A 137157-nucleotide genomic window follows, 5' to 3' on the forward strand; every position below is an offset into this window, starting at 1 on the left:
CAGGATATCTGAAATGTGACCCTCCCGAGGGGTCACGGCTTACAGGTTGGGAGCCACTGATTTACTTTTCAGGGAGGAAAAGCCAGATGATGTATTTGAATCAGAACTATTTCATGAATCTACATCTTACTGCCTGGCCTCTATCCTTCTCCTCTTCCCTATCTGCCTTCTCCCAACCCTCCTCCCTCCCCTTATTCCTCTTTCCTGTGTGTATGAGGAGGGTCACTTATGTAGGTTTGTGTATAGAAACAAGATGACAACCTTTGTTTCTCAGGAGCCATCCACCTTGTCTTTGGGACAGGGTTTCTCTCTGCCCTGGAGCTCATCAAGTAGGCTGGTAGGGTGGCTACTGAGCCTTAGGATCCCTCTGTCCCTACCTCTCAGCACTGGGATTACTTGCCACCATGACTGGCTTGTTTCAAAAACATGGGTTTGGTCCTTTACTGACCATCTCCTAAGTGTACACACACACACACACACATACACACACACACTCCTTCCTTTCCCTTCTCTCTTCTCCCTCCCCTTTTTCTGTTTCTTTAACACATGAGAAGAAACCAAAGCCTAGGATTCTTTGGGGGAATTTTCACTTTAAATTCACTTTCTGTCTCCTGGACTGGCATTGGGCAGCCTCCAGGATGAGGCCCTGCTAGCCCAGTGTCTTTTTCTCTGCCCTGATCCCTCCCCACAGTACAGACCTGGCTCATAGTAACTTGAGACCACTAGAAAACCACATTTTCTGGGCCTCTCTAGCTTAGCTGCTGCCAGAGCTCTGAGGCTGCAAAACTGTATCTATGCTCCCCAAGCAGCCATTAGGCAATTGCCAAGCTCAGTGGCCATTTGTACCTTCTGAACAGCATGCAAATGGCTGATAGCGTACAATCCAATAGCACATGCTCATCCCCAGCTCCGTTAGGCCTTTCCAGAAGCCAGATGACTGTCCAGAGGAAGACCCTGTTGATGTGGACTGAGCAAGGGGACAGACAGTGCAGGCAGCCCCTGGAAGCATGAGCACCATTATTCTGAAAATTAATCTGCTGACAGCTGGTAAGCCAGAGTTTCCTGCAGCCTTTGAAAACAAGGTTCACAAGTGGCCAGCCCACAGTTCTGCTGGAAACATGAGTCCGTGGCGCCACCTTCTGGAAGAAACGACCTCAGGCGTGGCTGAGGAAAATAGATCCCGAGCTGGGAGAAATCACAGGACTGGCTTTTGATCGGGTCTAGTCTTCTCACTCCACCGGAAAGCGAATGGAAGCCTAGAGGAGGGAGCTGGCAGGGCAGAGCTGAGAACAGAACTCAGTCAGGTACCTGTTAACTCTCCTTAGGTAGGGCTAAGCTTGGCCAAGCACAAGTATCACACCGCCCACGTGAAAAGTGAGATCAGATAGATAATTTCATGTCCCGATGGCCTTTGATGCACACAAATGTCACATGTAACAGAAACTCAACCCAGGCTCCAGAGCATCTGGGGAAATGCTGCCACTCTGCCCTGCTCGTGTCTCCGGGACTCCTGAGCGGACACGGGCCGGGGCTTTGAAGAAAGGACTGTGGAGGGGGCCTCCGGGGAGCAGTGGCAGGGAGTCCACAGAACGCAAGGGGCTTGTGAAAAGTCAGCCAGTAAGGAACAGTCACCCCACACCCCGCTCCTCAGGAGCATTTTCACAAATGCCGACCAGTGTTTTGTTTGAAAAAAAAAAAAAAAGTTCCTATGTTGTGGAACACAGTGGACACTCAGGAGACGCTTATTAAACAGAGCAGATTGGGCTAGGGAGACAGTTCAGGGGCAAGGGCGCTTGACAGCCCTTGACCTGAGTTTAGTCCCTGTGAACCACAGACTTCTGAAAATTGTCCTCTGCCTCCTACACACATTTGCAGGCACACACATAGAGAAATTAATAGAATATACATATGTACATACATACATATTAGATTACCACAAGAGGGGATATGGGCAGCATTTTCCCACTTGCCTCCATACATGTACACATGCCACCACTACATACTTCATTCTTTCTTTCATACGTATTTCTTTCCAAATTCCTAATTTGGCTTGGATAGCTCCAGCAATCTCACTCATCTCACAGGCTGCCTATCTTTTGGGGGTTGGCTTGTTTGGTGGGTTTTTTGTTGTGTTTTATTTTTAAATGATTTATTATATATACAGCATCCTGCCTGCACGTATGCCTGCGCACCAGAAGAGGGCACCAGATCTCACTATAGATGGTTGTGAGCCACCATGTGGTTGCTGGGAATTGAACTCAGGACCTCTGGAAGAACAGACAGTGCTCTTGACCTCGGAGCCATCTCTCCAGCCCCTTGTTTAGTTTTTTTTTTTTGAGATAGAATTTCTCTGTGTAGCCCTGGCTGTCCTAGAACTCAGCCCATAGAGCAGCCTGGTCTTGAACTCAAGAGATCCGCCTGCCTCTGCTTCCGGAGTGCTGGGGTTAAAGGCGTGCGCCACCACTGCCTGGCTAGGTGGCCTATCTTTAGTATGTTCCTACAGTTAAAGCCATTCTGTCCTCATGTCAAGCAACTGCAGTCGCTTCTCGGGCCTGTTTGTCTCCTGCCGAGAGATGAACATGTCCCCCTGCCCTCTGCCCTTTAGCTGGGCGTGGTTTCTTCCACAGCTCCTTCCTGGGTTCTGTTCCCACCACGCAGACCTCAGCCCTGGTCACAGGTCCAAGTTACTGAGAAGGTCGGCCTGGGATGATGCTCTCTCCTCCATACCCAGGCCCTGCCAGGCTCTGCCCTGCCTCCCCCAGACAGCAGACCTGCAGAGAGAGCATCTGCGCTTTGTACCTGACCGCCCCTCCTGGGCACGAGCTTGGTACCTGGCTCGTCCCTGGCTCTTCAGGGACCGCTGTAGACACCCGCAGTCACTGTGGAAGCCTGTGCCCCACCTTCCACCTCATCCATAAGGCAAGGGATGTGGGCCTATTTACCTCAGTGGTCCTGGGTCTCTGATGCAAGCCCTCTTGGCATCAGCCGTTCTGAGCGCCCACGCTGGCCTCTGAGGAGAGTGGAGGCATTGTCTGGCCACATCTGTGCCTCATTTGCGCGCTAATCTTTTCCTTCCTGGAAATTTCATAATGGCCACAGATTACGGTTCGGCGGAATTGTTTCTGGCTGAGCTGAAGAACCGGCTGTGTCTTTTCTTGCCCGTCTCCCCCTCACCCTTCCTCAGGCCTCTCAGTACGGCCTGGGCCTGCCACCTCAGCCGGGACCTCCAGACTCTGTGTGGTCCTCCGGTGGCGGTGCCTGCCCTGTCCTGGCAGCCCTGAGAAGCTCGACAGGGATTTTCTCTTTATGCTCACTCGTGTGAACAGGGAGGGTGGCCTGCCTCGGCGCCTATTCCTCGGGTGACAGGCATTTTTTGAGATAAGGCTTCTGGAACTATCGAAGCAGGCCTGACTGCGGCCTGTGGCGCCCCAGGAACCACTGTGCCTTCCTCCACAAGCACATGTCATTGCACTCGGCTCTTGGTTGTTTTTTTATTTTGGTTTTTCGAGACAGGGTTTCACTGTGTAGCCCTTGCTGTCCTGGAACTCGCTCTGTAGATCTGGCTGGCCTCGAACTCACAGAGACCACCTGCTTCTGCCTCCTGAGAGCCGAGTGCTGGGATTAAAAGCGTGCACCGCCACCACCTGGCTGTAGTTGTTCTTTTAATATTTTTTTTCTTGCTTTCCTTTTTTTTTTAAGATTTATTTATTTTATGTATATGAGGGCTCTATCTGTATGTACATCTGCATGACAGAAGAGAGCATCAGATCCCAGTGTAGATAGTTGTGAGCCACCACGTGGTGGCTGGGAATTGAACTCATGACTTCTGGAAGAGTGGTCAGTGCTCTTCACCTCTGAGCCATTTCTCCAGCCCGTTTTGTTTGTTTTTTTTAAAGTGGGTCCTTGGACCTTCGAGGCTCTAAGCCATCTCCTCAGGCACCAGTAAATGGGAATTTTGAACACAAGAGATGCTGTACTCATCCAGATCAACGCCAAGATGATGACAGTCCCCTTTTCCAAGCGATTATTTTTCTGTCCAGGATTGCCATATAATTATTTACTACAATACAGAGCTAGATTGTGTGAGACAGTGGTTCTCTCTAACCGCTTTCACATGGCTGGAATATGCATTTATTTGTGCAAACACTTCATTTATTACAAGGGGAATGCACAACATTTTCAAGCATATATATTTCTGTTTTATTTTTAATTTTAAAAAAATTTAATTTTTACAATTTATTCACTTTATATCCCCTTTATTGTAGCCCCTCCCTCATCTCCTCCAGGTCCCACCCTCCCTCTCTCTTCCCCCATTCACCTCCCCTAGTCCACAGAAAGGGGGAGTCCTCCTCCTTTTGCCATCTGACCCTAGCCTATCAAGTCTCATCAGGACTGCCAGCATCCTCTTTCTCTGTGGCTTGGCAAGGCCGTACCACCAGGGGGAAGTGATCAAAGAGCAGGCAACCGAGTTCATGTCAGAGACAACCCCTGCTCCCCTTACTTGGGAACCTACATGGAGACTGAGCTGCCTATGGCTTCATGTGAGCAGGGGGTCTAGCACGGTCCTTGGTTGGTGCATCATCTCTGCAGGCCATCCTGGGCCCAGGGCATATACGTATATTTCTTTTCCCACAAGAAGCCTTCATCTTCCTGAAGGGAAGATGCTCCACAGTGAAGGCTGTTCAGACCACGCTCCTCCTGGCTTCTCTTCTCAGGCAGAAAGAACAACAGCCATGCTGAGGCTCGCACTCTGAGCCTAGGCTAGTGCGACCTGATACCGTCCCTGGGGTCCCCTGTGTCTGGTAGGACAGCAAGCACTGTGCTGTAACCACCACAGGGGAATAATCATCATAAGGGAGAAGAGACAAAAATATTTTAATTGCCTTGTAACTCTCCTTAGCTGTGAAATGAGGTGGCCTTTACAGCTGCCCCCCAGAGAGACTAAACACCAGCCAGGCCTATTTTGAATGGAGAGCCATAAAGTGCCGTGGTTAACAAGAGGCCAGGCTGTACTCAGGGCTATTTATAGCTCCGGCCCCACAGGCACAAGGCCCAGAGCTCCCAACAGCCGGCCTGTCAGCAGCTGGCTTTGCCCGAAGTAACGGAGGGCCCAGTGTCCCGCAGAAGCTTGGATGGGAGGAAGCTGAGGTCCATGGAAGACACAGGTATCCCGGGGTGGGTGGGGCTAGAGTCCAGGCCAGAGCCTCCCCCAAGCTAGGTTAGCAGGAAGGACTCTGGGAGGACAGTGCATCTACCTTTCTTACACACAAATGCTTGGAAGCTAGAATCTATGCCATTGGAAAAATGTAAACACTTATTTATTTATAGCTTTCCTCTACCAAAATTAAGCCTCGGGGGAACTAGCACTGCCCAGAACCCACACACCTTTCTCTCCACCCCTCCCTGCTTCCCTACTCCCCTTTCTTCCTCCTTCTTGCCTTTCCTTCCTCCGCTTTCCTTCAGCTGTTTTGAGACAGGGTCTCGCCCTGTCAGCCTGGCTGGCCCGGGACTCACTAGGTAGATCAGGTGTCACAGCTGTGTCAATCTTCCTGACTCTGGACGCTGGGGTTACAATCGTGCACTTCCTCGCCCAGCTACGGCTCTTCCTATAAACACGGACAGAAATCTAAGCATCACCCACAGGAACAAGGGAAGCAATCAGAAAACCTCGTTCCAGGGGGAAGTAAAATTAAATCAGGGACCAGAAGGCCTAACTAAACGAGAGCCTGTGGCCAGTGTCTTCAGAGGGTGTCTTGTACATAAAATAAGACAGGGTGCTCTAACATAGGGCTGGCAGGCTGGCTCAGCTCGAGAAGGTCTTCGTCAACCCTGACAACCTGGGTTTAATCCCTGGAGCCCACAGAGTAGAAAGAGAGCACCAACTCCCACAAGTTGCTCTCTGATCTTCATAGGTATGCCTTGTGCATGTGCACGCGTCTTTGAAAACATGAAACACACGCATACACACGAAGAGCTGGACATGAGAACAACTGCTGAAGGAGAAATTCAATCAAAGAGAAGGAAAGTCTCCCAGATGGTAAAATTAAACAAAAAACAAAAATCCAAGCATATGGACAGAGCACGGCAGTGCACACCTTTGATCCCATCACTCATTGGGGGAGGCCAGAGGCAGGCAGATCTTTGTGAGTTCCAGGCCAGCCTGTTCTACATCGTGAGTTCCAGGACAGCCAGGATTCAAGATCCTGTCGCAAAAAAAATTAAAGTTAAACAAATAAATAACACACAAAAAATGAAGAGAGATAGAAGACCAATTGAGAAGCCCAAGGTTAGAATGTCAAGTTCCAGGAAAAAAAAAAATCACAAACAGGCAGGAGAGAAAACTGTGAAAGGAAAAAAAAAATTCTAAAGTTGTGGTAAGGATGACATCATAGTTAACAAGATCTGCTTGTGCTAAGGGTGAGGCTCACTTGCCGAGCTTGTCCGGGGCTTCAGGTTCAGCCCCCAGCATTCACGCTTACACACAGAAAGCCTTGCTTAAGAAATCTAGAAAATGGGCCGAGTATGGTGGTGCACACCTTTAATCCCAGCACTCAGAGGCAGAGGCAGGAGGATCTCTGTGAGTTCGAGGCCAGCCTGGTCTGAGTGAGTTCCAGGAACAGCCAGAGCTACTAAGTAAGACCCTGTCTCTAAATAAGTAGATTCGTACAAACATTTAACATGAACCCTCACAATACTGAAAAAGGAAGTTCCTAAGTGATTGACGTGAAAACAAAGCTGCATATTGCAACAGGTCAGCTACAGAATGATGGTTGCAACCACTAATGGTAGAACACAGGAGGACAAACGCTTCGGACTTGTAACTGGAAATCTGTACCCAACACAACGATCACCTGAACACGAGGACAAAGCCCAGATCCTTTCATGATTATATATAGTTCTATATGTCATTTGTGTTGGAGGAATTTGCCCTGAGGTGTATCCCAGAGCAGACGGCAGAGTGGTCGGGAGCACTGGCTGCTCTTCCCAGCACCCACGTGGTGGCTCACAACCATCTACAGTGGCATCTGATGCCCTCCCCTGGCGTGCGGGTGCAGTGCAAGCACAGCACTCATCCACATAATAAACAAGCCTTTAAAAAAGAAAAACAGGGAAGCAAGTTGCAAAATGAGGCATGGCTGGGTCAGGTATGGAAGAGTCTCGGGACCCCAGGGAAGCTGTGAGACGTGAGTCCAGAGGGAAATCCCAGGAAGCCACAATCACAAAGACTTTGAAAGCAAGTGGAAACTCGATGAGGACAGTTGGAACACACAAGGAAGCTAATAAGGAATTCCAGGAGAGGGCCTACAGGGTGCTCAGCAGGGAGAAGCACCTGGCCGTTCAGTGTGAGCATCGGATGCTAGGGAGGAGGGAGTGGACGACTCTTGAAAACTGTCCTCTAACTTCCACGCTATTGAGTCAGTCAGAAGTAAATAACTTACTTTCCAAACCCATTTTGAGTGTCAAGTTACATTTTTGTATCTATTTTGTGCTGATGTAGGATGCCTCGGAATTGGAGTTGCTGATGGCTGTGAGTCTCCAGAGGGCGTGAGTGCTGTGAGTGAGCTCTCTGCAGAGGCAAGTGTGTGCCTGCTATGGTGTAAGCGTGGAGGTCAGAGAACAAGTTGGAGAAGCCGGCTCTCTGCTCCTCTATGTGTCCCCCAAGGACTGAATTCATCCGTTAGGCTTGGTGGCACTGAGCCGTCTTCTTGGCCTAGAAGTGAATAATGCTTATCTGTGTGCCTCAATACTGATTTTCAGCCATTGGACTTAGCTAATAAGCAATGCAAGAAAAACTATGATATGATTTTCGGACCCAAATGTAAGCCTCTTGAATCTTGAAAATCCAGAAGGAAAAGCTAGATGAAGAGTTAGGAGGAGGAGAGGGATCCCCACTGAAAGAAAAAAATATGGGTCTTAACCAGGTAGTGGTGGTGCATGCCTTTAATCCCAGGAGTCAGGAGGCAGAGGCAGGCAGAGCTCTGAGTTTGAGGCCATCCTGAGTTTTAAGACAGCCAGGATGACACAGAGAAACCTTGTCTCAAAACAAACAAACAAAGAAATAAACAAATAAATACTTAAAAAATTTTGTGTGAGTCTGCACAAATGAGTGCAAGTACTCATGGAAGCCAGAAGGGGGCGTCAGAGTCCCCTGGAGCTGTTGTTACAGTGATTTTGCATTGTTAAATCGTGCTCTGCGAGAATGGGGGTGTCTCCCATTTGTTCAAGAGTGCTCCTGAGTCTTCCAGGAGTAGGAAATCACATTTTAAAGCATACTTGTTTACAACTAATTTCAAGTCTGTGCTGAGTGTTTAGGACGTGATATCTAACAAGATGGAGACAATGTATGTCACATTCTCTGTGGACAGAAACAATCTGCATGTTAAATGGGATTCTGCCTCACACACTAAGCGATGTTTTCAAAGTCCACAGTAAGGCTGGCCATTTCCTTTGATGAGCTTTTTATCAATGTCAGCTGCAGAGAAAGACTGTGGGCAACCAGGAAATGCCAGGGACACAGGCTTGTTTTCTTTTTTGGATCTGCCTCTCAGCGCTCTGCGGGAAGCCAGATCTTACCACCTAAACCATAAAATTTCTTGAGGAACATAAACAGCTTCTCTGTTCTTGAGGAGAGAAGGCTGATGTAAGCCACAGTCAATAATCCGAGACAGATTTTTTTCAGAAGAGCATGCAGAAGAAAAAGAGCATGTAGGGTGTGTGGCCAGGCCGGGCCAGCGCTTGTGCTAATCAGGTACCAGCTGTGCAGCAGAGAACTTCGTACACACGAGCATGACCACACTGAGCACACGCACACATGTGTGTACACACGTGCACAGGCACAAAACCTGGACATATGAATGCACACCGTGCACACCAAAAAACACACATAGGTATGCAAACATATGCACATACAAGTAAACGTACAGAGTGCATGGACTTAGGTACTCACACACTTGAGTATATGCAAGCATGCAAGCATGCACACACATGCACACTCGACAGAAATGGCGGGAAACATTGAGCTGTGGGCAGATAATGAAGAACCAAGAGGGACAGAGCACAGGTGCCCCCTTCTCCCCTCTCCCTCAGCAGCCTGCCTAAGAGAATCACGCCAAACTGCTCGTCACACCCCCACAGCACCCCGATACACAGATTTCTGGACGAGCTGCCTGTTGTGTTTAGCTGTGGCACACGCCATAGATCTAGGACTCATTAAGGCTGTCTGGCTGTCCTAAGTTTATTTGTACTTTTGCCATGTGGAGGAGAGGAAGGGAACCTGACTGAAACTCCAGATAGAAGGGTGCTCTCCATCTTCACCTACAGGTCAGGCGCGGGGCGATGAAGAGGCAGGCGCTGGGCCTCCGCAGAGCTGGGAAGCTGTGTAAAGCCTGGGTCTGGAGACCACCCAGAGAGACTGACCTCACTCCTAGACCTGCTTCTCATTTACTCAGTGGGTGACCGGCGGCGAGCCCCCGAAGGCTCCTGGCCTACCTTTCCAACCTTCATTGGAGAATGAGGAGGTGTGCTTTTACCCATTTCCCTGGTATTCAAAGAAATGAGACAATAAAAGGAAAAACCTGTTCAAGGGGATTGAGAGCACAGTCTAAATGTCAGTGATTTGTGTGTTTGGTGCCTTTGCCAGAACAGCCTCCAGTTAGATCCCTCACAAATGAGTGTCATGCCATTGGAAACTACCCACTCAGTGCTAGGGCCTGAGTCGCCCTCCCGTACTTGGGCGTACGCATGAGGTCTTTGTGCAAACACACACAGCCAATTTAAAGGGCCGGGGGACCTGAATTCTAGCAGCTAAAAACATTTCCAAGCCCCAAAACTTGGCAAGCAGGCTTCAGGATGAGGCTATCCCCACACAGCTGGAGCACGCGGAGGCTGAGTCAAAGGAAAGCGGTTATTGTCGCCCTGGCAGAGATTTGGTAGCCTCCAATAAGCAACGTTTCTCATATTCAATTAGGGAACCAGCCTAACTCCAAACCTCACATTTACGGCTGTTCTTGATGCTGTCAGCGCATTTGTTCTCCGCAGCGGTGCCCACGGGAGACTAAGCATCTTTTGGGTAATTCAATACTTGGGAGCATTTTGCGGTGCAGAATTGTGAAATACTTCTCCTACTCAGGAGCCCTAAGGGAGATCTCAAGCAGATGGTACAATCCAGAGTGGCCTGTGCTGCGCGGAGAACACACTGGCCGCCTGACCCTCTGTCCTGGCTCTCTCCTGGCCCAAGACCCACTTCTAGAGCCAAGACAGAGTGGGCAGGCTACAGTATGCCTCCCGCAGGCCCTGGAGGCTCTGCCCAGCGCAGGGGAAGTGTCCCTTTTCTAAGTAACCAACTCTGGAACAGCAGTTGACTAGGCGTACATTTGGGGCCAGGAAATCTTTTTCTCTTTTGGCTTTTGTTTCCCTTTCTGACAGGGTCTCATGTAGTCCAAGCTGACATGAATTCAACATGTATCTGAGGATGAGCTTGAACTCCTGACCCTCCTTCCTCTACCGCCAGAGTGCTGGGAAGTACGGGTTTGTATCACTACCTCCAGGTTGTGAGGCGCTGGGGATGGCAGCCAGGACCTGGTGCATGCTGGGAGAGCCGTCTACCAGCTGACTCACATCTTCTTCCCTGAAGCATAAACTCCGTGCGGAAGTGAAACGCCTTCTTTCCTGTTCAGGTCAGTCGTCAGCAAATAGGTGGGCGTGTAGACCCTAACTCAGGTCTCACCCCTCTGAGGCCTTTGCATTTGTACGGTTACCCTAACTCATTTCCAGGCTCTATTTCCTCTTCTGCAAGGCGTCCTCAAGGCTCTCAAAGCATCTCCTTATGCTCCCTTCCTGGGCCACCTGGCCTGGTTGTTTTTGTTTTTGTTTTTAATTTTTTATTTATTTAAAGATTTATTAGTTTATAGCGCTTGCCTGCAGGCCAGAAGAGAGCACCAGATCTCACTATAGATGGTTGTGAGCCACCATGTGGTTGCTGGGAATTGAACTCAGGACCTCTGGAAGAGCAGCCAGTGCTCTCAACCTCTGAGCTGTCCCTCCAGCCCCTGGTTTCTTAATCTACTCAGTCACCTCACGGAAGTAATAGGGCTGTGTCCAAGCACCCCTCCTCAGGTTCTCAGGCTGGGCCGCCCACAGCAGCAGCCTCCTAGCCCGGTGCGCTAACATGGGAAAGAACAAAATTGCCTTTCCCCAGGAGGCTCGGGCCCAGGGCGTGAAGGTGGCAGAGCAGGGGTTCAGGCCTCTGCCAAGAGGGTCAGGCCTGGGGTAGGGAGTTCACACAGAGGGGAGTGCAGAAGCACAGTGAAGGCTGTCCTAGCCATCCTCCGTAGCCACCAGGCTGTCAGATTCTAGACCACCCGAGGAGGGAGAAAACCGAAAATCTGGGCAGGTGTGTGCAAGAGAGAATTTAACTCTCTTTCCCCACGCCTTCCGCCCTCCGAGGCAGTATTTTACAGTTACTGGCCTGTAACTCACAGAGACCTGCCCGACTTCCTTCCCCTCTCTCTTTTTTCCTCTGTGCAGCTCTGGCCGTCCTGGAACGTTCTCTGTAGACAAGGCTGGCTTCAAACTCACAGAGATACACCTGCCGCCACCACCCGGCTCTTTTTTTTTTTTTTAAGAAATAGTCTCACTTAGCTGCTGAGTTTAAGGCCTGACAGTTTAACAGGATCAAGTTCCAGGACAGCCAAAGAGATGTAGAGAAAACCTGTCTGAAAAAAGGAGGAAAAAAGAAAAAGAAAAAGGAAATAGTTTCATTTAACCCAGGCTAGCCTCAAACTTGTTGTATAGCACAGGATGACCTAACTCGGCATCCTCCTGTCTCTACATCTCAAGTACTGAGGTTTTCTGTGTGTCTCTATGCAGGGTTTATGGAGTGGTGGGGATCATTAAACCCAGGGCCTCATGGATGCTACCGAGATCTACATTCCCCAGCTTTGAGAAGTAATTTTTTAAAATACAAAACCAGCTACATCCCCCAATCAACACTTAGATTATCTACATCTGCAGAAGTTGCCCCCTTCAGAAACTCAGGGCTTGAGACATAGCTCACCTGGTAGGTGCTTGCCGAGCATGCGCAAAGCCCTGGGTTTGCGCGCAGGACCGCATACACCAGGGGCGGTGATGAACCCTTGTAATCCCAGCATTTGGGATTTTCAAAATTTAAGGTCATCCCTGGCTACACAGGGAATATGAGGCCAGTCTGGGATACACGAGCACGAGATAATCTCATGAAGAAAGGACGAGAGAAAGCTGGGCGGGGGCCGTCAACCCCAGCACTGAGGGGGCAGAGGCAGGCAGAGCTCGGAGCTGGAGCGAGTTCCAGCCCAGCCAGGGCTGCGCAGAGAAACGCTGTCTCACAAGACAAAAACAAAACAGGACAAAGAAAGAAAGGAGAGGAAAAGGAGCGTGGAGAGAGAGTAGAGACAAGCTGAGGATCAGCCTGGCTCCCCGCGGCGGCACATCTCACCTGCCTAACAGGAAATTCTGACCCGGTACCTGCTGCGTCAACCAATCGCGCACGCGCACACACATCAGCTCTCTCCCTGGCCAACGCCCGTGGGACAGAGGTCAGGTTGTTTCCCCAATCGTCTATTTCTAGTTTTCCACGCCGAGATAATCTCTGCTCCTCCCGCCGCTGGAAGTAACTCATAATTATCTGCGAGGAACCCCCTGTTTTACTTCGCAGGCCACACGCGCAGCCGAAAATGAGCGAGCTGGTTCCAGTTCAAAGCCGCCAGCTGGACCCCGCGCCCAGCCAGTGCTCCATCTGCAGTCCATTAGCCCTCCTGGCCTGGTTGCATCTTGTTATTACCCTCATAGCCAAAAAAACAAACAGATGTCTCTCCCACAGCCCCTGCCGTCCCCTGCGTGTCAGAGGTTTGCTCCCAGGCGACCCCTGACCCCCCTCCCCCCCGCTTGCTTTCTCCAGTCATTCCGTTTTGTCACTGCCCTCTTTCAGACACACCACCGCGTTCTGTTCCCCTCCCAACTGTGTCGAGCATGCCATCAGAGCGGCTGCTGAGGGCAAGCTCAGCCCAGCGGCGATTGCGCTCTCCCTGCCCTCCCTCCCCCTCTCTCTCCATACCCAGTTGATGTAGTATTGAGAATGGAACCCGCAAGCGCTCCAGCAACTGAGCCACACCCCCAGCCCTAGACGGGGCTCTCTTCACACTCCCACTCCTCCTCCTCCTCCTCAGCGTGCACTCTGGCAGATGCTGGCATGAGCTGAGGGTTCAAACTCTTCCCCTCCCTGGTGGTTTCAGTAAGAAAGGTCCTGTAAGTTCATATATTTGAATACTTAGTTATCGCGAGTGGAGCCATTTGAAAAGATTAGCAAGATTAGGAGGTGTGGCCTGGTGGGGGGTAAAGTCTTCAACTAGGGTGAACTCCGAGCCCACATCAGGTCCAGTCTCTGTCTGTCTGTCTGTCTGTCTTTCTCCCCTCTCTGCTTGAAGATCAGGATGTAACTCTCAGCTACTTCTCCATCACTTCTTCTGCCTGCCTCCACACCCTCTGCCATAATAACGGACTAAGCCCCTGAAACTGTAAGCAATCCCTAATTAAATGCTTTCTTTCTTCCTTTTTGTTTTTAATGAGTTGCTGTGGTCATGCTGTCTCTTCACAGCAACAGAACAGTGACCAAGACACCTTTATAATCTGCATCAGCCTGTCACCCAAGTTGCCATGAGTAAACATATCATCGAAATGAAACTGCTCCTGGGGAAACACAACCTCCCTTCCAACTGGGAAGCTATTCTGAACCTTCTCAGTGTAAACTTGTAAACTGCAGAATGTGACAGTCAATAGAGCGTTGCTTTCTCCTCGGCATCTGGCTTCCCTAGAGTCCGAGGAAGAAGGTGAGTGCATCACAGCAGCTTCTAACTGCCTCTCCCTTTCACAGTTCCAGCCCCGCTCCTGGTGCCAAGGCTATTCAACGCACAAGCGCCGACAACACGTGGCTATTTGGAAGGTGGCCAGTCTAAACTGAGATGTGGTATGCTGTAAGACAAGATTGGATTTTGATGACTTAAGACCCCAACGTGAAAAAGACAGCTCATTACCTATTGTATATGGATTGCGTATTGAAATAGTGTGTGCATACATTACAAACGTCACATTCCCCATTACATTACTTCACAGTCTTATTTTGTACTCGCTTGGATGTGGCTATTAGGAAGTTTAAAGTTATACATCGCATTCATGTGCATTGGTTAGGGCTACAGTTTGGGGGAAAGCCCTCACACAGGTCTCGATGTAGCCTGTATTATTTCTTCTTTCTCGCTAAGGCTACCTACCTCGGCAATGCCTAATGACTCATTACAAGTCTTTTTCTATTGGTTTTGAGACAGGGTCTTATGTAACTCAGGCTGCCCTAGAACTCCCTATGTAGCTGAACTTGAACTCCTGATATTCCAGCAGCCACCTCCCCAGTGCTGGGGTTGGAGATGTGCACCATCATACCTTGTTTCTGACTAGAGGTTTTGACACTAAGCTCCCAAATTCCTCTCCACACTGCCCCCAGAGCACAGTGGAGCTTAAGTAAGCAAACGGAGCTCCACGGGGAACCACAGTCCTGACTGATTCCACAGTCCTAGTAGTCATTGTCTTTTTAAACTTTCTTTTTCCTCTTTTCACAATTCTTTTGAAGAGGTAGATGAAGTGAAAATCCGCCTGCTGGGGCTGGACAGATGGTTTGGTGGTTAAGAGCACTGGCTGCTCTTCCAGAGGTCCCGAGTTCAATTCCCAGCAACCACATGGTGGCTCACAACCATCTGTAATGGAGTCTGTTTCCCTCTTCCGGTGTGCATGAAAACAGAGCACTCATATACATAAAAAATTAAAAAATAAATCTTTAAGGAAAGAAGAAAATCCTCCTCAATAAAAAAACATACACCACCAACACTGAACCCCAAGGCCTTGACCATTACAAACAAGGGTAACACAAGAGAGCAACTCAGCGAGTGGTGAGCCATTCATCACGGAGGACACAGACCATCAGGGGCTAAGCGGAAGCTAGCCTGCTGCCATCGGCCTGGAAGAGTATTTATGCTGCTCTTGGACCGGTGCCGAGGGTCAGAGAACTAAGGAAGTCCTTCTCCTGGGCTGTGCTTTCACATCTAGCACTAGTGGAAACCCCGTTTGTTTACACTGAGATGGGCTGTGGTTTGCTGTGCTCCTTGCCTCTTCCTCCTGTGTGCGTGAACCGTGCTTGTTTTGGGGCTGGAGGGATGGCCCAGTGCTTCAGTGTGCTTACTGCTCTTGGAGAGGGCCCGGGTTTGGTTCCCAGAACCCACGTAAGACAGCTCATAGCCATCTGTGACTTCAGTTCAGGAGACCTGATGCCCCACCTTCTGGCCTCTCTGGGCACTGCACACAGGTGGTGCACATACACAGACTCACACACGCAGATTTAAAAATACTCTTGTTAGAGGAAACTATTTTCAGGGACACGTATGATTTGCCTTGATAAAGCAAGAACTTAAACTATGGTCCCAATAAGGGACCGAACAGTGCTGCTATACCTACAGTTGTGAATAAAAGGAACAATTCTGGCCTTTCCTCTCTGCATGTAACCAAGCACATAAGGGTTATATAACTTCAGGACAATTCACCCTCCTTGCTATTGAGACTAAACATCAGAGGCCTTACCTGAGGGGGGTGACCGGAGCATGGAGTGCTGAGTCCCACTGGTTGGTGTTCGAAGTCAGTTTCCACAGCCTCATGTTGACAAAGAATGGAGAACCACACTGGGTGTGTTCTAAATAAGATTTCTTCTGCTGTGATGAAACACCATGGCCAAAAGTAATTTGGGGAGTGTTTATTTGGCTTACTCTTCCAGAGCACTGTTCATCACTGAAGGAAACCAGAACAAGAACTCGAGCGTGGCAGGAACCTGGAGGCAGGAGCTGAGGCAGAGGCCATGGAGGAGTGCTGCTCACTGGCTTGCTCTTCATGGTTTGCTCAGCCTGCTTTCTCAGAGTCCCCAGCAGTACCATTCCAGGGGTGGGCATGACCCACAATGCAGTGGGCCCTTGCGCCCTCCCCCATCAATCACTAATTGAGAAAATGCCCTACAGGCTTGCCCACAGTCTGTTCTTAGGGAGGCATTTTTTCAGCTGAGGCTCCCTCCTCGCAGATGATTCCAGCTTGTGACAAGTTGACATAAAAACTAGCCAGCAGCCTGAATTATTACAGAATTGGACACCTCGGTGTCTTTAAAGTAGACTCTCCAGTCCTTTCCTTCTTATCCTTTAAATTTAAGAATGTAGCAGAAAGGCACCTGTAGCTGTCTTTTCTTAAACTCTACTTTATTTGGGGCGTTTAGGCCTTACCTCCTCCCTTCCACCAACCCCCTAACCTTAAGTAGGAGAGAGAAAAGGTTAGTGGGGAGAGGGAGCCCAGATCCCTTATTTCTCCCTGCTAGTTAGGGTCAAGGGGTTCTTTTGGGGCTCTGTACCAACCTCTGTCAAACTCAGACACTGCTAGCTGGCTCTTCCATGCGGCCACACCCCGTCTGCCACACCATCTCTGGTCTCTCCAAACTGCTCCATGCCACATGCCACCACCGAACGCCACACACCACGGAACCCCACACCTTCTCTTTCTCGGCTCTCATATTTACACTCTCAAAGTCCCAGACCACGCCCCTCTCATGCTGCACGTGGAAGGCTGTTACCAGCTGTCAAAGATCACGCCCCACATGCGACAATTAACAGGTGTGGACAAACTATAGCCCAACTAAAACCCCACACTTGGGATCAAAACTACATATTCACACAACACAACTGAGTTTACAGTGATCAAAACTTCCATTACACGAGGAGGCAGAGTTTCCTAGGCACAGTCTAGAAAAGGGTCCCAGTCAGCCGTGCCCAAGGTTTGTGATGAAGGATCTTGCTCCCGGGACTGTGCTCTGCAGATCTGCAAAGGGAGGGTACCACATCCCTTTACTTGACCATGGGCCACATCTCCTCAAGCAAGCCCTGACCACGGAGAACTTTTTCCACCTGTCACAGAGAGCAGACTGGAGACGAGAAGCTTGAGGCGCATCGCCTGCCTGAACAAAGGTGGACCAGCGGTGAGGGATGCAGGTGAAGTGCCCACCCCCGCTGAGTCTGGGAAACTACCGAGAACTGGGTTCTGGTAGCCCCCAGAGGGATCCTAGAGAAGGTAAGGCCTGGCTAGTTGACTCTTGGGTTTTGAGACCAGCCCAATCCGTGCAGACTTCTGACTTATAGAGCTGTTGAGGTCAGATATAGGTCATTGTTGGTCTAATGTTCTTGTTGAATGCATACAATTTACCCTTGTTCATTCAAATGCTGATTTCTCTCCCCTGCTATCTGGTTTCCACCAGGACATGGCATTGTGATGGTTATTCAAAGCATCACCTGTCTCAAGTTTGTGTAAACATGTCACCATTTGTTCTCTAAACTGTCAATTAAAACCAGCCACAATGCTGAGCAATGGAGAGGATAGGGTAGGACATCCTGGTCTAGAGTGGGAGGAAGAGGAAGGAAGCAGGGGAGGAGAGGAGAATCTAGAAAACAGGACTTGGAACCATGAGGAAGAGATGAACTGGACCTAAGATAGGATTAAAAGCAAGTATAATGTGGGAATCTGAATGGGACAAAACTATGTGAGCTTGGAGGTTTAAGATGGAGTAACTATTGCCCAGCAATGTGCTCTAGGTTAACTAAATAAATCCCAGTCTCTGTGTGGTGATTTGGGTATACAGCTAGTTTAGGAATAACCACTGTTTAACTAAAAGATAAATCAATAGTAAATATTAATAATCAACAACAGGTCATGTTTTTGGATGCTAAGTTTGCAGTGGCTTTTGCAATACAAGCACAGTGTGCCAGAGTAATGCACTCACTTTCATTTCGCTTCTGTTTTGTTTTTTGAGACAAGGTTTCTCTGAGTAGCCCTGGCTGTCCTGGAATTTGCTTTGTAGACCAGGCTGGCTCCAAGCCCACAGAGATCCGCCTGCCTGTGCCTCCCAGTGCTGGGATTAAAGAAGTGTACCACCACCTCCTGGCTCTTCTGATGTTTATTTGTTTAAAGACTATTTGTGTTATCTTCCCAAGCAGCAGTTACTTAATTACCAATGGTAATATGGTTGAGTTATTTAAACCATCAATGCCAATAGCGCCAGTATAGCTGACAGGAAAAAAAAATTCTTCTCTTTTCTTGGGAAAATGCAATGGGTTGTGAAAATAGATTTCAACGGTCATTGGTCAATATATAAAAAATCATGGAATGGAAAGATGGCTCAGTGGTTAAGAGCACTGGCTGCTTTTCCAGAGGACCTGGGTTTGATTCCCAGCACCCAAATGGTGGCTCACAAGCATCTCTGCGACTCCGGTTCCAGGTGATGCAACGGCATTCTTTGGTCTCCAGTGACACCCTCGTGTATATGTGGGCACATGTCATACACACCTTTAAAAATCTTTTCAAAATCATTAATTACAAGATGGGAGGTTATTTCCTATGTCATGGTCAATGTAGTTAAGTGGCTACATCACTCATGAAAATGACCTCTTCCCCTGGAACGAGTAACTATGAATATGATCTCAGGGAGCCATTTCTTTCTTTTTTTTTTTTCTTCTCCGTGATTAAGAACATTTGCTTTGCCGGGCATGGGGGTGTACGCCTTTAATCCCAGCACTCGGGGAGGCAGAGGCAGGTCTCAGCACCCACATCAAACAGCTCACAATGGTCTGGAAATCTGGCTCCAGGGGACTTGCTGCCCTCTTTTGGTCTGTGAGAGAGCATGCTTTCAGGTGTGTTCTACACAGACAGAGATGCAGAAATAAAAACTTACCTTCTCTGTCTTTAAGCTGCCCAAATGTGGGTAAAAATTATGTGAAAAATCACTAATACAAGGTTACTAGTTCTAGTGTAGATCAGTGCTGGGGTCACTGAGCCCAAGAATGTGATGGAAAGAGAAATGATGAGTGTTCCAGAAGTCCAAGCACTGAGGACTTCCAGTGATCAGCGGTGGAGAGTGCCTGAATGAGGTCTGATACACTCTTAAAGGATTAAAAACAAAACAAAAAAACAAGCATCCTATCCCTCCACATCATGCACACCAGTCCCACTCACCTCTCCATCCCTTCCCGTCTGCCCCTGCCCTTGTAACCTCCCTCCCAAACGAAAACAAAAAGGATCTTGTTGTAGAAGCTCGAGTGTGTCGGTGTGTTCCACTATCGTGTCCCCTTTGTCCACACTTCTTTTCCTGCAAATGTTCACTGATCTGGCCCGAGGCCTCTGGCTTCTGCTCCACCATCGATACTGGATCCTCACGGGGACTCTGCTCGGCTACCCTGTTGTTGCCCTGTGTCGTGGCGATCCTGCAGCTTTGAATTTGCAGGACAGGCCCTTTCGAGTGCTCCAGCAGTTCACAGCTGGGGTAGATGTTGGGGTGGGTCAACTCGAAAGCCCCGCTTCTGGGCCTGGGTGTTAGCTGAGTTGGGTCTTCCTACCCGCTCTCTTGCACCAGGTTGAACTCTCCACTACAGCCCTGGCTGGTTCCCGCAAGGCAGCAACTGGCAAGGGGCAGGGCCAGCTCTCCTGTGCTGCCCAGGAGAGGTGCAGGGCTGGGGTGTGTGTGTTGGGTCGCTTTAGCTTTCTCTATTGCTGCAACAGGCAAGAGGCGTGGCCAGCTCTACCTCTCCCACCCTAGGGGTTGGCGCTTTTAAAATATTCACTTTCCCCCACTGTGGTGTCCTATCCCATAATGCAGTGGTTCTCAACCTTCCTAATGCTGTGACCCTTCTACCACAGTTCCTCATGTGGTGACTCCAAACACAAAACTATTTTCATTGCTACCTCATAACTGTAATCTTGCTACTGTTATGAATCATGAGTATCTGATGTGACCTGACCCACGTGTTGAGAACCACTGTCATAATGCATGTGATTTTAGTCATATGCATATCCAATCATGCATAGCATGGACTAGGGGATTCTCCCCCAAATACGAGAAGACATACCTATTGCAAATGCATCAGTTCAAGCAGGACCAGCCCTTCTAATCATCATTCTGTGGCATGCTGGGTACTGTCTAAATCTGATTGTTAACAGGGGAGAGGAAGCTTACACTTATGTAGCCCAACGCAAGGGAGGACTCCAGGGGGCTTGGGGGTTGCTGGTGCAGTTTCTGGAAAGGCGTTGTGTGTGCACAGTACATGCTGGCCGAAGGAGCGAGGCTATTGAGTTCATTATAGGGAGATCCGTGGAACCCCAAACCACAGGTCAACATTTTAAAGTGGAGACAGGCTGTCCATCACAGAGTTAAGTTACCTCAGCGGGCATTCACACGTGTCAAGTCCATCTTGAGACTCTGAAGACATTGCTCAGTACACTAGTCTGAAAGCATTCCTAGGTAAACCAAGTCACAGCTTTGTTTTTAAAATTAGAATAGAACTTTATTTGTGGAATTGAGATTTTTGAAAATGATTTTATAGTTTATGCAATAAATTTTGATACATTAATCTGGATATACATTTACCATATAAGAAAAAAAATTTAAAAACAATGTCAGATAGCTTTATCATCAAAACCAATTGTGTTTAACTTGACATTTATAAGGAATAACTTGAGCGTTATAAATAAAAAACTAAAGCAAATACCATTTGGGTTTGCATTTGTAACGCAATTTTGTATTTCATTTTTTTTTGGGGGGGGGCGGGATTAGAGAAAAAGAAGGCTAAAATGCTTTCCTAGAAAAGCACAAAGCCTTCGCTTCGTGAGCGTGACTGCACAGCTCCCAGGAGGACGCTGACACTGGCGTGAGGGGCTGGTGTTCCACGCAGGGCCCCTCCAGACCACAGGCTCACACCGGGAGGGGGACACCTGGCCTCCTTAACGCCAGGTTCCAGTGAAGTCACTGACCATCCAAAGGGGCATTCGGTCTAACAAAAAGAAAGCTTGTGTTTCCTAAGCTCTGCTGCGGATGCCTTCCCGGGTGATGCTGGACAACCCTGCATAATTACGCCTGTTCTCACAAGATGGTTTTGCCCTTGTTCTGAACAATGTGGGCATTCGGGGTAACACACCGGCCACACCGGCGTTACTCTGCACTGTGGAGAAGCGGACTCCAATGCTCCCATCCAGGAGTGAACACAGGCCGGCAGGCGGTGTCTCTCCATCCTCGCCTACCGTAAATCTTTTATTTATTTCCGGGTGAACGGACTCACTGGGCGGGGAGACAGCGTGGCTGCCTGAAGCAGAGCCTCTGCCAGGAAACTGAGTCTCTAAGAAGCGCTGCCTGATCTGTCCCTGCTCCAGAACTTACTAGGGTCAAAAGACAGAAAGGACGGCATAGCGATTCACGCCCGTCAGATGGAGAAGCTGGAGCCCAGGGGCAAGGGTTCAGCAGGCCGGGGATGAAATCAAGACTGCACTGGCGGCCTGACTCTGGTCGAGACTCCTAGGAAGCATGCGCTGGCCTGGGAACTGCTTTCCTGATCCACACACTGATGTGGCCTATGGAAAGTGTTTTCCCTGCTGTGGTTGGAATCCTCACCATGCGGTGGCAGCTACTTGCCATGGTGCATGCTTAAACCAATGGCCCGAGTACTTACAGCCCCCCCCCCACGGGGCATTTACGTGAAACTTTGTGGAAAGTTTGTAATATGCTTAAGCTAGTTCTACACATGCCACACACAAAAGCAGGCTTTAGCTTTTTTTCATATGTAAGAGCATTTTCCATATAATCACACCACTGTAAGGATGAAGAAAAGGAGCCTTGGCACATACAAACGATCCTGGCAGTCGGACTGGGACCTCGCCTCCCTTTCCTTCCGCCTTACTCTGTTCATCCCTACTTTCCATTGTTTATGAAGTCGCCTACACATTTCTAAGCTCGAGGATGAAGACGGCGCTGGCCTTTGCTGCTGACAGGTGTTATTTTTATCTCAAGGGCCTGGCCCCTAGCCGGCACTGTCTGCATATGCTGATTCACGCATGGGTCTCTTCCTGTACCTCAGTGTGGTCACTGTGGGATTCCACCTCTAGCATTTTGTCCCAAGGGTTTTTTTTGACTTTTCATAAAACATAATTGTCATAGTAAACAGTATTTTTTAGAAAGCATAAGAAACCTGGTAACAAATTTATACAAATTATGCACTGAACTACTCTTTGGTTATTTTAAACAAATTTTTTTATACTAATGTGATACTAAAAATATAAAAATGCAACTACAGAAATCGCTTAATCTGTAAACATAATGAACTCCGTAAACACGTATGTACTACGTGACTGCACAATCGTGAAGAGTGGCTGGTAAGGGGGCAAGTCATACATGTAACTCGGTTCTTCACGGCATGCTTAGAAACACTGCTTTGTGGAGCTGGTGTCGTGGCTGAAGGGATTCTAAACGCGCTAACACGGAAGGGCTCTAGCCTGTGTCCGAGCCTCGGGCAAGAGCGAGACCTAACACTTTCTACGACTGCAAATAAAAGCTTGCTCCACGTGTCTCCTGAGTCGCTGTGGACTCAAGCTGCATGCTAACAAACGCGAAATACTTCCCAAGGGAAAAGTAAAAAAAAAAAAAAAGGAAAAAAAATTTTGTTTTGTTTGTTGTTGTTTTTTGTTTTTTTTTTTTTTTTTTTTTGTTTCTGCAAGTGACTAAAAACATATGTGATACATCTTCCAAAGCGGCTTCAAAGATCTAGGCAATAAGGTACGCTAGGCAGGTCTACAGAATACGTAGCTACAAGTGGCGCTAAGTGTGTCGCGATTTACTCACTATGAAAGAGACTGTCTTTGTCCAAATTTCATCTTAAAGAGACATCAACTTTTTCCCACCAGATACTCATGACAGATATTTCACAGTTGGAATCTCAGTAGTTTCAGAAGGATGTGCCTAGCAAGATGAGATATGGTCAGAACGCAGGCGCGCAGGACTCGCGTCCTGAGAGCCTGCGTGAACCTAACGACAGGACAAAGAAACTGGACAAATGAATACGTTAGCATGGTGGTGGCTGAAATCATGGACAAACTGTCCTCTGGTCTCGTGGGAGGAGCCAGTGACAACCTTTTAGAAGTTTCTGGAAAGTGTTAAGATGTGATTTTGCTTTTGCTTAGAAGCTATGGTGGTCAAGCCCCCATAGCCTGTTTCGTACACCTGCCTCTCTAGTCGACCCCGTCAAAGCCCTGAGTGTTCTCGATCGCCATCTGAAGCTTATCCCAGAGCTCATCGAACGAGTCATAGGGTGGCAGGTCCAGGCGATTGAAGCTGAAAGGACAGAGAGGATCTGGTTAGGGTTGACATGGTGCGGGGACCGTCACCATGGTAACCACAGGATCCCTGCCACCAGAGGTCTTAACAGGCTGCGGGCTCTCCTAACTCCCCGTCCTCCCCTCCCGCCTTGACCTTATTAGCCTCCCACAGGGAAATGTCCCAGCTTTGGGGACTCAGGGAACGGGGCACATCCAGCCTGCACTTGTTGGGCCTCTCCACCCTTAGCTTCCTGGATTTTGAGCTTGGGTCTCTGGATCTGTGTTCCCGTCTCTTCCTCTCTTCTAAGGCCGTCACACACCCTTCAGGAGGGCACGGCAGGGGCCGCTGGAGGCCGGCAGGGAGGGGAACTCTGCTCTGCCAAGGGAGCCAGCTCTACTCACCAGGTATGCGCTCTTGGTAGCTTGTCAGGGGTGCCCCACTGTTCAACTGTGAAGGACTGGGGTCCATTTGAGCCTGCGGGGAAGGTGAGTTTCTGCGGGTTAGTAACTTCACCCACAAGTCCCTAGACATCGCAAAGCACACCTTCGTTTGCTACATGCAGATCTCACACACACGGAAAATGAAGCAGAAAAGAAAACGAAGCCTGCCCTGTGCTCGGAGTCGCCTGCCGGTCATAAAGCAAACCGACTGTCATTTCAGCTGTGAGCGGAGTGCCCTCCTCTGGCCCTGGCCCAGCTGCTTCTTCCTAGGACTTTCTTCACAGGTACACAGAAGAAGGCAAGAGTCCTCTTCTGCTTTTGATTCCCTTAAAAAATAGTTCTAACTTTTTTCTGCTTATATGTTACTAAAAATATTGAAAACAAGAGAATAAAACATGGCCAAAGAAAATAAAAGCCACCCAAATCCTAGCCTGTTAGGTGGTTAGTTTGGGGAGGTTTTTTTTTCGCTGTGTGCGCGTGTGGTTTTCTTTTGTGTTGTTGTTTCCCGGTGTGGAACTCAGGCCTCCCACATGCCTTCAGTACTTGACTCCTGAGCTGTAGTCTTAGCCCCAAGTTTTAAGAAAAGTTAAGTTATATTTTCTCTGGGTGTATCCGGGCTGAAGATGTGCTGAGGCCAGAGAACAATGAGTGGAGGTCCCCTCCACCTGTGGGTTCTGGGGATTGAACTCAGGTTATCCAGAACGGCGGCCAAGTGCCTTGAGCTCCTGAGCCGTCCCGGGGTTGGGGGGGCTGTTTTCTTTTTCGTTTGTTGCTCAAGCCTGGCTGTCACTCTTAGTCCGGGCTGGGACTCACGGTATGGCTGAGGCTGCCCGCCAACTTCTGTCCATCCCTGGGCTTCAGATTCCCCAGTGCCGGGATCCAGGTTGAGCTCACACACCTGATTCGTGACTTTTTCTGAGCGTGTGCACATGCGAACACACTGGCGGGTCTCAACCTTCCTAACGCTGTGACCCTTTCATACAGTTCCAGATGGTGTGATGACCCCAACCATAAAATTATTTCGTTGAAACTTCCTAACTGTAATTCTGCTACAGATATGTACTGTAATGTAAGTGTCTGAAATGTGACCCAAAGGGGTTGTGACCCACAGGTAGGTCGAGAGCACATGACCCTGTTACATGCTCTACATTTTTTCTCATTATGGACATTTCAGAAACTGCCTTTCTTTTTCTTTCAGAGTTTCCACTTAGCTTGCTCCAATCCTCAACACCCCAACCACCAAATAACTTGGGCTCTCACATCCTGACCGGCGACTTTCCATTCTTCTCCTCACGTCTCATAATCTCTTCCAAATGCGCATGTACAGCTGCCAGAAGCAGCAAGAGAAAATGTAGTATTCTCAGCAGCAAGGTGTAACTTCTCATCTCACCATCCACGATCAGAGTCACAGCTAAAAGTTTTGGTACTGGGGCTGCCGGGAGCTCGGCTGTTATGAGCCCACAGTGCTTTGCCGAGGACCCAAGTCAGGGCCACTGCACCCACACTGGGTGCCCTACAACCTCCTGTGATTCCAGCTATGGGGGCTCTGACGCCCTCGTTCGGCTTCCCTGGGCACCAGGCAGGAACGTGGCACACACACACATGAAGGAAAACACCATTACACATAAAATAAAACCAGGGAGGGAGCTATGTACACACATACATGAAGGAAAACACCATTACACATAAAATAAAACCAGGGAGGGAGCTATGTACACACACATACATGAAGGAAAACACCATTACACATAAAATAAAACCAGGGAGGGAGCTACGTGGCCTTATCTGGGGCCTTCCATTTTCACAAGAATGAAGAACCTACAGAAAGCCTTTACCCCACGGCTCACCGCCAACCACAGAAGGAAAAATACTATTCCATGATAAAAAAAAAAAGCTGGGCAAAAAAACCTACTTTTTATTTTATAATTCCAAAGCAATCTTTGCGTTCTTGCTCCTCTGTGGAGAACATATTTCAAGTTCCCTGTGGGCGCCTAAAGTAATAGAGTATTGAACCCCATATCTGCTGGTGTTACGTACACACGCCGTATCACACTTAAACAAAAAAGTAGTAATAATGAATAAAGAGAACAACCTAACAGTACAGATTAAGCAAAGGCATGTGACTGTGGCCTCGGTTCTTTACTGAAATACCCTTTAATATTTTTGGATTCAAAGACTGCAGTAGCTGAAATAGCAGAAGGTGAATCCTTGGGTAAGAGGGGTAATTTAGCTTTTTTTAGTGCAGCTCATGTATTCTCCAAGGCCACTGCTCACTGCTGAGACGTTGGCAAACACTCTTTTACTGCTGTCCTTAGCCAGTACCCTAGAGCAGTGGCTCTCAACCTGTGGGTTGTGAGCCCTTTCGGGGTTGAGTGACCCTTTTACAGGGGTTGCCCAGGTCACCAAAAAACACAGGTATTTATACTGTGATTCGTAACAGCCGTGTAACTACGGTTAGGAAGCAGCAACCAAAGAATGGGCATAACACGAGGAACTGCACAAGAGGACTGCAGCGTTAGGAAGGCTGGGGACCGCCAGGCAAGAGGCGCTGCTGTTCCTGCGACCACAGACAGAACAGAGCTTATGTTCAAGGATGAAAGTGACTCCACCATTTCCCAGTTTCTCCTCCACCATCTGATTAGAAGGTAGAAAAGCAGTGTGGCCTGCTTCAGTATGTCACATCGCATCACTCAGAAGTGCTAATTCTCTGTGTGCATACAGTGCATGCGTGTGTGCTGGAGGACCACCTCAGGTACAGTTCCCTAAGGCACCATCTCTTCTTGGGGACAGGGTCTCCTACCCACAAGTAGCTTGCCAAGTAGTCTAGGCTGGCACTTTACCCATCAAATTGTCTTCCGAACCCTTAAAGTAATGTTTTTTTTAAATTATGCTAAACAAGAAAATGGTGGCCAGGCGCTGTGTCACACACCTTTAATCCCAGCACTTGGGAGGCAGAGGCAGGCGGACTGCTTGTGAGTTTGAGGCCAGCCTGGTCTACAAAGTGAGTCCAAGACAGCCAGGGCTACACAAGAGAAACCTTGCCTTAAAACAAAAACAAAGCAAAACCCAAAAAAAATCCCCAAACCCACCAACAACAAAAGAAAAAGGTAGAACTTGAAGACTCATCAGCCATGAGAATAACAGCCAGTGCCTGCATTTCTGAGGTATCTATGCAGACTCCTTACCATAGAGTTCAGCAAATCCATTCATAGGCACACGGGAGGTACCGGTGACAAACTGAAGCAGGCGAATTCTTTTTTCTGCGTCCATCATCAAAACAGCCTGAAAAAAAAACAGAAAGACTCATTAGATAAGAGTACTGAAAGTAACAGATAAATTATTCAATGGGGGGAAAGCCATTAGAATTCAGGGAATAACCACGAAAGTTTTGCTCTTCTTGTTCCCCAACCCTTGTTTCTAAGGCTTTTCTCTCAGGGCTGGGGTTAAGGATGCTCACTGCTCTTGTGGAGGACCCGGGTTCCGCTCCCAGCACCCACGTATTGCCTCACAACTGTCTGTAACTGTCGTTCTAGGGGAATCTTGTGCCCTCCTCTGGCCCTTGAAGGCACTGCAAACATGACATATAAAACACACACAGTTTAAAAAAACCTTTAATCATTACATTACTGGTATTACTGAATGGGGTATCCGTAAGAGAACCTGAAGAAGCCATGTTGCAGGTTATTCCAAGTCCCCGAGAGAGGCCCCATCTTGGTGAAAGCTACCGTGTCTGCCCCAGCTCGTTTATTACAGTTCCGCAAGCTTTCCCTATTTACCTCTACACAGGTGGGAGGTGGACTCACACTCAAAGGCACACCACACAAAACCAAAGGTCTGCTTCCTCTAGGCGGCATGGTCTAGCAGACTGTACACAAAGCAAGGCTCGGCTTACCTTCCAGAACCACTGGATAACCTGGTGGTTCACGCTGTAGCCATTTTTGTACTTTGTATGTTCCTTCCAGTCGCTCACGTCCACATCTCCCAGGCCACACATGAGAAGCTGCAGACAAGACACAGTCAGAACCGTGAGCAGGAAAAGCCGTGGCAAAGCTCTGTTCCCCCTACCCCCGCAGGGCCTCACCACGCAGCTCTGCTGTCCTGGAACTTGTTATATAGCTCAGGCTGGCTTCAAACTCAGAGATCCACCTGCCTCAGCCCCAGGTGCACCACTACCTCCAGCCATAGCTGTCCTAGCGTAAAACAGGGCTCTTTCTCCATCTTTCTTATTTCATTTATGTGTGTATGTGTATGTCTGCATGCAAAAGTAGTGACATGCGTATGAGTGTGAAAGTCAGGACAACTGGTAGGAGTCCATCTCCAGGCCAGGGTCAAAGCCAGACTGTCAGGCTTGGCAGTGCATGCCTTTCCCACTGAGTCATCTTGTGGGCTCTCATTTTGAAGACAGGGCGCCAGTAGCTGCGGTTTCCTTCAAACAGCGTAGCTATGGATGACACCGAACCGCTGATCCTCTTGCCTCCATCTCCCAAGAGCTGGTTAACAGGTGTGCACCACCACACCTGCTTTTACGGGTGCTGAGGACGGCACCCAGGGCTTCATACATGCCGAGTAAGCCCCACCTCCTCCCCCATTCCCGCCACAAATTCTGCCACTCTACCATCTAAGCTGAATCCTCTCCTCTCCTTCCCACTCCTCTGTAGTCCCTCCCCCACAAGCGGTGCTGAGGACTGAACTCAGGCCCAGAGTTTTCACCATTCCCAGCCACACACAGAAATATTTCTTACCTCTAGTTCATTTTCATCGAATATCTTGATGAGATCCTGTGGAATCAGCTCAAAAAATCCCTAGAAGGAAAGCAGGTTGCAGGCTCAGCTCCCAGGCTGGAGCATCTGGTGGCATGGGAGCACTCCTACTTGTACACAGATCTTTGGGAGCACTCTCACGTTGCCATTTTACAGTCACAAGCTCATCACTGTGATATCAATATGGCTGTTCTCTGCTTTTATTTCTAAGAGTGGCTGCCTAAAAACCTTCCATCACTTCTCAGGCCTCCTCCCTCCCTCCCCACCCCTTCTTCACAGTATCGAGGTAGATAAGCAGAAAGAAATCCATGCCCCATCCTGGCTGCGCCCACTGCAGAGGAGGGAGGACCCTTCTGCAAGCCTCTTACCTTGTTTCCTCAGCTCCCTCCTGACCATCCTCCACCCACTGCAGTCTGCCTAAGCCACAGCCGCCTTAAAAACACCCCTCTCTTCTTCCCTTCACAGCCAAGTGCATACAGTATGAAGAGGTAAATCCAGTCGCTCATACCCACGACCCTGTCACCTGCCCTGCCTGGGACAGGGCCAACATCAGATGTGCGACTGTCTAGTGCACACTCTGGATTTCTATCCTATTTGATTTCAGCTGCTTCTCAGACATTCCGTTTGTCTTACGTTTGCAAATGCCCTGCTGCACGTGTGGAGGTCAGAGGACAGCCTGCAGGAGTCAGCTCTCTCCTTCCACCACGTGACCATATGTGCCTAGTGTTCAAACCATTTTCATGCATTGTGCATGTTTCTAGGCATGCCTGAGTACATGTGGACACTTGTATGTCTGGAGAGGAGGGGGCCTGGAGGCTGATGTCAAGAATCACCCTCAATTGCTCTTCTACCTTATTCACTAAGTCAGGGACTCTCAATCAAACCCCGAGCTCACTGATATGACCAACCTGGAAGGGCACCAGGCAGAGTGAGGTTGGGTTTGGTGTGGGTGTCCCTTGCTTCTACCTTCCAAGGCTGCAATTACAGCCACCCACTCAGCATTTACTTGTGTTCTGGGATTAGAACTCTGGTCCTCACAGTTGACTAGCAAGGACTTTGAAGGCTCAGCACTTCCCCAGCCTGCTCAGTGTTTGCTGCTCAGAGTGACTGTATTTTCACAGTGAGCATCTATTCCAGCAATATTGTGCTAATATAAATATATGCTCAACGGGGCTGGACGGATGGCTCAGTGCTTAAGAGTCCACAGCGCTCTTGCAGGGGCCCGAGTCTGTCTCCTAACACCTCCCTTGTTGGGTGGTTCACAACTGCATGTAACCCTAGCTCCAGGGCTCCTTTAAGGGCCTTCACAGGCATGCATGTGCATATTATTTCAGAAACATGAAATTAAACTGAAAACATGCTGAGAACGGTTTCACAAAGCCGGCCACATCTCATCCCTCTCAGACGCACTGAGATGCAAACGCTTGAAAGTTAAAGTTACAGGCGGTTCTTTGCAGTTATGGGAAGGCAAGAGAAAGAGTACTTTGTACCTCTTTAAAGGCAGCCATTTGCTTCTGGATTCGGTTCACAAATCGCCACTGTATCACAAGGCTAAAAGGAGAAAAAATTAAAAAAAACATTTCTTTTTTTCCCCTCTACACACAAACCAAGAAACAATTTTAGAACGTGTTTATTCCACTTAGGAACAGACAGAGTAGGTGGGCCCAAGGCAAAAGCAGAACAGAAACAGGGAGAACTAAAGTGTGTTTTCCTAAGAAAACTGAGATTCTGGCATAGGGGAAGAAAGAGCAAGTAAAGAAAAAATCTTCTCAAAAATAAATAATTAATTAAGAAAAGAAAGCAGCACAGAATTCTTTCTAGATACTCAGAAAGGAAGTACTCACTAGATATACTCCTTTTTGTTCTTGTTGGTGACGACAATCTCCGAGCCGCCAGTTTTCAGTTCATGTTGGTGTGTCTAAATTAAACATGACGTGTTATTTTAGTGAGGAAAATGGGGGGGGGGGAAGGAGCATGAGTTACACCAGAAGCCTGGTGCTTTAAATTAAATCCATTCAAGAGAAAACTTAAGTATTAGTTCTCCCAAGACAAACAGGGAATTACCAAACATCAGCGCACGCACAAACGCCGCCCCAGAGACAGCGCCCACTACCGGAAATCGGTGGACAAGCAGAGCGCGGAAGGGCCTCAGGCGTGTACGGATGTAGACACATAGGTGACAGCAAAGGGTTTGCAAATGATATATCTGAGAGCCCACAGACCTGTCCAAAAAGTTCTTCGTCTATAATAAATCTCAGGTCCAGCTCTGTCGGGTCATTTTCAAGAATCCAGCGCAGAGAACTGTAATATTCACTATCCTGGAAAGGAAATTACATTCTAATTAATGGGCTAATTCATCTTACAGTGTTGGGGATTGCACTCAGGACACTGTACATTCTAGGCAAGTGCTCTAACATTGAGCTATATCCCTAAGAAAAACCTGCGTTAAAAAAAAAAGAAAAATCTGTACATACAAAGCTACCTCACCGCCCATGACAGGCTGGGAAGATGGCTCCCCTATCACCTATATGAAAAGCTGTACACAGGGCCCACACCTGAAATCCCAGCATGAAGATTGCCAGACTGAGTTCAGGGCTGGGCCACACTAAATACAAAATCATAAGCAACCCACACAGTGACTATGTGCTCTTAAGCTTCTAAAGAACCACGCTGGGGCCGGGGCTGGGGCCCAGCTGGTGGAGTACTTGCTGGCATGTGCAAAGCCCAACACTCGGTTCCTAGAAAAGCAGAAACCAGGTGTGGCCGGTGCTCCCAGCACCCAGGAGGAGGCTCAGAAGCCATCCCTGGCTCCGCAGAGCATTGCAGAACAGCCTGTTCTCTACCTCAAACATTTGTTGTACCACAGAAAGTACAACAAAGAAGCAGCAGGGACCTGGAGAGACAGCTCAGTGGTCATGAGCTCTGGCTGCACGGCAGCAGACCAAGGGTTAATTTTCAGCACCCATGTTCACAACCATCTGTTACTCCGGCGTCGGGGACCTAAGCATTCTTTCCTGACTCAGAGCACTCCAAAGGCAGAGCCTTGCTGAGGCTCCTGTAAAGAAATGGAAGGCCAAGGACCGAGTCTTACGTGTGCTGCTGGTGGCCCCGTGTGGGGTGGTGCACGTGGGGCCCAAGGTCAGTCACAAACTGTACGGTTTTTACAGATAGTGTGGTTTTCAAAAAAGATGTTTATTTTTTTATCCTATGCACATGAGGTGTGTGTGTGTGTGTGTATGTGTGTGCGCTCTGCCTTTGGAGTGCCGGCTTTAAGCCCTTCGTCACAGACAAGTATAACTCAAAACCCGATAGGTGTCTAACTACTACATGGTATAAAGTACTTAGCAGAGGTCCAGCAGGATGCCTCAGTGGGTAAAGACAACTGACACCAGGCATGATGACCCAAGTTCATTCAATCCCTGGGACCCACATTATGGAAGCAGAGAAGGGACTTCTGCAAACTGTCCTCTGACTTCCACAGGTGTGCCACGATACAAGCAACCCCCCCCATAAACAAATGTAGATTTAAAACTTTCGCAGAAAGCTGTCCATGGAGATGGCTCCGTGGGTAAAGGCACCTGCCGTTATAGCTGACGCGCGAAATTCAGCCCCGGGAATCCCCATGATGGAAGGAGAGAACTGACTCCCTCTATGTGTGAGTGCCCACACACGAGAGCAGAAACTCAGGTGCTCGTGTTCGCCCAGCAAATGCTCTTACCCACGGGGCCATCTCCATAGCCCTCACTTACATCTGGAAACATTAAAATGCATTAATTTCTGTTTTCAAAACAAATCACCTGGGCTGTGTGTGTAGCTTAACGGAACAGGGCCTACTCAGCATGGGAAACCCCTGCCAGGCCCCAACTCTCCAAACACGAGGGAGACCTACCACCGACTCCATGTCATGCAGCGTGATCATTTTCTGAAGCATCATCTTGTAAAAGGGGCGAATGAAAAAGCCTTTCAAGAAACAAAATATATTTAAGACGATTATCAAACGCCACAGGGAGATTAAAATTGATGTTTCAGAAAAACCCGACAACCCCATATTGGAAGAAGTCTGTTTCCCGATGCTAACCATCCAACAGCTTGCCATGGTAAACTGCCATCCCAGCCACGCGACCGATGAACTTGAAGTACGAGAGGTGATCTTCGTTACACAAGCCCGAGTTTGGATTTATCTGTAGGGTGTAATTATCCCTGTGAAGACAAACCACACTCATGTCATCCACTCAAAATTTCATAGAAACTGTATCTAGGCAAGTGATTATGAAAATTTCCCCTCTTTTGTTATCTTCCTCTATGAAAACCACTGGATCTGATAATGGTCTTAAAACTAACCATTTCTGTCAAAAGGTAGAAATAATCCCAAAGGACAGGTAAATGGATAGGCAAAAGCTGTCCATCTGTATGTACAAAGGACAAAGAGAAAACCCTGCCAATTGGTGTAAGATGGCTGGACTCTGAAGGAGGGAGAGGCCCCTAAGACTCAGGAAGTGGGGCTGGAAACACAGATCAGTGGCAAGGACACCTGCTGCTTGTGCAGAAGACAGCTGGGCTGAATCCCCAGCACCCACACGGCCGCTCACAACCACCTGTACCTCCAGTTCTAGGGATCTGATGCCCTCTTCTGGCCTCCGAGGGTACTGCATGCATGTGGTTCAGATAAGACATGCAGGCTAAAATCTATACACATTAAACGAAATTAAAAACAAAGACAGACCCAGGGAGTTATCAAAACTTGCAAGATCCAGCAAGCCCCTCCCCTGGGTTAGGTAAAGAGCAGCAGCTTCGGGGAGAAGAGACCCTGAGCTACCTGATGTCATGCGGGGAGCTCCGGGAACACGGCCTCTGTGGGCCCTGACCCACGCTAGGCAGAGCCTCTGTTACACAGCTGGCTGTGAGTCATCCCTGACGCAGGAAGAATCAATCCCTCACCCACAATTCTAAAAGTAATTCAAGTAAGACCACGCTGGACTTTGGTAGAATCCTACTTGGTCCGTTCTTAGTACCCTATCTGGGGCAAACAGAGGTTTGTTCATGTTTCCCAAGGGAATATCACTCGGCAGATACTAAGTGAAATAATCCACACACGGAGGCCAAAAGCTGCATGGTACTGTGCAACTACTGTCACTAGAGAACAGCAGAGCAGTGTCTGCCAGGAGCCAGAGGGGAAAGTGTTTAATGGAGACTTACTTCAGGAGGATGGGAGAAGTACAGAGATCAATAATGCAGAATGTACTTGAAATGTCAGCCAAGTGTGTGCTCACAGAAGGCCAGAGTGGAAGCCCTCTGGAAGAGGCCCTTCCTATCATGTGCAATCTACTGCGGACACACACATACACACGTGGTTAAAATGTTAATTTTTATGTTATATAACCCAATTTTAGAAAGTCATTTCTGAAACATCAGTTATCATCTCCCTGTGACGTCAATCACGCAGCCCATGCTTTCTAACGGGCAACCTAGTTCTGGAGAATTGACCGTTTTTCATGTACACAGTCATTTAAAGAATGTATGCCAGGTATGGTGTCAGGGGACTACAGTCGTAGTTGGACTTACGTAGCAGAGTACTCGAACAGCCCGTAGTAAGGATTGAACATCTCCTTTGAAATGAGGAAGAACCACTCTCGAGCAACGCCTCCATAGTCCAGTCCCTTTTCACCATCAAACTCAATCCAGAGGCGAGCCTTGAGGAAGTCGGCTCTCTTCACTCCCATGATCCTCCGGTAAGAATCCTCCAGGATATTTGCACGGCGGAGTTTCATTTCAAATTTGTTTGGAATGTCATTCTGCAGAGCCAGGGAGGAGAGACATGGTTTACACCAGCCTGGCGTGTTACCACACTTCACTCTGCCCACGCCGTTTTCCTGTAAGCAAACCCACGAGGAAAAACCTACTCGGGCGTATTGACCTTCCCTTCCTCCCCCTCTCTGCTTCAAGAAACAGGTCTGTTTTTGTCACCCAGCTTGGCCGTGCGCTTGCTATCTAGCTCAGGGTGGCCTAGAACTCAAGACCTTCTATCCTCAGCACCCCTTACCGCCCCACCCAGTGCAGACATACAGCCTTAACATTCTTCTACAGTGGCAGCACATTCTTCTAAAAACTCATCATTTCTGAGTTTTATGTGTAAAGAAGCTACAGACTGTGAGAACAGACGCATTTCGCCAGCAGCGCGTTCCACATGAGTTATAGGCCTGGCCATTCTGCACCAGCGTTTCACCTACTGCAGGCTGCTCGCTCTCTGCCTGCTCCTGCTCCTGCCACAGGCGCTGTCCTCTGCATGTGATGGGCTCGTTCATTCACTCGTCACACCAACACTGTCACAAGCTACTGTCTCCACCTTATCATGAGGAAACTGGAGACTTCAGAAGCTGAGAAGGTCTGGCTCTCCAGCCTCTGCTCTTAATGTAGACTCCTGGCTCCCTCATCTCTTTTAGGTCCTGTGCTTTAGAGGCAAGTGTGGACAACTATGGCTCGGAGCCTACTGTAAACACTATGAAGTGTATCTGAGTGTGTCCCCTGAGTGCTTTGTGTACAGCTGTCACGTCGGCTCTGTTAGGAGAACAGAAGTCTTCTGTCAGACCAAAGAGAGAAAGAGCAGCTCTTCAGAGAACATGTCAATCCGCTAGTATGTTGAGGGGAAACAGAAAGTCCCTCAACTTAGTACAAACAACAACCCACAGAAGCGGAATAAGCACCTCACTGGTTTGCCCCACAGTTCCTGCAAGTTAAATAACAGCAGGCCTGGAGAAAAGCGGCTTTCCAAGACTAATCACCAGGCAACTGGTGCAGGAAAGGGCCTTGCTCTGGGCCAGGTCCCTCAGTGGGGTGAGGGATGGGGACAGGGAACAAAGACCCGGGCACAAGAGGAGGCTGCTTCAAGGACTGCACAGCACGGGGGTAGGAGTGGGGGAGGGCACCACCAAGTCCAAACTTCCAGAAGCCGCCCATGAACAGCTGTCTGTGGGAACAGCTAACAGCCAAAGGAGGCAGGTCAGCATGAGTCGGAGGCTAGCCTGGGCCCCAGCCAGAATGTCTCAAAACACCAACGGTTTAGTTATATTTAAAAAATTGAGCACCACATGCCCATGTATTCGCTTATTTATAAAGTGTCTGAGTAGTTTGTCTCTATGTGTGTATGTATGTACAGGTGAGAGGGCAATAGTACACGCTCTTAACTACGGAGCCATCTCTTCAGACTTAGGAGATGCGTTCTACCTTTTTTTTTTTCCTTAACCTTTTAAGATGTATTCTCATTATGTAGCCAAGGCTGGCTTGGAATTCTCTATGTAGGCAAGGCTGGCTTCAAACTCAGAAATCTGCCTGCTCCTGCCTCCCAAGTCCTGGTAGTAAAGGCGTGCACCACCAGGTCCAAGCTCCCATCTTTTTAAATTTTTTTGGCTTTGTTTCTTTGAGACAGAGTTTATCTGTGTAGCTCTGCCTGCCCTGTAACTCTCTACATAGACCAGGCTGGCCTCAGACTCAGAGATCTGCCTGCTTCTGCCTCCTGAGTGCCCAACAAGCACTGGACTATCTACCCATCTCCCTCATCAAACGCTTTAAAATCAGAACGCCTAAAGGTAGCCAACAACTTTCAGAGTAATTTAGACACAAAGCTATCATTTAAGGATATCACTGAACTTTGGGAAAATTTAAAAGGCCTTTTCTATTTAGAAAGTCGGGGGGAATATAATATTTACACCAAAAAAAAAAAAAAAAAAAAAAAGAAGTAGTAGTAGTACTTCCTTTTGCTAAATTTGCAAATGAAAAAACACTGGCATCCAACCCACCATTTTGAATCCCTGGAAAATTCACCCAAGAAAGCACAACCCAACAGTCCCACCTAGTGGCCATGCTCCTAAACTGCAGGGAAAGGAGGAAGGGGTCAGTGCACGAGGAAGACAAGATGTAGAAATGTACTTAAAGCTATGAAGAACAGATGGCTTAACCCAGAAGTCTCTCAAACACAAAGTAAAAAGAAAATCTTCTGAGCACAAAGTCACAAAGACCAAGGCCCAAGAGACCTAAGGAAATGTCTCATGATGTTTTTCTATGTTACAAAGACTCCTGGAAAATAAACATGAATGTGAGCCCGTTACCTGAGATATATCCATCCTAAGTCTGGAGAGTTAAGCTCGGCAGTTAAGAGCGTGCACTGCTCAGGCAACGGACCTCACCTCACCTGAGAGCATTCACACTGCGCAGCTCACAACCACCTGAACTCCAGGTGCGGGCGCCCGGCGGCTGGGGTCTCCACAGGAAACTGCACTACACACGCCCCCCCCCATTCTCTACGAGTGGCTGGTACAATGTCACAAACCTGCTTCTTCAGCTTTCTTCGGAAGAACTCGTACTTTCTCTTGTAATCCCGGGAGTAGGGCACTGCCTTTAGTTGAAAAATTTGGGAAAACAAAGAAAATTTAGGGTGTTTTTACTTTAAACAGTATTATAAACTCCCCCTGGATATTTTCTTAATATATATAGGATATATATAAACAATAATTATTTGGAAATTAAAGTTTCATTTGAAGAAAAGCAAACGGAAAACTTAAATGTTTCTTTAAGATAAAATTGCATTCATTAGGCCCCATGGCTGCAATTTTTCTTTTCTTTTTTTTTAAGGCAGTCTCTCTTATGTATCACTGGCTGTCCCTGAATTCTCGGTAGACCAGGCCGGCCTTGAACTCACAGAAATCCACCTGCCTCTACCTTACGAGTACTAGGCTTAGCAGCATGTGTCACCATGCAATATTGTTAAAATGTGACATGCCAGAGGCAAAATAAGTCTTTCAAGTAGAGAAAATTTAGAAACAAAAATTTCTACTTCTGAAAGGCTTTGGAATTGTCTTCTCCATTAAAGGAACAAATTTGAAAAAATACACTTTCTTGTTCAACTCCTAGGAGCTCCTGTTCTTTTTTTTTTATTTTAAAAGAGTACATACCAAGATAATAAACACTAATCTAAAAAACAAACAAACAAACAAAAAACCCCTTACATTTAATTTTTATTAATTTTGTGAATTAACAAATTTGGAGGAAAATAAAAAAGTAGCTATATTAGAGAGACTGAGTTTCCTATAATTAACCCAAGTCAAGGGTAGTATAATCAAGTACAAAATAAGTAATAGTTACAGAAAATATGAACAGGACCTAAATAGTGGGTATCTGGAATGGCTCTGATTAAAAATCTTGTTGAAGGTGTGATCCTGGAGAGGACAAGAGCAGCCACACACACACCCTGTCACAGGCTGGCTCCTCTCCGGTGTGTCTTTTGGTTTTAGGGAGCCTCCGCTGAGCAGCCTTCTGCCCCAGCCCCTGACTGAGTCTCACTGTCCAAGTTTGGGACACAGGGTAAAAACAGCTTCACACCACCTTTTCAGAAAGAGGCCAGCAAAGGCTGTTCCTCTTGGATCCCCCTGACCCAGAGCCCCAGGGTGGGGGTACTCACTGGTCCAGTTATTGTCACGTTCTGCAGCCGGGGATCTTCCCACTGTGTCTTCTTTATATCTAGGAGGGAAAAGACAAGAGACAGTCCTCTTCCTCATGCCCAGAACTCGGCACCACAAGGAACTGCGCTAGAGAAGTCATGGCACCTACTGTGGTTTATGTAGAAGACTCTTCCATCTGTGTGGGTCCGCTCCTCCCATCCTGGCTGTAATGGAACATCATTGCAATTATTTCAGTGCCAGGTCTTTGAGGTAGAAGATTATCTTAAAAAACAAAACCAAAACTAAAAAAAAAAACCCTAAGCGCTGGCTGTATGCTTAATTCGAACATACCGTTTTTAGCAGAGGGCGTCACAGTTTAACAACAACGTTCGTTAGAATCATTAGAGAACTCATGTATTCTGAGTTAGGTGAGCTCAGCAGCAGAACTTACAGGCAAAGGTCCCAGGTCACTGGACGAGTCGGCTGATGTCTTCGCTTTCGGAGGAGCCGAGGTTTTCAGTCTTGGATCCTCCTTTATTTGGTTCAGTCATAAACAAAACGACACACATGTTTTAAAATAATAGTCACCGTGCTGCAGCGGTTCTGTTCACATTGATGGGTATTTAAAATACTCTCCTTACAGTTGGAGAGACAGCCCTGTGCTAACGCCTGTGCCATGAGAGAGCGAGGCCTGGAGTGTGGGTCCCGAGGGCCCACGCACGCACCGGGACCCACTGTAATTCTGGCCTTGGATGGTGGAGAGGGGGTCCCCACAGCAAGCTGGCTAGGCGGACGAGCTGCAAACGAGCTGTGGGCTAGAGTGACAGGGCCTGCCTCCCTGAGTTACTAGAAAAGCAATGGAGGATGATTTCTGGCATCAAGCTCAGGCCTCCAATGGTCTCACACACACACGAGCAGCATGCACACATATGAACACACATACGCACACAAAGCATGAACTCACACAGTAGCATGAACACATACATGCAGGCAATGTACACATGCAGCACACACACAAACGCACACATACACATACATGAAAATGGAGAAATAAATGAAATACTCTTTCATATTTCATTCATACTTTGTGAGACAGGAGCTCAGCCCAGACTGGCACTGGAGCCCGGACCCTCCTAACAGCCTCAAATGCTGGGGTTCTAGCCATGTGCCTAGAACCTTACTGTACTTTAATTCCTTCACTAGTGACTTATTTCTCCAAGAAGATACTGCTGAGAGGCCATCCTACTGAGGGGACGAGGTCACTTCCCAGTGGGATCAGCGCTGAGAATTATGTCACCCCTCTGTGAACCCACTGAGAACATTTTAGCCAGTTTGTTGGAACCTGAACTGTTTCAAGTTTTTCTTTGCACAGAAACTGGTGTAAGATGGCAGCATTAAACTGGCCTACATCTGGGCAGGCGAGATGGCTCGGCGGGCTGAGGTGCCTGATGGCCTGATACCCTGAGTGTAATACCTGGGACCCAGATTGTAAAGGAGAGAACAGACTCCTACAAGTTACCCTCTGACCTCCACACACATGCTGTGGCACACATGCATGTACACATACAGGATAAATACATGCACGCGTGTAATCAAACACACAAATGAATAAATAGAACCATATGTTGTGGCATCTGTTTGAGTATCTACCTATCTGTCTGTCTGTCTATCTATCTATCTAAACAGGATGGTAATCTAGAGAAGAGGCTACCAAAAACAATTCAAATCTTAAAAAGGAAACAAAATTCAATTTATTCACATTAATTAATGTATAATTACTTTAATATTAGTCAAGTTATTAAGCTATTTTAGATTTGTTTAAGCAGTTATTAGTCTCAAGTGTTAGAAATTTTGATAGCACTTTTGTTGGTGATGAGCTAAACATCAAACAACTAAGATGTAAACTAAAAATATCAGGACTCATCTGTTCCTTCAGAGGGCCAGGGTATGTGGTCTGAGCACCCATGCCGTGGCCTACAACCATCTGTAACTCTAATCCCAGAGGACCTGATGCCCTCTTCTGGCCTCCACTGTTGCTCAGGCATACATGTAGGCAGTCATACACATAAAATAATGTAAACAAATTCTAACAGCAACAAAAAAAGATCTGTCTGGTAGTATTAATAAATGAGATAGAAACTTGCAAGTGCTTTGAAATTAGAAAAGTCTCATATAAAGGTAGAAAATTATTACTAAAAAACTTTCTAAGCTTTTATGACCAGTGAGCCAAAAACTGGAAACAGGAAATAAATTTGACACCTTATAAAATCTAATCTCAAAAAGGAGCATAAATATACTTTGCATACAAACGCTATTATTAAGACTCCCTGAAGCTGGGGGTGTAGCTCAGCTGGAAAGCACTTGCATTCCCAGGGCTGGAGTGATGGCTCAGTGGTTAAGAGCAGAGGCTGTTCTTCCAGAGGACCTGAGTTCAGTCCTCAGCACCCACATAACTGCTCACAACTGTCTGCAATCCAGCTCTAAGTGATCTGACTCCCTCATACAGACATACACGAAGGCAAAACACCAAAGTACATAAAACAAAAAATAAAACAAAACAAAAAATAAATAAAAACAAGTGCTGGCTTTCATTCCTAGCACCACAGGAACGGGGCCTCATGTGTGGAACCTCAGAGGTGGAGGCAGGAAAATCAGAGTCCAAGCTCATCTTCAGTTATACAGCAAGTTCTAGGGCAACCTAGGCTACATAAGACTTCACCTCAGATAAAAGCCAAAAACCCACCCCCAGAACGAAGACTTCGACATGTAATGCACTTCCTAGGTGGAAAGGCAGGCTGCACTCACACACGTGACAGGATACAGAAGTGGCTGCTGCTATCAACTTAAAGTGAGGAGCGTGGAAGTTACCCAGCTGGTGGTCTTGGTGTTGTGGTCAATAAAGAAAGGCCTCCCGTTTGGTGCATGCCGGACTTCCCAACCTTTGGGAAGGAATGCTTGCTGAGTGCCAGATGGCGGGCTGGCCTGGTGAGCAGGGTCACTGGTGGGGAGCTGTGGCTGAGGGCCTGCGGAACTCTGGCTTGATGGCCGCTGACTGCTCTCCACTGGGGCCTGGCGTATTAATTAAGTCATACTGTAAAACTATCGAGCACTCACAAGTAAATAGTGTAATTAAAACAGCTAGCTTAACCTGTATAAAGAAGGCGCACTTGTAAAGCAGTCCTAGACATTTGAGGCTAATTCTTATTTTTATTATGAGAAGGTGTGTGTATGAGTACATGAACATGAGCACAGGGGCCTGTGGAGAGGTCAGAGGCGTTGGATTCCCTCGAGCGGAGTTACAGATGAGTGCAAGGCCCTGATGTGGGTGCTGGCACTGAACTTGAGTCCTCTGGAAGAGCGGCAGGTGCTCTTAAATCACTGAGCCATCTCTCCAGGCCCAAATCACCAACATTTTAATCTTTTCCCCCCTGAATTTTAAGTAAAGTTTTATATCAAACTTTGTTTCTATAATAATTTAGTAAACTCATACCAATTTCCTCAGCTAATGGACACATGGTAAGATGACTGTTAACTGCCCTGGTGGACATCTGTCCAGGCCATGCAGCCAACAGTAAGGATACAGTGTCTAGAGCAGAAAGCTAGCTTTGGCCCTTAAGAGTCACAATGGAAACAGCAGCACAGAAACAGCCTCAGGGCCTGTCAGGCAGCTGAGCGGGCAAAGGTGCTTGCTGCTAAGCCTGAGGATCTGAGTTTGATTCCCCAGAACCCACATGGCAGAAAAGGAGGACAGACTCCTTTAAGTTTTCTACACACACACACACACACACACACACACACTGTGGTGCCCAACCGCAATAAATAAATAAATAAACATTAAAAAAAAATCTCAGTGATAAGAAATGGTGATAAGATAGAATAAACATGCTATCAGTCCAATACAAGGAAGACCTAGCAATTATAAACGTCTTTTAAAATTTTTTTATTTATTTTCTTTTATCTGTACGGGTGTTTTGCTTCTATGTATGGCTATGTACCAAATGCATGCAGTGCCCATGAGGGCTGGAAGAGGGCATGTGTGTCCTCTAGAACTAGTTCATGGATGGTTGTGAGCCCTCATGCGGGTGCTGGGTACTGAACCTGGGTCCTCTGCAAGAGAAGCCAGTGCTCTAAACCATTGAGCCATCATTATAAAATTTCTCCACCCCATAATTATACAGTTCCTTTAGATACCAATCACCAGGACCACCTTTTAGCCAAATATCTAACAAGGGCACCGGGAGATGCCTCGGTGGATAAAGTGTTTGCCAATAGTGTGAAGACCAGAGCTGAGATCCACGGCACGCATAAAAGGCAGGCGGCCCGGTGGCCAGCTATGATCCCATCGTCTGAGAGAGACCAGATCCCAGACCTCCAATTTCAGCAAAATACCCTGACTCAATAAAAGACATGGAGAGCAACTGAAGAACACAGAGCCAATTCAAAGCCTCCACACAAACATGCTTTCTCATGAGCACGCACAGCCAAACACACACACATAATCCCACACGCATGCGCACCAACACACAGACATATGTACACCAAAACAAAACAACACACTCACTGAGCGTACAGTCATCCGAAGGACCAGATTATTACCATTCGATCTGCTTCATGTAATAACAAGGGGTGGTTCGTCTGGACGCTCACCACAGGAGACAGATCAAGCAGAGGACACTGCAAGTGTGAGGCCTGCGCTCAGCGGGAAGGCTGAGAGAGGAGTACCTGCATGGTGGGCTTGGCCCATGTGGTGGTTCTAGAGTTGTGGTCTACGTAGTACGAACGTCCTCTCTCATCCTGCTTCTCTTCCCAACCTGGTGGCAACCCAGATGAAGTAGGCAGAAGCTAATAAATACAACAAAATGACTCCGGGTTAACCTGGGAGAAGACCTGACCGGGCCCCTGGCCTGAAGTAACCCCTATTTGATTCTGAACTAAAACCATGCATCAGAAGAGAAAACAGGCAGAAGACACATTTTAAATTTAGAACAGTGAACCTCATCGTAAATCATATTAAAAAAATAGATAGCAATTCACTTGGGAGGAAAGAAAACAGACACCGAACATGATAAAACATGTCAACACTAGCAGCCATATATTTAGGGCTACACACACACACACATACACACACACACACACACGCACATGCGTATACAAGCTGATGAGATTACTGTTAACACTAGTCCACTTTGCTGACGATTAAGTTGAGGCTTTGGAAAGGAAGCAACTTCTGTGCCACTACTTCTAAGAAAAGGATCTGAGGTCTAAATCAAGGCACACTAACCTCAGAAACCACATAGGTGCTGGAGGGCAGAGGCAGGTGGAGCTCTGTGAGTCTGAGGCCACCTGATCTACCAAGTGAGTTCCGACCAGCCAAGGGCTACAGAGTAAGATCTTGCCTCTCCTTATACCTGCTCTGGGCTAACAGAGGAGCCAGACAAGACAGGACGGGGACCGCAAGACAGGCTATCAGGGTAGCACCTCCATGGCCTCTATGATTGGCTGTCATGTTGATGAGGCCAGTGGGCTTCAAGGTCAGGTGGCCCCCTCATGCTCAGCACAGGAAGGGAAGGAATCCTTTTCAGTATGAAACCATCTTTCTCATCTCTGACAGATAAGCCACCCTCCTTAGTGCTGATCCTGGACCTCAGCACCCCCTTGCTGTAATCCCATGAAAACATAACCCTCACTTCTCAAAACCGATATAAAGGCTGACCTTCAAAGATGCAGTAATTGGTGGGAAGGGGGAGGTACTTTCAGGAGGAGAAATAGGATGTGTATACAGATAAACGAGAAAAAGCATTAATTGGGCATGTGGAAGAAGGCAGACAGGGGGCAGGCCAGCAGGTGGCAGGCCAGGGGAAGGGCAGGCTGAAGAGGCAGGAGCCTCAGAGGTTAATTCTATTTGAAAACACAAGCAGGACTAGGTACAGCTCAGCTGGTGGAGCGTTCTCCTAGCATTCTGGAAGCTCTAAGTTTGATCTCCAGAACTACACAAATCAAGCATGGTGGCAAACGCTTGTAATTCTACCATTTGGGTGATGGAGGCAGGAGGATCAGGCAGAAGGAAGGCCCAGGGTACATAAGATCCGGTCACAGTCAGTGAGACCTTGGCGGAAGGAGAGGGGAGTCAGGAAGAAGCCAGGAGGATCACTATGGAGATGGCAATCTCCGCTGCCTGGTAGACCAAGACCAACGGGGAGGGAGGTGCCAGGAGGTGAAGAGCCAACCTGGCCGTGGGCACACACTGGACTGAGCGACGGATGTCCCTGACTAGACAACTCACGCAATGGGCAGATCTCGCAGCTGGGTATGTGTCAGTGCACAGCTGGACACTGTGTATCTCGTGTAGGGTAGCTGTGGCCCACCCCCTCCCAGCAGCACAGAGATACATGTTGGAGGTTGGTAACATGTTGGGGGCATGTTACTGGCCCCCAAGCTCTTGTCTCTCTGCTCAGAAGAGCACATTCTCACGTAAACCTATCCTTGTTGTGTAAAACCTGCCTAAGTCATTACACCTGACTGGTTGATTAGACAGCCTATACCTGGGCAGAACAGAATGGGGGAGGCGTGGCTGAGGTTCCCGGGCTTTTGGGTTCAAGAGAATCACGGGAAACAGATGGACAGGAAGAGGAGGAAGGAGGATGTTACGATGGGTTAGCAAGGCCAAAGAAACCACGTGGGCCAAAAGAAAGGATTCCAATCATGGCGTTAAAAGGCCCAGATAAAAAAATACAAGCAAGTGCCATGGAATTATGTAGGGAAGGTAGACCAGATGAAGAGGATTAAGGTGGATGGCATTGGGTGGGGGCTGGGAGATGGATGGTGAGGTTATGAGACAGTGTAGGTGAAATACCTGCCCGGCCCAAGGTAAACAAGGCAATTATAAATCTAACAGGTGTCTGTGTCTCATTATTTGTGACAGCGGGTTAGATAATACTGCCGTGATAATCTTGAGACTAATAATAAACATTATATAGCCCATCACACTGATTTTTTTTTTTAACTTACAACAGCAGACACAGCTGAGAAGCCATATCCCACCAGCAGCACAGAGCCTGCTCTACCGGAGACAGTTCTCTGAGGCTTGCCTTCCAAGGCCGTGCCACGTGTCTCCTCAGTCTCCAACTGGGCCACTCAGTATTGTGATACGCAACAATTAAAAAATGGCTGAGTCTGGAAACTTTCATTCTTGGCGGAGGGGAGAGGGGAAAACTCACCACAGGAAGTGCAGGCTGTTCCTCGAAGATACAGGCTTGCACGCTGCCTCCTCTGCTGGAATGATTCTTCAGGGAGGAAACAAGCAGCATTTTTAGGCCTTCCCTCAGAGTGCAGGCAAGGTGGCAAGGGTGAGGGCCAGAGAGCAGAAGAAAGCATGCCGGGGAGGGGGTGGGAAGGCCCACACGGGGGTGCCTTTGCTCTCCTCCCTCCACCCCCCAAAAAGAGGCAGTTCTTTGTACTTTCTGGTCCCTCTGCTGACAACTGGGCCTGGATATTCCCCGTACACACCCACTCTCGACTCACTCCTCCACCCTCGTCAGTCTCTCCTAGTGAGCGCTAAAATACCTTCACCTTTCCTGATAGTTCAGGTATGGCTTTTCTTGCTCGACCCAAATAAAAAATGTCACCATTTGTCACTGTAATTACGGCAAGTGGTGACACGGGCTTCCTGCTTCAAGCCTTATTTCCGTATGTCCAGACTGCCTGCTGCAGCCAGAGGGCTAGGTTGAGTCCCCTCGTTCTCCGGCTGACGCCGTCAGCGAATTTCAGCTACCACTTGGATGTACGGCACCAAACACAGTGCTTCCGCCCCTGGTCCTGCCCCTTCCTCATCTCCAGTCACTTCCCGCCTCACAGCCCGGCACTGGGCATTCCACTCCAATGACCTATTTCCTGGAAATACCTTATTTTTGTTACTAAATGACATCAAAACTTATGAACACACACACATGAAGTCAGAATATCCCAAATTTTTGTTTATGGTAACACTTGGTGAAACAATCTAAAGTTCATCACAACAGGAAAATGTGCTTTTAGGACATGCTGTACACGGGCCATGCCAGAACCTGAAGACTATTTTTGGTGATGTGAAAAGAAGCACATTGATATTCATGGAAACAGTCCAATTAGCAGGTAAAAAAAACATCACCAGAAGGCAGGAACCGAATGATCTCAAGGGAATGAGGATGTAGCTCAGACGTAAGACACATGCTTTGCATACATAAGGCTGAGTTTGAGCCACCCCAAACCAACGAACACAAAACAGTAGCACGCTCACGCACACACACTTACACACACCATTTAAAACTGCATATAGGGGTTGGAGAGATAACTCAGCAGTTGAGAGTGCTTGCTGCTCTCTAGAGAACCAGGTTTTGGGACTCAGCACCCATCAGATGGCTCACAATTACCTGTACCTCCAGCTTTAAGGGACCTTTCTTCTGGCCTCCACAGGTAACTACGCTCATGTGCACAAACCCATATACAGATACATATACACCATTAAAAAGAAATCTTCTATAAAAAATTCCAAGCGTATTCAAGTATATGTGTATACATGTATGTTTATGAATGTATATATAATGCTTAGGACACATATCCCCAAGCCATTAATAGCCACTTGAGGCTATTATTTGGAGGTAAGAAGGAAGAACCATTTATTATTTTGTAGCCTCAACACCGCCTCAGGTTTAAACACAGTCATGCAGCTGTTTAAAAATATTCTTAACATGTGGTGCTCGCAGACAGCCTAGACACGACAAGCGCATGCCACCTCACCTGGCTTTTATTTTACACGGGTTTTGGCATCATACTCGGGGCCTCATATTTGCATGGCAAATACTTTTCTGAGTCATCTCCCTATGCCAAATGTGTAAATCTGATGAACCCTCTCCCCAGACCCCTGACATGTGAATTACCTAAGTGAACGGTCAACAGAACAGGAGGGTGGAGGAAAGGAAAGGAGGCCGGTGGGCAGTGAGCTCATGGGCACTCATATGGGTAGGAACATCAACTGTGTGGTAAAGCTTCTTGAAGAAGGGGCTGAAAGTGAGCAAACACTGCCCACGGAGGTCCAACACTGAATGCTAGTTTTTCTAAGTGGTGTGAACGTGGCTGTGGACAAATAGGAATGGCTGGATTCCAATGACATCTTATTTATGGCAACAGGCAGCTGCAGATTTGGCCCACAGGGCACAGCAATGACCCTGCACTAGAATGGAAGTCCTGTGAGATCAAGGTGTTCTGTTCACTTTCTGACAGATGGACTCGCAGTGAGTGACTGGTTATGGTGCCCTGTGCCTGCCCAGCCCATAGAAAGCAGTCTCTGACTGAATAAGGCAGAGAACAACCAGAGCATCCACAGAGAGCCAACCCCGCCTTCTACTGAATCTGCCTCAATGATACAGATTAGAGAAAGCCAGCCAGAGTTTCTCACAGGGACGGTGCATGCTGGGATGCTTGCTTCTGGACTCTGCGGACGGCCAGCAAAACTGTCACCTCTCTCCCCATTTAATCCACGTGCCTCTTACCTACACTTGTGTACTGGTGACATCTGTGATGTATGTTAAAACTCACAGAGGGAATGGAGATGGGTCAAGCAGTTAAATGCGCTTTCTGCTCTTCTAGAGGACCTGGGTTCAGTTCCCAGCACCCACATGGTGGTTCATTAACTGTCTGTAACTCCCGTTCCAGGGGATCTGACACTGACTTCCAGCCTCTGAGGACACCAAGGATATATGTGGTATATATACACGCAATGAAAACACTCATTCATGCAGACATACACACACACAAGCTTAAAAAACAAAACAACAAAAACCCAAACCAAAAGAGAACAGAACAAAAGAACCAACTTATCTAATCGAGACAAGTAGCCTCCACCACCTAGAAACTGGCCTGGTACACACAGGTAGGAGCATGGCAAATACAAGTTGCCTTCTAAATTGTGTCTGAACACAGGCCAAACAACACTTGCTAAGCTGCAAAATAACAAACAGCAGTCATGGCCTGGCCAGTAAGTGCCTGCTCTCCTGCTACTCTTCCACTTACTGTGCCCTCAGCAGGGATCTGAGGCGCCCAGGCACGCCATTCTCCCCACCTCCCCACAGTATCCAGAGCTAACTCTTGTCACTCTTAACGCTCCTTTAAAATCACCCAAGGAGTCTAAGCCCATTGTCCTCCCTGACACCTCACGGAACACACGGAGTGACATGAGTAAGAAAGCCAGTTTCTGGTAAAAGTGTTTCAGGTGGGTTTGCAGAGGGGGTGACTAAGGGACCCTGAGGTTACAGCCACCAGTAGGATTATCTATGCTCGGCTCCATACTGTTACTGGGGTAGTAGAAAGTTTGGGCGTCTTCAAAAACTCAGTTTTGTTATGGAAACACGTTTTTGTTTTAATCCTAGGTGTGGGATGTGGGGCTGATTCCGATTGTCCACAGCAGGAGACTCTGCCTCATGTGGGCTCTGAGAAGGGGCCCTTCACCTCTGAGGATTTTGGAGAGGGAACAAATGACAGAGCCCAAAGAGAGAAAGAGGGCTCTGAGAAAGAAGGCTGCTGGCGCTCCCCCCTACTGTTCCTCGTTGCTATTGATGCAGTCTGACGAGAAGTTAGAGATATCCTGAACAAGACTGGGCTTGCCCCAAGGAGCCCAGCGACCCCTAACCAGCAGGAAGTAGTCTGAAGAGAACTACACCCCCTCTCCTCACTAACCTTTCTCTCCTACCTGGTGTTGGGTTGTTGGAAGGGGTTGGGATAAAGGGAGACAGAGGAAGAAGGAACTAAAATAAAATAGATGTAAAAAGTGTGGCTACACAACCACACTGTAAAGCCCCAACGTGTCATCACTGCATGCTATTTAAGACAAAAGGTTTACAAAAGACACAGCCGCTGAATCATATTGATGACAGGAAATCACAAAGCCATCTTACCGAGCTGGTGACGGGCTGGCCGGTGGCGGGATTTCCAAACACAGCAAGTCTGGCATCTAACTCTTCTGCAAGGCGAGCCTGTCCATCCACTTGACTCGACGGCGGCGACTGGACAGCCTGACCGCTATACACTGCATTATCCTCTTCTCGTATAACTTCCCAATTCTAGAAAGCACAGAATCCATGGTCATCCGCTGCTTAAAATGTGCTGCAGACGGGAACAAGGGAAGGGGCCATACCTCGGGGGACTCCCGGTTGTCAGGGCTGTCCACCTCCTCCGATATCTGCCGCCTGGTGGTAAACGCTCGCTGTGCCTGCAGCTGGATATCACCGTTCTCAGCATCTGTGAGGTCATCCCTAGGGCGGAAGTGTAAGAAGGCATCACTCCTGCCTCATTGCAGTGAGTATCATAATCAAACAGCCTACAGCTAGTGAATACTTGGATTGAATTTTCTGGTTTTGCTCAAAGGCAAAGGTCAGCATTTCACCATGCTGACCATACTATCAGCACATCACTAGCTGCTCGGGGAAGGGGCTGGGGCAGCGGAAGAGAAAGTGCCTTAGAAGTAGAAAGTCTCATGCAGATGTGTAACCAGCAGCTGATATTTAGTTCATCACCGTGCTTAGGACACTGTCCTAGTGTGCTTCTTGCAGCGATAAAGCAATGACTGAAGCAACCCGGGGAGTAAAGAGTTTCCTTTGTTTTACAGCTTCCAGTCATCATGACGGGAAGTCGGGGTGAGAATCTGGAGCAAGAGCTGCAGCAGCGACCTTGAAAGGATGCTGCCGACTGGCTTGCTTCCCAATGGCTTCTTAGCCTGCTTTCTCGTACAACCCAGCACCATCCACCCAAGGATGGCACAACCCACAGGGTGTTGGGCTCTCCCACATCAGTCATCATTCCAGAAAACGCCCCTCAGACATGGCCACAGGCACATCGGACGGAGACAATTTCTCAGTTGAGGTTTTCTCTTCCCACCTGACTCTAGCATGGGTCAAGCTGAGAAAACTAACCAGCACAGATCATGTCGGACATATTATTTACTATTGTTTTACCATGTTAACACAAGATTAAAATCCAAGGCAGTTCTAAAGTCAAATAACACCTTATGAAACAATTAACTGGTAGAATTGGTCTTTTATTTGGGGGGGGGGGGGAAGACAGGGTTTCTCTGTGTAGCTTTGGCTGTCTTGTCAATTCTGAGTGACCCAGAAGTTCAGCATCTTCTTTTGCTTTTACAAATATTCAATCCATTACCAACCACGGCCATCATAACAGTCCACAGAGCACGAGAACTGTCCCTCTGCCCAAAGCCACCACCTCCCTAATCCCCGAAGCTACAGGAAGATCCTTAATTTCTCTGTCGTAGCTGGTAAAAATATCAACTGTGACTAACTGTTCTAAGGAATGTTTAAAAATCTTTTCCACCTGCACACTGCCACCGGACATGGACCCTGGGCCACTCTGTGTGGCAGGCAGGTCTGTCTGTCTGTCTAAGACAGCAGCGTGGCTTTACAGATCTCCCACTGTGCAGCTGGTGTGTGGTCACGCAGACCCTGATGCCTCTGTGCTAGAGAGGGTGACCACTGGTCTACTTCAGGGGGACCTGAGAAGAAACAGGACCAACCTTCTTGGAAAATAGCAGATGTACATTTTTGGGAGGCGAACGTAAGAAAACTGTAAGTATGTGTCTGGCACCCAAAGACAAAAAACAGCATGTGAGATTACATGAAAAGGAAGATAAAGATATCTGATCCTGAAAGTGAGAAGAGCCTGGAAATCTATGCACAATTTTTGGTGGTTTTCTCGTTTGTTTTAGTGCTTGGGATTGAACCAAGGAACTTGAACCTGCTAGCCAAGCACTTTTCTAGTGAGCTAAACCTCTAACCCCAAATGAGATCACTGCAGTTTTATACTAAAGAAAGTCACCAAGAACATATGAGCATGAGTATATCAAAGGTTATTCCGCCCTTCTCTATGCATGTGGGAAGATCTGTGTCTACTGTTCAAACTGGAAGAGTTTTCAATAAAGGACCCTTATTAGTGGTTCCTCTGTAATTTAAAAATAGTTTATATTTTTAAAATGAAGTATTGGGGTTGCTGCGGCAAAGTGCTTGCTGAACATGAACAAAACACTAGGGACAAACTTTAGCAGCACAAACACATTGCAGAAGATTTTAAAAATCTTTTTACATTTTAACAGCCCACCACGAACATTTCTGTAATGTGTGCATGTACTTGGTACACAGACATGCACGTGGCTGAACACTCATACACGTAAAATATGTAAGCTGAGGCTGGTCTCAACCTTGCTATAGTTAACAATGAGCTTGCGAGCTTGAGAGCTGGCGAGATGGCTCAGCGGTCAAGAGCACTGGCTGCTCTTCCAGAGGACCTGGGTTCCATTCCTACCACCCACATGGCAGCTCACAATCGTCTGTAACTCCTGTTCTAGGGGATCTGACATGCTTACAGAGACATACATGCAGTCAAAACACCAATGTATGTAACATTGAAAAAAAAAAAAAAGGGTCAGAGGGATGAGCTTGAGCCTCTGATCTTCCTGCCTCCACCCTTCAGCACTGGAGCACTGGGTCCGCACCACCCCGCTCCATTTTCTGTGGTGCTGGAGATGGAACTCAGGGCCTCTTGCACGGCAGGCAAGAACTCCACCAACGGAGCCACAGCTGCACCTTGAGCAATTTTAAAGGTTTTTTTATTACACGTAATTGACTTTTGTTTGCTGTTTCTTATGTGCGTGTGTATAGGGGTGAGCACAGTATACGTGTGGTGGTCAGGGGACAGCTTTTGGGACTATGTTCTCCCTGTCCCCTACGTGGGCCCTGGGGGTCTCCCTGTCCCCTACGTGGGCCCTGGGGGTCACACTTAGATAGTCAGGCTGGGTGGTAAGTGCTCGTTCACACACTAAGCCATCTCGCTGGCACCCAAATAATCAAATCATTTAAAAAAAAATCTTAGCTAAGACAGCAGGTTTTCAGTGGTGGTTATCTAACAGTTTAGGGCTCCCTAGGCCACCAAGAGCCTACTCGAGCCCCTGGCGTCAGCATGCAAAGCAGCAGCAAAATATAACCAGACTGGCACATACTCAGGGCTTGGTCTTTTCCACTGTGTCCTTCTAGAGTCATGGTTTACATAGTAGGTCCTTCCAAGGACATCCTGCCTCTCTTCCCATCCTGGAGGCAGGGGAGAGGGTTCTGGTGGATGCTGCAAATGGGTAGCAGCATCTGGTTGGTCCAAAACAACCCAGCCAGGCTGAAAGACAGAATGCAAGCAATTAACTTGACGCTTGGCTTAATTTCACGTTTTATTCTAGATACTGTGCATAAACAGAATTAGTACATGCTCAACTCATAAGCCCCAAATGTGACTATTCTGTAACCAAGGCTTTCCTGCAAAATGGTGAGCATTTAAATTTCGCTTGCGAATGCTTTAAACTTTTTCAAAAAACCTTAAATACCAACCAATCATCCAAACAAACAAAGGACAAAATCAAATCCTTGCAAAAAAACAACCAACAACAAAAATCAAACCCTAAACCCTTTAAATAACTGAACAAAGATGTGAGGTTGGAAGGTGCTGAGGACCGAAACCACCTGATGCTGGCCACTCCCTAAGCCACAAGAAGCTGAAGAAGGCAGTGGAGGGGCCTTGCTGGCCATCATCTCTCCCACTGAGAAATCGCCTTGCTCATGGTGGAAAGAGCGTCTGAATTTGATTCCCAGAACCCTTATCAGGCAGCTAACAACGCCCATAACTCCAGTTCCAGGGGATCTGACACCACTGGGGTCCACAGGACCATGCAGTTAAGCACTTAAACCCACATACTCACACACACAAATTTTTTTTTTTAAACTTCTAATGGGGGCTGGCTGACTGGGTATAGCTCAGTTCATATAGTGTGTACCTAGCATGCATGAAGCCCTGTGCTCCATCCCCGACACCACAAACGAACAAGACATAGCCAACATCATCCTAAGAAGGAAGAGACGCATGGAGTCTGCAAGAGACGACATTCTAGGCCGCAGCCGTCAGCACTGAGGGGCACACACAGCTCAGAACAGGCAGGGAAACGCAGAAGGAACAAAACTCAGAGAACCTCAGAGTACGATAAACCTTTTAAATCTGTGGGGAAATGGGGAGATTATTTAGAGAATGGGCACTTGTTGCGGAAAAAAATTTAATTTGGATCCCTAACTAGTAACTTATACCAGGATATCCTACAGACTGAACAATGTTCAAATGTTAAAAAAGCAAACCTGGCGAGTGCTAGAACAAATTTGGAGAAAGTGAAAGCAATATATTCCGAGAAGCTGTTAAGTATGACAGCAAACCCGGAAAGCACAAAAGAGAATTCTACGTGTGACCTGGAAAACCGCAAACATGTAAGTGCCCAAGCCCTGTGAACCAAAGTCAAACAAGACTGATTGGAAAGGCCTCTGCCACTATGACAGGCACACACAATTTCATAGAGACTGGGCTTCTGTCCCCTTTGTTGGCAATGCATGTGCAGGCAGAAGCAGGCCAGGAAGAGAGTGCTCCATCCTTGGGGGTCAAGAAGAGATGTGGGAGGCAGGGGCTGAGGAAGAAGAGGGGATGAGGGGCAAGAAGAGGGAGACAGGAGAGTTACTTGGGCAGGGATTCTGCACAGGAAGTTAAAGTAAGTTCCTTCTCATGTATTCCTCTCCTTGTTCTTTTCGCTTCTATGAGAGCTGAGGCCTCATTTTTTCCTTTTAGTTCAAATTCCACTCTCTTCCTCTTACTTCACCTTTATTTTTTGTGTTTTCCTTTTCGGTATATGATCATAAAACACTGCCTTATAAAAGAAAATCTAATCTTGTGTATACGGGGTCAAACTGCATCTCCTCAGGCCTTGGCCTCAGAAGGTGTGATGCGAGTTTTTGACAGAGCCTTCTGGAAGAGAGTTTAGCTCAAGATTTCCTTTTTCCGTTATTCACTCACTCACTTTTATGCGTTTAGATGTTATGCCTATGTGTATGCATGCAGGACCCACAGACAGCAGAAGGCACTGTGTCCCCTGGAACTGGAGTCACAGATGGTTGTGAGCCACCACATGGGGGCTGGGAATTGAACCCAAGACCTCCAGAAAAGCAGCCAGTGCTTTTAACCACCTCGTCACATCTCACATCTCTCTAGCCCTGAGATTTCTTCACTGAATGTGGCCAATGGTTACTTTCCTTTCAGATTAATAAAACTTACCAATAATATAAGAAAAAAGACACAAAGGAGGACTACAGAGAAAAAGGAAGCGGCTGTTGAAGGAGGTGATGGGGAAGGAGGGAGGTAAAGGAAGACGGGCCGTGATCAAGGCACATCGCACACATGCAGGTCTGTATCCAAAGTGAAAGGAGCCTTCTGTGAGTAAGAGACAAGAACCAGACAGGGTATTTAAGAAGGCACCGTTCCACTGCTGAAATGAGTATCAGAGACTGGAGAGATGGCTCAGTGGTTAGAGCTTACAGCACTCAAGTCAGGCGACTCACAAGTGCCTCTAAGACTGACCCAGAGGACCTGACGCCCTCTGGCCCTCACAGGCACCTACACAGTGCATGTAACTCCAGAGTACTTTACCTTTTAACAAGTTAAAGTTTTTTTTTTGTTGTTGTTTTTGTTTTTTTTTAAGGAAAATAAAACTATTTAGAACTAAGACATAGTACCAAAGATTTTTCTTAATTTTGTGTGTGTGTGTGTGTGTGACTACATGTGAGAGGGAGAGCACATGTGTGAGAGAGTGTCAGTGTGTATGTGCGAGTGTGTGTGAGTGGTGGAGTGTGTGTGTATGTGTAAGGGCGCACGCACACTCGCCATGCACATGGAGGTGTCAGGAGGCTTGTTTGTGGAGTTGGTTCTCCCCTTTTACTCACTGTGTGGGGTCTTTCTTGTTATCTCTGCCACTGAGGTGCACACACCGAGCTAGCTGTCTTTTCCTGCCTTGCTAAGAAATGCTACCACGTGGGTTGTGAGGGCGGGACTCAAACTCAGGTCTCTGACCCAAGAATATTTCTTTGAAAATGGGTATTTCTCTCTTAAAGATCTGCTTTAATGCTGTCCATGCAACTTAACTTAGGGCTTTAAAAAAATGAAATGGTTTCAAGTTTGAGAAAGTACAACTGTGTCTCACACGCTCCTGGAAAAGATAATGTTTTCCATCTTCGGGTAGAATTCTTCCCTAAGAAACATGGATTATCTATTTCCCTCATAAAATAATTTTCTACAAGTCAAGGAATCCTAATTACTAGTCTCAAAGCCAATATGCAAATACCTACAATTTAACGGAGTCAAAGGAGCCAGAAGGCAAGTACAAAACGCTTAGATAAACATTTTACCCTAATCTGGTAAAATTCATACAGCGCACACCAAGATGCAAACAACACAAAGGCAACGTTACACAACGGCTGCTCACAGCCACCCTGTACTCAGAAATGCAAGCTGCCCAGAGCAAGCCTCCCTCCAAAATTACAATTGTTTTCTTCAAATAGCAGAATTTTAAATATTTAGTCACAAACTAGATGTCAAAGCACCAGGCAAGACTTCTTTGGTCTCTGGCTGCCCAGAAGATAAATAAGCACATTTGTGTGTCTGAATTCCTTGGCCTTTTCGTAAATAAACGACACGCTTACATCTCCTGAAATTATAAGGTGGACTCTGAAGGAATTCAAACATTGCGATGGGAGGCCGCAGCATGAAGCGAGGCCAGCCTACACCACAGAAGCAAACGGTGAATGAGGTGCCTGTGATCGAGGGCAGGCAGACCCTGGAGCAGGTTCCTGAGGAATGAAGTGCTGCTGAATGGCTAAGTCTCTGGGAGAGCCTTTTCTTTCCTCACAGCAGGCACTCTTCATTTCAAACAGAATTCCACGACACAAGATACCCTCTCAGCCACAATGCCACATACAGACATTCAAACCCCCAAAAGTCTCTTGACAGCTTAAAAGCTGAGCCAGTGAGACCGCTCCAGGGGTAAAGGCACTTGCTGCCGAGCCTTATGACGACCCAAATTCAGTCCCGGAGACCTTCACAGTGGAAGGAGAGAATGAACTTCTCCAAGTTGTCCTCTGACTTCTACCAGTATACCATGGAACATGAACACACACACACACACACACACACACACACACACACACACTCAGAGGGAGGGAAAAATAACGAATGAATGAACAGGGGCTAAAGAGATGGCTCAGCAATTAAGAGCACTTCCTGCTCTTTCAGAGAATTTGGGTTCAATTCCCAGCAATACATGGCAGCTCACAATGGTCTATAACTTCAGTCATGGGAGATCTAAATCAGCACCTCCGACCTCATGAACACCAAGCCTACACACGTATGAACACACATTCAGGTTAAACACCTACATACAACAAACAAACAATTAAAATAATTTTAAAAAAGAAGTGTACTTTTGAAAAGTCATTGTAAGGAAAAAAAGACAAACATCAGAAGAAAGGGTAATCAAGATGGTTGATAAGTATTTAAGAGCGGGTGGGTAACACACTTCAGTCGCCAAATTAGGGGTTACCTGCAGCTATGATTTAAGAAAAAAACAACCTTCCTTCTACTCTCAGACATTCCTCTACAAAGCAAAATCTCACTAAGGCATTAAATAAATGCCCAAAGCCTTGCTAATTCACTTCCTATTTAGAACATTCTTTATCAAAGCACCCAGGGACATGAGCTAGAGCCCAGACCTCAGGGAGGTCCCATGGCTTCATAGCTCCTGTGGAGATCGGAGCAGACCCTCAGCCTTAGGAGACAGCCTGTGAAGAGAGCACACACAACAGAGACCCTTCCAGAACAGTCGGGGGAAGCAGACTGTCCGTGCTACCTGCTCCTGAACTCTGCGTCAGGGGACCCTGGGAAGGAGGTGGGCTTTGTCTTTACAAACCTAGGGAAGAAACTCTAAAGGTGACCTGCTGCGGCCACATGGCTGTGGGGAACAGAGCTTGCTCCTGGGGCTCAGCTGTCACTGACCCTGAGGCTCTCTTCCTCCATGTGCCCAGATGTGTAAAGCGCTGTCCGGGCACTGGGCTGGAGCTTTCTGTTAATCTCGTCATCAATGAAAAAAGAACCATGGACTTATATTTACTTCAAATGAACATGACAAGAAAGGCAACAAGAAGTACACATGCTAAGGCATTCTTTTATGATACATATTATGCTAATACATTATACATATTAAAACAGCATATGATAGTAATTTTAGTATAGTAAGATGCCTATAGATTTAACTTTACAAATACTAAATAATCTTATTCTACAGGAGACTAGGACATGGTTTTGAGAAACTGAACAGTCATTTGTATAGTGACAACACTTGCACTGATAAATACTGTATTTTCGATTGTCTAACCATTAGGTCTAATAGCAGCCATTCTATAGACACCTTCAGAGGGAAGAACTGCTTGATGAACACTGGGTCAAGTCAACATCCTGGTGATTTTTATTGCACGCGTTAGTTTCTGTGAACATTATTTTTCTACCAAGTACGTAGAAAGACATCAGATAGGCCCCTTTCAGCTTAAGCAAGTATTTCGGAATCTCACCTCTAACTCCTCAACCTGATCTCCATTCTCCTCTTCCGAGCCATTGGTTTTAGGTAAGTAAGTCATTTTTAATCTCAGATAACCTTTAACTCTTGACTTGTGACTGTGGAAAAAACAAAACAAAACAAAACACAATTATTCAGGAAACTTGAACACTAAGAAGAAAGCACGGTTTGCTGAATTACAGAACACCTGCTGGCAATGAAGGGATCTCCTCGGGGAGGCTCAAAGGCAAGTTTCTGTAAAGAGAGCACAGATTGGTCAGAGAGGACAGGGGTGAAAAAGGAAAGGGACTGGGTAAAGAGGAGGAGACGAAGGAAGGGGGACAAAGGGAGGCTGTGGTCCTCCGAGTAAGGTGCGGGGGCGGTGAAGTGAGAGACCAGAGAAAACCCAGCTGGCTCGTGGTCTGGGATCCTCGATGGGAGAGGATGTGACCCGGCAGAGCAGAAGCCCAGGGAGCTTTGCTGCAGCGCAGTCAATGCACACAGGAGAGGATTTTTTTTTTTTAAAGATATTCTACAGAGTTTCTAGCAGGTCAACAAAAAAGAGGGAAAATATTTGCTTAGCTATTCTTGGTATGCACACATGCAATCAATCCAAAACTAAAGGGGAAAAGAGAGAAAGATTCAACTCCTAGGCTCCTACAGGAATTAAATGCAGGGTTTCTCTCACAGAAAGAATAGATGGTAAAATACAGAAACGTGGGCTCCTCAAGCCCGTCATGCACCGTTCAAATGTATGTCTTAGTTTGAAGGAATAAAGTAAATGCTAGTTTTCACAAACGGGTTATGGCTTGTGATGATAAACCACACATTCTACATGGACTTTACTTGGCAAATTAGCACAAAAGACCAAAAGGAGTTTTGTTTACAACTTAAAATTTAAGTTTTCGGGGGCTGGAGAGACGACTCATTGGTTAAGGGCACTATCTGCTCTTACAGAGGACCCAGGTTCAGTTCCCAGCACCCATGTGGTGGCCCACAGACGTCTATAACTCCAGTTCCAGGGGACCTGCTGTTCTCTTCTAGCCTTCTCCAGCACTATAAGCAGGTAAAACACTCAGACACAAAATAAAATGAGTGAGTCTTTTAAATTAAAAACGAAACCATGTAATTCAGTTCAGAAAAACGGAATCAGAAGTCTGCTTTTTGGGTTTAAATACTATTCTCTGTTCATGCTATTTTCTCTGAAATATTTTTTAATTAAATTTTATAAAATATAGGTAATTTTCTTCTGAATTTCTTCTTGTGGCTATCATGTTAGACATTTGTTTTAATTGAATTACAGCTATCTACAGGATAAATATAAGGGGGAATTTTTTTTCCTGCTTTCTGTATCTATTTCAGAATCTTATTTGCAATGAGAACAAAGTACTTTTACATTTTTTAAAGATTTATTTTGTTCTTACTTCTATGAATGTGTGCCTCTGTTTGTGTGTATTTTGTATGTCCTTGTGTGTGACCACAGACACCAGGAAAGCATCAGATCCCCCACAGCTGAGGCTGTGAGCCACACAACATGGGTGTTGGGCCCCCAAAAGACTAACAAGCACTGAAAACACCTGAGGCCTCTTCAGGTCAACTCGGTATGTTTCAAGATCTGAAATAAGTAAGCCTTTTAAAAGGAATAAATAATGCAATATATGTGAATGGCTTATTTACGGTGCATTTAAATCCTGGGTTTTCGAAAAGGAGGATAAAGGTTCATGACACTAAAGGCTTAGTGTGTGTAGCTGGAGGGATGGCACTGGGTTTAAGAGCACTGGCTGCTCTTGCGGAGGACCCCGGTTCAGTTCTCAGTGTCCACACGACAGCTCACACAGTCTGTAACTCCAGTCCCAAGGAAGCCAACACCCGCTTTAGGGCTCCTTGGGCACCGCGCACTCATGGTGTACGCTCAGGCAGACGCATCTTCATAAAATAAGAACCTCAAAAGAAAAATCAAGCTCAATGTGCTATAAATCTTATATTTACTGACCTTCTTGGATGGAGAACGAAATCCTTGAATGTATATGGTCTCTCCATTCTCGGGTTTTCTGTCTAAAATGAGAAAGGGGTTTAAGGACTTTCAAGATTATTGATGAACTGTAATGGAAGGCGTGACTGAAGAATGAGAAAGGCAGTTTTAACTTGTCAAGAGGGTCGGCTGGCAACCCCATGGCTATTGCTTCCTGCACAAGAAGACCCACAACTAAGTGGTGAATGGGGAGGGCGGGATGGGATGTGGGGGCAGAGAGGGAGTGTGGGGGTGGAGCGGGTGTGGGGAGGGGCGGGGTGAAGCGTGGGCGGGAACGGGCAGGGTTGGTGGTCAGCAGGGTGACAGTGCAGTGTGGGGACAACCCTGCACGGGAGGAGCAGGGGATATGCATAATTCCCGGAGCTTGGCTTGGTTAGAACGTAGAGAGAGTTCTACAGCCCAGACATAAACAGTCTGGAATGTAAGAGCAGGTCAAACATTGTGAGAGCCTATGATCACTAAACGCTGCAGGGCCTGGAGTCTCCATCCAACAGCTACAGGAGCGACGTTTTCTCTCTTCACCCTCTGCTCTTCTTCTTACTTCTCTACTCCTCTGCTACCCTCTGTGCCTTGAAACGCTATTTACTTATTTATTTGCAGGAAAGTTCTCACTATAACACCAGGCTGGCATCAATGTTCTAATCTTCCTGCCTCAGCCTCCCGAGTATCAGGACCACAGGTACAGACCTGCCGCATACAACATGAAACTATTTCCTTAAAAATCCGTGACGTTCTTTTCTTGGTTCTTTTCCACTCTGTCTTCTGACTTTCCTTTGGCCCACCCATGCTGGCTAAGGTTTTCTACCTGGCCCCTCACCTCTCTTACTTGAATAGTGAAAGCCCTCAACCCTGTTTCTTTTCCCTACACAATGTACTTGTCCACTGCTACTAACTGCCCACCTCAAACTTTCATTTCTCTGGTTTTCTACTGAAATCAAATATGTCCAAAAGTGCACCATGTGTCTAGACCCACCAGGAGCCAGAAGAGGACCCTGGATCCCATGGGCCTGCGGGTTCTGGCGGATGTGAGCTGCCGAGTGCCGTGAACTGAGCTCCAGTCCTCTTAGGCACTGGGCCATCTCTCCAGCCCCCAGTGACACCTGATGCTGAAAGGCTTCCAAAGCCTTTATCACTGCTGTGTTTCCAACTCGGTTCTTAAGGGTGTTCACTGTCATGAAGTCTACTTCCCGACCGTGAGCCGAGGCTCTTGCTGTTCTGCTTACGGGGATAATCCCAAACCCTTTAACTCGTCTCCACTCTGCTAACCAACCCCAGTAGCTGTGTTTCTTGTTGGAGCTCATGTATGGAATCTCAGAGAAGAGTGAAATGGAAAACTGAGGTGAATTTCAGGAAACAGCTTGTACACCCAACACTCATGTTAGCAGTTATTAAATTACCAATCACACACACAAACCCCACAATCAGGGACGCCTATACTAACCGGTAAAGGATAGAGAGGGACGTCCACTTGACCTAGGAAATCATCTCTTGTCTGTAAAAGGAAGGAGAAGCAGCATTACCGATACAGTCAATGTCACCATTACGCTTCGATGAGAAACACCACTCTCGCACACGAACGCCGTTGTCTGAGGTTGTCTGAGCCCCTGCAGCACCGGCGGAAAGTCAACGGGGAGGAGCGCCAACTGACATGCTGCGGCCCCTGGCAGGGCAGCAGCCGCAAGCCAGCCCTCCTGCAGGTAATTATTGCACACTTAGGCCAAGTGCACCGGGATGGCTGCAGAAGCAGGAGGAGCCAGGCCTGAAGGAGGAACCGAACCATGCTGGGGAGGAGCCACAGTCCCACGACCACGCAGCACACATGGCACCGCTTAGCCCTTAAGCAAACATCTGCAGCACCCTGGCTTGAGAGGTGGGAAAGCCAAGCATAGAGTTAACAATAGAATGGGAGAAAGAGAAAGTCTCGGGGGGGGAGGGGGGAGACAACGGCTTCTATGTTGAAGGTACAAGGCTCAAAGGACAGAGCACAGGCCCCAGATAATGTTCACGAGAGGGAGACACCATTCGTAATCCAGCTAAGTCGGTTTGCTAGAATGAAGAGTTGAGTCGTCAAGGAAGGAGAACAGAGCACCCTCTGCCCATTAACAACCACGGGCAATGAAACTTACTAGACACGAAGCAAGGGGGAGGAAGAAGGCAGAATAGTGTTTGACAAACTAAAAGCAGGCAAAGATTTTTCCATGTGGGAAAACAGAAGCTAAATTTTCAGTAAGTTCAATGAATTGACACATGGCAAATCTGAATGAAAAAGGACTCCATTATTAAATGCTGGAGATGATGGGGGAAAAATCACCCCAAATCACTGCACGCAGGCAGTAAGAACACACATGGTGGGGCTCAAGAGGTGCTGGGAGTGGTTGCTGCTTCTCCAGAGGCCCCAAGGTTGGTGCCCATCATATTCCCAACTGCCTGCACCTCCAGCTCTGTGGGGTCCTGCGGGCACACACGCAACTTCTAAATCTTTATTTCATTTTATTTTGAGTGTACAGGCATTTAGCTTGCACGTGTGTGTGCATCATGTGCACGCAGCATCCAAAAGAGGCTGGAAGAGGCGTCTGACCTCCTGCAAGTGGAGCTGCAGGCAGTTGCCATGCGGGTGCTGGAAACTGAATCTGGATCCTCAGGAAGAGCAGCCGATGCCCTTAACCATCGGGGCCATCGATCCAGCGCCCACACGCACATAATTTGAGAAAGATTACAAATGACAGCAGGGTACCCACTAAACACACTGGAAACGAGGAGACAAAAGAATGCTGTCTGCCAAGGAACCAAAGCGTCTAGGCTTCTCATCTAGCAAAGAAACAACCCTCAAAACTAAAAGGGAAACAGAGAGGCCCAGGGCCGACAAAGGGACGCGACGGGGCCTTTGTCTACGGGCCAGTCGGCTGGTAGATGAGGGAGGCAGCGCTGCACACGAGGAAAGGCGCCAGGGTGAAGTTCAGGTCCAAACAGAGGGAGGAAGAGCATCAGGAACACCAGCTGTGGGCTGGGAGACGACGCGGTGGGCCAGCTCTGCAAGCTTGAGGACCTGAGTTCAAATCCCAGGACTAACACAAACGACTGGAGAGAGGTTCCGAAGTTAAAGAGGACCTGGGCTTCAAGTCCCAGCACCCACATGGTGCTCACAACTGTCCGAAACTCCAGTTCCAAAGGAACTAGGCCCTCTTCTGGGCACACATGTGATGCACAGACGTATGTACAAGTAGAACACCCATACATATAAACTAACTAAACAGTCAAAAATAATAAATAAATGAACAAATAAATAAGTGGGTGGGTGGGTGCTGCCTCTGCAGAGGACATAAATTAGGTTCCCAGCACCTAGGCCTGACCATGTTAACATTCACGTGTAACCCCAGCTCTGGGGCCCCTGATGCTATCCTCTGTGGCTACACACATATTCACACACCCTGCCCTGCACTTACATAAACATAATTGCATATAAGGGTCATTTTTGTAAAGTTCTGACATACAATTCACACGAAGTTTAACCACTTTAAGTGTGGGTGGGTGTGTACACACAGGAGCACAAGTGGAGGCAAGGGTGCTGTCACGTGCCTTCCTCTCCGCTATTACTCTGCCTTGCTTTCTGAGACAGGTTTCTGGTTGAACCTGGAGCTGACTGGCCTAGGCGGGCTGGCCAACAAGCTCTCGGGTCTTCCTCCCCAGCGCTGGCTTTCCAGGTGCACGCTGACATGGCCAGCTGTGGGCTGAGGGTTTCCAACCTCAGGTCCTCTGTTGGTACCTCAGGCAGTTAACAGACCAAGCCATCGCCCCAGCCGTATGGTCCCAGAGGGACCATACGGAACAGGCAGGTTCATGCATGCCACAGCAATGGGTCAAATCTGTGCCCCGGGTTTCAGGGATTGGACTGGGGTTCCCTGGCTGCTCTGCAAGCACTTTACCCTGAGCCATCTCTCTGACCTCTGAACCGAGTTTCTGAACATCTATACAGAATAAACCAACCCTGCAGAGCAGCATTTCCAGTATCAGAAGAAGGAACTGTTCTCCCAAGCGAACCATTTGCTCTGTGGTCTGAGGAGAGGAGTATGAGCGGGGGCGGGGGGCTCCCCAGCAGAGTCTGGGCACATGGCTGCTGTAGGTAAACAGCAATCCGGGGTGCTTTTTCCACTCACGAAGGAAAAGCACTCACTAGCTCACTGCTGCGGGGCAAGCGCATCTGTGATGCTCATTACCGTATCCCTGGCCAACGGATCGTTCCACACTCGGGGCCCCGAGCACTGCTCTGCAGCAGTTATTTCTGGAGCCGCCTGCTCCAGAAGCAGACTGGCACTTGGGAAAATGTAAGTTACTTAAGGAGACCTGAGAGTACGAGGAGGAGTTCAGAATGCCAGGCGACTCCGAACAGCATTGCTATCAGCGGACAAATCATACTCTAAGATTAGATGACACAATTTTAGGTTCCGAAAAATACCTTTTAGGATGTTAAAAAGGGGGAAAAATCCAAATTTATCTTTTAAAATGAGTTTCTACGAGAATGAGAAATTTGTGTGTGTGTGCTTGTGTGGGGGGGCACAATTCGTGTGTGTGTGCCAGTGCCTGTGATGGTACACATCTGTGTGCGCGTGTGCGCGAGTGCCTGTGCACAGTACATGTCGGACCTGGGTCTGGTTCTCAGAACCCCCATGGCAGCTCATAGCTGCCTGCAACCCCAGAGCCAGGCAATGTGACGCCACCTTCCGGCCTCCGCAGGCACTGCACACCTACACAGATGAGCAAGCAAAGCACCTGTGTACATAGAAGAAAACACAAAGAGGCTGGGTACCATGCTGGGAACCGGTCATCCGAGCACTGGGGCGCACTGGCCGTTCAGTCTAGCCCGACTGGTGAACGTGAGGTTCAGTGAGAGCAAGAGGGGAAGACACGAGACGCCCACCTGGGCCCCCCCCCCACAAGCACCCTACAAACAGGAGCTCACCGGCCAATAGACCACACACAACAACACAAAAGGTAACACTACTATTCATAGTGTGACGTCATTGCTGGGCGTCAATTTTCACTGCCACAGCTTCAGGTAAACAAAGCTGAAATTCATCAGCTGCTGAGCCGCAGGCCTGTGTTACACAGCGGTGAGTCCAAGCACACTGCACAGTGTTATTAGTTTAGGCTTCATCAAAGTTTTCTTTTTTTTTTTTAATTCTTTATTAATTACACTTTATTCACTAATCAAGGTTTTCAGCCTACAGTTTGTGGTTTTGTTTTGTTGTTTTGTTGTTTTTAAATAAGTTCTCTCTTTGTGTAGCCCAGACTGGATTAGAGCGTGCTATGTGGCCTGGACTTCATGATCATACGTGTGTGTGTGTGTGTGTGTGTGTGTGTGTGTATCCCACAGCGTATGGTGTACATACATAAAAAAAAAAAAAAGGCTTCAGTTTTTTGTTTTTTAATGTGGGATGCCCTATCAAGGCACTTTATAACAAAATATACTTAGAAAGCACAATTTGTTTGTTGAAATTTTGTTGGTGGTTTTCCCTAACCACCAACAAACAGTAATAGGCACAGTTCTTAAGAATGATGCAAGGGGAGTCACAAAACAAAATTAATAAAATAGAAAAAGAAACACAGATGCTGGATAAAATGACTGCAAACGTTAACAGTGTTTGAAAATGAGGGAGGGAGGTACTCATTGACTGCATTATTCTTCCTACTTCTTTGTGTGTCTGAAATTTTCCATAATAAAAGGTTTTAAATACTGCTGAAAATAAAAAGAGAATAACAACACAGGCAGTTTTTGTGAGACGTTGAGGAGCGGGAGGGTAAAATTAATAAATGGTATTACAGGAGGTGGAGCATGCTGGATGTATTGTAAGGCCCATAAAAGAAAGTAATCAGAGGGCCTGGAAGGCAGCGTGGCAGCTGAACTGCAGGCCTGCAAACTCGAAGGCCGGAGTTCCAGACTCTGAGACCACACACACACACACACACACACACACTCATGCATGCACGTACATTACACACACAATGAAAAATAGAAAACCAAGCACACCACACCTCTGGCCACAGGCTGGGAAGAGAGAGACAGGAAGAGGGAAACTGAGTCTCCAGAAACACGGATTAATAATCTCTGGCCTTTGCTGTCCCTCAACAACGGCAGCAGGAACGGACTTGACCTGTGCCGCACGCTGCTCAGCCGGGAGCATTATTCATCAGGCTGTAGTCATCCTGATGGAATTTTTCCTCCAGACACTTGTTTTTTCCTTCTGGTGTGATTTTTACCAAAATAACCTTTCCTAAGCAGCTTTCCCGGGTTGGGTTTTCCTATCCTGTCAGCCTGCGGTAGGGCACCTTAGACAGTAACAGTGCTGAGCTTCGTCCACGGGGCCCGAGTCGGGCACGTGGACACTCAGCCCTTCAGGACTCGAGCGGAAGCTGACCACAATACGGCGTGTGAAACACATCCACTGACTGACCCTGTGGCGGCATACACCAAGCTCTCCTCCCAGGCTGTTAGACAGCATGGCGGGGAGCACGCCACCGGCTCCACCGGCAGGCCGGAATGCTGTCTTCTGCCATAGTCGTACCCTCAGACATGCTTCTGGGAGCACACATGTGTGCACAAGCATGTGGTGCATGGTGCGGAAATATGTGGAGACCGCAGGGCACGCTCAGGTCATTCCTCGGGCACTACCCACCCTTGGTTTTTTGGTTTTTGGTTTTTGCCCAGACGGTGTCTTCCACCGGAACCTGGGGCCACCGTCTGACTAGGATAGCTGCCCTGCAGGCCTGGTGATCTGCCTGCCTCTGCCTCCTAGCATGTGCCACCACAGCCAGTTTATTCCGAGGGTGGTGCAACTTGAACTCAGGTCCTCACCCTCGCCTGACAAGCACTTTACTGACTGAGCCATCCTGCTGTTCTCTTACACACATTTTTGTTTGGTTGGTTGGTTTTGGTTTGTTTTCCAAGACAGGGTTTCTTTATGTAGCCCTGGCTGTCCTGGAACTTACTCTATAGATCAGGCTGGCTTAGAACTCAGAGATCCACTTCCCTCTGCCTTCCAAGTGCTGGGATTAGAGTTGTGTGCCACCATGGCCCAGCTCCATCACATTTTAATTAGGACAGTTCAATGTCTGTGAGTGACAGAAACGCATGCTTCTACGTAGTGTACTGTCAAGAATGTCACCTTTTATACAGGCTTTTAACCGGACACTCAGGAGCTAGAGGCCGTCAGAGCTCTATGAGTCCAAGGCCAGCCTGGTCTACACATAGTGAGGTCCAGGACAGTCAGGACCATATAAAGAAACTCTGTCTCAAAAAACAACAAAGAGCAACAGGCACAAGGGGAAGAGGGAATTAGTAAAGAAACCGTGTAACATCCCAAACAAAACAAGCATTCTTGACTGAATGATTCTCTGCACTAGCTGAGAATGCACCTTGCTTCTAAAACAGGCAGTTAAGTATCAGAAAATAAGAAAGATGGGCATAGTGCCTCACACCTGCAGCCCTAGCACTTGATGCAGAAGCAGGTGGATTGCTCCAAATTTGCAGCTAATCCTGGGTACACAGTGAAGTCTAAGCCAGCCTGGGCTACACAGAGTGACGTTCTGTCCCCACAAGGACTGGGGATACAGCTCAGCTGGTACCAGCACAGCATAAATGTATGTGGTGAGAACCACCACAAGAGCAGAGGCAGAGGGTCCCAAGTTCAAGCTCATTCCTGGCTGCACAGTGATTTCCAGGCCAGCTTGGAATATAAGAGATGGTTTCAAAACAAACAAAAAAGAAGTACCCCACCCCAATTGAAACTTTAAAATAATTAAAAACTAAAACTGAAAAAATTAAAATTAAAGGGAAAACTTGGGGAGTAATTTGAAATAAGGGAGAAATAAAAAAAATGAGAGGAAAACCAATTATAGGATCCATCTAAAAAGTTGACTCTGGTCAACAGGAATTCTAGAAATAGAATAGACAGAAAATCCTTAAGGAAGGCACATTTAACTTTTCAATTAGGCATGTTGCTACTGTGATAAAAATTTAAGTGTATGGGCCTTCACACACCTTGGAATTTGGATGGTCAGCTATTTGAACTGGTGATTACTCTGTATTACAGCATTTTTCCTCTGGCTGTTTTCTATACATTATGTTGTCCTCTCATCTCAATTAAAAGTTCTTCAAACCCTAGAATAATTTTTGCTACTTACATCAGGCTCATACAATGTTTCTGGTAAACACTTTAGTTAAACTCATTTGTGTTGAAGGTGACTTGAGTGTCCATTAAGCTTCATGACCCTGTAAGAGGGCTGAGCCTTGGTCATGAGGAAAGGTCACTCTTAGCTAAAAGAGTCACTCGAAACTCGGCAACCATTTGGAGGATCCCCACTTCAGGCTCGGAGGAACTCGTGTTATTAATCAGTGACAACTGTAAGCGAGCCTGACGGCCTTTATTGAGAGATCCTTTAAAGGCTTCTCCATTTGATTTTCCTTGCAGAAAACTTGATCTGGTCTCTTACTCAGACAGCAAGTTCTAGGGTACCAGTTAGTGGAATGTGTAGGCTATGAATCAGAGTCTACTGTGGAAACTAATCCTTGAGTCAGGATCACAATATTCCACTGGCACTCACCCCAGGGACGAGATATTCACTTAGGAGAACCACTCAGTCATCGCTTAAATAGCTTAGTTTGGTTATCTGTCCCTGCCAGGCTGTCAGGTCACCCTCAGCCAGCAGATCCTCTCCACCCCCTCCCAAAGGGGCCATGACTTTATTCATTAACCAACACTGTGGTTAGGAGCTGCCTGGTGTGGGTGCTGGGAACCAAACTCAGGGCTTCTGCCAGGGCACCAAGCCCCCTAATGCCATGAGCGACATCTCTGCGTGTGATGTGAGCTCATCTTAAGTTGCCCTAGGGGAAGAAAATTGCTAAGATTTTTTAAATGTAGATTTATACTTGAAAAGTAATAACATGGCTTTCAGTAGCACTGTGAAGGTTTAGAAAAACGATTTTCAAACAATCCTTTAAGGAGAACTGTACCCTCATAGTATACAATGTCTCAATTCCTACATAATGCAGTTTGAGTCTTGTTAGTCCTGACATGATGGAAGAAAGTATGTCTGGAGGATTCAAATGTTGCTTAAATAAGCCAGAAGAGTTAAGGAAAACAGAACATGACAATTGTGCACTTTTCAGGCCTCAGGCTGAGAAGGAGAAACCTAACCTAAGAACCGTTTTCAAAGGAGCCTACAAAGGAGCGGGAGAGATGGTTCAGGGGACCCCAGACATGTACACGCACTTACATACATGCAGGCAAATCACTCATACATATAAAATAAAAGGAAATAAATTAAAGTAGCACAAATGTTTCCTGGTTGCAGATTTTGGTTAATTCCCAACTATTTCCACGAACAAAAGATGTGTATATACCACTCAACATGGGATGAAATGTCACCATGTGGCAAGAACTCGCTTCGACATCTAAGACTGTGTAAAAAGTCTGAATGTCATTATTTTCAGTAAGACTGACTGACAGCTTGCCAAACACAAATGCAGCCTCCTTTTTTTTGTTTGTTTGTTTTTCGAGATAGAAGGTTTCTCTATGTAGCCTTGGCTGTCCAGGACCCAATTTGTACACCAAACTGGCCTTGAACTCATAAAGATCCACCTGCCTCTGCCTCCCCAAGTGCTGGGATTACAGGTGTGTGCCACCACTCCTGGCACAGCCTCTTTTGTGTGTCCCCTTTCAATGGCTAAACATTAAATGGTTTAAACATCTGAATATAAACTGGGTGACAATTATTTTACATATAGTATCAGGAAACAAATCTAAACCACCACTATCTTATTTCACACAGAAAATAATCAAATCCATGAAGTTACAAAGGAACCATTTTCTTTCAAATTCCATCCCTGAAATCACCATCAATTCCTACATCTAACAGATCTGAACAGTGATTCGTTCACTATTTTAATGTCCTATTTTCCTTCTTCTGTGAAACTGTTTTGTTTTTGATGATGAATTCCGGCCTCCCACTTCCTAAATTCTTGAACTGTCATGCAGACAGTACCAAGTGTTGACAGAAACAGCAGATTCACTCCATCCTGGTGTATTGAAGAAGTTAAGCACCAAGGAACATCTTTTATTTTTGTTGTTTTTGAGACAGGGTCTCTCTATCCACAGAGATCCACCTGCCTTTGCCTGAGAACAGAGAGTAAAGGTACAGGTTCCCACACTCAGGGAAAGGCAGGGGATCCTCTCTTGGTCTTCTTTCACTCCCCTTTTTCTCCACCATCTCACGGCCCAGTTCAGTCTGGATCCTCCCAGATGCCTGTGGCTGTGCTCTCCCTCCAAGTCCCAAGGCCGTCTGATGCTTTCTCCCCTCCACAGGCATCCAAGACCCTATCTAGAAATGTGCCAGTTGCCTTAGTTGGGGTTCTCTGCAGCTGGTGAGCTGAGGGTTCCGTGCCACGCCAGGCACTCTCTTTTCGCGCTCAGACCAGATGCTGGTGGGATTATATCCCAGCAGGTTTTTAAATTTTAGCGAGGGTGAGACCGCTTCCAACAACCACCTCCATGTGAACAGCCCCAGGTCAGCTTGCCACCTGGGGCAGATCTGCTGCTCTGCTGTTCTCAACATTGTTCTTTGATCTCAGCACCTGTCATCCTCTGACTACAGCCTTCTAGCCTCCCACAAGGGCCAACCCTGGAGCCTGCAGCAGACCCCAGCCACACTTCGGATGCTCTGGGGATAGGCTGACAGAAAACTAACTGCTTCCCCTTCTCCCAGCCTCCCCTTCCGCTCATCACCTTCCCAACCTCAGCACGTGGCCCAGCCACACCCAGCAACTCTGCCAAGCCTCCAGATTGGCCACACTCCCAGGCCTGGCCTCTCCAGGTCTAATCTTGTCTTGTCACCCATCACGATCCAGAAGGGTTCACAACAACTAGCACAAGCAGGCTCCGTATCTTACAAGAAACTGACGCAGCTGCCTATTCCTCACAGTTTCTAGGAAGCGGCCTTAGAAACCTTGACTCACTTCTACACAGAGGCTCTGCTTCTTTCTACAAATGTTGTATTATATTTATCTATTTGTATGTGTGTGCACACGAATGCATGTGCCACAGTGCATGGGTGGAGGTCAAAGTGCACCTGTGGGAACTGATTCTCCCCCTCCACCCTCTGGGTCTCAGGGATAACTCTCAGGTCGTCAGCCTTGGCAGTGAGTGCCTTTACCTGCTGCGCCATTTTGTTGGCTCTATTTTACTTTTGGTGTCAGACAAGAGGCCGAGGGGAGCAGAGCAATGCTGTTGACATGCTCCACTGGATGGCCCACACCCGTGAGCATATGAACAGCATAAACTGGAATCCGTGGGGGGAATAAAAGGATGCGGCATTGGAATGGGGAAAGGGAGCGAGGGTGAATCTGGGAGGAGTTAGGGGGGACTATGATCAGAACATGCTGTATGCATGCATGAAATTCTCAAAATACTGATAAGAGCATTACATCCTTAAAGCCTAATCAGAGCTATGCACAGCAGTCCTGAGTTCCCACCCGTTTTGTTCCCTCACAGGACACTGCTACAGCATCCATCTGGGTTTTACCACCTACACCATCCTATCTAAAGTCCCAAGGAGAAAGAGCAGAGAGCATGCCCCGTTCCTGGAAAAGACAGCACTTTCTTTGTAGAGATGGAGTTTGTCTTGCTTCGTCTTAAAATCACCCAATACCGAGTCTTCTATGGAGCAATCATTAAAGCAGACCTTGTCTACACTGTCATACCCACTGTCTGCTGGCACCTACGCTTGCTGTTCCTGCTATTTCATGATTTCAACCTGGGCTTTAACCCTGGGTTTCCCAGCTGACTCTTGTTCACCAGCGGCCTGCTAACTACTACACGCGATGGACAGTTGAGTTCTCTGTAAAAGTGGACGCTGTCTTCTGGGCCTTCCCCTCACTCCATGCCGAGCTCCCCTGGACTGTGTGCTGACTCAGTGGGTCCCCCTCTCCTCAAAATCGGCAGTCCCCACCGTGTCCCATGTGATGCATGGCCTACCTGAGGTGATCCTTCTCCGAGGCTCTAAACACACTCCTACCTCTTAGTCTAGATTTCCAGCTCCTCTCACAGCCCTGACAGCACTCCCAGGGCCTCTTGTACGCCCCAATTCCTTCTCATACTCAGTCTGGTCCTGCCTCCTGTACGCCCTACCTTAGTACACAGCATCATCCAGTCAGTCACACAAGGGAAGAAAAGCAGTCACTTAAAGTCCATGATACCACAAATGCTCACCTCTTAGAAATACAAAAGTGAACTCGTAGAATAAAGAGCGCCATTGACAGGGCTGGAGAGGTGGCTCAGTCTAAGAGCACATACTGCTCCTAGAGAAGATCTGAGTTGGCTTCCCAGCTCCCACATCAAGTGGCTCACGTCACTCCAGCTCCAGAAGATTCAGGACATTTGGTCTCTCAGGAAACCTACGCTCACGTACACACACCCACACAGGCACCCCACAGGCACACCCACATACACTTAAAATGATTTCAATAAAATAAAGATGGCTGTTGACTAAGTGCTGTCTGCTAACAGGACATAAAGGACTTTCTTTTCAGCACAGGGTGCCAGGCCTACTGTAACTCCACCTCAAGCACCATGCCCTTCCATGCCCTTCCATGCCCTCTCACTTGAGTCACACTGAGTGACTTACAGCACAAGGCCTTTGCACATTGCTGGCCTTCGAGCACGAAGACGAGGCACGGGCCCTGGAGGATATGTGGCACTGCCTAGAGACATTTTTGGTTGGCACTCTGGTGGGGTGTGCAGCTGGTATGTAGGGTGCGATGGTCAGACTCACTGCTCACCAGCCTGCAGTGCACAAGACAGCCCCCAGCCCCAACAACAAAAGATTATCTGGCCCCAAATATGAACAGTGCTGAGAGGGAGAATCCCCGCCCTGGAATATCTATCAGGACTTTTCTGGGAAACTTCCCTGTCACCTGCTTCCTCTGTAACCGGTCCCTTCAGTGTCCTGCTTCTTTCTCACACAACTGTCCATCTCTGGGGGGGTCACACAACCATTAGCAACGTTTATTTTTTTACTGTCTCTGCTTCTGGAACGACAGCTATTCCCTTGAACAAAGATCACACATAATCCATCTTTTATTCCCAGGGCCCAATGCTGAAATGCATGCTAGATGAATCAGAAATGACACACCTGCCGAGAACCTAGTGCTCTTGGAGCAGCAAATAAGCCAGGCCCCGAATACCCCTAAAGTCACCATAATTCTTCAACTCAAAGAAACATACTTTTTTTTTTTTTTGCCAAATTCCTAAAACTGGTTCCTTATATTGCTGGATTAGAGTTCCAGGGTTGACATTTGTTTATACATGTTTTTATAGGAAAGATTAAGTGTCATTCAAGATAGACTTGCTGTCTTAGATTAATGTCCATTAAATTACATAAAATATAAAATACTAAAAAATGAATGCTAAAATATACAACTATTTAAGACATGATCTTTGAAAGAATTATTAAAGAAATTACTGAATTGTGTCATCTTGAGATTAATAGTGACTATAATAATTAAGACAAAAATATTTTAAGATCTATTCTTTTAGGCTTAAGCAATATGCTTTCCTACGGTTCAGTACTAGACAATGAGCAGAAAACCCTTTTATAACAAAAAGAAAACAAATACAAAGATTTCCTAATGGAACGTGAGCATAAATGGATGAGGAAGGCTCGTACAAGCCAGGGTCCAGTGTGAAGGGAGAGGAACAAGGCAGGGGAACCTCTGAGCATGTTAACAACACAACGAAGGAGATGCAGAACATATCACATAGGGGAAAGTGAACTAATAACAAGGAAGTGAAATGCAGATTTTAGAAACTTCAGTATTAATTTTCAGAACTGTGTATGATGCCCCTTGGCTACTTAATCTATTTCTACCATACTGCTCAATGAAAACACTAAACTTTTCTTGGCAGAGCAAAGGCCATCATACTGGTTCTACCTATGTAATATTGCATTTGAAATGCACTAAAAACAAAACAAAACCAAAAAGCAAAACAAAAGCCAGTTGGTTTTTGCTTAAAATAGACGTTATCACAAACCTATCTTCAGTCTCGGCTATAAGCACAAGGAACAGCCTCTGTCTTAGACACAGGTAAAAAGTCTTCACCAGACATCAGTCATTTACGAGCTGGGATTAGAAGAGGGCTGTCAACGCGACTCGAGGCTGCGGGTAGCTGGTGGCTAAACACACGAGAAGAGAATCTGAAGAGCTCTCTGCCTCAGACACCAGGGTCTCTGACCAAAGCAGTTATTCGATTTCACTGCTGCTCAGGACAGATAGCTGACATTACCACGAGCAACTCCAGTATCAACTTGTTAAATGTGAATGCAGACTCAGCACATCTGAACATGAACCCAGACTAACTGGAGACATGGGGAATATTTTGGGAGCTGTTTATTTATAAGTGAGTTACAATAAACCACTATAATTAGATTAATATATCATTATTGATAAACAGTATTACTTCTGAAATGTCATAACTGTGCCACCTCATGTTTAAGAAAGGAATTAGCATGAGCTCTCAATTTGCCATTTATCAGAGAGATTAATTTAGACACAGTGAACAATAAATATAACTGTTATATTGCTTACAGGTTTTTTTATAAGGTTCAATACATGTTGAAGAACTTAAAGTTCTCAGACAAACGGCAGCTTCGAGTCTTTCAACAGAGTTCAGGCACAAAGTTAGGCATTAGGTTGTTACAAAGCAGTATTTGTTAGTTTGCTAGAAAGTTTAAAGGCCCGTGAAAACATATATTCTTAGCCAGGCAAACATCATTTAGTTTATATTTCACTGGGTACATTTAAAGTGCCTCCTCGGAAAGCTTCAGTGACAAATGATAATGTTACCACAATAACAACTGTTCTTGAGGCTATTTTCTAATTCTTTCCAGGTTAATGACGTCTTCAGGTTTCTTAGAATATAGAGTAGCCTGCAGGTAACACTGACTGAATCAGCAGATTATTAACTTTGCTTCAAGATCCCAGTGCTCAACTCCTTTGGTATATTGCTTGGGGGGTAGGGAATTAAGCCAATTATAATGCCCTAAAAACTGTTTTAGAAGAATTTTTCAAATGAAATGAATAACTCTAAAACACAGATCAAATTTTAAAAGCTGACCTTTCTTTATCCCCAGTAAAGTAACTTAATAGTAACTTAATAGATTAACCTCAGCAACAATTATATTTGCCAGATTCCAAAAGAAAGGAAAAAAGAAAAAAAAAAAAAAAGGACCAATTACCTAATTTTCTAACTCCATCTGTCTAGACAGTATCTAAAAAATTTCCCCCAATATTTAATACAGATACTGGGTGTCATGAAAACAGTTAAGGTCCCCCCAAAATCAAAAAGAAAAAAGGAAAACCTATTGCTGTCAATTTAGAGCTAATGTAGTCAGAAAAACAATTAAATTTCCTGGAATTTAGCAAGACCTTCCAAACACAGAAATTTTAAAGGCTCCTTTAGTTCAAAACACTTTAAATGCTTTGGAAAAGCCAAATTACATAAAGAGCCCATCTGGCTAAAATCTGCTAAGAGTTAAATTACTAATAAAATAAAGCAACACTGTCAGAACAACAAACTAATGTAGTAAACAGAAAATTATAGGAACTACCTAGTCAGTTAAAGCCAATTAAAACACATAAAGTTTAGAAATCAATACTGTTGAAAAACTGAGTTACATTTTGGGAGGCGGCATTAACTGGCAACTCAAAAATAGGGTGGAAACAACATTCCTGTGGTTAGAGTATATATAAATGCAAAACCCATTAATTTTTCCTCTTCTTAAAACACGCAATATAATAGTCTTTTTTTAAAAATCAGCGATCTTACGAATACATGTATTTTAAAGGTATTTCTTCTATGTTCGTTTATAAGCAGGTTGTCACATTTTTGTGTTCGGGGCTTACTTTTTTTTTTTTAAAGAATTCCACCGTGGCTTTATTTCACAATGATTACTAAGAGGAAAGAAGTAAATGACCATTTCTGAAGGTGGGAAAAGAGAACCTGGGGCTGTGCATAAAAACAAACATCCCAGGACTGACTGTTCTAAGACCCAGCCAGTTCCAGAAGCATTTTATGATTTAGACCATCAAAATAAAAAGACTTTTTTTTTAATAGTAAAAAAAAAAAGTAAAATAATAAGGAGTGGGAAACTACGGAGAGTTCTTCGGGTTTTCAAATACAAAGTTGATGCTTTCCAAATACTCCCTTGCCAAGGTCCAGAAGAACAGATACTGCCGCAATCAATTATAATCAGTATAACTAACGATTTCGGGAAGTCACTAACTAAATGCAGTATTTAACAAGACCAGAAGACACTTACCTTATAGACACCAGACAGCCCATCTGCCAAGTCTCTCTCTCCCCACCAACTACCAGCTCCACCGTCATGCCCAGATGCAAACTTTATGAGCAACTGGGATGATCCCCCCTTTGAAGACTTGTGCTTCAGGCTGGGTAAACAGGAAATATCTGGGTATGGCCCACCCAATGAGATACTTCTTTGCAAGGCAGCCCGGCTGTTCCGTATCTGTGCATTTGGTCTTTCCAACTCTCCACACATGTTTATGTGGTAATCCATGTGTGGTGTGAGCATGCCATGGTCCACATCAGACTGGAGCTGAAGTTCTGACCTCCCTGATGGGCCACCACCACGTGTGTTTTCACAATCCGACGTGGTGGTTGTTTTTTGTTGGGTCAGGTGCAACGAAACACGGGAAAATCCTTCCGGCAGCTTCTCACACACAGTCTGTTTGGGCCTACTATTTGAAATGACAATTTTCTTCTGCAGCGAGCCCTTGGCGTGGAGTGGCCGCACATCTCGGACTTCTCCGGGAGCGCGAACTGTTTTAGATAACCGAAGCCCGTTGACGGCTGTCGACAGAAAGCCTTTGGTGCCGGGAGCATCTTCCTGCTGTGCAGTTTCGGTAGGAGACACAGCCAACTGGTGCGAGGTCTGGTAGGCACCTCTGCTCGTCGGGGACGCCGGTGGGGTGTTTGAAGGGCTCCTGGGGAAGATGACCAAAGATGTGCAGCGCTTCAGTGGGGCCTTTGCGTTCCTGCTCACCGGCAGCTTCATGACCTCGACCCCGCGCTCCAGGTCCTCCTGGGCGAAGGGAAGCCCACTGGGACTTGAGCACGTGACCTCACGAGGACCGGTGCTGACCGGCACGCTTCTGCTGGAGGCGCTGTCACAAGGTGAAGTCTCGTAGCCACTGCTGTCGCTCACGACGCTGCTGGTGTAGGAGCCTCCGCTGGCGGTGCTTGCACACGACCCACAGTCACTGCCGCTGCTGCTGCAGGACCCACTGTCACTGGCTGAGAAGTTGCCGAGGCTGCCGGGGCACACGGCAGAGGGACCGAAGAGGCTGCCATCGCTGGCACCGGGCAGCTCGCTGTCAGGCCCGGGGCTGCTGCAAACGCCATCCTTCAGAACACAGGTAAAGGAAGTATCGTCCCTGTCAGCCACCACGGTGCGAGGCGGAAGGCACCCACTGGCCCGGGGCTGCAGCGAGATCTGCAGGCAGCTGCTTTTCTTGTCACTGCTTTCCGACGATCTCTGCTCTACCCACGGAGCCAGTGGCGTCTGTCTGGGGGTCAGCCTCATTTGAACCACGCTGGCCACTGAGATCCGGGGCGGCCTCTTGCCGTGTGTGTGAACGTGGCTATCCAGGTCATCTCCGGAGGGTTCCGACAGAGGGTAAGTCTTGCTTCTTCTGGCTGCAAAGTGCAATCGTAAACTCTGTGCCATTTGTTCTCATTTCCAAGCATGTTCAGGGCTGAGAGTCAAAACAAAGATCTCTCTCTGTAGGCAGGATAGCAGCAGCTGCGCTGCATCCAGAGGAAAAAAACCATCGGTGGTGTGAAAAAAGCTGGTCAGGAGGCTGGTCTTCAGCTCTAGGGCAACGCGAGCTACCAGATTTCATAGAAAAGGACGATCCATGCCCCGGACTGACGTTTCCCGGAGGCGGGATGCCTTCACTGACAAAGCACTTGATTTCCAGCGACCTTTAAGCTGAGCTCAGCTGCAGCCCTGACTCAAACACAGCCAACCTTGTTTCAATTATACCTTCGCCAATTTGCATGAATGAGTAACGCAGGAACAACAAGCTTCTTGCATTTCAACTTGAAACCGTGTTTTTCACTCCAGCCCTACAAAACGAACACTCAACTCCCGCAATGGCGGTGCCTACCCTTTCCCCAGGCGAGCCTGACCACTAGCATTTTCACCCAACGGTATAGGATTACAGGAAGTGGGTAGGAATGAACCCGTGTGACTGCGTATCAAACTCAAGATTGAATTTCCAAACAGTAGCCATACTGGGAGATTCAGTCAGGTTAGTTACTGTAGGGAATATGGATCAGAATATTTTTTAGAGTGAGTTAAGTGCAAACAGTTGAATACATTTGGAAAAACAAAAACATTAAGGGGCAAAACCTTAGCGTTAAATTAAACAGATAACTATTTCAGCAAAACACAATTATGAAAGTGAAAGTTGACAGACTGAACTACAAAATGAGCCTCGTAACACTGTTGTAAACACTGAACACCTCCTCGAGGGGAAATTAAAAAAAAAAAAAAAAAGCTGAAGAGAAGCTGTCATCAACCATTTTGTCCTGTAATTTTAAGGCTTTTTGCAGCCAAGTAGTACAGCCTTTAAATGATGCCGTTTTTATTTTGACTATTAAAATCCTGCCAAGAAATAGCCTAGGCAAACATGCCATTAAAAATATATGCAGATTAGACAGAAAAGCTACACCCCAATATAGTCTGAACACATTGGATATTTTATTCCACTGTGTGCAATTCATTCACTTAAAGAGAGTGTTGTGGTAAGTAAAGAAGCCTAAAAAGGATTTAACACATCAAATAAACATATCTCAATGCCAATTCTGTTCTGAAAGAGCCCTCTGCTGGCCCCTGCTGGTGCTTTGAATCAACCCATGCAGCTGTTAGGTACCTATAAAGAAATACAAACCACGCCACATATTTCATTATATAAACAAAGCGGGCACTTGTTTACATTTCTGCCCGCTGGCGCGGCCTTTGAGATAGAATTACGAGAGCTGATAAAACTCTCACAGCAGAGAACAGTAGACGGCCTGTCTTTAGAGGGGTTGTGATTTTGTGTGTGTATGTATGTATTTCTGATTTGTGTTTACTTAACCTTTACTGTATTTTCAGCTTACTTGGCAATAAAAGCTCAATATTTTAATTTCTCTCCCAAATGTCACAGACCAAGGTTGGTATTCTATTTGAAAGAAACAAATTTATTTTTAAATAATACTCTAGGGTATATTTAAACCCCTTACCTGAATTTTACAGCAAGAACTCCACCAGTAAGTATATACTGGCTCATTCATAGGAAAAGTAAAAAAGCAAAATAGTTTAGTTGTTTATACCACAGAGTACTACACCCAGGTTGTATTTTTTCTAAGTAGGTTTTTTTTCCTAAGTGAAAGCAAATATGTAAAACATATACTCTTTTTAAAAAAGAAAACTGCTTAAGTTAGAGGTTTTTAATTCTAATTTTCTAATAGTATTTTTGACCACTTAATCCATAACAAACTAGACTTTGACAAATTTTATTTGACTGGAATAAGAACATAGATAATAGTTTATTAATACAATAATTATGCTCCTTTGGTTTAATTTACTCAATTATGCCTTACAGACTTCAGTAAATTCTCCTTTATTATTACTTTTTTTTTCTGTGAAAAAGGAAAAGTCCTAAGCTTGTTTCTTCCTTCTAACTTTCTTTTTGGATTAAGGTAGGGGTTTGCCATTTTAAATGGGTCACTTGTAATTGGATAATCAGTACAATCTAAGAACACAGGCCTCGGTCGGGATAAAACTTACAGTTAGTGAGCAAAACACTGATTATTAATATAAAACAATCCCAGACGTCAGGCATTTGACAAACATGACGAAATCTCCCTGACGATGAGATTTTGAGCTTCCAGAGTGGGAGGCCCACAACCAGGCCTCCCCTATCTTGGGATCCTACTGAACATAAACCAAACCACACAGCTGGGAGGGTGGGGGCAGGAATGGTGGGCGGACACTGCCACTGCAGTCACCCTCAGTACCCGATTTTTTTCTTTCAGTTTGCTGGGGTTTGTTTTGCTTTCTGAAGTTGATCGAGGATTGGGGTGTAGCTCAGTTGGTGGAGCGCTAACCTCACAGGCACGAAGCCCTGGCTGTGACCCTGCACCCTATACACCTGGTATGGTGGCACCCTATACACCTGGTATGGTGGCACCCACAATCCCAGCATTCGGGAGGTGGAGCCAGGAGGTAATCTTCCAATACTTGCTAAGTTTGAGGACAGCCTGGGCTACGTGAGATACTGTCTCAACAACAAAGATAATCCAGTTGCTATTTTTAAAGGAATATTTAAAAGTTCTACAGACGGATGAGAAACAATGATAACTGAGGAATTAAGAGAGAGGTGAGCCAAGGAGCCAGGCTACACAACTGTGTGTTAAAATCCCAAGATGCTGCATAGCCTGCATCATGGGCTCAGGTCTAAGGCAGTGCAGGAGCCACACCTCACAGTGACCAGGGCCAGTGTCAACTCTGACCTCAAGCCAGAGGAATGGGATGTGCTGGCAGCCCTCCTCCGGGAGGACTCTGAGCCTGTCCCGTCGAAATCAGGAGCCTGGAAAGAAATGCACAGGCCCTGGGACTGCAGCTTGGGTCCTCTCGCTGAGCTGTCTGGTCACTGCTTGGTAGACAGGCCCTAAGGCTGGACCCTGCTCTGAGCTCTTTGGTCATAAGTTATTTCCCCTAGAATAAGGTGATCATCGATGCCATGTGGACAGATGCACCTTAAAGGCTGCCATCTACTGTGCCCATCAACTCCAACTACATTAGGACACCTGGCTGGCTGGTAAATTCCAATCCACACATTGCTGAAGGTATTTCTACAGATGCAAAGAAGAGGAAAACCAGCGGACTTTTAGTACATGCAGCTGACCTTCCACAGTGTGAGTGAGCCTCGTCCAAACCAGCTGAAGGCCTCAAAAGAAAGACCAGGCTTCTCAAAGAGGGAGGCGGTTTTAATTTTATGCTGAGACTTCTGTTTAATGTTTTTAATTATGCAAGTGTGTACGTTTGTGCATAAGCAAGTAATTGCAGTATCCTCGGGGCCAGAGGCACAAGAGCCCTTTGGGGCGAGAGTTAGTTGTAAGCTGCCTGAGGGCCCAACACGGATCCTCTGTACCCACTCTTAACCACAGAGCCATCCCTCCAGCCTCCAAAAGAATCTGCCTCTTCTTCCCATAGAGAAATCCTGGCTGCATGCATTCAGCTTCCCCACCGATTCCAGACCGGTCAGCTTGTACAACCCTGTGAACCAATGCCTTAAAATCTTCCGTCTCAAACCCTGGAAGAATAAATAACCACTGAGTCTCAGAAGCACAATGTCTCTACCCATGAGCCTTTGGTGGCAGAACGCACGCATGCACGTGTGGTTCTTAGACTGGTGACACGCAGGCACCTGCGAACTGGTGAGCAGAATGTGTGATTTTTGTTCTTTGCTTTGTTTTTAGGCACATCATCCTAAACTCCCATCACCCCTGCACGTATGGACTGCCATGACCACCATCACCTCAAGCCTTAAAATCAGCTTAAAAAAAAGAAAAAGAAAGAAAGAAATGCAGCCGCATTCTTTCTCTCAAAAGCAAGTATCATGTCTGACTTGGGAAACATTTTCCAGATGACTGGAAATTATTTCTACTTAAAATTATACTGTGCTCTTCACCCTACTTTTCCAAGGAGATGTGCTAAGTCAGTCACGGTTTCAAGGCCGGATGTTGACAGCGATGGAAGCCTGCTGCTGGGTGGCCAGCCTGGTGGCTCTGCACCCCCCAGGGCTTGGGTGATTTATCACCTCCAGTTATGTGCCGAGATGTCCGTGGCGCTCTGCACCCTGCTCCAGCTTTTTCTGGCTGCTGCTAGTTGTCCACATTCACTGCTTGAGCAAACTCTATCTCCAGCACACATGAAGACTGACACAACAGGCACACCAACACAAAAATAAGACTCATTTTTGTAAGTACATGTTACATGCTTTGCTTTGTTAAAATTTGGTTTTTGGTTTTTCAAGACAGGGTTTCTTTGTGTAGCCTTGGCTGTCCTGGACTGGCTCTGTAGACTAGGCTGGCCTTGAACACATAGGGATCTGCCTGCCTCCGCCTCCCAGAGTGCTAGGATTTCAGGCGTGGGCCACAATGCTCGGCCTCCATGTTAAAAATTAAATAAACGACATTTTTAATCTGTATCATCATGAGGAAATTTCTGAGGCTGGGATGAGGCTCCATCGGTGGTCTATCTGTGTAATGTACAGGAAGCCCAGAGTTTGAGCCTCAACTCCAGATGCCAGCAGATGTGGAGGCACACACCTGTGATCCCAGCACAGAGGAGGTGGAGGCAGCATCAGAAGTTGAAGGTCATCTTCAGTGACCTATGGAGTTTAAAGTCAGGCTGGGATGGATGCATGAAAACCCTGCCTCAATAAATAAATATAAATTCAATTAAACTAAATAAAAACAGCCAGGCATAAGAATACATGCCTTTAACCCCAACACTTGATTGGGAGGCAGAAACAGGCAGGTATCTGTGAGGTAAAGGCTGGTGTGGACAACATAATGAGTTCCGGGACAGCCAGAGCTACATAGTGAGATCATATCATCTGGGAATGAAGAGATTTTCCGAGTGTTTTCGAAGCCACTGTCTCATATGAGACAGGAGAGGCATCTTCACTTTATTAAATAATAAATTTTGTAGTTTTGATTTTTGGAGGTAAGATCTCCTATAGGTCCAAGCTGGCTCCATGGCTCCTCGTGTAGCTGAGGGTGACCCTACAATTTGGGTCTTCCTGCCTCTGCTTCCCAAGCACTGGGATGAGCAGGAAGCACTTCTGTGCTGTTTCTGGATCCTCATGTTCTAACGTGGGAGAACATTTCTGATTTGTCTGGGTTATGACTAATGTGTCAGCTCAGAGCCAGCCTCTAATGGACTCCACAGTCCTCAGTGTGGGATCTGTTACAGCGTGATTAATGCATGGCTTTGCTTTTACCATAACAGTTTTAAGTTTCTGGAGCTGGAGAGATGGAGCAGCGATTGAACAGCTATTGTGACTGCACACTTCTCTTGCCGAGAACTGGAGCTCAGTTCCCAGCATCCTTGCTGGGCAGCTCACGACTGCTTGTAACTCCTACCCCAGGAGATCTAATACCTTCTTTTGTCCTGTGGGCCCTGCACACAGCTGCACATATACACACATGCATACAATTTTTAAAATCCCTTTTTTCTTAAGCTTTAAGTGCCAAGTTTATCATCTATATGTGCTTAATCACAACTACCAAAGTCATTTTTTTTTCTCTTCCAGCTCATCATGACACACACACACATAAATTCTCAAAAAATGTTAATGAAACAAAAGGTTTGATAAAAAAAAAAAAAAATACCACTGTTGGCAGTGAAGAAACAGTTACACGCACAACCACGCATGGTGGTTGTGCAGAAGGAGCTATCCCTCTTTGTGGATGACCTTTAAATAACTTAAATGTAGTTTAATAGCGAGTGAAGTCAAAGGAACCAGAAATTCAGCCCCAATCCCTAGCCAAGAGATGCTCTCAGACACAAGCACAAGAAACTAGAGCCAGGGCATCTGTCAGCTGAGAAAAGCAACTCGAAATGAGTGGAGTGTCCAGTATGTACGGTTCATACGTGACTTATGGTATTCCTGCAGGGGGTGGAAAACTGTGCCTGGGTGAAAATGCGCCAATGTGGATCACTCTCAAAAGTACAACAATAAGGAAAACGCCTGTCAGAAACACACTCATAGGTGCTGCATGTTTAAGTTTAAAAATACGCAAAAGGGAGCTAGAGAGATGGCTATTGAGAGGACCCGAGTTCAGTTGGTAGTAGCCATGTCAGGCGACTCACAAACACTTCAAATTCTAGTTCCAGGGAATCTGACGCCATCTTCTGGCTTCCATGGGCACTGCACTCATTTACACACAGAAACACATACATTTATAGATTTTTTTTAAAAAAAATATAACATTTAAAATATGCAAAAGGAAACAATATATACACACACAGTAAAAATATTTTAGAAAGCAAAGAAATGTTAAACAGAAAACGTAGGCTAGCAGCCACTACATATGGAGGAAGGGGTACAAGAAGCCTTCAGAGGCTGTGCATGTTCTGGTGCCTCAGCTGAGGCATCTGTACGCAGACATTTGTCTTGTTACTAAATGTAAAATTTTGCGCTGTGTATTTTGTGTGTATGCACATTTCATGGTTTAAAAATAAATCATCAGGGCTGGAGAGATGACTCAGTGGTTAAGAGTGCTTGCTTCGACATCATGAAAAACCAGAGTTCAGAAGCCAACACACACACACCATCAGTCACGTGTCCTGCAAATGCCTGGACTCTAGCTACAAGAGATCTGATGACCTCTTCTAGCTTCCACACTCAAGGGCATGAACACACACAAACAAATGTGCACGCACAGACACAAACAAGTAATAGTCTTAACAGATGGTCTTAAAAAAGCTCACACTCCCTGTTGGTAACAGAGAGTCCCCTTTGGTAAAAATGCTTTGATTATTGTGGTGTTAAGATTTCAGTGCAATACCTTCAGTCATTAGTACAATTATTATTTCCTGTTTTTAACTATTTTTGAGGCAGGGTCTCCCAATGTTAGTACGGGCTCACCTGCAACTCTCTATGCAGACCAGGTTGGCCTAGAATATTCATTCTCTCTCTCTCTCTCTCTCTCTCTCTGTCCCCCTCTGTTTTTTTCAAACAGGATCTTGTTGTGTAGTCCAGGCTGCCTCAAACTCAGAGTTCTGCCTGCCTTCTCTTCCTGAGTGCTGGCAGTGTGTGCCATCGCTGCCCAGCTGGCCTAGAACTCTCACTACCTCAGCTTCAGCTTTCTAAGAGCTGGGGTTACAAGTACAAGTCTCTGTGCCTGAGTCAATCAACATTTCTTGACAAAAAAGTTATGCAATGTATCAATATTCTTTTTTTAATATTTCTTTTAAAAATTACTTGTATGTATTTGTCTCTACGTGAGCTTACGTATACATGTATGTGCAGATATACAAAGGCCAGTAGCGGGTATGGTACCCTCCCTATCATTCTCCACGTACTCCTTTTAAGGCAGGGTCTCTCCCCTAGCTGGGGCCTCATGTTTCCACTGGCAGGCTGGATACCAGCAAGCTGCATCGATCCTCCTGTCTCCACTCCCCCCTGAGCAGGGGTTACTGAATCTGCATAGCATTTGCAGGACATCGGATTGCTATCCTGGTACTGAAATCCAAACTCCAGTTTTCACAGTTGCACAGCAGGCACTTTCAACCACTAAGCCATTTCTCCTGCCCTAAATCCAGTTTCTTTATTACTCAAAAAAAAAAAAAAAAGTGATTTAAATTATTTAATTCCTCTTTCAGTGTTTATATTTCATAACCAAAAAAGATGGAGTACTGAACACTACTTCTTTTATATGTGTCAGGGTTTAGATCAGAAGTGGATCACAAAAGCTCCTGTGCTAACGACTGAGCTTTAGCACCAGTGGTCCAGTGGGATGTGACTGGACCACAGGAATACTGATCTCATCAATGGATTCAATTATGCATTCACAGCTTAATGGATTTGGAGGTAAGGTTTCCATTACAAAAGTGATCACGTTCTCCCTGCCCCTCCCCCGCTTCCTTGTCAACCGTTTTATGCTACCAGACACTTCTTTCATGATGCCGAGGCTCATCACAGGCCCCTAAGTAGACATAAGTGCCCATGAACTAAAATCCCTAAAGCATGAGCCAAGTAAGTGTTTCCTCCTTTCAGTGGATTTTCTTTTTTGTCAGTGGGCTGGAAAGCTAAGTAATACAATCTGCATGTTCAGATCTCACAGGTATAAATTATAAATGCAAGCCATTCAGCGGAAGGCTTGAAAAGGCATCCTAAAGAGGAAAAGGGAGGGAAATTACAGAGCTTCCAGATGTTTTTCAGGAAACCAGGAGGCAGAATGATCATTTTATAGAAATGGAAACCAGGCTGAGCACAGAGGTTCAGGTCTGAAATCCTAGCACTTAGGAGGCAGAAATAGGACAGTCACTGCAAGTTCACAGCCAGCCTGATCTACAGAGTGAGTTCGAAAACAGGCAGAGATACTTAGGGAGAGCCTGTCTCGAAACCACAGCCACGACAAAAGCAATCAGGTTGGGCTTTCCTCTGGTCTTTGAGGATGACACTCATTCCCTCAGTGTGGACAGGCTTACAAAAGAGTCCAGGTAAGAGAGTGGAGGGACAGTGAAGCTGGGCACAGGACACGGAAGGAAAGCCACCACAGGCGTTCCCTCCCAAGCATGAGGGCCTCGGTTCTGATGCCCAGCACCCGAAGAGAGACGGGCGCAGCAGTGTACACCCCCATTCCCAGCACTGGAGGAGAGGACCCGGCAAAGCCCCCAGCCAGTGTAACCCTGTCTCAAAACAAAAACCCTGTGAGGTTGCCTGAGGACCGCCATGCCACCCGGGCTGTTCTCTGACCCCACTGACACTGTGGACGCACGCAGAGACACACGGGGCCGCTGTGCCGAATGCACACAACTGCGAATATTCTAGGATTCAGAGTCCACGGCATGGGAACAAGAGGGGCTTCTCCGCCACCTTCTGTCACGCAGGCTTTGAGGAACACTTGACAACCCCGAGAGGTGGTTGGGAGCAGAACGGAACGGTAGGGTTAACTCCAGAAAAGGAAAAAGAAAATTACTGCACCCTCGTAGGCCTCCCAAACCATCTCTCAGATCACAGGCTCCTGACCCTCCCTCCCATCACTCTCCTCAAGTTCACCGTCGACGCATCCTTCACACTCATGCAGTGTGATGCAACTTACCAAACGATTTTCATCAAACACTTCGAAAAGAAGCCGATGTTGCTGTGGAAGGACCTAAGTAAAAAGAAACAACCATTCTTTAAAAACCGGAATGTCTACCCACAGACACCAGGAAACATTTTCAAAATGGCAACTTGCTGATCCAATCACGTGGTTCAAGTGCAGCCTCACATCCCCCACCGTCACCCTCATTCACACAGTTTTTGTTGTTGCAACAGTCTGTAGAATTTTCCAGGGCTGATGGCTTCCATTTTTGCTGAAATATTTCAACAGTTAAAATCTACTTAATATCAAACATAAAGCAAAGTACTTATTTTTAAACATACCAGACTGAAGATGTTAAATAAATATACATTTAGGCAGGAAGTGAAGGCACAGGTAATCCCAGCATTCTGAAGCAGAGGCAGGCAGATCTCTGAGTTCCAGGTCAGCCTGGTATATTTGGTGAGTCCCAGGCCAGCCAGGGGTACGCAAAGCAAATTAAAACTGAAGGAGTTCAGTGGGTACAGTACTTGCTATGGAAGCATGAAGACCTGAACATTATACTTACATAATCAAGTATCTCCTTCATAGGGCATGAAGCCACCCACAGTGGGCTGGCTCTTCCCCAGAGGCATGCCCACAGAGACAGCCCAAGCCAGATAATCCCTCGCTGAGACTCTCTTTCCAAGCAACTTTAGATCATGTCAGGTTGACAATTAAAGATAATCATCACAGCAGCCAAAATAGTGTCAAAATAAGGGACCCCTTCTACAAATGAGAGTGCTTCACGTACCATCCTAGCCTTTGGATGGTCACACATCTGCATGCATGTAGGCGCGCGTGCACGCACATGCGCACACACACACACACACACACTATTATTTGATAATTTTTTCTTTGTAACTGATTTCAGGAATGTACTTACCTCAGGATACAGTTTCAGTGCACAAAATGGCAAAGAAACTGCAAAATGTAATCTCTGAATTTTATATATTTTATATACAGAAGCAATGCAATTTCTTTCATTTTATAACTTTTTAAAGATTTATTTATTTATTATGTTTACAGTGTTCTGCATGCATGCATGCCTGCACACAAAAAGAGGGAACCAGATCTCATTGTAATGGTTGTGAGCCACCAGGTGATTGCTGGGAGTTCAACTCAATACCTTTGGAAGAGCAGCCAGTGCTCTTAACCACTAAGCCATCTCTCCAGCCCCATTTTATAACTGTTAAATATGAACAGATCATCAGAAATCATAGTTGAAGGGGCTAGAGAGTAGTTCAGTGGTTAAGAACACTTGATGTTCTACTAGAGAACCCATGGCAACTTCCTTGCTGCCTGTAATTCCAGTTCCATGGATGCAACAGCCTATTCTGATCTCTGCAGGCTCCTGCATGGTGCCCACAAACTCACCCAGGCTCACACACATACATGTAAGTAAAAAATAGAAGTAAAAAGAAATCACAGATGCCCCCCCTAAGAAAATGAAACAAGCAAAAAACAGCTATCAAAACTATAAGCAGCATCCTTCAAGATGCTTAGAATACTCACACACAAAACAAACAAAAATAAACAAAAATGGTATACTAAAGAATGAGAGCTACTGGAGAGCAAAGGCTATTGAATTCAAATAGAAACTGTTTAAGGTGAATCTGTGGCAGTCTCTCAAAATATAACAAAAAAGATGCTGAAGGAAAAATACAGAAAATTTAAAAGCTTTCTGAACAGATTCTAATTAAATAATTAAGCTTTATTACTCTAAAACAAAGGATGGGCAAAATATGATTGGCATGTCAAACTGAGTGCACCACTTATTTTTTTCTTATGACCCCATTATATAAGAAATACTGGGCTGGAGAGATGGCTCAGAGGTTAAGAGCAATGACTGCTCTTCCAGAGGTCCTAAGTTCAATTCCCAGCAACCACATGGTAGCTCACAACCATCTATAATGATATCTGGTGCCCTCTTGCAGACAGAACATTGTATGCATAATAAATAAATCTTAAAAAAATACCTCATTTTTATATGTGTATGCACGTACATGTTTGTGCATCTGTGATGTATGCATATGTGCATATGTGTGTCCAAGTGTGCTCACCTATGCCACATGTGTAGAAGTCAAAAGTTGGGTGTCCTCCTCAACCATTTATTTTTGGGAAAGGATGTCTCACTGAACCTGGGCCTTTTTATTTTGACTAGGCTGACGGGCTACTCAGCTGTTTCTGCCCCTAGCACTGGGGTCACAGGTACATGCATTTACACCTGGCAAGAATTATTCAATTTTTGTAATGGTCTTATTGTGTCTGGTTATAGGTTTAAGCTGGGGTTCAAGTGACCTTTCCACCTTAGTTCCTGGATAGCTGATCACAGGAGCACCATCACACCCCCCATTTTACAGAGAGATTGAAGAGCCTGAGCTGGTCTCAGACTCCCCAGGTAGTAGAGGCTAGCCTTGAACTTCTGATTCTCCTGGATCTCCCTTACAGGTCTTAGCATCACACCAGCCTTACACTCACATTTTTACATGTATAGATAAGTTGTGACAGTAAAGCCTTGATGCTAAGCACCTCCATTTTTTTTTTTTTTTTTTTTTGAATACTAAGATGTCCTTTGGTCTGCAAATACATGCCACGTGCACTCATACACACAGAAAGGGTGAGGTAAGTAAAATCTGTTGCTCCTACCAGGAGATACTTCCTTTAGAGGTCTATTTAGCTTTCTCCTACCTATCCAAAGACACTGGAGAAATAGAAGAAGTCATACTCACATGACATTTTCTGATTTTTGCAGAGTCACAAAGATGTCCAATTTAAGGACATAAAATCATTTGGGACAACCCTGCATCTAGCTGGTTGGCAACTAGGGCTGGACATAACCTTAGTGGCTCAGTGCTTGCCTAGCATGAGCAAAACTGTAGGTTCAACCCCCAGCAACACACACACACCTCACACACTGTGACTGTCACTATCAGGTTGGTTTACGAGCATGTCTTGGGGGACTGTGCTGACTGCTAATTGACGTAGAGGGTCCCGCCCACTGTGGGCAATCCCATGCCCCAGGCTGGGTACCTGAACTATGTAAAATGGTAGAAAGCTAGATGAGAGCAAGCAGCCTGGGCACTTCATTTTTCTCAGCTCTTGAAAATGGGTTTTATGTGAACTACTCCTTGAGGTGTAAGCCAAATAAATTCTTTCCTCTCTTAAGCTGCTTTTGGTCAGGGGTTTCATCACAGCAATAGAAACGAAACTAGAAAACGAACAATGTTCAGTTTTATTCTCTCATCTACATCTGGTTTTGGTAAGAATACTTTTGGCTTTATGAACAAATTGCAACATGTTCCCTCCTCTTCCATTTTTCATAAAACACTGTGCAGAATTCGTGACAGAATTCAACAGTGGAATTACTGAAACTGGATTCTTCTTTGTTGAATGCTTTTAACTTAAAAAATTTTTTCTTTAATAGATATAGAATTCTTTGGACAATGTATTTCTCATGAAGTGAGTTTTGATAGTTTGTATCTTTAAAGTAACTGGCCCACTTCCTCTAAATTGACAAATTTAAAGGTGGAGAACTGCCAATTGCATTCCACCCCATATTAACTATTTCATGTCTGAGACACAGATGAGAAATTTAGCAATATGAATAAAATAGAAACATAAGGAAAAAATCAGCAAGGAAATTCAGATTTTGAGGGGGGGAAAAAGAAAATGTTAAAAATGAGAAACTCAGTAAATCAGGGCTAGAGAGACCCTTCGCAGTGAAAAGCCCAGACTGCTCTTCCAGAACTGAGGTTCGATGCCCAAAACCCACACGGCGGCTCACAAACGTCTTACTCCGAGAGGATCTGCGGCATCTTCAGACACTCACATTCACATGCCCCTGCTCACACATGCTTACATATAAATAAAACATAAGATCAATCGTGACAAAGAAATTCCAGACAGGGCCCCAGAGCCTACGTAAAGAGTTGGCTGTGGCAGCAGACACTTAATATGGCAGCAGATAATCCCAGCAGTGGGCAGACAGTGGCAGGCTAGTTCATCCAAATCCATGAGACCTGACTGCCAGTGGGTGAGCCTCTACCAAAAAAACAAGGTGGGTGGCGCTTGTGGAAGAAAGACACCAAAGTTCGTCCTCTGGCCTCCACCTGTGTGCACACACGCACACACGAATACAAAGAACCAAGATGGAAAGCTGTAAGAGAAAAGACTCACCTATGGCAGAAACATGAGAATGATATCAGCAAGCCTTGGAACTAGGGAGGCATGAGATAATACATTTTAAGGCCTGAAAGCAAGTGCACTAACGAAGAGGGCTAGACCTGAGACGCCATCTTTTTACATCAGTGGTGAGATGAGGACATTCCAGTACAGGCAACTCCCGATCATCAAGCCAGCATTGCAGAAGATGCTGGAAGAAACACCTTACACCTAGGAGGCAGGAAGTGAGTCTCCTCCACAAGAGGAGACTACCTACTAATAAATTCTCAAGAAGATGTGACACTTATAAACATACATACAGCATATACTGATGCTCCCAATTTCATAAACCAACATGAAAAGAACAAAAGAACGTCAGACAGGACTCACGCAGTGATAGTACGTGACCTAGTCAGTACCCATCTCTCATCTCTAGGTAACTAAAGCTCCACAGAGAAAGCTCAGGGCTAAAGTGCACCACTGATCAAACTAACTATTGTCTATAGACTATTCCGTCCAAAAGATACAGAACACGAATTCTTATCAGCAGCCCATGGAACCATCTCTAAAACAGATCACATTCTAGGCCATGAATCAAGTCTTACCAAATCCAAAAGAATCAATATATCCCCTTATATCTTATCAGATCATAATGCAATTAACACTATGAAATCAACAGCAAGAAATTAAAGCCACAGAAATTAAAAAACACTGAGCCTGACAGTAAGCTTCTGAATAACCACGGTATCATTAAAGAAATCAGGGGGGAGATTAAAAGGTTCCTGAGCCAAATAAAACTGAGAGCACACCTTATAAGAAGGTCTGGGGCACAACAGTCCTATGAGAAAGGCTCAGAAGGCTCAGTGGTTACAGCACTTGCTGCTGTTCCCAGCACCCACATCGGGTGGCTCCAACTGGCTGTAACTCCAGCTCCAGGGGATCCTACACCTCTGGCCTCCATGGGCACCACATTCAATCCCACACACGCACCTACCCATAATCAAAAATAATAAAAATACATCCTCGGAAAGGGGCTGGGGAGACGGATGGCTCGGCAGTATAAGGGCTTGCGTGCAGGCCTGAGGTTCATCCCTGAAGCAGACACGGTGGCAGGAGAGGAATGACTCCCGAGTTATCCTCTGACCACCATAGTATACATGTGTGCGCGCACACACTAACGCATTTAATGTGAAATGGATAAATTTCTGGACATATGACCTACTAAAATTAAATCAAGACGATGTAATGAGTGCCAGGCACAGTGGCACATGCCTGGAATCGCAGCACTCAGGGAAGCAGAGGCAGAAGGATCTGTGAGTTCGAGACCTGCCTGGTCTACAAAGTGAGTCCAGCACAGCCAATGCTACACAGAGAAACCCTATCTCAAATAACCAAAAAAGAAAGAAAGGAAGGAAGGAAGGAAGGAAGGAAGGAAGGAAGGAAGGAAAAAGAAGAAAAGAAAATTAATGAGCCAAAGCTCCATAAACTTCCAGGACTGAAGCTTCAATAAACAGTCACCCAAGGGGCTGGAGAGATGGCTCAGAGATTAAGAGCACAGTCTGCTCTTCCAGAGGTCCTGAGTTCAATTCCCAGCAACCACGTGGTGGCTCACAACCATCTATAATGAGATCTGGTGCCCTCTTATGGCATGCAGGGGTACATGAAGTCAGAACACTGTATACATAATAAATAAATAAATCTTTCAAAAAAAAAGTCACCCAACATGAAAATCCAAAACAAGACACTGGTGAATTCAGACAAACCTTGAAGAAAAGTTAGTATCAACGTTCCACAATCTGTTCTATAAAGTAGAAAGGGAAGGCATGCTACTAAACTCATTCCACAAGACCAGTGTTATCTCAACAACAAATCCAGATAAGGACAAAACAAAAAAAGCTATAGAGCAACCTTCCTGATGAATATAGACAGAAACACACACACACACACACACACACACACACACACACACTGCACTAAAATCCCTGTAAACCAGATTCAAGAATACAGCAAAAAGTACACCATGAACAACCTGGTTTCATTCTGGGGGTACAAGCTTGGTTCAACATGTGCAAATCAATGCATTTAACCAGAAGAAAAATAGACCTAAGGGCGGAAATCACATGATCATCTTAACCAATGCAGAAAGGCCTTTGAAGAAGTTCCCTAAAGAATTACTGGGAGTAGAAGGAACATACTTTAACATGATACAGGATGCCACGACAAACTTACAGCCAGTATTACGCTAAACTGGGAAAACTGATAGCATACTCTCTAAAAATCCCAATCGAGACAAGGGTGCCCACTTTCCATTCTTAGTCAATTTAATGCTAGAAGTTTCAGCTACAGCACTAAGAAGAAGAAAGAGAAGGTGCACAATGGAAGAAGTAAAACTGTGGCTATTTCATGACTGATCCTTTACTTAAAAGGCCCTAAAGACCCCAACAGAAGATTCTTGAGCCTGATTAACACGGTCAGCAAAGCAGCAGCTACAAAACCAACATACAAAAACTAAGTTTTTGTATATACCAGTAACAGATTTGCCAAACAAGAGGTTTTTTTTTAAAAAAAAAAAGCCCTCAAACAAAACAAAGGTATAGCACTAGAGTGATGGCTCAGCAGTTAAGAGCATTCACTGCTCTTTCAAGGGGCCCCAGTTCGGCCCCAGCACCCACATACATGGCATATCACAATCAATTCCAGGACATCTAATATCTTCTTTTCACCTCCAGGGGCACCAGGATCTGGTGTCAGGAAAACACTTCTGCACATGAAATGAAATGAAATAAATCAATGTAACAACAACAACAAAAGAAGTGAAATACCTACGAGGTAAAAGACTATAAAATAAAAAGTTCAATACACTGAAGAAAGAGACTGAAGACACCAGAATATGGAAAAGTCTGCCACTATGACAGGCTAGATGATTTGTTTATGTGTTTCCAGACAGAGTTTCTCTGTGTAGCCTTGGCTGTCGTGGACTCATTTTGTAGACCAGGCTGGCCTTGAACTCACAGAGATAAAGCTGCCTGTCTCCCACAGGCTGGGATTCCAGGCCGGCACCACCACACCTGGGCTTTTGAGACTAGAAGATTTAATATTGTGAAAAATGGTTGTTGCCAAAAGAAATCTTCAATCCAATCCCATTAAAACCCCAAACGAAATTCTTCACAGAACTAGGAAAAGTATCCTAAGATTCACAGGGAAATCAAATGGCTGAATCAATCCTTAGCAGAAAGAACAATGTCATATAGTAATAAAACACCTCAGAACTGGCACAGAAGCAAGCATGCAGTCAAGGGAATGCACTAGAGGACCCAGAAATAAGCCCACAAAACAGAGCCACCCAATTTTTGACTAGACTGCTGAAAACATACTCTGGAAAAGGCGTGGCTGCTTTAATGCCTAGTGGACCTCCAAAGGAGAAGAATGAAGCCAGATCTTTATCTCCTATCTCATATAAAAACCATTTAAGAGGCTGGAGAGATGGCTCAGTGGTTAAGAGCACTGTCTGTTCTTCCAAATGACTCGGGTTCAATTCCCAGCACCCACATGGTAGCTCACAAAATCTGTAATGCCCATTCCATGGGATCTGACACCTTCACACTAATGCACATAAAATAAAGCTAAATAAATAAAAAATAATTAATTAATTTTAAAAAACCATTCAAAACCCATCAAAGACCTTAATGCAAAACTCTGAAACTAAACTCCTTGTTCACTGCGGCGAGACTGTGAATTAGCACATCCACCAACAGGAGGCAACATGGAGATCCGTCACAGGATAGGAAACAGGTGCTGGAGAGCTGACTCCACGGCTAGGGGCACTTGTTGCTTTGCAGAAGAGCGGGCATGGCAGCACCCACTGGGTCGCAACCCTCTGTAACTCCAGTCCAGGAGACCTATTACCCTCTTCTGGACTCCAGGGAGACGGGGCACATATGTGATGCATAGATATTCAAGCAAGCAAAAGACTCATACACACAGAATAAAATTAATTAATTTTAAATCTTTTTTTTAAAACCTGAAAACAGAAAAAAAAATAAAAATATTTTAATTGAAAATAGTACTACTATTTGATCCAGCTGTGATACTCTTGGGTAAATAAACAAAACAAAACAAAAAACAAAGAAATAAAAAGGAAAGGAAAGAACATGACTGCTCCTAGGTATGGTGTAGAAGAAAGTTTATTACAGATAAAAAGGAGACATAGCCAGAGGCAAATACATCTAGAAGAGTCCACAGTGGTCATGACCCTGAACCATATGGTGAGAGGGGGATAGCAAGAAAGAGAAGGGAACCACGTACAGCAGCCAGGAGGCCAAAGACAGACAAAAGGAGGATTGAAAGAGGAGTGGGCAACCAAAATGTCTGGCTTATATAGCGAAGAGCCTCTAGGAGAAGGGCAGGCCCGCCCCTGGGCTGGAGAATTCAGCGTAGAGGACAGGCTGTGCCAGGCATCCTATACCCTGTCACAGTTTGGAACTGAGGAATGCTGGGAGAACCTGGAGGCCAGGTTCACTATGATATGTGATACAGGCACCTCAGCAGCTTGTCCCTGGTTTGAAACTTAACACCGGCAACATACCCAGTAAGTTAATGTAGCACAGAGATACTTACACATCCACATTTACTGCTGTAGCAGTCACAGCAGCCATCAACAGATGAATGGATAAAGAAAATGTGGTCCACACACAGTGGAATCTCATGCAATCACAGGAAAATTGAAAACAGGACATTTCTAGGAAAATGGACACATGTGTCTTTAGATTTGTGTGTTCAGATCACAAAATTAGACATGGGAGGCACCGAGAGAGGAAAGAAAGAGATGTTTGTTTTTGTTTTGAGACAGGGTTTCTCTGTAGCCTTGGCTGTCCTGGATTCAATCTGTAGACCAGGCTCGCCTCAAACTAAGAGAGACCTGCCTGCCTCTGCCTCCCTGAGTGCTTGGATTATAGCTATATGCCACCCTGCCTGACCAGGAAAATGTATTAAGAGGAGGTGGGAAATAGAGAGGGCAACAGAAACCCTGAAATAAGAAAGTAAAAAGGGAAATAGGGGAGTAACCTGAGGATGAAAGAGACAGCTGGGACAGGGCCGAGGAGTACCAAGACAGTGGAGGAGGGGATAAATGAGAACAAAGAATGATGACATGTTTGAACATGCCATTAGGGGTCAATTTATTTTTGTATGCCAATCTAAAAAATTAAAAAAATTGTCCTATACTCTGAAGTTATCAAGAGATTTCTAAAGTTGATGTCATATTTTCTTATAGCTAAAAAGCAAAAAGAACAAAGAAATAATCTCAAAGCAAGCAGAGATGAAGATGAGCAGACAAATTTTAGTTTAGCTCATTCTCTGTAACATCTGTTAATGCTATCATGGAAGTAAATACATCAAAAATAAACAGCCAGGTGGTGGCCCACACCTTTAATCCCAACACTCAGGAGGCAGAAGCAGGTAGATAGATACCTGAGTTCAAGGCCAGCCTGGTCTACAGAGTGAGTTCCAGGACAGCCAGGGCTACACACGGAAACCCTGTCTTGAAACAAAACAAGAGCAAATATGCAAAGAAAATGTTGGTTTGCTGAAAAATGCACATACTTCCAGGCAAAATACAGTAAGTAAAGTAATAATAATAAATTTTAAACAAGCAACTGAGCCCCTTGGAAGGAGTTACAAAACTAACAGGCATGCCAAGGAAACCGCCCAAGACCGACACAGCAGCCTCTGGCTGAAAAGAGCAACACCAAAAGTTAGTTTCACTTTTCTTGGAAAGACTCTAACCAGCTCTGAGCCACTTCTTCCAAGATTCCAAAATCTCAAACCGGTTTCACATGCTGGTACTGGCACGCTGAGTGGAGGAAAGGACACTTTCCTCTGAATATGAATACCAGAAGCTCTGCACTGGCGCTGGCATGTGCCATCCTCAGCAATCTCTCCCCTTCCACTGCCCTTCCTCAAAACTGAATGCACAACCCAGACAAGTGGCTTCCTTTCCCTGACTGAAACTGGGTGTATCCACAGAAGTCTTACCAATCCAGTTGCAGCCACATCCAATTTTTTTTTAATGATTTATTTAACTTTATTTTATTTTATGCCTGCGTGTATGTCTGTGTGAGGGTGTCAGATTCCCTGGAAATGGAGTTACGGACAGTTGAGAGCCGCCATGTGAGTGCTGGGGACTGAACCCGGGTCTTTTGAAAGAGCAGCTAGTGCTCTTAACCACTGGTCCATCTCTCCAGCACGGCCACACCAGCACCACCTTTTAACGAAAAAAATTTTTTTTGTTTTGATAAGACAAAATAAATATTTCCTCAGAAGAGCACTGCACCAAGGGGAAGAGAGTAGATGAGCCTAGCAGCTGCGGGTCACACCTTAGGTCTGAGCTAGGTCAGAGCTGTGAAAAGTACATTGGAGAAGAAATAAAATGGGAAGGTGCGTCTTTTTTAAGAATACTGGCCATGGGTCACTCCACAGGCAAAGAGGACACTGAGGCAGGAAGAACCATTTTAAGGAAAATACAAACAGAGAGGACCCAGCCAAGCCAGAGAGTATGGAATGGTGGTATGGACCTGAGGTGGGGGAGGGGAGGCTGCAGGTCAAGGGCAATGCGCGACGGCAGCCCCCACTTACTCCCAGGAGCACTGTGCCCCGTGTTTCTCAGCTGGAGCAAGAGCACCCCAAGTGCCCACAGTGTTTTCAACAGTCTCAGCAGCCCATCACCTTGTGCTACTGTCCTAGGATCATTGCTGCCCACTATGTCATGAGTGGTCCTAACTTCAACTCTCTTTCAAAAGACCTACTTAGTTTGACTTTGTTCATACAAGTACATGTGTGCCTGGTACACTCAGGAGAGAACAGGGTGCTGGATCCCCTACGGCTGGAGTGACTGATGGTTGGGAGTGACCACATGCATGCTGGGAATTGAACCCTGGCCCTCTATAAGAGCAACTAGTGCCTTTAACCTCTGAGCAATCTATCCCAACCCCTAATTTTAACTCTCCTTAAAAATTTTTGCTTGGTACCTGGGCACGGTGGCGCACGCCTTTAATCCCAGCGCTCAGAAAGCAGTGGAAGGTGGATCTCTGTGAGATCAAGGCCAGTCTGGTATGTATAACTAGTCCCAGGCCAGCCATGCTTGACAGCGAGACTGGGTCAGAAAAAAATTTTTTTTTTTTTTTTTTACAAATATTGGGCCCGGTCAAAAGTCTCAGCTGATTACAGAGTTTGTTATGCAAGCCTGGAGCCTGAGTTTGGGTCCCAGGACCCATATAAAGGTAGAAGGAGAGAGCCAAGTCCACAGAGCTGTCCTCCGACTACGCCACGCTGACCATGTCCCGTGCCTGGTCTCACTCACACACATGTCACACAGGCACAGCAGTAATAAATACAATTCAAAACTCTTGGCGAATTCCCAGATGTTACTTTGGAATACTGTAAAAGAGCACTTAGTAGTACCTAAAATAAAACACATACTTACTCTGAACAGTATCTCTTCGTTCCATTTTGGATTCAAAGACTGAAAGACAATGAACACAGTACAATTTTTTTTTAATAACCTGTCATATAAAGCACAAAGTTAATTAAAAATGTCTGGGAACTGGCTAAAGCTAACCTTTTTGATAGTCTTCGTCTGCACGCTGGTAAGGACCCCACTCATGGGGTCGTACAGGGTCACCCTCACGTAAGGGTCGCTGTGAAAACAAGTTTTTGTGCAAGTTTAGTCCAACTGCTCCAATGATCAGATTTTCAGTCTTCAGTTCTATTATCTCGTACCCTTAAAATCCAGGGATGTACATGCAGGCTAAGCATTTGCAGAAATTTACATTTTGCTAAAAACCACGTCAGTAAAGTGGGCGAAGGTTTAGAGCGCAGATCTCTCACACACAGGTCTGGTGACTTGCAAACTTTTTAGAGATTCTGACAATGTCTCTGATTCCTAGTCTCTCTTCTGAGAACACACGGCTGATTCAAGGATTGGAAAGGCAGCTTTTTACCAAAGGTGTTCCCGAGGTATCCCACTCCTACGGAATAAAGACCTGCGCACACGTGGTGCGCCAAACGCACGCAGGCACATACACAAATACAAAAGTGGAAGTGAGCCTTAAAATTTTTAAGTCTTCAAATTAAGTCAAACCTTTAGTTACATTAAAATAAGACAGAAACTGTGGCTAAAAATAATTAGGTCTTGAAGAAGCAGAATGTCTTCATCACAGCACTCACAAGGCAGCTCCCTTATGAGTTTGAGGCCAGCCAGAGCTACATGGTTAGACCCTGTCTCAAAAATAAAATAAGCCCGTCTCTTTAAAGACTTCGTGTGTGTGTGTGTGTGTGTGTGTGTGTGTGTGTCATGCGCATGCATACAGGTGTCCACGGAAACCAGAAAGTGTCAGGTCCCCTGGAGCTAGAGTTACAGAGCCACCTGACACACATACCGGGAACCAAACTCAGGCCCTCTGCAAGAACGGCAAGTGCTCTCACTGCTAAGCCCCAGAAACCCTCCTAAGGGGAGACACATGGTTTTGAAGACAAGAGTAAGGACACTCTTGTCCAACGGCCTCCACCTCAGGGGGCCTGAACTGGCCTTCACCAACTCCTTAATCCCCCAGCTCTTCCTTTGACCTAGCTTTTCTAGGTGTATCTATGTGTTTTGAAACTCCTCCATTCCAGGCTCCCCTTTCTTCCTGCAGCCGAGCTTAACGAATTTTTTTTCTTCCTTTCTTAGTTAAAGTTTACAAGAGAATGCTTGGTAACAGCATTTAGCAGAGCAATTATTCGACAGAAAACACCATTGAAAGCGGCTTCAGGGTCAGCTATTATCCTTTTGTCCAAGTTGTGTAGACTAGCCCACAGCGAAGGGTGGGGCTGAGAGAACAGCACCTGCCCCACACAAAACAACACCCAACAACCCAGCTCCCAACTTTCATTCCCTTCATACCCAGGACTCTCAGAACCACTCAGTCTGCTTTCTGTCTCTGTCCTCAGATCTATTCTGAAAATGCTCTGAAATATTCATATCTGGATCCTTACACCATTTTTAACATCTCTTCTTTCTCCTCCTCTGTCCCTGACAGGTTATCATGTAGCCCAGGCTGGCCTAAGCCCCTCTGTGCAGCTGAGGAGGACCTTGATCTTCCGAGTCTACTGCCTCCACCCCATGCGCTAGGATTACAGGGATGCATCAAGACACGTGGTGTACATGGCGCTCGAGAGCAAACCTGTGCATTCTATGCAAGCTTTGTAAGACCCTCAAACAGTGCGTCAAAGACTCAAGAGGCTTCTGACTCGTCCAGACTGGGAAATACACACGTGCATGGTTGAGACACTAGGCTGTGGTTAATATTACCCGGCAGCAAAAGATCTATAACCCTCACATGGCCGGTGCCTGTCAAAGGACTACGTACATTCGAACATCTATTTTGCAGTCAAGAAGGCTTGCTTTGTAGTCATTAGGATGCATTCTTTAGGTCAGTTGTTGCTGACACTGTACAAATTTGTTTCTAACCCTTCATTTTAAAGATTTATTTTTAGTTATAATTATAGATGTGTTTGTGTGGCACCTGTACATGAGTGCTGGCGTCTGCAGAGGCCTGAGGTTTGGGAGGCCCCTAGAACTGGAGTTTCAGGCAGCTGTGTACTGCCAGACTGTGGTGTGGGGAAGAAGCCTAAGCAGCAAGTGCTCTTTCCTGCTGAACCTTCTCACTTCAGCCTCACATTATGTGTTTTAAACACGTTTTAATACTTTGAAAAAGGAATGAATGTCTTTATCCATTTGTATAGAATTTTTCAATTTCCTTTAATTCTATCAAATTTTGAGCTACACAACTTCAAGTTTTATTAACAGGCATATATCCATTTCTGACTTATGTTCTTAGAGATTTTATAATCATTATTAAGTATTTGGAAACAGTTTCCTGTTGAGCTCTCATTTTATCAGATTTTAATGGAATCACTTTAATGTTTGTCTGTTTTGTTTTTCAAGATAGGGTTTCTCTGTGTAGCCCTCGGCCATCTTGGAATGCACCCTGTAGACCAAGCTAGCTCAAATTCAAGAGATCCACCTGCCTCTGCTTACTAAGTACTGGGATTAAAGGCGTATGCCACCACTGCCTGGCTCTTACTCACTTTAATCTTCATCATACCATTTTTGCATCCATTTTCCCCAAATTAGCTGAATCACTGTATCTTACGCATATCTTTTTGAAAGAGCTGCTTCATTACTTATTTATTTATGTATACGCACATATGCCTGTTACGTGTACATGTAGGTGCCTGTAGAATCCACAGGAGGACCTTTATCTCCTGGAGCTGGAGTTATAGACAGGTGTGAAGTAGCTGGTGCGGGTGCTGGAAACCAAACTCCAGTCCGCTAGAATAGAGCAAGCACTCTTCACCCGAGACAGCTGTCTCTTCGTTCCTTATCCAACACCCTGTACTTAAAAGGCTGCAGGATGGTTCTGCCCTCCCTGTCCCTCCCCATCCCCCGCCACCAGGGATTCAACATAGACCACACCAGCCCTAGGTTTTCGAAGGTATCACTATGGAGCTCAGGCTAGCCCAGAACTCAGTCTTCCCAAGTGCTAGAATGACAGATGTGGGTCAGCACATCTTGGGAGTCTAATTTTCTAATTTACTGTAATAATCTCTACTTTGTATTCCTTTCTCTCCATTAATGCTTCGCGTAATTAGTGACATGACTGGATACAAACTGTCCTTCCCTTGTCCTGCCCCCTTTTAAATTTTGTCTTGCACTGGCTTTTTAAATTTCTTTCAAGATTTTCATTCTAAAATTTCTGCGTTTACAGTCAGGTGGTAGTAGTGGCACATGTCCTCCATCCCAGCACTTGAGAGACAGTAGTCAGATGTCTGAGTTTAAGGACAGCCAGGGCTATCCAGAAAAACCCTGTTTCAACAAAACAAAACAAAATCCCCCAAAAGCAAACACCCAGCTTCTGCTTTTACAAAACCTGTAATTCTTTGCATTACTGTTGATGGGTGGTTTACCTGTGTTTTCTATTTGCTAGGCTTAAAGAATCACTTTACCTAAGCTTTCTATTATACTATTCTTCCATATAGGTTCATAGCAGACACACACACACCCCTGCCCTTTAAGCTGTAATTGTCACAGGTATTTCTTTTACCTATAATATGAATCCCTAAGATCAACTTGTGACTATGACTCTAAAGGACCCTGTGTAAGGTTAAGAGTACTTATTGTTCTTGCAAAGGACTAAGTTTGACTCCCAGCACAAACATGGCAGCTCGTAACAATCTGTAACTCCAGTTCCGGGAGAGTCAACACTCTTCTGACCTCTGTGGACATCAGGCACACAGACACATACATACAGGAAGACAAAACACCTACACACATAAATAAAAATTTTAATAAAAAAAAAAAAAAGAAGTAGCTGTAGATTCCAGGTATTTATCATTTCTGTGTTCTTTTCCTTTCTGAGGATCTGAGCATCCATCTTGCAACAATTCTCTTCACCAGGAGCTTTAACTTGCTTTAATATTTCTTCTTTGAAAAGATTTAAGTTGTATTTGTATATGTGAGTGCAGTGCCTGCGGACGCCAGATGAGGGCAACAGATTTTCTGGAGTTGGTCAGAGGCAGTTCCCTGAGGACGATCCTTACTGTTGAGCCATCTCTCCAGCCCAGTTGTGTGTTCTTTGACTGATTGTCTTGGTTAGCTCTCTGATCTTTCTGGAACTTAGTTATAACAGACCTTTTGTTTTTATCTATCATCTTCTAGTTGGTAAATGATTCCTGCTAAATCTATGTTCTGTTCATCTCTGCTCTACAGTAATCCAAGCGTTTTAACTTCAAATACTATACTTCAGTTGTAGAATTTTCCATGTATTTATTTATTTATTTAGGTCTCTATTTCATTCCTCAGACTTCCAGTGTCATGACTGACCATGAGCACGCATTCATTCATCCTTTTTTCTTTTCTTTTATTTCCAATTTTTGATTTTTAGAAACAGTGTCCCTCTATGTAGCCCTGACTGTGCTGGAGCTCACTCTGCAGACCAGGCTGGCCTTGCATTCACAGAGCTCTGCCTCTGCCTCCCAGCATATCCTGCTCCCCTACTCTTTACTGACTGACAGCGTGCTCCACATCCCTGGTTCTTTACACGCCAGGTGATCACGTGTTGTCCATGGACACTGTAAGCCGAATTACAGAGACTCTGGCTTCTGTTCTTTTCCTCTGTTTATCTATCTTGCTTGGACAAGGGTCACAAACTCTGTTGGGCAATAACTCTGCCCAGATCTTCTGACATCAGCTGACCGCCCAACTCTTTTTCTTCCAGGATCCTCACCGCTGCCACGCCTCTTTCACATTCATTCTTCTCGTTTCTGTGCCGCGGAGCCCAGCCACTGTTCCAGGCTGTCAGGCTGTGGAGACTGCCAGCCACTGCCCGGGGCTGGGACTCCAGGCGGCTTCAGACTAACTCACCGGGGAAGCACTCTACACAACTCCTTCTGTCAGGAGTGCCTCCGCACCAGCATTCTGCCGCTCTGTTCAGTCTATGCTCAGAGCGACTTTTTACATTATACCCAGAGACTAGGGTGGTTACTGTCTGCTAAAGGATAATTGTTTATTAGTAATAAGTTAATAAATTATTAATTTAAAGGAGGATTAAAATTATATGACTTTCTGGGGGCAGAACTGAATAATAAATCCGTAACTATCGCTGTCTTTTACAAATTCAGTAATTCAAGCATCAAAAAATATAATAAACCAACTAACCTGGAACTGTGCACCAGAAGTTATTAATATTATCATTCAAATTTCCATTTAATCAAAGTTCAAAAAAAAAATCCTGACAAATGCCAAATTTCAAAATCCCAATCCTATGCACTATACTTACCTGGCTCCCAGGATATCTTTCTTAGCCAGGCCTATGCCAGCAATAACCTTCACTCTCACAACTCGTGTATTATCCTAAAATACAAAAAATTCTGTTTTATTTTCACATAATTTATGAGTTTGTACTACAGTAATAACTAGGACAATAGAGGAGTATTTTAAAATAAATAATCCAATTAAAAATTACATAAAAGAAAATAAAAAAATTTAATATTTTTAGATACATTTGATCACATACAAAGAAAAGCAAAGAACTAAAGGCAAGTTATTAGACTCAAAATTTAACCTTATTTACAAGAAGGTCTAATGACAAGTTATAATTAGTGAAGCTTTGTTATAATGTAAAATCAAAAGCTCGTAATAACTGTAATATCTACTTAGAAAAGATAATTATTTTTAAGTCTCATTGAACAGTTTATAAATAGTAACAGTACATTCACTCAATTTGTCAAATATCAATTATCTTGCAACTTCACTGTCTTAAAGGGACATATCATCTGAGGAGAGCTGGGCAGAGGCCTTAACTTCATTGTCTTAAAGGGACAGATCATCTGAGGGGAGCTGGGCAGAGGCCTTAACTTCACTGTCTTAAAGGGACAGATCATCTGAGGGGAGCTGGGCAGAGGCCTTAACTTCATTGTCTTAAAGGGACAGATCATCTGAGGGGAGCTGGGCAGAGGCCTTAACTTCACTGTCTTAAAGGGACAGATCACCTGAGGGGAGCTGGGCAGAGGCCTTAACTTCACTGTCTTAAAGGGAGGTATCACCTGAGGGGAGCTGGGCAGAGGCCTTAACTTCACTGTCTTAAAGGGACATATCACCTGAGGGGAGCTGGGCAGAGGCCTCAACTTCATTGTCTTAAAGGGACAGATCATCTGAGGGGAGCTGGGCAGAGGCCTTAACTTCACTGTCTTAAAGGGACATATCACCTGAGGGGAGCTGGGCAGAGGCCTTAACTTCATTGTCTTAAAGGGACAGATCATCTGAGGGGAGCTAGGCAGAGGCCTTAGTGCCTATGACTGGGTGTGGTGGACACAGCTTGAATCCCCTGGAGGCAGCGCCAGGCAGACCTCTTTCAGTTTGAAACAAGCCTGGTCTACATAGTGAGTTCCAGGCTAGCCAGGGCTTCATAGTAAGACCCTGTCTCCAAAAAGAAAGAAAGATGAGAGAGAGAGAGAGAGAGAGAGAGAGAGAGAGAGAGAAGGAAAGAAAGAAAATCATGGCGCTGAAGAAATGACTCAGCAGTTAGGGGCATCAGCTGCTCTCCCGAGAACCTGGACTCAATTCCCAGCACATGGTGACTCCCAGCAATCTGTAAGCCCAGTTCCAGGGTCTGAAGGCCTCTTCTGGTCTCTACGGACACTAGGAACACACAGTATACAGACAGACACACACACAAAACACCACACACATGTAAATAAAAATGGAAAAGCATACATTGTGGGACTGGAGACATGGCTCGGTGGTAAAGAGCACGTGTTCCTCTTCCAGAGAACCGGGATTCAACTCCCAGCACCCACACGGCGGCTCACACCCGTCGGTAACTTCACTTCCAGGGGATCCGACACCATCTTCCTGCTTATCCAGGCAAAACTCCCACACCCGTAAAGATAAAAATAAAAAATACGTTGCATGAAATTCTGAACAAATTAATACAAACATTTTACTTTCTGAAGAGGTATGTATCAAAATATGGGGAAAGGGCACAAGTCCTGTAACTCATCCTCAGGTGGCTTAGCTGTGCATGTGTAAACCACAGGCATGAGCACAAGGTTACCAAGCTGTGGACCGGGGTCATACAGAAGCATGTGTTATACCCCTCTTACCTAGCCTACAGACTACAAACAGTTTAAACCAAAAGTGGGTAGGTATTCTGGATTCATTTCAGCTGCTGGGGAAAAAATTATCCCAACAAAAAGCAATTTAGGGGATTTATTTGGTATACAAATTCCTCAGTCTGCCTGACTCTGTAATCCCAGCAGAGGCAGGCGGATCTCTGAGTTTGAGGCCTGCCTGGTCTACAAAGCAAGTCCAGAACAGTCAAGGCTACACAGAGAAACCCTGTCTCAAAAAACAAACAAAAACAAATTTCTCCGCCCATCACGGAAGAAAATCAAGGCAAGAATTCAAGGTCTGGGATCACATCCACAAGTCTCTTCTCTCGCTTGCTTGCCTTAGCCAGCTGTTGTCACATTGTTTGGGACCCTGCCTAAGGAATCTAAAGGTCAGTGTGGTACAATACATACTTCCTCAAACTCAGTCCACAGTCCGGCAATACTGTGTGCATTCTCTTTAGCCCGCACAAACTCATTCATATTCACATCCAGCTTTTTATTTGCTAATTGTGCTGGCTAGTTTTATGTCAACTTGATACAAACTATTGTCCTGTGAGAAGGAACCTCAACAGGGCTGATGCCTTCTGATTGGATGGTAGGCAAGCATTCTTAATCAGTGATGGATGTGAGAAGGGCCTGCCCATTGCAGCTGGTGCCACCTCTGGGTCCTGAGTGCTGAGGCAGGCTGAGCAGGCCATGAAGAACAAGCCAGTAAGTGGGCTCTGCATCAGCTCCTGTCTCCATGTTCCTGCCCTACTTCCTTCAATGACGGACTGCGATGTGGCAAGCTAAGTTAAAGAAAGCCTTCTCCTCCCCGACTTGCTTCTGGTTGTGGTGTCTCTTTACAGCAACAGGATAGTAACTAAGAACACTAAGCCACTTGAGAATAAATTACTAGGGACAGGCTGGGTCTTCTCACATGCCATAATGATCAAGACAACCCCCAGAGGTCAGTCCATAGGCCAACCTGCTCCTCAGTAAGGGCCTTCCTCCCACCCCCCATTTGGTACATGCCTTTAACAGGCACTCAGGAGGCAGAGGCAGGCTAATAGAGCTCTGGTCTATACAGTGAGTGCCAAGGCAGCCAGGGTTAGACAGGAAGACCCAGTCTCAAAAATATATGTATGTGCGTGTGTGTGTACGTGTATAAATTGCACAAGATACAGATATAAAATTAATAAAAATGCACAAACTTCAATGAGTAATGTTAAAAATACTGTTGAAGGACATGGAGGAGCTAACTCTCTGAGCTTCTGGATGAAAATATTCAATAAGAAGTCCAATTTTTTCCAAAGTAATACATAAATCCAACACAATTCCAATCCCCAACCTCTTTAGTTTTCTGGGTTTGTGTGTGTGTGTGTGTGTGTGTGTGTGTGGTCTTAATAAATGAATTGAGAGTCCAATTCCAAGTGTAAAAACATGCTAGAAATGGCACCTGATTACTATCTTACACAACACACATAACAAAATTCGCTGGGTTGTGGCGGCGCACACCTTTGGTCCCAGCCCTGCAGAGGCAGAGGCAGGCAGACTGTAAGTTCAAGGCCAGCCTGGTCTACAGAGTTGAGTTCCAGGACAGCCAAGACTACACAAAGAAATCCTGTCTTGAAAAACAAACAAAACAAAAAAAGTTCACAAGAGAGTCAGCAAAATGGCTCCAGGCTCTGTGGCACTTGCTGCCAAGCCTGGCGACTGGAGTTCAAATCCTGGGACCCACATGATAGAAAAGAACTGATTGCCACAAGTTGTCTTCCAACTTCCATGCACGCACCATGGCACATTAACACTAACACACATGCATGCACACAAACACAAGTAAATAAATATATTTTTTTTAATATCAGAAGAAATTCAACATGAATTTCTTAATATTTGCATGAATTTAAGTAGAAAAAGAACCAGGGGCAGGGACATGGCTAGGTCGGTAGAGTGTATGTCTACACGCAGAATGTTCTGCATACACACAGGGGGCCAGGGGCACCCTGAATCTAACCCCCGTCTCTGCTTCCAGACAGGATTATGGGTTTGCACCACACCCCTAAACCCAGTGCTCCCTGCTAGACAAGAGCTTGACCAACAAAGCTACGACTCCAGCCTCACACACTGGCATCCTTTTTTGTTATGGTTTACTTTTATTTAATGAGATGTTTGTGTTTGTGTGTGGGTACTGCACGAGTCCCCGTGGGAGGCCAGGAGAAGGTATGTGGGGGTCTTCTGGAGTTCGAGTTATAGGAAGTTATTTGCTACTCTACGTGAATGCTGGGAACTGAGCTTGGGGGCTTTCACAAGGGCAACGAGAGCGCTGAGCCTTCTCTGCAGCCCTTTTGTAGAAAAATTCAATTCTTGCACCCCTATGCTTGTCAGCAGGTACAGCCAAAGATACAAAGTGATACCCTTCTTTAATTTCACCCTCTCCTCAAATCTTCAGTAAGTTCATCTAATTAGGAAACGCTCTTCTCACAAAACTCAACAGTTTCCAGCCTCTAAAGAACTGCCAGTCCCCCTGGGAGGAGGCTGGAAGGATATCAGGTTACCATCCCCAGAGACTGTTGAAAACGGTCTGGCACCTTGAACCCCAGCGTTCTCACAGGAGGCAGACACAGGGGGATTTCTGAGTTCAAGGGCAGCCTGGTCTACATAGAGAGTTCCAGGTTACACCGTTGAGGCCCTGTTTCAAAACAGAAAAGGGGTGGTGAGTTATTTCCCTTTGTTACCCTAAGTGGCCATCAGAGCAATCTGTGTAAATTGCACTACACGCCTCCATTTAGCCAAGGCTTCAACAGTGAAACTTCAGCAAACAGAACCTTTCCACGGGATATACATGAAAAAAAACTAAAGCTCATCAAAAAGTGGGGGAGGTTCTGGACCCAACTTCGGCATGCTTTAATAGTCCTGGCCATCCAGTGAGTCAGTGCCTAATCACTGTGTAATATTAAACTACAATTCTCCACATTCCATGCCATTTCTATCCGTTTTTCTCCCCGAAGAATCCATTTCCTTCTTTTGGAGATAGAAGCTCCCGCACGGGGAAGCTCTGGTCAGGGCTGAGACTGCAGGTGTGTGCCGTGACGCAGCTCTGCTCTAGACGACCTTGGTTTTCATTTTTTTCTTTTTTTTTTTTTCCCCTGAGACAAGGTCTCTCTCCACAGCCCTGGCTTTCCAGGCAGGACCTTTCGATAGAAACCATTCTGGCCTCAAACTCACAGAACTCCTCCTGCCCCGTGACTCCCAGGGGCTGGAATTAAGAGCATGGGCTCCACATATGGCGGTGAATGCAGTTCTGGGGATCCAGTCCACGGCTCTGGGCACACCAGGCAAACACTCCACCTACTAAGCCACACCCCCAGCCCAACCACTTTTAATCAACAGCAGAGGGCTGCCTACTCCCAGACCAGTCTGTGAGTTCAGAGATGACAGCTGCCATGTTTCCTTCTTTAAATAGCGTGTGTGTGTGTGTGTGTGTGTGTGTGCGCGTGTGTGTGTGCGCGTGTGTTCCAAGGCCCCATTTGGTTTTGTGATAAACCAGAAAATAAATGCCAAATGACAGCGATGAGCTGCCAACTACCACCAGAAAACAAGTCATTTCTGTCTTTTTCACCAGACAGTGAACTCCTTGGAGGCTGGCAGTCTTTTATCCTCTCTGTACCCCTGGTGCTTGGCACAATGCACACAGAACAGTTAATGAACGTCTGCTGAGCAAATATTAATAACCCAATTAGCACCGTGGTGGAAGATGCTCACAGTCGCTGCCTGTCTCGGTCTTCCTACCTCAGTCTCTTCCTTAACGCACACAAAGCAGGCACAGAAAAAAGGAAGAGAATCTGACTCATGGAACTCACACCTAGACCTTTATCACGGGAATGTAACGGGCCCTGGGCCATAAAACCTTCAGAAGTGCAAATCCCTCAGTGAGTTCAGGAAGTCCTTACTGCAAAGGTGGAGTTCCCAGCCCCCATTGCTGCCGAGAACCTACAGAGCTTTATTTCAGCTGGGCAGATGGAAAAGGCCATCAGGAAAACAAGATCGGGGAAAGAAAGATAGCTTTAGCCAATATTCAGTGTGTGATCGGCTGGCTCTGTTGGAAGGAGGCGAGGAAAGAAATCTGGGAGAGGCGAGTACAAGAGTACAGAAGGCCCCAGGCTAGGGGAGGAGGCCAGCGAGAGGTCCTCCACACTGGTGTTGATGCAGCAGGCAGAGATAAGAAAGGCATCCCAGCCCTGGCGGCAGCACCGCGAGAGCTCCTGAGTCCTACACAATAACGGGGACTAGTCAGACTGTCACCCTAGCTGGTTCTGAGCAGCTAGAACCTGCCCATCACCGCATTCTGAGCATTACCCGAGGACGGCACGTCTATGCCTGACTTCCACAGAGGTCAGAGGAGGGCACCATTTCAGATGGATGTAAACCACCATGTGGGTGCTGGAAAGCAAGCCCAGGCCCTCTGTAAGGGCAGCGAGTGCTCTTTATGCTGAGCCCTCTCCACAGCTCCCCTTTAACCTCTCAAGTCTATAAACATTCAGGGACCAGCAGAAGCTACTGCGCCTGACTGTGACTTAGCACCACGGAAGGGCCTTTGTCTTTGGCTCTCTCCTCTACTCTTCCCAGCTCTAGTAATCACCAATCTACTCTCAACTTCTAAGACATATTCGTGTGTTTGTGTGTGTTTATCCACTGATCGGCCTTTGTCTCTGCCTCTCTCCCCTACTGCTCTTCCAGCTCCAGTAATCACCAAACCACTCTCAAATTTTTAAATAAAGATGTACTCTTTGTCGTGTATGTGTGCGTGTCCAAGTGAAGAGGGCACTGGATCTTGAGCTGAAATCACAGGCGGTGGGCTGCCCTGCCAGGGTACCGAGCTCCGAACTCTGGCCCTTTACAAAAGCTCTTAACCACGAGCCGTTTCCCCAGCCGTTCTACTCACAACTTCTGGGACAGCAAATTTTTTTTTAGATTTTTTTAGATTTAAATCTTAAGAACCCTAGCTCTAGGCCTGGCTTACTTCACTTAATGTCTTCCATTTCACCATGTTTAAAAAAAAGTCAGGATCGCCGAAGAAATTAAAATTCTAACCGCAACACACACACACACACACACACACACACACACACACAAAACGTTTTCAAAATACCCTGCTACGATTATGCCTACTGTTTATAAACAAAAAGATCTCAGGGAAATGGGGGAAAAAAAAACAACGGAGGGCGCCAACTTGCTAGAAGAATCCACCATTACAATAGTGTCTGGAGGTACCTGAGGAAGGACTGGGGATCGGGGGGCTGGGAATTTCCAGCTAACTGGGTCCAATCCTGATAAAAGGTACATGTGACCGCTGGATGGAGGCACAGGAACTCGCGGATTCGAGTCAGTCACACACACACACACACACACGCACGCACGCACGCACACACAGACGCACACGCTCTGAAAGGGTCCCTGTTGAGCACCACGAAGTCTTGAATGCCCCACCCATCGGGGACAACCGCCAGCTCCATCGAAGCTCTCCTCAAGAGGGCCTCACTTTTCGTGAGCGCGAGGCAGAGTCGCGATTAAGTTGTTCGACTGTAACAGACGGCCTCGCCTGCCTCCAATCCTTGGGCTGCAGTTTACAAAGCCAACAGCTGGGGGGGGGGGGTCCTTCAAGCCTTTATGCTCCTTTCGCCTTCGTTTTTTCTTTCTTTCTTTTTTTTTTTTTTTAAAAAAAACCAAAACACTAACAAAGGCCGCGAAACAAAGTGCGAGCTGCCCACGCCTGCCACTTGCCGCGGACCCAAAGGAAGCCCACCGCCCCGCGCTCCCACCCTGGCCTCCGCGAGGCCACGGTGGAAAGGCGGCTGGGTCCGCTCTGCTCCCCGCGGCAGCAGGAGCGGGATGCTGAGTCCCGGGAGGTCGCCCCACCCCAGCCATCGCCCTCCCCGGAGAGGGAGCGCGCGCCCGGGCCCGGGCCTGGGCCCCCGGAGGCCGCCGGGGAGGCCGAGGGCCCCGAGCTGCGGGGCGAGGGGGGGGGGGACCTGCTCCCGCAGGCGCCTCGTGCGCCCGCGTTCCGCCTCTCCCTCCCCGCGAGGCCCGCTCCGGGGCGCGCAGCCGAGCCGCCCCGGGCCCCGGCCGCCCGCCCGCCCCCCCACCCCCGCTCCCCCGAGCCACCACGGGTCCCCCCAGCGCGGCCCGCAGCCGCCCCGCACCTCGTCCTCCGGGAGCCCCGGCACCTCCGCCTCTTCGGCTGCCATGTCCGAGCTCACGCTGGACGCACCGCCCCGCCCAGGCTGCAGCGGCGGGAGAGAGGAAGGGGAGGAGGCGGCGCTGCGGCGGCGGCGGCGGCGGCGGAGGAGGAGGCCCACCCCGGGAGCGCGCGGGGGGACGCCGGGGGGCGCGGCGGGAAGGGGCGGGGCGCGCGTCCGCGGCTGCGCGCGGCCCGGGGGGGGCTGGGGCGCGGCGAGCGTGGCGGGACTCCGGGAACAAGGGAGCCTCCTCCGGAGCGCGCGTGGCGGGGGCCCGCGGCGGGGGCGCGCGCGCGCGGGGGCGGGGAGCCGGGCGGCGGGGGCCCGCGGCCCCCGGAGGAGGCGGGGGAGGGACGTGGCTCTTCCGCAGAGAAACTACCTTGCGGTTTTCTGCACAACAACAGGTCGCCCCGGGAGCCCGCCGCCACCGGGCCCGCTGTCGCCTGGGGAGATTAGGCGTCCCGGCCCCAGCCAAAATCCACGTTTGGAAGCGTGCTCCTGGCGAGGAGAAACCGCCTCGGGGCCCGGCAGGGACTGCGCAGGCCTGAGTCGGGCTGGGGTGTCTGCTTCGTGTCCAGCCACCATGCTTAGTTGGCCTTCCAGACCTGCTTCGCCGAGCCCCGGGCGTCGGCGCCGTAACTGAAGAAAGGGTGGGGGCTGGGAAGCTAGCCGCTGCTCCATGTTTTTGAGACAGGCTTTGCTGTGTCTCCCCGGCCGGCCTCCTACTCTGACTCGCCCTCCTGAGCCTAGATTACGGAGCAAAACGATGCCGAGTATTTCATTAGAGGCAAAAAGAAAAAAAAAAAAAATTGCGAATGTACAGACTCTCAAAATCTGATTTCAGAGATAGCTAAGGAGGTAAAGGCCCTCCGCACCAAGCTTAACAACAGGAGTCCGACGCCCCAAACCCACATGGAGGAAAGAGAGACTTGAATCCAGCAAATTATTCTCTGACCTCCACACGTACCTACAAAATAAAGAAATGTTTTGGTTTTACGGATCCTAGTTCAATTTTTCCCAAGAGAATTAAACTAATTCTGAATTAAAATGTTGACAGGTGGGAGCAATTGTTTGTTTACGTAATATTTCCCTGAACTTCGGCGGAATCCATTTCATTCATATTAGCTGTCACAAATCTGTTAATGCGTGAGCCACATTTTATCGTTTGTGTTAGGACAGATGTGACAAGTAAATATGAGTGTTTCTGAATGGTCAGGTTGTTGTCTTACTTAAATCTAAACGCTATCACGGGGCTAGCAGTGTAGATTAGTGGTCGAGTGAGGCCTATCATGTCCAAGGCCGAGGTTAGACACCCAGACCCAGCATCACAAATAAGTACATAAACAGACATTTATAGAATTAGCTCTTTTGATTTATAAACTCACATATCTGTGTCCTAAGACATTAAGCATAAAATAAGATGATCGCAGTGGTCCATGCCCTCAATCCCAGCACTCAAGAGGCAAAGGCAGAAAAATAAAAAAGAGGCAAACGCAGAGGATCTCTAATTTTGAGGACAGTTTGGTCTACACAGTGAGTTTCAGGACAGCCAAAGCTACATAGTGAGACCTGTCTCGTAAGGGGAGGAAGAAGGAAAAAAAAAAAGCAGAAAATCGAAATATATTTAATGTGTCTTATTTTGAGAATAATAATTTCTCATATCTTATTGCACTTTTTTTTTTAATAAGACAAGGTCTCACTGTGTAGCATGAACTGGCCTAGAATTCGCTCACAGAGATCTGCCTGCCACTGCTTCCTGAGAGCTGGGGTTGAAAACATGGGCCACCACACATGTGGGTGTCTATATTGCTCATATTTAATTTTAATTAGGTCATTCATGTTATTTCAAACGAGATCAGAAATCAATTCCTTTACCTGTATTGATATTTAATGGCGAAAGAACACACGGCTTGAAATTGGCCGTGAGATCCTAGAGAAATCCCCATGAGATTATGAGCTGAAGCATTCGAGAATTCCAAATCCCAGTATTCGAACCATGGTTCTTTTCTTTCCAGCAAATGAAAATCATAAGGCAGAATTAACCTGGCGCTGCTCACGGATGACGAACAGGAGTGACGAACTCTTCCCCCAGCAGAGAGCTCGGAGGGGCCCTGTGAAACTGGCTCCTGAAAGTAAAAGGAACTTCAAAGAGAGAAGTGGTTAACTGGTGGTCCAATAACTAACCTCAAGTTGAGGAAGCTACTGCCAACTGAAAACCCCGTTTCGCTATGTAGTCCTCAGCTCTAGGGGACTTTCGTGGAGAGAGAGAGAGTGTGTGTGTGTGTGTGTGTGTGTCCGTGCAAGCCATGGGCTGGGAAGGCTGCAGCACCTTGCCTTCCTAGGAAGCGAAGCGAAGCCCATCGGAGACCGGGGGAAATAAAACATCATCGTACCCGATCAGACACTCCAGCCATCTCCACATAGGTCCTCTCCACATAATCATCCCTGTCAGCCCAGCAGCAGGGATGGAGACGCGGCTTCACGCTGTCAAGGGCAAAACCGGATCCTCGGCTATAGCACAGAAAACAAGTTTAGGACTAACCTGTATGAAGCAGAGGTGGAGTTCATCAAAAATCAAAAATAAAAAGAAGCCAGGCCATGGTGGCTCATGCCTTTAATCCCAGCACTTGGGAGGCAGAGGCAGGGGGACCTCTTGGGAGTTCAAGGGTCAGCCTAGTCTACAGAGAAAGTTGCAGGACAGCCAGAGAGACACAGAGAAATCCTGTCTGGAAAAGAGGAAAAAAAAAGAAGAACAGAGAATAAAGGATAAAAGAGCATGGGTGTGGGCTTCTCAAAAAGAACTGCTTAAGCGCCTAGGCGATCGACAGAGAGATCATTCTGGTGGTCTCAAGTTACGTCTCAAAGGGCTGCTAAGAGATGCCTTTTCCTCTTTCTGTTGCGTGAGAGTCTCAGGTGGCTCCAGAGGTTCCCTGACTAGGAGTACAGTGAGATAAGAGATAAAATCAGGAGCCTCTGGGATTGCACAAGGAGTTGGGACATGTTCTTCTACAGTAACTCGGGTTTCTGGTGAGACTCATAGTGAACTGCAGGTTTATAGCTGGGGGGTGTGGGAAAGCCTCAGGCAATGTATTCCTGCTGGATTTCTTTTGTGTGTTCGTGTGTGTGTGTGTGTGTGTGTGTGTATGTGTGTGTGTGTGTGGTGTGCTAAGTGAGTGCCCGTGTATGCGGTGGCGGTGTGTGGAGACCATAGGTTCACCTCAGATGTGCCGTCTAACAACTCTCCTTCTCCTATCCTCTCCCCCCTTTACAGCAACCCCCAGAATTCATCTGTCTTCTCCCCAGTGCCCAGGAGGGAAAGCGTATGCTGCCACACCCAGCTTTTATTATTATTTTTTTACATGGATTACGGGAACCAAACTGAGGCCTTCACGCTTGCAAGACAAGCGTTTTGTCCACTGAGCCCGTTCTCTTGTGCTGGAATTCTCCATTGTCGGGCCGTAAGCGGCTTCAGTAGTCCTTTGCCCACAGTCTTCCCCGTGTTTCTGTCCTGTCTCAGTTCCCATTTAATGCAGACACCTAGCTGAAGCCAACCAAGTTCTGTCTTTTGGCGTGGGCTGATTGCGTGGGTGAATGCGTGAGTGTGAAGGGCACGGAGGGCAGAGGACAACTTGCAGGAGTCAGTTCTCCCCTTCCACAGTGGGGGTCCCAGGGATGGAGCTCAGAACAGCAAGCTCGGCAGCAAGTGCCGCCCTCTCAGCCATCTTGCTGGCCCTCAAGTAATTTTTCTTTTGTTTTCTTTTTTTCCCTCTGAGACAGGGTTTCTCATTCTGTAGACCAGGCTGGCCCTACGCAGTTTATAAAAGCCCACTGTCTAGTCTGTCCGCTCTGGTGGCGTTCTCTGAACCTTTTCCATGTCTGTCACCCAATTTGTAAACCAGCCTTTGCTCAAATGAACCCTGAAATGTTAATGTGCCCATATTTATCTTTCAATGGTTCAAATCTCAGTGCAGGAAACTTGTGCATGGCCATGGCCGTGGAGAGGAGAGAGCCTGGCATTTTACTATGCTCACTCCATTGAATTTACATAGCTGTTGATTGGTTTACCCAGCATCCTCTGAGGGCTCCTACTCTGCTGGCTGTCTGCCTTTCTCCTCCACCTTTGGGGATGATAGAAATCCTTCCCGGCTTCCCTGGAGACAGAATTATGAGCACCACACTGTCACTTTGTGGGCAGCTACTGTGCTGGGCTATGCCAGCAAAAAAACTGTGTAAAGCTGGCACAGGAAGTGGCGGACCTCTTTTTCTTCTATGGCTGCAACAATGATCAGGGAGCACAGTTTTGTCCTACACTGACATTCAGCCGGAGGGGCATGGGCAGGGGGAAAGGCCCTCCTCAGGAACACCCATCTATCTGGCTTCTTATCAGGGTGGAAAGCTGGCTCTTCCACCACCCCACCCCCTACCTCCACCCCCACCCATATCTGCCTCCTGATTGTGTCATCACTGACTCCTAGTTCTCAGAATCCAGGCTATACGAGCCTTCTCCTGAACTTACGTTCCTCTACCAGGAAGTTCAAAGGTCTGATCTAAAACTGACCACAGAGGGGAACTGCCACGAGGGCAGTAACAGGGGAAGCCCTGGGCCGTCTGGGCCTGGCAGGAGGGAAAGGTGGCAGGCTAGTCCCAGTACGCTAAATCATTATTAAGAAATCTCACAGCAGGCTGAGGAGGTAGTGTGGCGCTCAAGCCTGGGGACCTGAGTTCAGACACAATCCCCCCAACACAAGCAGGTTAGGAATTGTAATCCAGTGCTGGGGAGGTAGAGATGGATGGCCCTGGGGCTCTAGCCACCTCAGCCTCCTCAGTGGGCAAATGAGAGACCCTGTCCCAGAAAACAAGTGAATGCCTCATGAGGACGCTGGAGCTGTCTCCTGGCCTCTATCTGAGTACTGCACACACATGAACACACATGAATATTTTTTCACAGTAATATGGAAAAGCAAACCCTACCTGTTTTCTGTGTATTTCCTATGCTCCAGGCCTGTGCTTCGCACTAGCTAGCTCTCTCAGAATATCATGAAGAACACGCAAACCCAGTGCATCTGAAAATCCCATCACCCTTATTCCCTTTCTCTGGAAATGGTGTTATTACCTTTTCAGTTCCCAAGGATATGGTCAGTGTCCTTCAGTTCATTCTCCTGCCTCCCTCTCTTCCGTCCTTCACCAGTTTCACTACATAATAGAAACTGTACCTGAGTACGGATCAGTCTCTCTCCCCCTCCCTCTGTCTGTCTCTGTCTCTCAATTTCATATCCTCCTATCCCCACCTTATTGAGTTCTATAGTTAATGTCAGTTTGTTCCTGATTTTATTTTATTTTTTTTAATATCTGCATGTGTGGCTAAGGGGTGGAAGGTGAGGGAGACTCCCAGACACCTGCCTGGCACAACAGAGCATTGGCGGGTGTAGGCACACACATGGTCCAGGTGGGCAGAGACCATCAGAGGCCTTCCTGTTAGCACACCACACAGCACAGGCAGGCAGAGGACACCCCGACACCTGCCTGCGGCCGTGCATCCTGGGGGAGGAGGAAGACTTCCAGAGACCTGTCCAGCACAATGCCACGCCACCGCGCAATAGACATCTGGAGGCTGGCTTGGGCACAGACAGAGGAGGTCACCCCGAGGCCTGCCAGTTGTGTGGTCTGCTTGCAGTGGGAGCCACTAGAATATCCGAGTGTGTGGTGGACAGACGGGAGAGAGAGAAACAGAACAGTCTGAACATTGCGAAGACAGATGGGACTGGAGAGGAGTAGAGCCTGTTGTGAGTAGCCAGCCTGGGGCCGTGGTGAGGTCTCAGGCCGTGCTGCCCCTGAGGGCCATGTCTAGGTCTGTGGTCATGCAGCTGCAGGGGTCAGGGTCAACGTCCGTGGCTTACACATACTACCACTAAAGACTCTGCAGATGTCCCTGGCCCAGGACCACTTCGATGTCCAAGGGCTGTACAGAGCTGGCCCAGCCTCTCACCAAGTGCAGCAATCATGAGAGCTGGCCCTGCAGCTCACCTTGACAGCAGGGTAGAGCTGGCCCTGGTGAAATGAGTTGGAGTGTGTGAGTGTGTCTCTGTGTGTGTGTGTGTCTGTGTATGTGTGTGTCTGTGTGTGTGTGTGTGTGTTGGGTGAGCCAGCCCAAGGTTGTAAAAGCAGGAGAGCAGCCCCTACCCCCTGCTGATAGCAGTGGCATTGGCTGAGCCAGTCAGGGCAGTGCTGGAGAGTGCGGGTGAGGTAGAACTGGCAGGCTAACCAACTCAGCTACCACACAGGCCTAGATCCAGGGCTTTGAGCTGTCCCACTCCAAAATCTACCTCATCTACGAACTGTTGGAGTGCATAAAAGGAATGGTCCTGCTGATCTAAAGCTACAGGATCTCCATGACACAGGGCAACAACAGGATAACCAAGATTAGTCCAGATGAGGATCCAGTATTGGTGTGTAGCAGAAGCCAGAGGCCTTAAACCAGACCAATGACTCATTGCAGTGAACCTTTGCAAGTAAAGATGTGTGGACCAAAGGGTACACTGTGGGACACACTGTGGCTTCCACAGTGAGATGTTTTCTGTGCTTTGTTTTGTTTTATTTTGTCTTGTTTTTTTTTTTTTTTTTTTTTAATTTTCTTTGGGGAGGGAGGTTGCAAGGGCAAAGGGCAGATACGAAAGAACAGGAAGATGAGTGGGACTGGGGTGCATGCTGTGAAACTCAAAAAGGATCAATAAAAAGTTTAAAAAAACATTTGTATGTGTATGTGCACACACGTTTACTGGCGCCTGCAGAGGCTAGAAGAAGACCACCAGATCCCCTATAGCTTGAGTTACAGGCTGATGTGGGCCACGCAACATGGCTGGTAGAAACCAACTTTGGATCCTCTGCAAGAACAGCCAGGGAGCTGGCCAAGGTGGTGCACGTTTGTAGACCTAGCACTCAGGGAGGCAGAGACAGGCAGATCTCTGTGAGTTGAGGGCAGTCTCTCGTCTACAAAGCAAATCTAGGACAGCCAGGGCTACACAGAAAAACCCTGTCTCAAAAAACAAACAAACAAGACCAGCAAGGATTCTAAACCGCTAAGCCATCACCCCAGCCTCCTGATGCTATTGTATTTATTTATTTAGACCCAGACTCCAAGCCCTTTGTCTTTTTGGTCTTATCTTATAACACAAATGTTACAATGTCTCAGTTTTCTCTGAGGCACCTTCCCCTCTGGTGGAGACCCTGGGTTTCCTCACACTGACTTCCAAAGGCCAGGGCCAACCTTGCACATCTGCATCCCAGCTGCACTTGTGGAGAAAACCTGTAATCTAAACTTCACGTAGCACGTGTGTTTATAGAAACTGGCAGACCCTTCAGACCATGGAGATGTCCCCCCAGACTCCAGTAACTAAACGATTGTCTTCGCGTGTTTGGTGCAAGAGAGTGCCTTAAAGCAGGGCAGTCTTAAAGCAGGGCAGAGAGCAACCTTGCTGCAAAGGTTCTGAGATATGGCGCTCAGCTTGCATTCTAGAGCGGAGCCAGGACTCTCGGTGAGGACTTGAAGCGCCATCTAGAACATACCTCAGAATTGTCCTTTTCAGAAAGAGTGATTGCCGGCTAGTTTCCATCCTGCCTGGACTAGGATGAGCTCCCTAACGTTTCCAGTTTTGCCTGTGCGGAGAATGGCTGAGTAGCCAAGTGCAGGCATCTTGACTAGCAAAGGCAAGGAGGCCTAAGGGCAAAGAGAAAGTAGAGTGCTGAGCAGTGGAAGCCAACAGCTCCAGGCTAATCCTCCACAGAGCTGACGGCTGCGAGAAGTGGAAGAAAAAATTTGATACGCCCAGTTCTGGCCCCTGCTTAGTCCAGTAGATCACAGAGCCTATGAGGTAATGGTCAGCTTTTACCGCTCCAGCACTCAATAGGCCAGGGGTCAGAGGACGAGCTGTCGTATCGTCCATAGAAACCGGTCTCAGGGCTGCTTTGATAGGCTTCCTCTCCCTTCTAGCCCACCCATTCCAAGTGTCCCCACCCTTGGCCAGCATTCAGCAGATCTGGGTGGTTGCCTATTGGTGACTCAGGTTTTCAGCCCCAGGGTATGAAATTATTAATTGTGCTTGCTTGCCATTCGGTGTTCATTTATAGTCAGCACCGGACACGCCCCCCCCCCAAGTTTAGCACCTGCTTTGCTGGTCTTTGTCGGTGGCCCAACCGTCATCCCTCACTGTAGCCGGCATCAGCTCTTCATCTGCAGAGCAAACACCCACAGTAACTGTGAAGAGGAAAGCTGGGCTTTGAGTCACAGAGCTGTTGTTTCTGCCCTCAGTTGGATAGCTCCACCGCTGGACCCACACGACAGAAGCACACATGGTGTGAAAGCATGGTGGAGCTGACCCACTCAAGTCATGGTTAGAAAGGCAAAAGAGAGAAAGAGATGGGTGCCCCACAGTCCCCCTGAGCGGCTCATCCCCAGAGATCTGAAGAACACCACTAGACCTCACTTTCCAGAAGCTTCTCCGCATCCAGAGAGTGCCACGCTGGGAACCAGGCCTTTACAATGGCGCAGCCCTGGGGACTGAGTCTTTGCTCAGAGCCCATAGGGACCCTGTTTTACCAAGTGGGCCTGTGGGAGACCCTTAAGACCCAAGTTACAGTATAGCACTAGTAACTTTCTGTGTTTTCTCTTGAGACACGGTGTCATGTTTCCCAGGCTGGCCCATAACTCACCGTGTGGCTGGAGATAACTTTAAACTTCTAATCCCCCTGTCTCCACCACTGAGTTCTAAGATTATAGGCATGTACCACTATACCCAGTGGTTCAAGGAATTGAACCCAAGGCTTTATGGATGTTAGGCAAACACCCTACCAACTGAACTACATCCCTCACTCTAGGAACTCTTTGTGTGCTAGGGCACAGCGTTGGAAGCTCAAGGTTGGGTAGATAGTCATAGATTCCAGCATAACTGGACCCTCACTGCAGGTCTTGGAAGACACGCCTTCTGTTCGCCACACCAGGAACTAACTCAACACTACCTGACAGTGTGAGGACAGGAAACACAATCGGTGAGTGAGTCACCAACTTACCATGATGAGTCCAACCAACTGCTACCCTTTGGGTGACGGAGCCACCTATCAGGCACACCATAGCATGGTTTAGCCAACTTATCACCTGTAGGGTTGTCCACAGAGCTCTGTTCCCTCAGAATCCATCATTGTCTTTATTATTATTATTTTGTGTGTGTGTCAAAACAGGGTCTCTCTGTGTAGCCTTGACTATCCTGGAACTCACTCTGTAGACCAGGCTGACCTTGAACTCAAGAGATTCTGTCTCTGCCTCCTGAGTGCTGGGACTAAAGTCATATGCTACCACAACCTGGCATTTTTCTTAATTAAAAAAAACATGTTTTATTGAGGGGGGTTGCACACCTGCCATGGTACACCTGTGGGGGGGGGAGGACAGAGGACAACTGAATAGAGCCAGTTCTCTCCTGCCACCTTTCTGTGAGGCCAGGGACCAGACTCAAGTGATCAGACAAGAGCTTTTACCACCTGAGCCATGTCAATGGCCAGAGCCCGATCATTTTTAATATGATCTCGATCTCTTGAAAATGTTTACCGTTGCTGGTCTTGCCCTGCAGAGGACATTCAGGGAGCTGCTCTGGGCTGCTCCCTCCCTCTGCTTTCCCTGTCGCCTTGATAAAGTGAGTGCCACCTGTGTCTCCTCAGGGAATAGGACTAGGTGGTTAGTTCATGCCCCACGTGTCGAATCGATTCTAATATCCCTAGTCCTGCTTTTTTCCTTCAATGACTACTCATACAATTCAGACACTTCTTTCTCGTGGGCTCTATGCCATCCTTATTATGTCCAGACTTTGAAGGACTAGCGCTTGCCTGGTGGGCATGGGCGTTGGGTTTACCCCCCTAACCACCAAAACCAAAGGCCAGAGCTAGGCGTTCTTACCAGGATATTAGACCAACTCGGGGAGAATGTGCCTCCCAGTGCATCCCCTTATTAACTGTGCTGATTGCTTGGTGTCAATTTGACACAAATCTAGACACGTCCGAGAAGATGGATCCTAACTGAGAATATGCCTCCATAAGACCGGCCAGTAGGAGCCGGGTGGTGGTGGTGCACGCCTTTAATCCCAGCACTCCCGAGGCAGAGGCAGGTAGATCTTTGAGTTCAAAGTCAGCCTGGTCTACATACAGAGTGAGTTCCGGGACAGCCAGGACTACACCGAGAAACCCTGTCTTGAGACACAAACAAACAAACAAAAAAGATTGACCGGCAGGCAAGACTGTGGGGCATTTTCTTGTTTAAGGATTGACGTGGGAGAGCTTCGTCTTACTTGGGCAATGCCTACAGGGTGGTATAACAAAGCAGCCTGAGCAAGTCGCGGAGCAAGCCAGGAAGCATTTCTCCATGGCTTCTGCTTCAGCGCCTGCCTCGGAATTTCTGCCCTGCTTCCGTTCCTGCCCGGGCTGACCTCAGAGTTGTAAGCTGAAATAAACCCTTTCCTCCCCAGGTTGCTTTTCTATGCTGTTTGTCACAGAAATAGACTCCCTAACTCGTAGGCTGGGACCCAGGATCTTTGTGATCTATATAAGACAACGTAACGTAACTGGGTTTCCGTTGGGGTAATTCTGGAAGGTTTACAGTATTCCTGAATTTCCGGGATCAGTCTGGTTTTGAACTCACAGACATCTGCCTGTCTCTGCCTCCAGAGCACCGGGATTAATGGCACGAGCCACCATGCCCAGCAGCTTTCATTCTTGAAAGAAAAATGAGGGCTGCCAAGATGGCTCAGCAGGCAAAGGTGTTCACCGCACATGCCTGGAGACCAGAGTTCAGTTCCTGGAACCCACATAAAGGTGGAGGGAGAAAATCAGCTCCACAGAGTTTCTTTTGACCTCCGCATATTCCTTAATAATTCCACATATTCCTGCAACACACACAGTAATACAAAATTTCAAAAATTATCCACTCGAGGATGTGAATGTGACTTAGTTGATAGAGAGCTTGCCTAACATACACGAATTCCCGGGTTCAATCCCCGGCACGGCAGGAAATGGGTGTGGTGGTGTACACCTGTAAACTCAGCACCAGGGAAGCAGAGGCAAGATGATCAGGAGTTCAGGAGTTCAAAGTCACCTTCAGCTAGACAGTAAATCCCAGACCAGCCTGGGATACTTGAGACCCTGTCTCAAAACATACTATCCAAGCCAGAAACTCACCCATAGCACTCTTACAGCACTGAATACACTGTCTTATGAATTTATTGTTCTTCCTGCACTAGTCTGGAAGTTCCTTGAGAGTTGGAATTTCTGTGTCATGGTCAACTGGACATGAAGTCACCAGTCAATAGTAACATGAAAGTTGAATGAAGGATGACCCTCGCCATCGACAGCGGAGAACGTTGGTGAGACGCTGGCATAGCTCCAGCAGTCTGCTTGTGAATTCTCTATAGTTTTCTTACTGCATATGACGTGGTTCCACAGTAGGTTAAGTCTTGTGTATAGCAACAGCCTGAAATTCAGAGCTTGCTTTTGTTGTTATTTGTGCGTGTGTGTGTGTGTGTGTGTGTGTGTGTGTGTGTATGTATGTGTGCACGTGTTTGGAAATCAGAGGACAACCGCTTCTTTCACCATGAGGATCTGGGAGATCAAACATGGGTTCTTGGGCTTGGTAGCAAGTACCCGATTAAAGAGATAAGTGAATTGAATAGTAGAATGTGTTTGATGCTAAAGAAGAGGGGGAAATACTAGGAGAGAAAGGCTAAATCAGGCTGGGGTTTCTGGGAGGGAGAAGAGGGTGGACTGACTTACCTAAAGATGTATGAAAGAGCCTTATGGAAACCCGGCTGTTAATAAGCTATTTTTAAAATAAGAATTCAAACAGGAGAGCCTTTACGGGTGGACAGGGCTGCTCCCAGATGACACAGCTCATCCAGCAAAATCCCAGTGAGAAGCATGGGACACTTCTCCTTGAGTTATTGGTCAGGGAGGCCCCAGAATCACTGCCCTGGTTGCGCACCGTAACTACACGGAAAGACCCCATCGCTCAAACCCCGTACACTTGGGCTGCGGGATATAGAAAAAGCAATCTCACACCGATCAGAAAACTTCCTTCCTGCTGGCTGGCCTTTCCGTTGCCAGAGGGTGCTGTGAGGGCTGCTGAGGAAGAAAAGACATCAATGGTTTTACCCAGAAGTGGCCCTGCATGCCACAATATGGGCCTGCCAGGCATAACTGATACAGGGTGATGATCACCTGCTTTCTGATTGGGCCACAGAAGGGAATTTTATTTGTGGTGCTATAATTTTGGTCAAACGCCCATGGGTGGGGAAGTCTAGACCCTAGGATAGAAGCTTTCATTGTTATTTTGCTTAAATGGTCACAATGCTAAATTGCCTTCTAAGTATCTGCATTCACCCTCATGGTCTTGGGTTTCCCTCAACCTTGGTCAGAAAAACCTCTTCGTGCAGTGGACAGTAATAACGTAGAGATGCATGACTGGACAACGTGCTGAGGAGAGATGAAGTGGTTGGCCCTAAATACGACATCTTCATCAACTCCCTTCCAAGGCTCAGGGACCACCACGGAAGAGGAGGTGGGGAGAACGCAAGAGCTGGAATGCTGTCTCCTGGACACTACGAGCTCTGGTTACCTGCACCAGACCTGTGGAAGAACAAGCCAGCCCACATGCCTAATAGATGGCGATGCTCTCTAGGCCCCAGGGATTACTGAAGAGCTACTGGCAGTTGACAGTGGCAGAGGGAGGTAGAATCATTTTCCTTTGAGAGTGTGGCTGCTGGTAGGTTTTTCCTGCTCTGGTGGATGGCTCCACACCCGTGAGAATATGGGAGGCATTAACTAAACTTAGGGACCTTTTAAAAATAAGACCCAAAGCTGATCGGTAGTGGCACAGGCCTCTAATCTCAGCACTCGGGAGGCAGAGGCAGGTGGATCTCTGAGTTCAAGGTTAGCCTGGCCTACAGAGAGAGTTCCAGGACAGTCGGAGCTACACAGAGAAGCCCTGTCTCAAATCCTAGCCATTATCACCAGATAAAGCTTTTACCATTATTCTACAGGAAATGTCTGGGGATGCATGCATGTGGTTCTTCCTCTCTTTGGTGGAGAGAGGTTGAGACTCTTGTCCCCACCTGTAGCCCTGGCTAGCCTAGACTCACTAGGTAAATCAGGCAAGTCTTGAATTTGTGGTGATCCTCCTGCCTCAGCCTCCCGAGTGCTGGGATGACAAGTGTACCCCACCACACAAGGCATCTTTCTGGATCTGCGGCCGTTAGCTAAGGTGAAGACGACATTTTAAAGTTACATAAGCCTCAAACATCTAAAAAAAAAAAAATTAGAAAACTGTCTTCAGGCTTTCTTACCGAATATAGATTAACATTCCAGCCTAGTTTTTAAGAGGTGTTTTGTGATCAAACGGCTTTAGGGTTTGCCAGGAAATCGCAAATTCAGCTGAACGCCCTATCTACTTGCTCAAGCTTGTTCGGTTTTTGGTGGGAGATACAGGAGCAGATAAACACGTCACAAGCCACTTGCTAAATTTGCTGTACGGGAACTCTTACTCCTCTTGACTCATTCCCGAGACCCAAAATAAGGTTACTTCCAAGCAGGACTTCCACACTGTACCTGCCTGGCATCCAAGGAGGAACCATGGAGTTTTAGAGGGGAAAGCTGCCCCCTGTTGCATGTGTCAGTGTGGTGAAAGTCCTCAGAAGAGGGGCACGATTGCCTGCTGTCTTCCTACTGAGAGTCGTTCTAAAATTTATTCGTTGTTTACGTTGTGCATCTGCATGCATGTGTGTGCCTGTACGCGCCAGGGTGCATTTGGGAAGGTCGCCACACAACTCGTGAGACTATGCGCTCTGTTTCCACCAGGTGGTCCAGGAAATCAAACTCAGGTCGTCAGGCTCGCCAGTATGCACCTTTACCCACTGAGCCATCTCTCTGACCCTTCTCACTGAAATAAGGGAAGACCAAAATATATCATGAAGAAGGACAAGTCAGGCCAGGCACGACGGATGGCGTGTGCCGTTAATCCCAGCATTCAGGAAGCAGAGGCAGGCAGACCTCTGAGTTCAAGGCTATAGCGGGATCCACGTCAGCAGAGCTGCCTAATAAGACCTTGCCTCAAAATAAGTCAATGAATGAACGAATGAGAAGAGAGGTGTGGAGGGAGAGAAGGGGCGATGCAAGTCTGGGCTGGGGAGATGGCTCAGCTGTCAGGCACACTAACTGCTCTTTCAAAGGACCTGGTTCAGTTCCCAACACTCAAGCGGCTCTCAACCGCCTGAAGCTCCAGCTCCAGGGATCCAGTGCCCTCTTCTGGCGTCCAGGGATATTGCATGCACATAGTACACATACATTAAATACAAAGAAGAGAAGAGGGAGAGGGGAGAGGAAAGAGAGACAAGCCTGACAATCCCCACCACACAATTTTTACCTTTCTACTTTGGTTTCATCCTGTATTTCAAAGAAGATCATTTATAAACCACTGTCTGTTCCAGTAGCTAAACAGACTTTTTAGATAGATGTTCTCCAAGGTGCTTGCATTCCTCTGAAAAAAAGTCATCCCCTAGACTCCTAAAAATTGCATATGCTGGAGAAGAAAGGGAGTAAGAAAGATAGAAAATGCAGCCATCCATCCTAAATGAACAAGTGTATTCTATTTTTCATTCTTTATATCAAAAAACATCTATGCCCATTTATAGAAAAATGTTAAATATGATTGTTTCCTAATTTAAATGGCTACTACTTTCCCAATGATTGTGTTTTTGCAGGACTTGGCAGTAGAGATGAGGTTCATCAAGCATCTCCAAAGTCCTGACTGCACCCTTGAAGGAGAATGAAGAGTAAAAACAAAATTATGATATCAGCAATAATTTCAAAGCAAAGCAGTAGCCCACAGTGTCTCTAAAGATATTCTGGGCTATTGTTTGGAGATGTCAAGTCTTTACATTTTAAAAATATTTTATTATTAATGTGTGTGTGTTCACACACCACAGCATACATGAAGGTCAGGGGAATAACTTATGGGTTCTGTTCTCTCCTTCTACCTTTATGTGGGTTTGGGGATTGAATTCAAGTTCTTAGGCTTGCTTGGCAAGTGCTCATCAGCTGACCCATCTCATAGCCCCTTAAAGAGGATTTTTTTTTTTTGTCTCATAATGTCATTGTGCACTTTTTCCTCTTCCCAATAAGGACATTCATTGTTTGGTGAGAGCAGACACTGTCTACAAAGAAATAATTTAATGGAAAGAAGGTCTAAGTGGATTTTTGTATTCACACCTGCCAAAAGAATCTCAAATCAAAATACTTTGGATCAGTATGAGGCAAGCCTTTGAAAGAAAAATGGTTTTGTTTATAATTCAAAGAGGGCTTATTTAAGAAGCCTAAAATCATATTGGAGGATCGAAATTTTAGCCTTTATGAACATTTACCACAGTGTAAGGACAACGAAGTGACACAGACAGCTCCCCAGCTGCCCTCTGAGGCAGGTGAACCAAAGAAACATTTCCTGAGCTGGGAGGGAGAACTCAGAAAAAGGAGAGTAAAAGAGAGCTGAAGCACCCAAGAGGCACCTGCGCCCAAGGTCTTGCTGGTCAAACCTGCAGTGACAGGATGGGTGGATGGTTCAGCCAAAAGACCAAGAATGTCCTGCCTGCTCTCTATACAAACTGTACAGCATGCTCCTGAGGTTAGAGGGCTAAGAATGGGGTCTGGTGGGTCTTATAGTCAGAAAGCCTGAGTGGGTGTCTGTGTGACCCAGATGAATGAGACCTCTGAGTTCCTGGAGCAGCCTGTGGTGGGACAGGGCAGAGAACGTACACACCAAATGTGCTAAGTGGGGACGGACACCAGAAGAAGAAGAAGAAGAAGAAGAAGAAGAAGAAGAAGAAGAAGAAGAAGAACTTGGATTCTGAATTGTTGAAACAGCTGCATCTTTACAGAGAAAGTCATGAAGTGTCAGAGAAAGTTATAATGTCACTTTGGTCACACATGCAGAGGCTCAATGGAGACTGGAAGACTGAGTTTGGAGAGAGACAGAATGCTACAGCAAGGTTTGAAGGCATAGCCTTCATTGTTATTGAACTGCCCAGCAGCTTGGGAGATTTGGCTATTGATTACACAGGTCTGGGAGAAATGGGCTTAGTTGCCCATATCATTTTATTTCATTTTTTTAGCCAGCCTAGGGTTCTGTCTTTAGAAGAGAAGAGATTCAAGTTGAAGAATCAGCCATGCTTTCTGTTGCTGTTAAGGAAAGACAGTGGCTGGGGAGATGAGGACCTGAGTTCGGATCTCAGCACCCACATAAAAATGCAAGCAGGGTGGTGTGAGCCTGTAATTCTATCACAAGAAGGCTGGAGGCAGGGGACTCCAGGAGTTTGCTAGCCAGCTAACCTGGTCCAGTGGCTGAGTTCCAGTTCCAGTGAGAGACACTGCCTCAGAATAATAGAAGGTGGTCCTGCTGGTGTAAAATGAGGACCGCATTCACCAAGCCTCCGAAGGCACGTTACATAAACGGAGTAAGAAACAAGTGAAGACCCTGGCTCCATGAGGCAGGCATCTAGCACACACACGTCTGGGGTCCTGAAAGCTGAATGGAGCCAACCCCCACCAACTGATAGCTTTTTCTGGTTTGTGGTTGAACTTCCCAAAGGGGCTGGTGGCAGCCAGAGAAGGAGAATGAGGCACCAGTGAGATGATGTGAGAATTTCACTTGAGACCAAGGCCCCCTCAGTGGACCTGCAGGCCTTGTGAAAAGAGACTTCAAGCATTCCACACAGATGCCTCCTTGGAAGTGGTCTAGATCAAAAGTCTTTGAGGGGATCACAGAATTTATTAGGAGAAACGAGTTTGCAACTTGAGATGATGCTTGAAATTTCTAAGCCAAGGTTTGTTTTCTTTTCCCAAATAATTGCTGCAGGATGACTGTTGGCCCATTTGAATGTCATTTGTTAATTCAGGAAATGGCTCTTTTAACCTAGGACAAAAAAGGGGATCAAAGGTCTCAACAGTGTGTGTGTGTGCATGCGTGTGCACGTGTGTGTAAAAGTTCTCTGCGTATATTTCTCACGTGTGTCTGTACGTGCGCTGGGATTTTTGTTTCACCTGGTATTTTACCACGCTGAACAGGTCGGCTTGAAGTGAGCCTCATGAATGAATATTTAGGACTACAACGTGTGCACCTCGACACAGCTGTGTGTGTTTAAATTCCGGGCCGGCACGCGTGCCTGAGAGGGTTCACACGCATCAGGTTTGCTGTTTGTGCCTAAGATGACTCTAGTGCGAAGATATTTTAGTTGGTTGATACGCCAGTGAAAGCAGAAAGTCCCCAACTCCACAAACCTTGCAAATGTCTCTTTAAGGAAACGTAGACAGCTCTAGTTTAGAGCCTTTCTTTTGGAAAAAACCCAAACAACCAGGATTTCAGTTAATTCTGAGTCTATCTTTAGGCCCTCCTCAGTCCCTTTCCCTTTCCACCTCAGGCTGAGCAGGCGGCAGGCGGCACCACCTAGCTCTTCACCCAGAGGAAGGCCTGGTCCACCTCTTGCCTTCCGCCCCTTGCTGGCCTCCACGAACGTGTTTTCTCCCCTGGCGGTGCCATTTGCGGCTGGGACTGCTGTGGCCTGCCCCGGACTCGCCTTGGCCTGTTGCTTGGGATATAGACCCTGTACAGAACCTCTCAGTCCTTGTGGACCCCACCCAAAGGCCCCAGCCTAGCAGGGATGGCGGCATTCTAGGGAGACACTGTGTCCTTCTCTCTGGTCCTCAGACTATTGAAACAGCGGGCCCCTGGAATTCCCCGAGAACCGCGGGCAGGAAGAAGAGACTGGGCCAGCCGGGGTGGGGGTTGGGGTGGGGGACATTACAGGAAAGAGAGTTGCAATTTGACAGACTGCCTTCCAGGGAGAAGGGATGATGGGGCCGCGGAGGGAGGGCGGGGGCACAGCCGGCCCCGCTTAGCGTGGCCCCCCCCGCTTAAAACCCAGCCTTACTCCAGGACCCCAAGATAAAAGCGTGAAGGGGTCCCTAGATCTCTTTGTCCGTCCTCTCGATGTGACCACACTGAATAAAAATCTCTTCTCTCTGTTTTCACTGTTTAACATTTGGCTGCTTTCATCAGCTTACTGAGGGTGGGTCGCAAAGCCTGGTTTGTTGAGGAACAGGCTGGGACTTCAAATCCAGTAACGCCGCGGGGGTCTCGCCCAGGATAGTCAGGACCCTTGGCCGTTCACAAACCCCAGCTGCGCGCCTCTCTGCTCGCCCACCTCCCCCACCCCTCCGGCCCTGCTGCTCTGTTTAGTGTGGGGTGTTCTTCCAAGTCCCCAGACAGAAGGAATGCCTGAGCTGCTTCTCTCCTAAGATTCCCTTTCACCCAGCTGGAGAATTCCACCCTCCTGGCCTTCTCTCTAGGCTCCTCCTCCCTAACCAGGAAGGGCTTTTATTGCCTTTTTGTGTGACAGGAAATTGCCATGACCTCATGTCTTATGGTTTATATTAAAAACTATAACTGTACCGTGCCTCAGATCTAGATATTTGAGGCTATTTTGTAAGTTTGAAACAGAACAAGCTGGCCCTTCTTATCAGCCAGCAGGCCCTGCGCCTGTTTGCGCGGCGGTCATTCCTGCCCTCACCCCATCCAGCTCTCTGCTCTGAAGCCTGCCGCTCGCAGGTCACATGGTCTGCAAACCCGCGCGCGGGGCTCAGCCCTTCGGAGACCAGTGTGAGCTGGGCCGGGAGAAGTCTGGCTATCTGCTGAGCTACAGTGGTATGCGGTGGACACCCCAGCGCTCCACTGTGGATCTAGCTTCCTCCTGGCATCCACTCTGCTTTCTCACTGCCTCTCTTTCTTGTGAATCTAATTTGTGATCTGTTCATTATTGACCCCCTCTGTAAGATTTCGATCGTTGCTGCTTTGAGACAGTCTCCTGTAGCCCAGGCTGGCTTCAAACTCTCTAAGTGGCACACCGTGTCTTTGAGCTCCTGATTTCCTCTACCTCCTGGGTGCCGACATTATATGCCTGGCTTATACGGTGCTGGGGATTGAACCCAGGGCTTTGTGGCTTTGTGCACACCAGCTAAGCACTCTACCAACTGAATGTCTTTTCTTTCTTTCTTTCTTTCTTTCTTTCTTTCTTTCTTTCTTTCTTTCTTTCTTTCTCTCTCTCTCTCTCTCTCTTTCTTTCTCTTTCTCTCTCTCGATCCCTTCCTTCCTTCCTTCCTTCCTTCCTTCCTTCCTTCCTTCCTTCCTTCCTTCCTTCCTTCTTTCTGTTTTATTTTTTTTGTTTGTTTGTTTGGTTGGTTTTTTTGTTTTTCGAGACAGGATTTCTCTGTCTTGACAGAGAGAGACTGGCTGTCCTGGAGCTCACTCTGTAGGCCAGGCTGGCCTCAAACCTGCCTCTGCCTTGCCTGCTCTGCCTCCTCAGTGCTGGATTAAAGGTGTCCAGCTCACTGGAGGTTACTCAAGTGTTTTCTTGGTTAGAATCTAATGGGGAAATCTGGCTTTGAAGACCTTTACTTCTGAAATAAGGCCAAAGGGGAAAAGTGTAATTTTTTGCATTCCTGTTATAAAAATCCTAAACCCATTGAGGATAGTGACGTTTAAACTAGGGAGAGAGTTGTGAACAAGAAACACAAAAACGAAAAAGCACACCAGCATATTTCAAAACCTCTCATCCCCAAAGCCCCAGAGGGTGCTGTGTCCATCATACTGCTCCATGAACAGCCATTTGCTGGCCTGTCTGCTCATGTGCAGAATTCTCAGCAGTTAGAATCGTGTCACTATTTTGGTCCTGTACAGCTACCATCAGATCCCAAGTAACCAGCTTTTGACCCCCAGTCCTAACCAGACATTTTATATTGGAGCAATATACATTAGATGCTCAAGTAATGCCATCTTAATAAAACCTGCAGACTGATGTTTTAGAGTTACCTTCATAATAGTATATTCATTTGAATATCCTCATCTGTATCTAACCTGTGTCCCTTCATTCAGGCCAATTTTATTTACATTATTGGTATAAGTATATTATTATTGTTATTATTATTTTGGTCTTTTGAGACAGTGTTTCTCTATATAGCCAAGGATAGCCCAGAATTTGTGAACCCCCATCAGTCTTCTGAATGTTCAGAGTACAAACAGATAGTGCCATGTCTGGTTCTGTCTGTCTGTCTGTCTGTCTCTGTTTTTTGACACAGGGTTTCTCTGTGTAGCCCTAGCTGTCCTGGAATTCACTATGTAGACCAGGCTGGCAAGTGCTAGGATTAAAGGCATGTGCCACCACCTCTCTTTTGTATTTTTAAGCCTCTTAAATTAATAGTGTGAATACCTTTTATAATGGGGAAAAAGGTAGGGAAGAGCAGTTTGGGTTCACATCTTCTCTCACTTTGCCATATATATATATATATATATATATATATATATATATATATTGCCATATATATATATTGCAATACGTCCAAGTCTGCCTCTCAGATATCTCTGCCCCATCCTCACTGAGGCCTTCCTGCTGCAGCCATTACACGGTACCCTGTACTAAGCTGGTCCAATGCATTCTTGTTTCTCCAGGCTCCCAGGCTGCATCTTCTTTTGGAGCAGCTGCTATAACAGGTCCCCAGATCTTAGCACAACTGACTCCATGGTGGAAGTACCATTCAGACTGTAAAACTCCACCTGTAGATAACACCACCTGCCAAAACGAAAACAAAGACCTAATCTATCGGAGCTCATAGTTCTGGGAAAGTCTCTAACTGAACTAACCAGCTTTCTGGCTTCTGTAGTTCAGCCTTTGACTAACTGTTCTTGTTAACTGACGTATGTTTTTTTGTGCTTAAAAGCTTACCCTGAGAAAGGCTCAGGGCTACACTGGGATCCTGAACATCCAGGGTAGCTGCTGGAGGGCTAATAAAGACTTTCTGTTGGCTTAAACCTGTGCCCAAATAATATTCTCCGGTGGATACCCCACAACACTACCATGCACTGAACACAATGCTATGGACTCTCTGCCCTCAAGAAATTCATATTCTAGCCACCCCAGGGGGAAATACATGATGCTGTGTGGAAAAGGGGGCTCCTATTTATCCCAAGGATGGAACATGGAGGAACAGGGCCTGACTCATCAACATGTATGTGTATATATATGTATATACATACATACACACATAAAACACACAGACATAAATATACACACATATATATATTCATCCTACCATTTCTGAATTCTGACCCTCTCTTTCTCTTATGTGACAGCTCTTCACCTCAACCTTGACATTCAAATAAACAAGGTATGACATCATCCAAAAGTCTGCTAACATTACATTCTGGAATTGTTTTCTGCTCCACAGGATGTCTCATTCACATTTTGAATTCATAGCATACACGGAGGTTGAGTGGATTGGTACCCACCTCTCCTCCCAGCTCTCCAGGAAGCTGAAAAAGGAAGATTGTTTGAGTTCAGTTTCAAATCTGGAAGGAAGAAAAATATCAATGTTTTCAATTTGGAAGTAGATTGATGTAAGTCAGGCGTAATGACATACACCTTTATTTCCAGCACTCAGGAGGCAGAGGCAGAGGCAGAGGCAGAGGCAGAGGCAGAGGCAGAGGCAGAGGCAGAGGCAGAGGCAGAGGCAGAGGCAGAGGCAGAGGCAGGTGGATCTCTGTGAGTTTGAGGCCAGCCTGAACTACATAGTAAGTTCCAGAACAACCAGCGACACATAGTGAGACCCTGACTTGAACAACAACAACAACAACAACAAAAGAGTGATGCAAATAAAATATAAATGTAAAAAGTGTGGTGGTGGTACAGGCCTTTAATCCCAGCACTCAGGAAGCAGAGGCGAGTGGATCTCTATGAGTTTGAGGCCTTTCCTGGTCTACAGATTCAGCTCTACGACAGCCAAGGTTTCTATACAGAGAAACCCTGTCTCAGAAAACACACACACACACACACACACACACACACACACAAATTATAAATTTAGAACTATAAAACGAGAATTTTAAAGCTCCGTGTCGCTTTGAAATATAGACTCTTGAGTTTCTAGCTTTCTGCTAGACTCTAAGGCCACTCTGGCGTTGTTTGCATTCAGCATTTGGTCACAAGCGGCCCCTAGTGCTGCACTAGGCAGACACTATTTTCAAGGTTTGTTTCGAGCTGGTGAGGAGCTAGATTCTCCATCTAGTGGTCAAACTGAAAAACTTCATGCGCCTTGAAGCTTCGCTAACAAACCTGGAAATGGCAGCAAAACTTAACAAAACCTAAAAGAGCTCCTACTGAACACCACAGCTTCCTTCACCCTTGGACTATTCTGGAGAGTCCAAACACGTACAAATCCTTCTTGACGCATTTTCCACTCAAATTCCCTACATGATAAAAGAAATCATTAAGATTCTTTTTAAAGCCTGGCTAGGTCTACTTTTTTTTTTCCTCCTCCTCCTTCCTCCTTCTCCATACTCCTCTACGAAAGGGTTCTGTGTATCCCAGGCTGGCCTCTCACGCCTCACATAGCTGAGGATGACCTTGAACTTCTGACCCTGCTGCCTCTACTCCCCAGTTTATGCAGTGGCTGAATCTAAGGCATTGCGGATGCTAGGCGAGCAGTCTGCCAACTGAGCAGCATCCCTAGGTTTACTTAAAGAAAAATAAAAAACAAGCAGAGACAAGTGTCTGTCAGCAGTTTCTGATCCGTAACTAGAGACACATGAGCTCAGACTCCTCTAGTTCATCAATTTTTGTGCAACTTGTGAACTAAAGGTTTTCCTATGATACCTAATTTCCCACACTACTCTATGAAGCATTTAAGGGAAGTCCAGACTAACACTATGAAATGCACAGAGGTCTTAGAGCGGGCCCATGAGTAGCTTGGGACCTGCCCATTGACCTGGGGTCTCAGCCAGCTGGGCTTCCGGTCTGCTCAGAGAAACACAAAGGCTGAGGTCCAGAGCTGAGGAAAGGTTGAGCACAGCAGGACAGACTTTGAAGAGCCTGTTGTTTTACCTGGTATTCTTTCTAAACTGGCTTCAAAAGATGTGGGGGTGGGAGACATGGAGGGAGAAAGAGAGGAAAAGAGAGAGCAGGAAGGGAGGAGGGAGGAAGGAGGACAGAGGAGAACTGAGAGAGGGAGAAGTTTAAGGCAGTTTTTTTTTTTAATATGTGTTTATTTGAAGCTGATTTCAGCACTTGTAGAATAGGCCAGGTTGCCCACATCTAGACTGATAGAAAGAACAGCAAATTCTGCTCTGCTAGTTTCCCAAAAGGAGGACACCCCTTGCTCTTTATCTTTTGGTTTTCTGTTTCTGAAGTTTATATCTTTATCATTGTTATAAAATTCTTTCTTGTTTCTTCCTTTTTTTTTTTTTTTTTGTAGAAATTTAAGCTCAGAGCTTCATAAAGCACAAACTTAGCTTATCCAGTTTCAGGTATTACATTCATTTACCTGGCTTTTCTTCTCTTTTGAGGCAGTCTCCCTGTAAAGCCTGTACTGATTCCAAGCTTAGGTGCTAGCTGCCTCTTCCTCTTGAGTGCTGGGTTAAGGTAGTTTTGACATACAATAAAAATTGTTGGTACAGGGCCTCACATGTGCCAGGCAAGCCCTCTATTGCTGAGCTATTTCTCCATCCCACAATGAGATGGATTTTTAAAGTCATCTATTTTATTTTAATCAGTTCTGCTCTATTTAGCGCTTACATTGCTTTCTTTTCATTACTTTATTTTAAGTAAAACATTTCATTGGGCTTACAGCACCAGAGGGTTAGAGTCCGTGATGGTAAAGCAAAGGCACAGGAGCAGGAACAAACTGAGAGCTCAGACTGAGACGCACACAGCAGTGGGGGAGAGAACACAGGGACCGGCAGGGATCTTTCGAAACCTTAAACCCCTGCCCTGTGACACACTTCCTCCAACATAGCCCCAGAATCCTAATCCTGCCCAAACAGTTCCACTAACAGACCAAGCGTTTGAATATATGAGCCTATGGGGCCAATGTCGGGATCAGCACAGGCTGCTTCCCTCTGTAGGCTGACGGAGTAAAGATCTTCCGCTTCGCTGGGCAGAGCCTTTGGATGTAATTCCGGGTGTCCACTTTTGAAGTCTTATTTAGGATGTCTACCTGTGCCAGTATCCTGAAATGTTTTCCTCATGTCTTACTTTGTCTCCAGTATGCTTTTGCTTAGGTCTTCTTGGCTACTTGGAGTGTTTTGTACTAACACATGAATTTCAGGATGTTTTCTTTTTTTATGCGAAGGTACTCTTGGTGTTAAAGTCACCCACTGTTACGCCGAAGCCTGAACCTCCTTTTTTTTTGGCCTAGTTAGTCTTTTGCTTCTTATAAATTAGGTGCCGTTTCAATACTTGGCATATAAATCTACATCTCATTATGATTTTCTTCAAGTAGCTTTAAAATATATATAAATATAAATATATTAAATATATTTTTGGTGTCTTAAAAAAGCCAGGAATGTTATGTAAACATGTGTTTGTTTTAATCATAGGTGTGGGATATGGGGCTGCTTTACATTGTCCACAGCAGCAGCAGGCTATTTGTTACGAAAGTGCTCTGGCAGGGAGGGTGATTCTGCCAGCTGAAGATCGTTAATTCTTGGGACTCTAGAGAGGGTATAAAAAGACCAGAGCCTCAGGAGAAGAGGTGTGGCCGTTCTTCCTGTTGGTTCTTGCTCCTGCTCCTGCTCCTGCTCCTGCTCCTGCTCCTGCTCCTGCTCCTGCTCCTGCTCCTGCTCCTGCTCCTGCTCCTGCTCCTGCTCCTGCTCCTGCTCCTGCTCCTGCTCCTGCTCCTGCTCCTGCTCCTGCTCCTGCTCCTGCTCCTGCTCCTGCTCCTGCTCCTGCTGCTCCTGCTCCTGCTGCTCCTGCTGCTGCTGCTGCTGCTGCTGCTGCTGCTGCTGCTGTTGCTGGTTTGTTAAGTGGTTGAGAGAAAAAAGTCAAGAAGTTGGAGATATTATGACCAGGGGAAGACTGGACTTGCCCCAAAGAACTCAATGCCCTAATCAGCAGGAAGTAGTCTAAAAAAGATCTCAGTACCCCTCTCCCCATTAACCTTCTGTTTCTCCTTCCTGGTGTTTGAGTTTTGGAAAGGACTGGGGTGGAAAAGGGTGGTAGATAGAAAAGAACCCAAATAAAATAGATTGAAAGCAAGACAACCTATTTTGCTTATTTCTTATTTATCTTGTAAATCTGGTAGCTTACTGTATTAGTAATATTTCTTTCTTATTCCTCATTGATATATCTTATCTTTTCTGGTGAAATTTATTCACTTTATTTTTATTTTTATTTTTTGGCTGTCCTGGATTGCTTTGTAGACTAGGCTGGCCTCGAGCTCACAGAGACCCACCTGCCTCTGCGTTCCTGAGTGCTGGGATCACAGGTGTGCAGCACCACGCCCAGGTCATTCAGATTCTTAATGCTAGTGTTTTCTAAAATCCTTCTCTTTGGAGAAGAGGGTTCTCTTAAGTGTCTGTTGTACTTCCTGTCTAATGGTTATGAATTCCCTTGATTTGTTCTTAAAATGGAAGGTCTTTTATTTCCCCTTCAACTGTGAAATAGATCCTTGCTGGGTACAGTAATCTTGATTGGTAGTTATTTTCTTTCAGGACCCAACATACAACATTTTTTTGCCCTCCTGGCATTTAAGAGATCCTTCAGAGAAATCTGATGTTAATCTGAACGTATCTGCCATTA

The 137157-nt window shown here is 46.7% G+C and overlaps 1 protein-coding gene across 5 annotated transcripts; it reads right to left on the reverse strand.

Annotated features, from left to right (window-relative positions):
- Window positions 1–20409: 20409 nt before the first annotated feature.
- Nedd4 (NEDD4 E3 ubiquitin protein ligase) lies at window positions 20410–111830 on the reverse strand. 5 transcript variants are annotated; one of them, XM_060384776.1, is made up of 29 exons: window positions 111419–111830; window positions 104842–105003; window positions 103406–103479; window positions 98146–98224; window positions 98011–98049; window positions 86346–86399; window positions 60830–60880; window positions 59350–59411; window positions 57373–57475; window positions 51900–52066; window positions 49032–49149; window positions 48793–48957; window positions 45082–45147; window positions 42587–42706; window positions 38316–38396; window positions 38034–38088; window positions 37885–37943; window positions 36757–36822; window positions 33996–34225; window positions 32512–32633; window positions 32323–32393; window positions 30656–30751; window positions 30278–30351; window positions 29924–29984; window positions 28416–28475; window positions 27566–27673; window positions 26859–26955; window positions 23635–23707; window positions 20410–23248 (listed from the first exon to the last, which is right to left on the reverse strand). In XM_060384776.1, the coding sequence occupies exons 1-29, from the start codon at window positions 111464–111466 to the stop codon at window positions 23146–23148; spliced, it is 2664 nt and encodes an 887-aa protein (XP_060240759.1). In that variant the 5' UTR covers window positions 111467–111830; the 3' UTR covers window positions 20410–23145. The 5 variants fall into 5 exon arrangements, with proteins under 5 accessions (XP_060240759.1, XP_060240758.1, XP_021493657.1 ...); XM_060384775.1 differs by lacking the exons at window positions 42587–42706; window positions 45082–45147 and having other exon boundaries at window positions 111419–111575; XM_021637982.2 differs by lacking the exons at window positions 86346–86399; window positions 98011–98049; window positions 98146–98224; ... (1 more) ...; window positions 104842–105003; window positions 111419–111830 and adding exons at window positions 40733–40933; window positions 75757–77389.
- Between the last annotated feature and the right edge of the window lie 25327 nt (window positions 111831–137157).

Source organism: Meriones unguiculatus, chromosome 6, assembly GCF_030254825.1.
Source record: "Meriones unguiculatus strain TT.TT164.6M chromosome 6, Bangor_MerUng_6.1, whole genome shotgun sequence".
Lineage (NCBI taxonomy): Eukaryota > Metazoa > Chordata > Mammalia > Rodentia > Muridae > Meriones > Meriones unguiculatus.

Bases quoted from the DNA above. Each gene is read 5' to 3' on its own strand.
- Nedd4 (XM_021637982.2), bottom strand. From the start codon at position 77,184: ATGGCACAGAGTTTACGATTGCACTTTGCAGCCAGAAGAAGCAAGACT. The intron at 52,067-57,372 runs GTGAGATTCCGA...TCTGTCTTTCAG, and splicing joins ATCAGGTTGAGGAGTTAGAG to CCTGGCTGGGTTGTTTTGGA. The intron at 49,150-51,899 runs GTATGTGCCAGT...CTTCCGCCCTAG, and splicing joins TGGAAAAGACCAAGCCCTGA to GGATGACCTCACAGATGCTG.